Source organism: Lepidochelys olivacea (genome assembly GCF_965140295.1).
Source record: "Lepidochelys olivacea isolate rLepOli2 genome assembly, chromosome: 7".
NCBI lineage: Eukaryota > Metazoa > Chordata > Testudines > Cheloniidae > Lepidochelys > Lepidochelys olivacea.
The window spans coordinates 102,069,959-102,199,623 of NC_140417.1; the positions used below are offsets into that span (position 1 = coordinate 102,069,959).

General features: G+C 40.7%; 1 protein-coding gene and 1 long non-coding RNA gene across 4 annotated transcripts; one reads left to right on the top strand and one right to left on the bottom strand.

The window, feature by feature from the left end:
- The first annotated feature begins 72,329 nt into the window (after nucleotides 1-72,329).
- On the top strand, nucleotides 72,330-78,277 carry LOC311524104. Its single transcript, XR_014712483.1, has 3 exons — nucleotides 72,330-72,571; nucleotides 77,262-77,422; nucleotides 78,122-78,277. It is a non-coding gene; the product is annotated as an uncharacterized lncRNA (long non-coding RNA).
- A 727-nt stretch (nucleotides 78,278-79,004) lies between these two features.
- On the bottom strand, nucleotides 79,005-120,548 carry MKI67 (marker of proliferation Ki-67). Of its 3 annotated transcripts, none has more exons than XM_084633126.1 (17): nucleotides 120,446-120,548; nucleotides 116,907-117,019; nucleotides 114,253-114,334; nucleotides 114,054-114,169; nucleotides 112,512-112,581; nucleotides 110,835-110,904; nucleotides 108,606-108,854; nucleotides 106,919-107,833; nucleotides 106,328-106,572; nucleotides 105,209-105,671; nucleotides 102,131-102,246; nucleotides 98,050-98,221; nucleotides 95,722-95,856; nucleotides 92,299-93,461; nucleotides 90,364-90,427; nucleotides 83,313-87,272; nucleotides 79,005-81,704 (listed from the first exon to the last, which is right to left on the bottom strand). In XM_084633126.1, the coding sequence occupies exons 2-17, from the start codon at nucleotides 116,996-116,998 to the stop codon at nucleotides 81,565-81,567; spliced, it is 8,052 nt and encodes a 2,683-aa protein (XP_084489252.1). In that variant the 5' UTR covers nucleotides 116,999-117,019; nucleotides 120,446-120,548; the 3' UTR covers nucleotides 79,005-81,564. The 3 variants fall into 3 exon arrangements, with proteins under 3 accessions (XP_084489252.1, XP_084489253.1, XP_084489251.1); XM_084633127.1 differs by lacking the exon at nucleotides 120,446-120,548 and adding an exon at nucleotides 120,157-120,298 and having other exon boundaries at nucleotides 110,835-110,889; XM_084633125.1 differs by lacking the exon at nucleotides 120,446-120,548 and adding an exon at nucleotides 120,157-120,298.
- Nucleotides 120,549-129,665: the final 9,117 nt, after the last annotated feature.

Genomic DNA, 129,665 nt, shown 5'->3' on the forward strand with positions numbered 1-129,665 from the left:
TATTAAACAATCCTGTCAGTGAAAAATTTCTCAGGGAGTGTTCCATGACAAAAGTACATTTTCCTTTGGGGTATTTTTATTATTATTATGCCAATTAATCAATAGTTTAGCGATGTTTCACCCATTTAACTGTGATCCTTTCCAGAGCATCAAGATAATGTATTCATCCATGGCAAAGTTCAAGGTAATTGTTCCAGTCACATGTTATTGCCACCTGGTGAAGAGTCATTTTTAAATATAACTTTTTTAGACTTGCATTTTGTTGTTAGCAGATAAGGTACTAATATAATCCAGTATGTAACAACAGTCTGTATAACACAGAGGGATTTTTTTAAAAAAAAAATCACAGAAATGAAGTTTCACAATGAGCAGTAATTGTACATTCCAATTTAAGCAACGGTGCTTGAATGGGGGTGGTGGTTTGGGGGTCAGATTCACAGCATATGACACTGCATATTATTTACCAAAAAAAACCATTTTAATTTAAAATGCTTTCCCAATACACCAACTAACGGCAGAGGTCCTTGAGCCTAAAATGTGTAAGGACCAGGAAAAGTGGCACAAAAGGAGATTGTTTTCCAATCCCCCTGCTGAAGAAAGGGGAAGGAAAAGTACAAATCAGCAACAACAGATGCTTTTACATGACATGCAGTGACACATAAGGCCTAAAATTCTCACTGACTTCATCCAAGTGCACAGTAGATCTGCAGGCTCATGCTATGAAAACTGTATTGATTGTACATTTTGAGTACTTCCAATTTCTGGAGTTTTCAGATCTGGGAATCTGGTGAGGACCCAATTCTATATGTATATGAGAACAACATCTAGACTTTGCTACCTCAGCGCTATTCTTTTTGCTATCTTAAATAATACAAAAATGGGGAGGGGTGGTATTTGGGGTTTTGTTTTTGTTTGTTTGTTTTGTTTCTACACAAAATGAGTATTAAAGGTTAAATGCCACCTCTTAGCAGGACAATAGCTTAAACTGCAATTGTAAATTATCAGCAAGCTACTACTGAGGAAATAATACTTTCATAATTGTTTTCCTGATTTCCTGTCTTGGCGTTACGCTATGCAGGCCATTATTACACACAGGGCTCCACTAGCACTTTATCTGTTTTACAACTAAGTGAACATTTAGAAAAAAGTGTCTTAAAACAACCCACACAGCCAGATGACAAGAAGTTCCCTTCAACTTGTACCTCTAATGGGGTTTCCTTGTAATAGATTGCCTCAGTCGAAAGTGTCCCTCCCTACTTTCTCACAAATCAGTTTCACATAAGGAGTGAGTCAGGCCCTCTAGCTCAGTGCTTCCCAAGCTATCTGATATGGGGGACCGGCAATTTTTTTTCCCCAATGTGCACGCAGACAGGCAGCCAATGGCTCGCGGACCAGCAATAGTCCGTGGACCACCACTTTGAGTAGCACTGCTCTAGCTGATGTTGATTCCCAGACAGGCAACAGGAAACCTAGTGAATCACCCTAAGTTTCCGTGGCTCAAGCTTCACACTCCCATAGCTTTACCTACAGGGTCATTGAATCTCAACAAGTTTCAATTTGTCCGACAGCCCAAAACATGAGTTTTGCCTGGTTTACAAGATTCACAATTCACAGCTCTAGATTAGACTCACAATTCACAGCTCTCAGAGATCCTTTAAAATGATTTATCTGTCTTGACTAGAGGAGAAAATGCTTTGTTTAACAGTATAGTACATCCTGTAAAGATGAGCCCGTACATTTAGTTAGCCAGAGAGAGAGAGAGAGAGAGAGAGAGAGAAACAATGTTCTCACCTACAACAGGAGGGAGGGATCTGAAGCCAGAGAGATGATTCATGAGGAAGTCTCTCTTCTACCTACATAGCCTCATTTTTTGTATTTTCTAACCAACAACCTTCCTGCTAGCAAGCTTTAAGCCTGAGACATAGACCTAGTGCAATTCCGATACTGAAGTTTTACCTGGTTTCTTTTAGTTCCATCTTTGATCATATGTTTTGAAGTAGAGCTGTTTTTAAAAAAGAACACAACAGTTATTAATTTCACAGGAAATTTTTGAAAATTTTCTCGTTTTATGAAATTTTTTAAAATGTCAACAATTCCTTGAAATCTTTCAATCAAAGAATTTCAGCCAGCTTTACTGTAGCATGCCAAAGCTGTAAAACTTCAATTGAAAACTTTTTTTTTGAGGTGGGGGCAATGTGAGTTGAAAAAAATCTAAGTTTTGACCAAAAAATTAAAAAACAACAGGGATAGTTTTTACTTCTTCAGATTTCTATTTTGGACCTTTGTTTACCTTTAAAGCAGACAGAGAGCAAGCCAGCACTTGGCCCTTGTGAATCCTGTAGCTGAAATCTCCCCAGAAGTGTAAAAGAGAATCCTAGCTTTTGTTTTAAGTGAATTTCTTGGAAAGATAGCCTTTAAAACATAAACCAGTATCTAGAATTGAAGAGCTCAAACAACTGAGCTCTCTCTGGGAAACCTTTGAAGTTTTCACACATACTATATATAAAATGAGTCAAGGTTCAATTTGGGGTACATCGCAAAGAATCTTTCCAATAAATTTCCACAAATTCCCTGCATCAGTCTTGTGCATGTTATGATCATGATGGACAGAAGCTGGGAGTGGATGACAAGAGATGGATCACTCAATAATTGTCCTGTTCTGTTCATGCCCACTGAAGCATCTGGCACAGGCCACTGTCAGAAGACAGGCTACTGGGCTAGATGGACCATTGGTCTGACCCAGTATGGCCGTTCTTATATTCTTATGACAGGAACTATCTGTTCGTTGAGAAGGGGCAGCAAAGTTTTGCTTCCCAGGCCCGCCACAAGATATTACGGCCATCCTGTGGCTAGAGAGACATGTATAGTGACACAGTCCACTTCTGATCACTCATCTCTTACTAGTCAAAAGCTGGGCAGGCAAATTTTTTTTCCTGTACTACTCACTTCAGTGTCTCAGGAACTCTTACTAGACATAAGGGCTGATTAAGAGGGAATGGGAACAAGAGCAGAGTAAGAGGGCAAGGAATTATGTTTGTGAGCCAAATTCCTCAGCACCCAGCAACGTCTGAATGAACCAAGCAAGTCAGTCCTGAAGCTGGACAGTATGTATCCATGGTGCAGATACTGGCTGACAGAGCCTAAACAACACTTAGCACTTAAACAGAACATTTTCATTTAGCAATTTGAAGGGAGATTGCCTGATCTAACAACTGGGGATTTAGTCTTAACTGGTTGTATAAAACTCCTCTCCCCATCTAACAAAATACTTCCAAAGTTCGGCTTTATTTTTAAAAAAAGGTGTCACCACCTCCTCATAGCTAAATGGACTTTCTTATCTGGTCTGTCAAATAAACTTAAAACCTTCAGTATTTATTTAGCCCAGCTGTAATCCAAAAAAGTGCTACCTCGTTTCTTTAACATATGGGACTCATCTCTTCTTTCGAATGATTCACTGGGCTACGGAAAATGCATGCTGAGGTGCAGATGTGCAGTGTCACACAGACTTAATGGGATGCAAAGGGAACAAATAAAAAGGGATGTGTTAACAATTAAGGGGGTAAGTGCATACAGTTCAAAAGGTGGAAGATTTATATTGTGAATGGATGAAAATCAAGTAAAGTGGTGCAATCACGAGCAAACAGGCCTGACTTTCTCACTTATGCATGCTTATTAAGCGTGGCTCAGCTTGCCTGCTGCAGGATAATGGGCTGCAATAGGAATGAGAACAGCTCACGATTTGCAAAATCTATTAAACACAGATGAAATTTAAGTTATTGTCACTTATGCTGTATGTAGTGCACATCTCTAGATGAGGTAGCTGCCGATAATTAAAAAATAAATATTAGGGTATGCAAGAAAACATTCATTGAGGAATCAATTTCTCTTCATGATAAAAAGAAAGAAACCTTTTCAAAAAAGATCAGTTAATACAACTTTGACTTTCAGCAAACATGTATCTTTACACCAAACACGCCAAGAAAAGCTATTTCAACAAATACATCTTTAACAATAAACATAAGATTCAAAACCAGAATGCAAATTATATTTAAGAATAACTTTTTATTAGAATTTATATTAGTAATTCATTACATTCTTAATCTGAAAAATCCTGAAGTAGCACAACTGCTTTAGAATTATCATTGATAATTACATTGAATTACTGAATTCCTTTGTGTGAATGGTACAGTAGACTTAGAGATAGGACTCTTTGTAAACCTCCGGAGTGTTTGCATGAAGTTTAATTCATTTTGTATCTCCTTTAGTTTCCAAATGTGGTGTTTCTAAAGCTGTCAGTATTCAAGTGCCACACATATTATATGCCCAGCTCTGTTAAATTAATGGATTGCATATGTATTGTCATCCAGTATATCCAATGTCATGTAGTCACCAGTGAGGTCATCCAGTTACTATTAATTATTAAAATGTAGTGAGTGCTGACAGTGTGCTTAGCACTATATAGATGGCCTGTGTCATTTTAAGTCCTCGTTCTATAACAGGCCATCATCTCCATTGAGAAGGAAAGGCCACATGCAGAGTTACACAGTGAAGGTTGGTGGGGAGCAGGGAGTAGCTAGGAGTAGAGAGGAATAACATGAGGAACTACGATGAAGATGGGTAAAACCTCAGTTCTAACATTAGGATCTCATTTACCTTGCCCCAGGAGATGAGAGTTCCCTGGGCACATAAACATCAGGATGCTTGATTATTGAGATTAGTATCCAGGAATTTAATTACATTCTTTTTTAAAAGGTTGTTGCTTCTTTTACAAAAATGTTTTAGCAAACAAGTTTGCTAAAGAACTTTTATTGGAAAATGTGGTCTTTGGGCTCCATCCTGGTCTACCCAGGAATACTCCCATCTTTTGTATCATCAACTGATGACTCTAGTTCCCTGGGTAGTACGTGTCCGGTAAATTTTTCAAGAGCTGATCATTAGCAATGTTTTGTATATTTTATTTTCCCATTCTCACGCTATACTGAGTTGTCATTTTTAATTAATTGCCCAGTGGAATTTTAGGAAGGAAAACTTAATCACATTCCTTTAAAAATTATAGGAGCATGTTGGCACTGATTTTGTTAGATGTATGGTATGCTGCAGGTGAAGTTCTCTGATTCAGTACAAGTACATCTGAAACAAAACAACATGACCTGAACAGCACTGAGAACACACAATATTTATGAAGGTAAGGAGCATGTTCTTTCTGTCACAGCAGGAGTATTATGCAGACACCTTAGAAAAAAATTCTGATGTTTCTATTGGTACTATAGGCCCATTGTTTTTTTTTAATTTATTTGTTAATATTTTAGCCTGTGCAGTGAGAGAGTAGAGAATATGAGCTGAGTAATTTGGAAGTTTTGCTGGCTCAAACTACAAAACGCAACTTTAATCCTGATTTATAGCACACACAAAAAAAAAAAAAAAAAAAACCCGCCATCCTTAATCTTCTTACTTTAAGGCAGGAAAAGCACATAAAATTAAGTATATAATATAGCATGATCACCAAGCCATTTAGCCTAAATCATTTTTATATTAGATCTCCACAATATGATTACATAAAATTAAAAAGTTCAAACATGTTTCTTTTGTGTTGACACAACAATGATTCTTGCAAAAGAAAATCCCACATTAAGCCATAATAGTTGATTTTTTAAAAATTTGTTTTAGTTCAGTATCTCTTTGCAACATCAGAATATGGGTATTGGCAATTCTCTACCTTATTTCAAATAAAAATTATATTTAATTTTATTTTAGCCCTAAGACTCTTGCTTTGCTGTGTGTTATCAGTTTTATGATCTGCATTCAACCCCTGCACCTTCTTTCAGAGGTAATTCCTAGATAAGGGAGTCTTAGCCCTTCAGTTTATACTAGTTCAGTCCAATACAGTGAGTAAATACTGAAGTTCCTATTCTCCGCTGTACAGGCTTAGCTCATATGTGTTTCCTATTCATTTCCATTTTCCACCAGGCATGGAAGAGGGATGACTCCTCATCTCAAATTCTACCAACAGCAGAAGTAAGACATCTGTAATCCATGGTTCTCACAAGATGTGTGGATTTCAGGGATTTGCCACAGGTATCGTCACACTTGCCCCTTATCTCCATTGCTCACTGCTAGACCACACTGTCTCCTGATGACCACTGGAGAACATAGCTCCTGTGGGAGCTATCCTTTGAGGTCCTCCGACAAATCTAGCCACTCTTCAAAGTGCAGAGGTGCAAATGAACGAAGCCTAAGTGTATTGATATGGCTCTGTTAAATTCAGTTTCTATATTAACTTGTGCTATTTCCCCCTGAAGGCCTGTGTGGGAGAGAATCTGAAGAAGCTCAGCCAGTTCCTCCACCCTGCCACCTCCAGAAGTAGACTTCAAACCCTGCAAATCTCGAGAATTCCTCCTTTCAGAGAGTGCAGATTCCTCTCTGTGCATGGACCCAGAGGGGAACATGGGGCTTTGAGGAGGATTTTTGAGGAGGGTGTTTCAAAGGTACAAATTGTGAATATGAAATTGGCCTTCAATGCATTTAGCAGGATACACAGTAGAATGACAAGCACATGACACAATTTACCTTGAAGTAGGCTCCAGAAATACCCAATGCTTTAAAAGATGGGAAAAATTAGAATATGTCTCTTTAAAAATACTTTAATCAGCTCTTTAAAAGTAATCTGTGTCCCTTTAGCATTTTTGCACAGCAAGTCATAGAACACATAGCCTTGTATTGGGATCTTAAAGCATTCCAACAGTGAAATGCAAATCCAGTGATATTACAGCTAATCCAAATGCCTTTATCAATATAAAGAATCCAATTATGACATCCTTAAATGTGTTAGAAATTTAAAGGCAAACTAATGCTGCATGCAGACCACTTCTTAAATTTCCATTTGTAATCACAAATATGTTTGCTATTATATCCACTCATCATAAAGGCCAAGTATTTAAAAAATTGCTACAAACACACTGAAGACTACAGTATTTCTTAAGTAATATGTGCAACAGCACAATATAGATGTTTCACTGGAAATGGTACATAATAAATGATAGCATATTTATCTGGTTTTGTTTGTCCTTTGAAAACATGTTTTCTTTTGACTAAAGAAGATGGATAGTCAGAATAAGATATTGGATAACTAAGCTTGGATATCATAGGACAAGAAAATATTTGACATCTTAGTGGTAATTTTTAATCAGAAGACCTGTTCAAAAAAGAAACGAATACATAATAAAATGATTCCACAAGAGAAAAATGCATGTCTTCAGTTTCACCCATAACATTATAAATGGATTTTGTCAGCTTGCTGTCTTACAATGCTCGTTGATAGTAAATTAAATTTGGTCAGTTTATAAAGGTATTGCTTTCATGTTTTTCTCATAAGATCTTACATTCCTCTGAGGTTTGGAATCACCTTGCTTCTCCTAGCTTGTCTTCTGTCTTCTATTCTTCATTACACAACAGATGACCTATCCGATATTCTTCTTCTTCTCCAACAGATTTCCCGTTGCCAACCGTCAATGAGAATAAAGCCTGCAACCCTTTTTATCTTCATTCTGCTGCTGTTTCCTTCTTTTTTGCTTTTTGCTTTTTTCCCTCCTCCTAAAGATCATTTGCCAGCATTGCTTTCTCAGTTTTACCCAGTGGAACAACCAGTGTCTTCTGAACTGACAATTCTGACTTTTTGCTGCTTGTGATTTTTCTAAAGCATGACAACTACTTGCATGAAGACACAGTAAACCTTTTCAGATAAGGGGATCTGTAAAAAGAAAGGTCTTTCAAGGAACAGTAGTTGTTACTGCAGGAGCTGAACGAAACAAGTCTCTTATGTATTAATTTAATTTGGTCATATCTTTTCCACGGCAAGAGTAATTAGAATCATGATCTGTACTACAATATATGCATTTTTTTCACTTTTTAAAAAATTACCAACCATCTTACCTACAGAATTTAAATACATCATTTCCTGACAACATACAACTGCAAATTTTACCATTCTTTGTCATATTTAATTTTGTACTGGATGATAAGTGTATTGTCATGTCACTCAGACTTACAAGTAAAGGCAGCTTTCGAAGAAGCAATATTAATAAATAACATGATTTTTATTTACATCTTCCAAATTATTAAGTATTCTTCTTCACCTTGAAGTGTATTTATTAGTCTATGGGGAGTTTAAGGAAGACAGAGACTGGTAAAGACAACTGTCTATTGTTCTTTGATAACTATTCACAAAAAGGGATGAGAAAGAATCAGCAGCTTTTCCAAGCTGCTTGTCAGAAACAGGATTTTAAACTACATAACAAATACATTCAATTGCTAGTCTCATCTAGAAGGCATAAACATGTGTCATATTCATGCCAGCTAGATTAGACAACAAGCAACTGAATGTATTAGTTATGTAGCTTAAAACACCATCCAGATAAATGTGCTGGCTGGTATCCTGGAGGTTCAGAGAAAGCCACTATATTCTTGAGCTGGGATTCACCCCTTGGGGCGGGAGGGAAATCACAGGGTGTTTCCACAACTATCTTCTCACCAGAAGAAGTATCTGAATTAGCGTAACACATGCAGCAAATCTGCCCCATGCCATTCACTGGTTTGGCCTTCTGTGGGTCCCCTGACAGGATTGCATCTGCACTCTCCCCTCAGGCCCAGTTTTTGTCACCCGGGGGAGGGGTCTTACATCCTGGTTTACCCTCTCCGTCTGTGTGGCAACACCAGGCTGTGTTTGGAATACCTGAGAGAACTAAAGCATCGGTCTGTGTCCAGTGCCCTCCATAAGTAATCTCCTTTCAATTCAATACTTCCAATTCCTGTTTCTTTTCTACCATGAAGAGCACTCAAATAATAATAAATACTTAAATTTTTAATAAAAAGTTTTATGCTGTTTTGATTTGCCAAAACAGGGAGAGATGGACTAAGATAGATGTCAAGATGGGTGTGGACACACCAAAAAAAGACAACTTTCACATGTAATGGTGATATCCTTAAAAGACAGATGATGTTTGAGAGCCAATATCCACTGGCATAAGGTTCAAGGAGACGATCTAGCGTACGAACAGTTTAGGGCTTTAAAACCAAGATTGCTAACTAAAATCTATTTGAGCAATGTGTAGCAGCAAATGTTGAGAATGCAGGGTGGGTGCTATATGATCATGTTGAGCATAGGTTCCCTCACTTGGTTTTGATTAAATAAAAAGAATAGCCATAAGCTGGATAAGGCTTAGAGGGCTCAGGGGCAATTGAATGGGGGAGATAGCTCTTCTCTCTTTGCCTGTTTGACATTATGATGTTCACAATTAGCTAACAGAGAGAAAAAAGAGACCCTGACACGAAAGATGAAAATTACAATATCTGTGAACACTGAACAAAGAAACACACCCAATAATTTTCTCTTTGGCCTGTTTGTTGTACCAAAGTTCACCCTTATCACCTGAACCTGCTCAGACCAACACTGCAGCAATAGAGCAACTGCACTCTTTCGACTGTCCCGACTTAGACACTAAAATCATTGACTGGGTTCGACACTAAATGAATGGCCTTTCCCATAGCAATCCTCAATACAATTCCCAAAATTGGTTCCTGACTCTGTTCTCACAAGCATTCTAGGACAACAAAGAGTACTAGTTTAATTTTTCCAGCAAATACAGAGAATAAATGTATCCTAAAAGAGGTATAAAAATGTCTGTTCTTAAATATCAAGGTGGACTAAAACTGCAAAAAATTCCACACATTCATCTGAACTTTCAGATGAATTTACCACATTTTCTACTTTCGATATGTTCAACTTCCATAAATATTCTACAAGATGAGTTTACAGGCAGGAAGCTTCACAGAAATAACTAAATTAATATTACAAAATGTTTTCAGAAAGCCAAGTGTGAATTTGTAAATGTGACTATTCACTTTGGAATTCTGAATCTACATGTTACACTAATCTCATCAGAGAACGCAAGTATACCACATGATCTATGTGACCAATCATGTCAGCTTTAATAGCATAATGCACAAATATAATAGAATGATAAAAATAAGCAGAAATTCTGAATTGCTAACAAATTATGGGTCAGCAGAACTACTGTGTTCCACATCATAATACATAATACAATATGTGCTAATTACTTATGCTAAACAATCTGTTCTGACCGGGGAGACTTTGGCAAACCAGTAAAGTGCCTGAAACCACTATGGCTTATTGCTAAAAGCAGCCAAGTCAGCAGGCTATAAATTGGCCATTCAGCAGTCTCAGTTTAACCAAGGCAGGACGGGGGGGTGCCACAGAGAGGGCAGCTTGATCCCAAATCCTTCCTGATAAGAATTGTGTTGAAGTTGCTGATTCATGCATTTTAGAAGAGCAGGATGTGCCCCAGGAATGTCTACTGGGACCTCAAGGCTGCAAACTCTGGAAAAACCGACACCTGGTTAATCGATAATCAGAAGGAACCTCTTGCTTGACCATTGAAACTGCTTACTTAACAAGTTTGCTTTAAGGGACATGTCATTCTATTACTAATGTATAAATAAGGGGGAAAATTTTGAGGCAGTGGGACTCTTCAGGACTGGACTCTCCTTCTGGATGCATCTTGTGTTCCCCACCGGCAGAAGGGCTGCCACTCAGCTTTGGTAATTATCAAGGGTTGGGGGTGTTTTACAAACCTGTTGCAGACGTGTGTATAAGTGCTTGAGACTAAGTAAAGTTTAGCTTTAAGTGAAAGCACTCTTGTGTCGTCCTGTTTGTGCCAACCATCTGGTCGGACGGTCGTGTCTCCCCTGATTTATTTCCTGACAGAGTAAAAGTTACCAAAAGCTTTGGGTTGAAAGAACCCTGGGTAACAGTTCCACCTTGCATTTTGCTTTGATGCTGGGAGTTCCTTTCTCAGACCTGAAGAGCAGCTTAGTATAGCTCAAAAGCTTGTCTCTCTCACCAACAGAAGTTGGTCCAATAAAAAATATTACCTCACCCACCTGGTCTGTCTTTGGACAAGTCATTTAATCTCTCTGTTCCTCATCTGTAAAATTGGGATAATAAAACTTCCCTACCCCTCATCTTTCTCTGTCTTGTCTATTTAGGTTATAAACTGTTTAGGGCAGGGACTTTTCTTTTACTATGTATATGTCTAAGCTCAGTCAGGCACTATATATTACAAATAAATAACGATAATTTCCCCTTCCCTATTTCAGGATTGAGGATTTTTCCCCTGCAGAACAAAACAAGAAAACAAAGAACAATTCTAAATTGGGAAGCTTCAGAAGATATTCAATAATTCAAACAAAGATTTCTTACAATCATATGTTATATAATTTAGTATTCATAATGGGAATTATGGGCCACTTACCCCATGCAATAGATTTCTAAAACTTTATCTCCTACCCATGATAATAAATATTTTAACCAGACTAACCATTTCTCTGTATACAAACTGTGGATATAGGGCCCAATTTTCAACACTAGCCATGTGTAATACATGCACGCATTTGCACTTGCCTGAATTTTGCACTGATAACTGGCTTCGTGCCTGCACATAAAGGGTACTTATCTAGGTGAGGCACATTCAAATGTAAGTATGCAATTCTGCAAGCCTTACAAAAATATAAAAACCCTAACGAGTCTTTAAAAGGGTTTCAAAGCATAACCTTGCAAATTAAATGTTACTTTGTCTACACAGACACTTCAAGGCCTATAAAAGTCTGCTCTAATTTCGCATAGCCATAATCTTACTACATTAAAACGACTGCCACTGCTATGAGAGAAAGAGAGAGGAACGTTAAGCCTGGTAACTATTTTTAATTACTTACAATGCTCCTCTCACAGTTTTGAAACTTTAATCAATTAATGTTTATGAAGCACTTGGAGATCCTAGAATGAATAGCAAGTAGAATGGTACAAACAGAATGGAATGTAAGAGGAGAGTAATGATGTCAGTGCTCAAATACCGATTAAAGCCACATTTTTATTTTAATTCCTACTTTAAACTTCTCCATTTCTAGATAAAGAAACCTTGTGCCTTGTATAAATTCACCTTACTGCTGCACCACTTAAAACCATATGGCTGCAGCATGAGACACAATCACTTGCATATAGGACCTTTGTTCTGTTTAGTCATGTTAACCAAAGGTTGTGATCAACAATTAGCATTTTTCATTGAATCACTTCCACTGTTCATCTTATGATCAAATATTCCCTTTCCACCAGTGAGTATGGCTTTGGCAGCTTTTTTCTGTTGATATAAACTAACTCCTCTACTTCATTCTGGGTTAACAGACCCCCTATAAAAGTTTACTATTCAGATCATAGTGATTTGAAAACTTTGCTTTCAGATAACAGGATTATACAACATATTTTCATGCTGGTTGATCTAAAATACATCCCAAAAGGCCTTAAGACAGAATTTAATTCTTCAGTCAATCAGTGAGAAGAGCCCTTCTGTCAGGAAAATTAAGGCTAAGTCTCCCACAGTCCCCCAGGAAAAAAAAAATCAATGAAAATACCTATTTATATCTTTGTGTTTGATCTCCCTTCAGCGGTGACTTCACTAACCTACCACTCCTTGGCTAAATCCCAACTCTTGTACTCCACCCTCATGCTCTTTGACCTCTAAGTCTTCTCTTGACACTGTTAATCGCATCCTCCTTAAAATCTTCTTCCCTATTGGCTTTCATGATTCTGTCCTCACCTTGTTCTCCTTTAGCCCTCTTTTGCTGATCCTTCAGTATCTCTTATAGTGAATCTTCCCCCTCCATTCTCCCACCTTTTGTGGTGGTCCCAGGTGTCCATCAACAGCCCCCATCTCTCAGAGTGCTGTCATCTATACATACAAATATCTTTAATTTCCATTGTTACACAGATCTACCTCTCCATTCCCAACTTATCTATCTCTACCAAACACTGCATCTATGTCTGTCTCTCTGATATCTGTTCCTGGACATCCTGATGCCAATTTAAACTTGGCTTGGCCAGAACTGATCTCCTGATCTTTCTTTCCCAGCTTCCCTATTCCCAGCATTCACTGTCACTGTTGATACTACCACCATTCTGTAAGCTGGGTGGTCACCACTGATCCCAAATTAGTGCCCTAATTTTGCCACTAATTCCTTCATAACATTTCTAAGATCTACCCCTTTTTACTCAGAGCAGTTGATTACCCAACTAACCACACAGAGACCTCCTTGAAACAGTTTAAAACATGTTTGCTAAGATCACTTTCATTGTCCATTGATGTCACCATGCCCATCCCTTCTTTGAATGCTTCCACTGGCTCCCCTTTTCCACCACATTAACTTCAAGCTTCTAGTCCTCGCATCCCTCTGCAATGGTGCCAGCGTTGATCACCTATTTGTCCATTTCTCACACAACTACCTCAGTACCTTTTTCCATGCTACCCTATGAGATGGAATTCCCTCCCTGGTTCTATAAGAACCTTCTCTGCTTTCAGAGTCTCCTCAAGACCAATCTCTGCTGTAATACCTATAAGTAATCACCCAACTGATGGTGGCTAGGATGAGAGGAATAGGATACTCAACACCTATTTTAGCTATTTGTATTTTTTAATAAAAAATAATTGTGTCTATGTAACTAACCACAGGTAAGAACTCCCCTGATGTGAAATATTCTAGTAATTCCAGAGATACAACTGAAATGGGAAATTCCATTGGGAACATTACTATTGCAGATCACATCTGTGGTCCACCTTGTCCCATATCTTCTCTGCAATAATGGGCAGAACCAGACATTTCAAAAGCAGATGTAAGAATTCCCACAGTAGACAATTATACAGTTACCCAACCTTAGAGTACATTTTCACCTAATCCCTATCAATTTGTTGTTGTTTTATACCCTGAAATGTGAGGGTTTATAACCCTTCTAAATTATTTGTTTATCCTAATATGTGTTCTTGTTATCCATATAAATAGATAAGCCTTTTATGAATCCTACTAAGACCTGAGCTTTAATTATATCTTGTAGAAATGAGTTCCCCAGGTTACTGGTGAGTGGTATAGTTTTAAGTGCACTCATATAAAAATTATATATATTTTAATCATATCTCCACCCTCCATATGTTGTTTTTTTTCTTAGAGGGTAAACTCTTTAAGGGCCCGAATTTGTATAGCACATGACACAGCGGGGCCCATATCCTGATTGGGGCCCTCCTGTAGTACTAAAATATAAATATATAGTATCTCTCAAGCCACCTGATGATATTCATGACAATAAGCATTGATAGCTCCTACTCCACATTCACTTTGATTTCATTTTCATTTTGATTTCTTTCACAGCTTGAACTATTTGACATATAGACCTGCATTTTCTTTCTTTCTTTCTTTCTTTCTGAATAATATATTTCACCAATATTTAAGGCTATACGACCTCCACTTGTGACCAAGGTCCTCATATACTACAGTGATGATCATGGTATAGATATCCAGATTAAACAAATATATTTGATCAAATACCTGATACATCGCCAATTTTCTTATGGGATTAAAATAGTTGCTGGGGCTGTAGATCTACCAAGACTACAAGTCATAGGTTACAGAAGGGGAATTTTCACTTCTGGTAGACAAGAGCATTGCCTCAAACATTGCTCATAAAACAGAACATTTATTCCCATTACACATCACCATCTGTGTGAACAGTGTTTCTCGCAAGTTGTGTACCCCATGTGCTACTCACAGGCTAGTGAGAAGGGAAAAATACAAAATAAAAAGAGATTGAAATAATAGGCAAATAATTTTAGTGTCCTTAAATAGGAAGCAATGAGACAACAAAGGGGTTCCTTTAAAGGGAACTTCCACCAAAGAAAATTAATGGAAGGTTTTGGAAAGTTAATCTCTGCAGTCTTTTGATAATCCAGGTGTATTCAACAACGACCTATATGTCAGTCATATTAGTAAACCCCAGTTTGAAATACTTGTGAAAATTCTCACTTAATTATTTCAGAAATCATAGATACTCTAATATCTCCCCAGTTTTAGGTTTCCTACATACTTGCTACAACAATTTTTAAAACATAATTATTTACTTACACTGCCAGAGTGTGTCATGTGGGGAAGCTACAAGATACTGTTTTCCTGATGCATCTCGCTTATGCCTTCTGGCTGTAGATGCTTTCAGGATCCCCCAAAGGCTTCTCCATCCTGTTAGAAAATAAGTGAGCATCTTGTTTCTGTGCAAGATGTTGTTCTTCTAACTTTTTTGAAATTTAAGGGCTGGAACAAACTAAATCATTTCCTTGAAATGTGGGGGGGGGAACACCCTGATGTACACCAGCTCCTGCAGCTATTTGATGAGTGGTCTGCTAACATTATCATGGCTGAGCAATGCATTTACTCAGAGAACAGTTCTTGAAACATAGAAACTCCCACTCTACAACCACTGGGAATCTGAATGTGTCTCACCAGTGGTCCAGTGACTTGGGTCCACAGAAGGAAGTTCTTTCTAGGTGTTGCTGAAGCTACCCTCAGTTCAATTTGCAATGTAATACATACTGTTGTCACAATGTAACCTTCATTAGGAATAGAGGTGGTGAAAATTTTTGGCAAAAACTTTTTTATGGGGGTAAAAAATGTACACTCAGCAACACTAAAACATATTGTAAATTCATGCTGATTTACCCATTTTGTATTAAAAAAAATTCAAACAAGTTCATATGTTTCATATAAACATTTCATTTAGAAAACGTTTTGGTTTTTATTCAAAACAACTTTTAATGTCAAAGTTTCTTTTACTTTCTTTTTAAAGGCCAAAATGGTTTAAAAAACCCACACAAAATGTAAACAAAATATTTCATTTTGGGTCAAGTGAATCATTTTGTATGACCCTAAAAAATTTCTCTTTTTGATTCACCAAAAATTTTGAAAAATGTTGCTTTTGGGTTGACCTGAATTTTTTTTCCAAAATTGCCACTGAACCAAAAAATCCATTAATCATTCATTTCTTATTAGAAATACCATCTCTTCAATAAATGTCCCATTCCTCATGTACATCCTTCTATTGTGCTCCTTTCTTCCTCACACTGATTTAACTTTTTGCGAGATTCCTCCAGCCAATGCTCTGCTTTCAGCATTTTAGTACTACAGAAAACATGTCCTTTTCCTGGACTCATGTAAGATCACACAACAGTTACTGTTCAGAGTTTCCACTTGTAAGAGTGGGAGACCTGTTCACACAAAAGTAATTAAAAATACAGAAAGAAAGCAGTCAGACAAGACAGCTGGAAGGGGACACTCAGTATAATAATTAGAGGAGCAGCTGTTTTCAATATCCTAGAAAAATTATTCTGGGGCAGGGCACAAGTGGATATTGAAAACAGATGCTCCTCTAGTTAGTTTACTGAGTGCTTATCTTATTGTATTGTTCAAAATATCAAACTGTTTCATTACTGCACAAAAAGGAAACTTTGATCTAGATAGTACAAATTAAAACATTTTATCTTATTTTCTAAGTAGCAGCTGCCCTTAATGAGTCTAAAAATAAAAATAGCATAATTTAACATATCTGACATTATAATGTCTTGTATATGACATAACTTGATATGATACTACCACTACTGACATGTCATGAAATAATTAAAAATAAAATATAAAAATGAAAAACAATAAAATAAATCTTGAAATGAAAATTTTGTTTTGAAATGAAATTTTAATTTTCTTCTGAAAAGAATATTCCAAATGCAATTTTATTGGAATGTGTTTTGCAGAAAATTTCTAAATTATTTGTTCTTGTTCCAGATTGCACTGAAAACAAATTCTAAAGTATCAAAATTTCCCACAAACCAGAAATTCCAAGTTTGGATCAGCTCTACTGCGGAGGCCATGCAATTTGCCACACATTTTGTTATTCTCTAGTAGATACTCTAGCCAACTGAAGGAGCCACACTGGTCATTTGGAAACCTGTACAGTACAGAATGTCTTTAAGGGAAGCAAAGGGGTGAAATCAGGAATTTTTCCAAATTAAAAAGAAAACTCTCCTCTTCACTGAAAATATATTCATCTGCATGTTTGAAGGAGCCTGAAAAAGTGGAGGGTTATCTTATCGGTCACTGGGTTTTATAGTAATGCTTGTCTTCATTGTGTCACAAACAAATAAGACACAGAAATGCACACTGCTATTAAAACATGGAGTTAATTTTGGTTTTGTTAATGCTTTTTAAGTCAAAATCAAAATCCAATCAAAATCCAAAGTAATGGGAGCTAACAGTCTTGTGGCTATATAGATTTCAACCATTAATAAGAAAATAAAAGTCAGAACCTTGAGTTTCAAAATCTCATGGACCTACTGCTTGGGCTAAAGTTCATTACTTGTAATAGCATTAGGGTTGCTATCGCAGTCAGTCAGCAGCAAACCCTTGAGAAGGTCTGACATTCTAAACAGGAGGAGACACAGGTGCACATACACATTCTCGCACACCATTGCCCATTATTTCATAAGTAAATTGCAGCACTGTAAAGTGTAAGCTGTCAGGCCCTGAGCCAGATTTCCATTTACATCTTTTGCAATTTTGCCAACTCTCATGATTTTCTGTGAGTCTCACAATATTTGGTGTTTTTCTTAAGGCCCCAGTTTGTGGATTAATAAGTGAGACTATCAGCTTTCACATAAAAAAGTAAAAGTTTCTAACACGCATGGGGAGAAAAGCTTTAAAATGTGATGAAAGGGAACCAGAAAGCAAATACAAAGAACCCAAATAAAAACATAAGAATGGCCATACTGGGTCAGACCAAAGGCCCATCCAGCCCAATATCCTGTCTACCGACAGTGGCCAATGCCAGGTGCCCCAGAGGGAGTGAACCTAACAGGTAATGATCAAGTGATCTCTCTCCTGCCATCCATCTCCACCCTCTGACAAACAGAGGCTAGGGACACCATTCCTTATCCATTCTGGCTAATAGCCTTTATGGACTTAACCTCCATGAATTTATCCAGTTCTCTTTTAAACCCTGTTATAGTCCTAGCCTTCACAACCTCCTCAGGCAAGGAGTTCCACAGGTTGACTGCTGCTGAGTGAAGAAGAACTTCCTTTTATTTGTTTTAAACCTGCTGCTCATTAACTTCATTTGGTGGCCCCTAGTTCTTATATTATGGGAACAAGTAAATAACTTTTCCTTTTTCACTCTCTCCACACCACTCATGATTTTATATACCTCTATCATATCCCCCCTTAGTCTCCTCTTTTCCAAGCTGAAAAGTCCTAGCCTCTTTAATCTCTCCTCATATGGGACCTGTTCCAAACCCCTAATCATTTTAGTTGCCCTTCTCTGAACCTTTTCTAATGCCAGTATATCTTTTTTGAGATGAGGGGACCAAATCTGTACGCAGTATTCAAGATGTGGGCGTACCATGGATTTATATAAGGGCAATAAGATATTCTCCGTCTTATTCTCTATCCCTTTTTTAATGATTCCTAACATCCTGTCTGCTTTTTTGACTGCCGCTGCACACTGCGTGGACATCTTCAGAGAACTATCCATGATGACTCCAATATCTTTCTCCTGACTAATTGTAGCTAAATTATCCCCCATCATACTATATGTATAGTTGGGGTTATTTTTTCCAATGTGCATTACTTTACATTTATCCACATTAAATTTCATTTGCCATTTTGTTGCCCAATCACTTAGTTTTGTGAGATCTTTTTGAAGTTCTTCACAGTCTGCTTTGGTCTTAACTATCGTGAGCAGTTTAGTATCATCTGCAAACTTTGCCACCTCATTGTTTATTCTTTTCTCCAGATTAGTTATGACTAAGTTGAATAGGATTGGTCCTAGGACTGACCCTTCGGGAACACCACTAGTTACCCCTCTCCTTTCTCAAAATTTACCATTTATTGCTACCCTTTGTTCCCTGTCTTTTAACCAGTTCTCAATCCATGAAAGGATCTTCCCTCTTATCCCATGACAACTTAATTTACATAAGAGCCTTTGGTGAGGGACCTTGTCAAAGGCTTTCTGGAAATCTAAATACACTATGTCCACTGGATCCCCCTTGTCCATATGTTTGCTGACCCCTCAAAGAATTCTAATGATTAGTAAGACATGATCTCCCTTTACAGAAACCATGTTGACTTTTGCACAACAATTTATGTTCTTCTATGTGTCTGACAATTTTATTCTTCACTATCATTTCAACTAATTTGCCCGGTACTGATGTTAGGTGTACTTTCTTTTTTAAAATCTCATGATTTGTTAAGCCAATCTCATGATTTTGTCAGCTTGACTCATGATTTTTGAATCACTGGGGTTAGCAATATTGCTTATGCACTATGACTAGGGCATGCAGTGAATTCTGAGGTGTTTCTGATCTGAACATAACAAGCAGCTAAGTTGAACAGAGGGCCCAAGAGAGCTAAGACTCAGCAACACAAGGAAGAGGCTGCAAATCTGCTAGGAAATAGGGATAAACAAGAAGGAGTAAAGGAATAGAGACATGTAAGGGAAATGAAGTCCGGGAGAGAAGGAGCAATTTAAGAGAAGGAGCAATTGATTGGGTTTGGAGAAAGAATGAGGAAAAACAGAAAAAGAAGGAAAAAAGGAAATTAGGGGAGTTCAGATAGTTTGAGTAAGCAACTATGTGAACTGCCAGAGTTTAACTAGATTAAATTTCTAAACTTTTTGAGATGCCATTCCCTTCCCTAGACCCCCAGAATTCCTATATATGCTTCCAGCTCCTGGCCTCCAGCCAACTTACACACTGATGTGCTTCAAAAGGTTTTTCAATCACAGGGAGCTCAGACCTTTGAGTCCACTTCAGTTCTGTTACTAGAAACACACACAGGAACACTAGAGAGATGCAGGTAGGAGCACAGCAGAGCACAGCAGGAAATGAAGAGGTGGGCAGGAGGAAGAGGCAACAACTGAACTAAAATATGTTCTCCAATCCAACCCTCTAAAGTATTCTGGAATCATTTGTATGAAAGACTCTATATAAGAAAAAAACCATGCGCGTATAGTCTGATGTCAAAACAATGCCTCCAATCAATCCCCTTTCTTAAATGCAGCACATTATTTTCTTTGATTAACATGTTTTCTAAAGTATGCAAACAAATACAAGTGAAGGTAAATCATGGTGCTCGCTCTCTGTTTCTTCAAAAGTAGTCATGGCTTTGTGCAAATTTCTCGCTATACTGGATTTTTTTATACCCACCTAATTTCAGTTTCTCTGCTGACCATGGGCTTCATTGACTTCAAGGGTTTTTTGGACCAGGCCTCATTTGAATAAACGTCTCCACAATGGCATCATTAGTCCTTAGTGTCACAAAAGGAGAACTTCCACAGAAAACCTTCAGTCCCATAGTTCCCTCTGACATTGATTTTAAATTAATCAATTTTCCTAATAAATGTACTAGACAAATTCTCAGTTAGAATGGTTTACACTGATTAGCTTCTCCTTTTCAATAAAACAGATGCCAATAAAACCACCAGCGTCATAGTTTTCCAAATACTGATGGTAGTTGTTTGTGTGGAAGAACCTGAATGTCACAGTCCTCCCTTTTGTTTTGTTAGTCATAATATTTATCTCCACTTCCCACATCATATTTTTGGTATGTTAGATACCAGGTGTGACACTGCACCCCATATTCTTCATAGTGATATTATTATGATATGATTATAGCATAATTTTGATGCAAGATGAGTCATGTGAGGAGTCATTGGAAAGTTATGATTTGCTGAATATGATTATCCTATTTGTATGCATGTATCATTTTTGTATCTAAAGTTAGGAATATTGACTATGTATCTGTATTTCAATCATGCTTACTCTGGGTGACACAATTAGCCTTTCTGGCCCAACGATGAAGAAGCCAGACAGTGCTGATGGCCCATCAGCACAGACAATGGACCCTGAAAGAACTTAACCTTCCTGTGAACATTCCAGACAGCTTGTAAGTAATGTCTGCTATAACTCAGCAAGGTATGCAAGGTAATGTGACCAGATCACATGTCTCTGGACTCCATCTTGGGATGTCAGTATTTTTCCACAAACCAGTCTGGGAACCAAGTTTTGAAAAAAAGGGCTCCTGCCATATGCTAAAGCTATATAAGGCAGGGAGTGACATCATCTGTTGTTCTTCACTCCCCACACAAGAAGAGTCTTGGAAACAGCTGAGGAACAAAGACTGAACTGGGGGAAGTGCTTAACCCAGGCTAAAGGGATTTCTAGCCTGTGTATGAAACACCTGGGGATTTCAAGCTGCAGAGCAAGTGTAGCTTGTGCCTTAAGAATCTGCAGCCTGCTTGTACCATCTCTCAGGGTGAGAAACTGTTAATTTATATTGAATCTAGCTAATATATTAAGCTTAGTTTGCATTTTTGTTTATTTGCTAAGTAATCTGCTTTGATCTGTTTGCTAGCACTTATAATCACCTAAAATCTATCTTTTGTAGTTAATATATTTATTTTATGTTTTACTCTAAACCAGTGAGTTTGGAGTGAAGTGCATGGGAATCTTAACTCAGAGAGGCTGTGGCATATTCCTCTCCACATTGAGGGGAAGGGGCGAATTCTATGAGCTTACGCTGCACAGTTCCTTATGCAGAGCTAGACTATATAATTTTGGGTTTATGCTTCAGAGAGAGTAAGTTCCTGGGGAGCTGAGAGTTACCTTGGCTTTAGCCTTTCTACTGTTGGTTTGTGCAGCGGCTGCATGTAACTGAAGCTGGGTGTGTCCCTACCTGTGTGTATGCTGGTGGAAGTGTAAGACTGGGAGCATGTCTGTATCTTGTCACAGCAGCACAGTGTGTGAAAGGGAGCCTAGGCTAGTGGTTCAGGGGGATCAGTGGTACCCCAGTTCCAGTTGCACCCTGGGAGAAACCCATCACACCAGGCTTGAAAAATCATTTTGGAAACTTTTTCTAAGGGCATACTATTACATTTTGCTACTGTGTTAATAGCCACAATCATGTAGTAAAATATTCATGGTTCCCTGAACATATTAGTGAGGGAGTCTTGTTTGAGACAATCTTTGGGTTCTATTTTCTGATGCATTTACCAGAACCAACTGTATCGCAGAAAGTCTAACTGAGATTTGGCAGCACACTACAGATAAAGGGAATTTTGAGAGCAGGCATAGGATCTCCAGCCCCAGGCCAATGAGCACTTACTTAGCATGTCTCACAGGTGACTCACTCAGTCTTCCAGCAAAGATACTGCCAACATTGCTGCCTCAGCATCGCCACTAGCTGATCCATGGAGTTATACTGTCATCATTTCCAAAAGGAGCCACTTGTGTGCTGTTAAGTATTGCAGTAAAGTACCACATTGACAGCAGTGATTCAGAGAAAATGGAAGAACCATTCTGGAATGCTTGCACACTGTATGTCTAGTGTCTGACTCACAGCAAAAAGCAGAGAAGAACTGCCCAAATTCAAGAGAAGGGTAGTAGAGGCCCAGAAGAAAGAAAGCTTTTTTGGGGAAAATGGGTTGGGGGCAGTCGGGGAAATGTATCCTTTTTGCACAGCCTTTTATTCTATAATGCAAGCAATGACTGATGGACCAGGAGTAAGTTGGATAGCAGCAACAATACCGATAATGGGATATGAATAAAAGTCAAACACTTGCTAACCAAAGCAACTCAGCAAAGAAATAAAATCTAAGACAAATCACTGATTAAAAGTTGATTACTATGACAACAAAAGTAAAGAAACTCAGAATGTAATACTGATGAGAATGTACAGAATCCCTGGGTTATTTCTAGTGATTATATTTTCCTTAAATTTCTAGATATGCATGGCTAAATTAACCCTTGGTTTAAGAAGATGTAACTCATTTATCTATAATTTGGTCCAAAATATGTAAATTTTGTTGCCAAAAACTTTGCTCCTAGTCTATTAGCAGGAATCAAGACAAAAATTATTTTCTGATTTGCATATTGGGTTGGTTATTTATTATTTTTCAGTGATCATCTTATACCTGAAGTACTATAAACCCTTTATATTGTTGTTTATGGTAATGTTATCATTGTTTTTAAAATCAAATATAAGGCACAGATACAGGATGATGTTTTTCTCCAAACCAGTTCACCATTTTCTAATAATCATTAGAAAAATTGTAAATTATCCTTTACATGCATTACAATCCTTAATTCAAATTATACAAATTAGGGAAAGGCACACACTCCCAAATCCTGGAAAAGACTCAGGATCCCAAAATGTGCAGTTTAATCCCATTTCTATTACAAATAAATGTGTGCTTCAAATAGCTATTAAAATAAAAGCAAGCAACAATCAATTGGCTTGGAACAAAAATAGATTTGGAGTGAAATTTGAGGCTAATTCAACTCTCAGTGACTTCTCTGGGAATGTTTTCACTGCCTTCAAAGATTGCCATGTATCACATTTGCAAGCTGAATCAAGCCCTTTATGGCTAGGTGTTACCCGCAACTGTCCTTTAGCAAGTGGCATCTTTGAGTGACTCAAGAACTTAGTCATTTTTTGATGCAGATCAGGGATTCCTTCAAATTAATGCTAAATTGTAAGAATCTTCTGAATAGTCAGTGAGCATATCTTGAAAAAATCAGAGCTTTCACAAATCTTAGGCTATATTTATATTAGGTTATATTTTAATTTTCTTTTCTCTATATCTTTCTAGCATCATGAACTTGGGGGGTACATGAAAAGCCTTTCTAAATACTAACACTAGCCTGTGTTGAAACAGGTGTGTGATAAAAGTCTTACTTTTAAACACTCTGTACTTACAGAGATATCTGGTTAGAATGTGGGCTACATGACAGAACCAGGTTGAAGGGACAAAAAAAAACAAAAAAAAAAACGAAACCAAGAATTTAAAACTTTGCTCATATATATTCTTCAAGTAGTGTTTAATACTGCTTCTTTTGTTTGTTTTGACAATGAATCTTATCTTTTGGTAAGGGCTGTGTTCAGGACTATTATTACCCTATATAAAAGCCTCATAGTCTTTCTTTCCACTTGTTCAGCACACCAGAGTGGCATAGCAAATTTAATCGAAGAACGCAGCTCCAGGGAGAGCCTTTTGAGACTCTCCCCTTTTTCATAATACTGTTATCTCCCTTTCCTTGTGTTGGGGATGCATAAAAATCACAAAAAAGTCATTCTGAGTATATTCTTCCTGATAATTATTGTCAGACTCTGAGATAAGTACCCTACGTGATGTAATGTGTGTTAGAACTGGCTCTCTGAATGCAAATCCTGCAACACTTATAGGCCCAGACAATGGTAGCCCGAAACACTAGGGCCTGGTATTTTGCCACAGACAAGAGAGAGCTTTGATTTTTTGTGTTTTGATAAGGCACAATCTGGGTGCCTTTATCTCAGCTGTTATATTTAAAGATGACATTCTAGCCTTGCAGCCTTGCCTATTGTTTTGACCCTGATTATCTCCAAATGTTGTTGTTTAGTCAAACTCACCAGCTTAATGAAAGGCCTGCTCCCAATTTAAGGAGAATTATTTAAATGCAGAGTATCCTATACACTATGGTTTCGAAAAGAACTAGGTGGTTAATCAAAAGTTAATTGTATAATTCTCATGCAGATTAGGCCCTCTTGCAAATGAATCCCAGTTTGTGATTATTAAAAAAGGGGAAAGTGCTAGAGTAATGCACAAGGGTCTTCAGTCTGGTAAACAATCAGCTAAGGTTTAATTTGTGGTAAACAAAGTGATGATACACTAGGGGTCTCCAAAGGAGACAAAAAGGTGAAAATAAATTAAAAAATAACATACAGATATGATCTTTTTGTTTTTAGGCATCTTTCAAAAACAGAAGCTAAATGAATAAAAAATAATCCATTAATATTTACATGCAGCATCCCAGCAATATGCAAATAATAGCCATCCCATAATTATACTCCAACCCTAGGACATGGATCTTGATCACTGAATTTTGCTATCATCTCTGATAAACACCTATGCCGGTGCTCACTTATAATCAAAGGCTAAAATGAACGGTTTGATTAATGCACAAACTGTTTTTCTGTAGGGCAACAAACAGCTTTGGCTACATTAAGCAGCAGTAATGTGCTTTATAACTATATATCCTGTGAACACACAGAGAAGGAACATTTTGTGTCTCTTTTTTGCAACAAAATCAATCAGGTAGAAAAGGAGATGCTGAGGCTGAGTTTTATATCATCTTTACCAAAGTGATGAGATTCGAGCCAACCAAATGATTTTCCAATAGTTAAAGCTATTCATCATCAAAAGTAAAAACAAGTATAGATGTTTTGGGAGCTCAGACATGTTTTAGAAAACTCCTACTTTGGTGCTTTTATTAAACTTAATAGCAACAAACAGTAAGCGGTCAGCCTCTTGGAAACCACAAATGACAGTGTTATATATGTATTCTGTGGTAACAGTGTGTTTGGCCCTGTACAAAACAGGAAACAGAGATACTCCCTGGCCAACACAGAGATTAGTCTAAACTCTAAATCCCACACTGAAAATCAGGTAGGCTGACCCCTGCACCCACGCAGATCCCCAGTGAAGTCAGCAGAGTTCTGTGCCGGTGCAGGATTGGGGTCCTAAAAGACAGCAGTATTCCCAGCACTAAGCATCTAAAAATGAGCCAACCCCCTCCCCATACAAGATTGAATTATTAAAAAAAAAAAACCCTCATGATTTTAAAGCTATTTGGGGTTCTTTTTATTTGCTTGGGGGCACGTGGGACACTATTTCACGTTTTTCCATGAAGCCATGTGATCTAGAAAATGAAAGCTAAGAGTCTCAGATAAATCACATACCTCCAGAGGGTGGGGCTTTCAGATAAACCGCAGTTACCACAGTTGCTGCTAGCGCCCCTGGCTTGAAGTAATAACAACCCAAATACATGGTTTCTGCTTTCAGCATCCCCACTATGAAAACTGTTCCACTGTCAGTTACTGTTAGAGTTGGTCACACAGAGTCACATCCAAGATAAGCATGGGAATCCAGAAGAGGAAGTAAAAGAGGGTTTCTGTATTAAAATAAAACCGGCCGGTTTTATTCAATATCTTCATAAATGATCTGGAGGATGGTGTGGATTGCACTCTCAGCAAATTTGCGGATGATACTAAACTGGGAGGAGTGGTAGATACGCTGGAGGGGAGGGATAGGATACAGAAGGACCTAGACCAATTGGAAGATTGGGCCAAAAGGAATCTGATGAGGTTCAATAAGGATAAGTGCAGGGTCCTGCACTTAGGACGGAAGAACCCAATGCACAGCTACAGACTAGGGACCGAATGGCTAGGCAGCAGTTCTGCGGAAAAGGACCTAGGGGTGACAGTGGACGAGAAGCTGGATATGAGTCAGCAGTGTGCCCTTGTTGCCAAGAAGGCCAATGGCATTTTGGGATGTATAAGTAGGGGCATAGCGAGCAGATCGAGGGACGTGATCGTTCCCCTCTATTCGACATTGGTGAGGCCTCATCTGGAGTACTGTGTCCAGTTTTGGGCCCCACACTTCAAGAAGGATGTGGATAAATTGGAGAGAGTCCAGCGAAGGGCAACAAGAATGATTAGGGGACTGGAACACATGAGTTATGAGGAGAGGCTGAGGGAGCTGGGATTGTTTAGCCTGCAGAAGAGAAGAATGAGGGGGGATTTGATAGCTGCTTTCAACTACCTGAAAGGGGGTTCCAAAGAGGATGGCTCTAGACTGTTCTCAATGGTAGCAGATGACAGAACGAGGAGTAATGGTCTCAAGTTGCAGTGGGGGAGGTTTAGATTGGATATTAGGAAAAACTTTTTCACTAAGAGGGTGGTGAAATACTGGTATGCGTTACCTAGGGAGGTGGTAGAATCTCCTTCCTTAGAGGTTTTTAAGGTCAGGCTTGACAAAGCCCTGGCTGGGATGATTTAACTGGGAATTGGTCCTGCTTTGAGCAGGGGGTTGGACTAGATGACCTTCTGGGGTCCCTTCCAACCCTGATATTCTATGATTCTATGATTCTATGATTATTAGTAGTATGTGTATATATCTCCACTTCTTACACAAGTCCCACAAGATATGTGTGTGTGTGTGTGTGTGTGTCTGACACACACATCTTGTAGGCCTTGTGTAAGTGGATTTTTAGGAAGGATATGAATGAGGAGAGGGTGGTGACATGGTGAAACGAGACAGGAGAGTATTCAGGGCCTGATCCAGTTCCCATTTAAGGCCATGGCAGAACAGCCATTGATTTCAGTAAGTTCCTGTCAGTGCAGGAAATGTACTATGGAAAAAGGTGCAGAGATGGAGTGGGAGAAGAGAGCAAACAAGTTGTCAACACTATCATTCTATTTTCAGCAACAGAATATTACTGGAAATTAGGAATGCCCTTCCCTGAAAATGTGGAACCTTGTGTATTTTTGGAGGCTCAGAAATTAAATTTGGGTAATATTCTGCAGTGCTTCAGGATTCAGTAGGAATCACCACATTCTTTGCATTTATTTTAAAAAGACTGTACTTGTTTAAGAGAAGGCAGTCTCTGGAAATAGTCAAGCTCTTGTATCTGTCTAACTCTGTTCATTTAGATGCTTGAGGGGATGATATTAATTAGCAATTAGAGGCACACCTGTTTACTTGCTAATAAACAGCAATGTTATGGAAAAAATCACTAAGTGTTATGAAATTTTGAATTTGAAGATTTCAAGGGGCTTTTACTGTATTATTTCCACTATGAATTTTTTTTTAAAGAAAGTAGTAAATGAAAGTTGCAGCACAAGTATAAACCCAGAAACTGTGCACCACCTACTGTATCAACTGACATTAAAAACTAAATGTGTTCAGTACGGCATAAGGGAAAAAACTTTCAGAAAGCTGAAGCCTAGCTATAAACATTGTCTTTTCCAAGCCCTAGTACGCCCGTGCTCATAGATAAATTGTATGCTCACAACAAATGAACTAAAAATAAGTACATCTGTAGTAGAAATCTTCACACATGTATCTCCGTTCATGCAAACTATTCCACAGTGTGCATTAGCAACCATGTAATGCAAGTCATTTGCTATCATTTGATCCTGTTTTGCCACAAGTTACTAGGGACTGAAGCAAATGACAGGCCCAGTAAAAAGCAGAAAATATTGAATGCCTTGTGGCAAGAGAGTCTATATGACACCCACTACTCGGGTGGGCAAGCAATGAGGAGTAGCCTAAGGTAGCGCAGCTTGTCAGCAAGAGAAAGCAACAGCTGCGGGATACTTGCAGGCCAGAGAATTAATCTGAAATGACTGCTGGGTCTCAGATCAAGTAGAGTAGCAAAATAAAGACAGATGGCAACACATCTTTGTTGCATCAGTTGCAGGCTTCTCAACCAACACTGAAGCTTCAGACTTGTCAGCTAAACTCACTCAAGGAAGTTTCTCAGATTCACTTCTCAGCAACTCACCATGACATGCCATCTAGTGACCTAGCACAGAATTGCAACCTATATATTAACAATCCTTATGTTAAATCAAAGTGCCTGACCCAGAAATGAAAAGGAGTGCATAAGCTTTCGTGAGCTACAGCTAAGTGAGCTGTAGCTCACAAAAGCTTATGCTCAAATAAATTGGTTAGTCTCTAAGGTGCCACAAGTACTCCTTTTCTTTTTGCGAATTCAGACTAACACGTCTGCTACTCTGAAACCTGACCCAGAAATGTAAAGCTTCAGCTTTTGATAAAGGGATGAGTAATATACAAGCCACTTTTATAAAGTGCTTGTATTTCTTCTGTCAAGCCCCTGCTCCTGAGTGTAGAATGGACAATCAACTATACATTTTAACAACAGGGGAAAGCCAGAAGAGCTATGGCCTTGAAACGGTGTTGTACAAGGTGCAGCTAAAGATCTCCTCCATAGTTTTAACTGGTAGCACTTTCACACATATGCAATCAGACCATCTGAGCTACCTAATAAATCTTACATTACAGAAAAACCTGGGAAATTAAATTGTTCAGTAATATGCATTTTCCAATCAAAACATAGGGGAGACTTTAAAAATTTACTCCACATAAATAAAATATTTTCTTTCTGATGTTTTTTTCCCAGCCCTTACAGACACCACATTCCAGTATTGACATTAAACTTCAATATTGATGTAGGAATGGTAACACAGAACTCAGAAGTATAAATATTGTAGTAGGAAGCAGTGGGGCACAGCCACAAAAATAAACATTCTTTAAGAAGTTAGATGGATTCTCTCTCACCTTCGTGGAAAGAAAGAACAATGAGGCATTTTGCAAATAAATTCTAACTGGGTGAAGCAGGAATATAATGCCAAACAATCATCAGGTGAAAGGAATAGCAAAATAGCCACACTGCACAGGCAGCAGGCGAGCAATGCCAGGCAGTCAGCAGGGAGAGCAAGTTAGCATACCAGGTGTCAATAGTTATACAGGGCTGCAGCTGAGCAACCTCGGCAACTTGGCAAGCAGGCAGAGAAGCTGGAGAGTAATACCAAGCAATCATTAGGTATGGTGCACGTAAAAAGAGGGCAGCATCAGGCAGCCGATATCATATGTGAATAGTGCAACAGGGCAAATGAATAGCTGGGGTGAAGAAGTAAAGAGAGCAGCAAATGAACAACACCAGGCTTTTTGCCAATGAACGAGGTTGCAGAACGGTATCACCATTTGTTACAGCACAGCACTTAGTTACTTATGCATTAGATGCCTGCATAGTATTAAAAATATCAGTAGTAAAAATGCTCAGCTTTGCATATCACATATTATTTTTCATAATACTGAAATATGTATTTTAAATAAGATTAAAACTAGTTAATTATGGCTATATTTGTTCTGATTTGATTGAGTAGGACGAAAGAAGTGAGCTCTCTCTGAGCCATAATTAGAAAGTTGTAGCATATGAGGATAATGGGGTCTATTTTATGAATGAATATGAACATTGCAGAAAGAATTCAAATAGAAACAGATGAGTAAATGCCAGGGCACATGTGCATCTGTAAAGAAATAAATACCCAGAGCAAGAAAAATAACCACAAAGTGCCAAGCAGGCATTCATGAAATAAATAAGATGACAACACACATAATATCTTTCAGGGAAAAAAGCAAATAAGAGATTGGCCACAGCCTAGTTGTGTGGAATATTTTTTGGAGAAGAGAAAACTATTCAAAACTTAATTTTAAATTATGAAATTGTAAAAATAATAATTTTAAATTGCCATGTCTTACTAATTTTGACATGAAAATAATCAATTTTTGAGCAAAAAAAAAAAGAAAAGACCTATTTTGAGTAAATGTTTTCCCACAACTGTGGTTTAATGAGAGCAACTTCAGTGAACTTAGTGTAAAACCTAATTTTGAGTGGGCATTGATGATAGTGATAGCTTAAATTTTTATATAAAGAACATAAGAATGGCCACGCTGGGTCAGACCACCTTCACGACATCCTCTGGCAAGGAGTTCCACAGGTTGACTGTGCATTGTGTGAAAAAAATAGTTTCTTTTGTTTGTTTTAAACCTGCTGCCTATTAATTTCGTTTGGTAGCACCTAGGTCTTGTGTTATGAGAGGGAGTAAATAACACTTCCTTATTTACTATCTCCACACCAGTCATGATTTTATAGACCTCTATGATATCCCCCCTTAGTCATCTCTTTTCCAAGCTGAAAAGTCCCAGTCTTATTAATTTCTCCTCATAGGGCAGCCGTTCCATACCCCTAATCATTTTTTGCCCTTTTTTTAACCTTTTCCAAGTCCAATATATCTTTTTTGAGATGGGGCAACCCCATCTGTACGCAGTATTCAAGATGTGGGGAAACCATGGATTTATATAGAGGCAATATATTTTCTGTCTTATTATCTATCCCTTTCTTTTACCAATATTCTTTTCGCATTTTTGACTGCCGCTGCACATTGAGGGGATGTTTTCAGAAAACTATCCACAATGACTCCAAGATCTCTTTTTTGAGTGGTAACAGCTAATTTAGAGCCCATCATTATATATGTATAGTTGGGATTATGTTTTCCAATGTGCATTACTTTGCATTTATCAACATTGAATTTCATCTGCCATTTTGTTGTTCTGTCACGCAGTTTTGAGAGATCCTTTTGTAGCTCTTTGCAGTCTGCCTGGGACGTAACTATCTTGAGTAGTTTTGTATCATCTGCAAATTTTGCCACCTCAGTGTTTATCCCTTTTTCAAGATCATTTATGAATATATTAAATAGGACTGGGCCCAGTACAGACCCCTGGGTGACACCACTATTTACCTCTCTCCATTCTGAAGACTGACCATTTATTTCTACCCTTTGTTTTCTATCTTTTAACCAGTTACCAATCCATGAATGTCCCTTCCCTGTTATCCCATGAATGCTTACTTTGCTTAAGACCCTTTGGTGAGGGACCTTGTCAAATGCTTTCTGAAAATCTAAATACACTATATCCACTGGATCTCCTTTGTCCCCATGCTTGCTGAGCCCCTCAAAAAATTCTAGTAGATTGGTGAGGCATGATTTTCCTTTACAAAAACCATGTTGACTCTTCCCCAACAAATTATGTTAATCTATGTGTCTAAAATTTCTGTTCTTTACTATAGTTTCAACCAGTTTGCCTGGTATTGAAGTCAGGCTTACCAGACTGTAATTGCCAGGGTCTCCTCTGGCGCCCGTTTTTAAAATTGGCATCACATTAGCTATCCTCCAATAATTTGGTACAGAAGCTGATTTAAATGATAGGTAACAGTTACTAGTCCTGCAATTTCATATTTTAGTTCCTTCAGAACTGTTGGGTGAATACCATCTGGTCCTGGTGACTTATTACTGTTTAGTTTATCAATATGTTCCAAAACCTCCTCTAATGACACCTGAACCTGGGACAGTTCCTCAGATTTTTCACCTAAAAAGAATGGCTAAGGTTTGGGAATCTCCCTCACATCTTCAACCGTGAAGACCAATGCAAAGAATTAATTTAGTTTCTCCGCAATGGCCTTATCGTCCTTGAGTGCTCCTTTAACACCTCAATCATCCAGTGGCCTCACTGGTTGTTTAGCAGGCTTCCTGTTCTGATGTACTTAAACAAATGTTTGCTATTACTTTTTGTGTGTGTGAATAGATATATATAACACCTGTTGAATTCAACAGTGAGCTTTTCATCTGTGTTAGGCTAGAAACATTTCTTAGATATAGAGCTACTACCTGCAACAAGTAAACGTACTCCCTCCCCAGGCTCTGTATGGATTTTGAAGAGCTGCAGATTCTAAGGGTCAAATCTTCATTTTCTTCTATGGGGGAACTAAATCCAACTGATAAGTACACAGAGGAAACATTTCAGAGAAATACTGTAGAAGAGGTGACCCTTGCAGGGTTGCCAGGTCCATAGCCTGTTTTTTCCACGTAAAGACAGAGTCTGGGCCCAGGTGCACTGACCTCAGACTCTCTAAAGGCATAAAGAAAAGTTCATTATGAAAAGAAAAGCTCTGATTTTCCTTGTTTTGTGAATTCTTGTTTAACTTTTAGAGCTTCCTTGCGGGACAGAGACAATTTTTTAATCCCTTATTGCTTTTACTAATAAAACAAATAATTTTAATATCAATTTACTTTTAACCATTTACGCTGTTTATAATTCACTCATCTTGGACTAAGACTAGAAAGGTCAGTTTCACTTCCTACTTCCCATGCACTTGTACAATACTGCAACATTTAAACATCTGCTTTGGTAGACATTGAAAAGAGAAGAAACCATGAAAACATTTCTAGTGATATTAGGCTTGGAGAACATTTCTTTTCAAAGCCCAAATTTTGGACCTCAACTAAGTTAGAACATAACATAAGAATGGCAATACTGTGTCAGACCAAAGGTCCATCTAGCTCAGTATCCTGTCTTCTGACAGTGGCTAAATTTGACCAAAGTTGACCATTTACATTATAACATTTATGTTATAATATAATTCAGGTGAATAGTCTTTCCTAACATAACAGAGCCAATATGTCTTGAAGTTTAAGTCATATTAATGTTTCTGATAATTTTCTCAACTCATACCAGCTAATTATGATTGAAAGAGGATGCATCATCCAGACTTCAGTACAATGCATTGCAAGATCCAAAGGCTAGCCAGATTTTGGCTAGAGCCCAGATTTCAGTGGTACTGGATTCCCCCCTAGAACCATTCATTTATATATATATTTTGTATGACTTTAAAAGATGACTCTTCTCCAGATCAACAGAAATCTGGACATGCAAAGTCTTATCCTGGTGAGCTATTTGGAGCTGCAAGGGCTTGGAGCATCAGGCACAATTTTACACAATCATTTGAAATGAAATTCCAGCAGTTAGCTCTTCAATTAACCTTAGATAACAAAACTAATTGATGAAATGCAGCTTTGCTGTGTCCCAGCCTACTGGGAGCTTCCTTTTCTCTCCAGGGAGATCATCTCCCTCACTCCATGGCTTTGGATATACTGTGACTAGCAAAATAGGCTCTACTTATCAGATCCTTCTAAAGCTGGAAAACTAGGTCTCTTTCTTTTTTTGCCCATTCTTTTCCCAGTAGCAGAATCCCAGTGGAGTCACCTCTTTTAAGTATGGATTCTAATTAGACTCTCAAATAAATAAATACACCAACTACACATCAGCAACCAATCCTTCTGCCATTGCTTTTCTACATACTTCATATCAGATTGCTACTGCCATTGCATAATTTTAAGGTAGACCATTTAGGTGTACTATCAAGAGCCACACACCATAAGGTATTATGGTATGTGGCTTTCAATAGTTCACCTAAAAAAAAAAAATCTACCTTAAAAATTATAGCATAAAACTAATTATGCTCAAGACAAATTTACCCAGGCCAGCTTACATGCTTAAAGCATCCTGGGCTTTTTTTTTAAATCTGAATGGACACAATTAACATTTGTACCCAAAGAGGGAGGAAAAGCCACCCAACAGACCTCTTCTGTTGCAAAGAGGAGGCATTGCAATAAGTCAGAGAGGCAGGCAAGGTGGAATGTGTGTCACACAGGCCCAGCATGGAGAAAACCAGCACTAGCCACTCTGTTGCCATTAACATGCGCTTCAGAAGAACACACAGTCCACCACTAGTTCCCCAGAATCATGGGCTTAGCAGAGGGCTATGGTGATGGGTGCCTGTCTTTACTTGGGGAAGGGAAAGAAGGCAGATGTCTGAACTTGGAAGTGGGCAGGGGGGACATTGCCTACTAGAATAGGAGGGTAATTAAGGGTTTGTGGGGGAGAGGGCAATTTGCACTGGAGAGGTGACAACCTGGGAAGGGAGTTAGTTCTGGGTGAGATCTGCTCTAAAGAGGGAAGCTTGAGGAGCCTTTAGGCTGGAGCAGATGTCTGCTTTGGCCTGTACTTGAAACATAATATCCTGTCCTGAGCCTCGTTAAGACCAGCCTTGAGCTTAGCCAGAGGGGAGTTCCCTTTTGGTTCACCTGGAACAGCTACCGGCAAAGGGCTCCAGTTTGTCTTAGGACTACAACAGATCTTAGTCCGTCAAGTCACTTAAACACATGCTTAAACTTAAGCTTGTTGATAGATCCAGACTACACATGCACTTCAAGTTCAACTAATGCTTAAGTACTTTTCTGGATCAGCACCATTGTTTGTAGAACACACATCCAGAGCCAATCCCAGTTCTTGGGCGGGGTTTGCTGTTAGTTGGTTAAATCCTTGTTAGTCTCTTGCCCATAGCTGAAAGGCAGAAGAGACACAAAGGGATAAATTAAGGACAGACCAAAGGGCAGAGCCTCAGCTGGTATACATCATCATGGTGCCACTGAAGTCAGTGAGTTTGGATTTGGTAGTATTGTGTGCGTCAGAACTAAATCTATGCAAAATGTCTACAATGAAGCTATAAACCACCTCTGGAAACCCAGAAGTCACAACAAGTGAATTGAAATATCTGCTACTGGTCAGGAGGAACTTTATAAGCAAGCCAGGGCCCCATTTTGAATCAAGTTGAGGCAATGTATGATTTTTATGCCAAAACCATATTAAATTCATGACTCTGCATGGTTAGGGCATGGCACTAGCTGAAGCTCACCAGTTTTGAGTGAGTTTTGGAGTCTATTCAACCTGAAACTGAGAATGAAATTTGGAGAGGTGCAAATGAGATGGGTCATCACCAGGGGTTTAACCTAGGATACTCAGCACTGCATCACAGATTGCTACTACATGAACTAAGGACTAAATTAATTAGTTGGTAATAGAAGACAGGACCAGCCACTAGAGGGGAACACCATTCACACTTCGCCACTGCAAAGAGCATTTAAATAGTATTATATTTAGCTTCTGTGAAAATTACTTCAGTCTGTAGTTTTGACTTAAATACAGTAACTATGCAGAGACTTTATTAATCCTGTAACTTATACCCTCACACGTAGATTTTAATTATAGAAGCAATACCATTAAAGTCAATGACACTACTTGCAGGAAAGAAAAGATGGGTGAGGTAATATCTTTTTTGGACCAACTTTTGTCAGTCAGAGAGACAATATTTTGAGCTACACAGAGCTCTTCTGCAGGTCAGAAGAAGAGCTCTGCATAGCTCAGAGCTTGTCTCTCTCATGAACAGAAGTTGGTCCAATAAAAGATGTTACTTCACAAACACACACACCCATCATTCTAATATCCTGGGACCAACATGGCTACAGCAACACTGCATACTACTTGCAGGAATCAGGATTGCAGGATCGATGGCTAGTTATAAACCACATGTAATTTTATTAGAAATATAAAATGTGTGCTAAAGAAAAATATAATGAAGAAGGGGAGGCACCTTTATATTTGGACTCATACACTATCTCCTCCATCTTCAAGATATCAAAATGGTATTTTTGCAATAGCAACAAAACATCAAAGTCTTCAAAACCAATACAAAATAATCTCAGTTTCACATCTTTGCAGTAGATGCACAACTCATCTAACAATCATAGGGGAATCACATTATGGGTTAAAATCATTCAAAATAATGTGCCTCCATGACATTATATAATGTATGGTGATGTTTCCTAAGATAATAACAGCAAGCTGATGTTACCAATATACTAAGTAAATATGCCAAAATATATTAGGGAAACTGATATTTTTAATCTAGACAGCTATCAAATTAAAACAGCAGCAAACTAATTAAGTCAAACAAACAAAAATGTTTCCATCTTTACTTTCAGTTTCAAAATAGACAGCAGAATTTATTCGACATATTGCATTTTTTTTTTTTACACATAGACAAGACCTCTCTCATTAGTCTGTAGAAAGAAACTGATGACAACTATTACAAATAAGTGTCTTTTCAAATCTACACAGAATGAGGATTTCATGTACAAGCCAACACTCCCAAAGAGCCGTGATTCATAATGCTATCCTGAAATGGGCTCGGCACCACTTGTTGCAGAAAACTAAAACTGAGAGTTTCAGAAAAACAAACAGGTGATTCTTGTCGTTCTGGCCTCAGCTAGTGTCTGTCTCCCACCCTCCCATGTCTTTCTCACTATCTCTGATTGCAGTCCCACTGTGAATCACATATACAAATATCGGCAGCTTTCAGGCTTGTGTTTCATACAAGCCTAACAGGCAAATGGCAGTGACTGTGTGAGCCTAAAAGAGACTCATTCAGCAGAGCGTGAATCTCTGTCAAACAGCTTCGTGCAGCTTTAAATAATAAATAATGTATTTTCTACATTACTGACACATTTGTCATACAACCAAATGGTAAAGAGCAATACACTTCTCTGTTCTTCAAATTCCATAGCCCTCCTCCTTGTTAGCAAGATTAATCCAAAGCATGGACTGAATGACCGAATAAAAATTTGATGGTTTCCTAGATCTTACTGAGGTCTAAGGAACAAGCGAAGTTTGAAGGAAACTGGATCTGTAATTTTAAAGTTGTAATCTTTGAAGTTTAGTCATACATGCAAAGTAGGATTTTTCTTAGATTCATAGATTCCAAGACCAGAAGGCCAGTGTGATCATCTAGTGTGATCTTCTGTAAAATGCAGGCCGTAGCACTTCCCCCAAATAATTCCTGGAGCATACATTTTAGAAAAACATTGAATCTTTATTTAGAAATTGTAAGTGATGAAGATTCCCTCCTGACCCTTGGTAAGTTGTTGCAATGGTTAATTACCTCACTGCTAAAAATGTATGCCTTATTTCCAATCTGAATTTGTCTAGCTTCAACTTCCAGCCATTGAATAGTGTTCTGCCATAGAGTGAAGAGACCATTATTAAATATTTGTTCTCCATGTAGGTACTTACAGACTAATCAAGTCACCCCTTAACCCTCTGTTGAAGCTAAATAGATTGAGCTCCCTGAATTTATCACTATAAGGCTTATTTTCTAATCCTTTAATCATTCTTGTGACACTTGTCCAAACCCTTTGTCAACATACTTTTTGAATTGTGGGCACCAGACCAGGACCTGGTACTCCTGTAGTGGTCACATCAGTGCCAAATACAGAGGTAAAATAACCTCTCTACTCAAATTCCTGTTTATGCATTCAAGCATTGTATTAGCCTTTTGGCCACTGTGTTGCATTGGGAGCTCATGTTCAACTGATTCTCCAGCACCACCCACAAGTCTTTTTCAGAGTCACTGCTTCCCATGATAGGGTCCCCTTTCCTGTAAGTATGCCCTGTGTTCTTTGTTCCTAGATCAATTCATTTAAATTTAGTCATATTAACACACATTATCTACATGCACCTAGTTTACCAACCAATCCAGATCATTTTGTATCAGGGACTTGTCCTCTTCATTATTTACCACTCCCCCCAGTTTTAATGTCATTGGCAAACTTTATCAGTGATGATTTTATGTTTTCTTCCAAGTCATGAAATAAAAAATGTTAAATAGCATGGGGCCAAGAACCAATCTCTGCAAGACCCCCCTAAAAATACACCTGTATGATAATGATTCCCTGTTTGAAATTACATTGAGACCTATTAGTTAACCTGCTTTTAATCCATTTAATATGTGCCTTGTTATTTTATAACATTCTAGTTTTTTTAAATCAAAATAGTATGCGATACCAAGTCAAATGCCATGCAGAAGTCTAAGCATGTTATATCACTGTTACAACACTATTATCTTTATCAACCAGACTTCTAATCTCTTCAAAAATATATCAAGTTAGTTTTACAGGATCTATTTTCCATAAACCATGTTTATTTCCATTAATTATATTCTCCTCTTTTAACTATTTATTGATCAAGTCCCATATCAGCCATTCCATTATCTTGCCCAGAATCAATGTCAGACTGACAGGACTATAATGACCCAGGTCATCCCATTTACCCTTTTAAAATATTCGCAGAACTTTAGTTTTCTTCCAGTCTTCTGGAACTTCCCTGGTGCTCTAAGACTTAATGAAAATCAGCATTAATAGTCTAGCAAGCTCTTCAGCCAGCTCTTTTAAAACTCTTTGATGCAAGTTATCCAGACCTTCTGATTTAAAAATGTCTAACTTTAGTAGTTGCTGTTTAACATCTTCCTTGAGATATCAGTGGAATGGAAAGAGTCGTATCATATGATCTGACTGCATTATCTGTTTTCCCCCCAAATGCAGAATAGAAATATTTATTGAACACTCTGCCTTTTCTGCATTATTATTAATAATTTCACCATTTTCTTCTAGTAATGGACCAATACCATTGTTAGGATTCTTTTTGTTCCTTATATACTTTTAAAACTCCTTCTTACAGGACGCAAGTCTGCTGCCAATAGATTGATCAGGGAAGCAAAAACAATTTCCTACAATTCTAGCTTCTGATTTATATGTACTGCTATCAACTTCCCTTTATATATATATATATATATATGTCTTCATGTCCCCTCTAAATCAGATCAGATTTATAACCAACATGGCCTTCTTCCTCTATTGGGGCATCTAGAAGAGTGTTCTTAAGTAATTCCTAATTATAATTCACATTTTTATGATTAAATTCTTCCTTCCCATTGATCTAGCTCAAATGTTTTTAGCATTGCAAAACTGGCCCTTTTAAAGCATCATGTGTATATATCACTGGTCTGGTGACATATATACACATTAATTATAAATGTAATTAAGTCATGACCACTCATACCTAAACTACCATTAAATTTTTAGTTTTGTGATCAATTCCTCTTTATCTATTGTGGCAGAGCTCTGAGCTTGTCCCTGTGGGTCCCGCACTACCAGACTGTTTATGCTAGCTTCAGAGGCTCACTGCAACCCTCCACATAGCCCTTCTCTCTCTAGTGCCAAGGATTTAGTCTACTGAGCCATTTTCATCATAAGCCAGCAAGGAGGTTGGTGAGAGAATTCCCACAGTCTCTGCTGCTCCTACGGACTCATACCAAAATAGTTTAGCCTCCTGTCCTGACAGGGGCCTGTTTTCCCCTCCCAGGAGGTGTTTCTATAGTGGTGGGTTGGGGGGAATCTGGGCCCGCCCTCTACCCCGGGTTCCGGCCCAGGGACCCTAATGGTAGCAGCTGTTGGCAGCCAACCTTTCACTACCAGAGTTGCTACAGTTCCCCACAGCTCTCCTGCTTCTCCCTTACCTTAGGGCTCCCTTACCAATGACTTGAGGGTGTCTTTATTAACCAGCCCTTCAACTGCACTTCCTCTCCTCTGACTCCCTGGCTCTCCTCTCCCTGGCTGGAGTGAGCCTTTTTATAGTATCAGAGGGGCCTTAATTAGAGTCAGGTGTTCTCATTAGCCTGGAGCAGCCCCTGCTCTGGTCAGTCAGGGAACAGAAAACTGTTAATCCAGTGGCCAGCATATCTGCCTTCTGCTACTCTGCCGTACCCAACTGGCCTGGGTCTATCACACTGTCAAGATGAGTTCTAATATAAACTGTGTTAGATGCAACAATTTTTGAGTTAGGAAATTGTCATCTATATTATTTGGAAATTCCAAGGATGTTTTAATACTGGCAGCAAGAGCGCTCCTGCATATGTCACTCAAATTGAAGTCTCCCATGATCACACAATTTTTTTTCCAACAGTTTATAGATAGGTGTGTCAGGAACGGGTCAGCCTGTTCCTTAGTGTGATTTGGTGGGCGGACACCAACTAATAACCCATCTTGTACTTTATCTGTTTGGACAGTGATATATAAGCATTCAAGATCATTTTCTTCTGTGTTATGAATGACTTGGAAAGAGGTAATGCCATTTTTGACGTAGAGTGCCACTTCCCCTTTTCCTTTTGCCCACTCGACCCTTCCTAAATAGGTTATAGACATTGATTTTAACATTCCAATCATGGAAATCATTCCACCAAGTTTCAGTAACACCAGCTAGATCAAAATTATGCTAATAAATGAACAATTCCAATTCCTCTTGTTTGTTACCCAGGTTCCTAGCATTGGTGTATAGACAATTCAAGAATTTCTTCTCTTTGTGTCTTTTGGTGCCTTGATTAATTTTGTTCTCAACATCTCAATTTTCTGCTGTGAGCGAACTGAGTGTTCATATATTCCGTCTTTTTACCATCCCCTTTTGTTATTAGCTTAATGCCCTCCTGAGTGCTCTAGCCAACCTGCTCTGAGAAGATTGGATGATCTCTATCTCAGCAGAAGGGGGAACAAACTATGTAGTTCCCTCTCCCCATAGAAGGTGGACCAACGTTCCACAAAATGAAAACCGTACACCACTTACCTATCTAGCAATTAACTTCCAGAATCGTCTGTCTTCCTATGCTCATGGGACAGGAAGGATCTCAGAGGAGATCACTTGGACATTATTATTCTTCAGCCTGTTTCCGAGTTCCCTGAAGTCATCTACTGTCTGTGAGATATCCCGCTATACAGTGTTATTAGTGCCAATATGAACCATTACCAATGGATCCTTTCCCCTTGACTTCAAAAGCCCATCCAATATTACAGTGATACATCATATCTTGGCTCAAGGATGGCTGCACACCACCCTTTTGTCTGCCTGTACCTTATAGAATGTTATTTCAATTCTTCTGAGAATTGATTCCCCAAAGGGATTGTCTGTCTTTTTGGAGGTTCTTCATAAGCAAGCTTGATTTTCTTACCACTGGTGTGTCCCATATATCTCTCCATTCCCTTGGACCAGTTGGATCTGGAGAGGTATTTTCCATAGTTTCCACACTGAGGATCTGGTATTGATTGGAAACTTTTAGCTGTTTGGAATTCCTCTGTCTTATAAACTACATAAATACAGAGAATTACTTTCATAAGAACAGTTTCAGCAATGGATGAAAGTGAAAATAAGGGGCATTATGTGTTCAATTGCACATAGAATACAATACATGGCTTCAACAAATCTGGGGTGGGGGGAAGTCTTTGTTAGCAACTGCACACTCCATTGCTTACTAACATACTGATCCTTTTTTACTTGTGCTCTCATTTGTACTATAGCAACAAATTGAATCAAGTCTGTCCCTCCCATGTCACCCCATTAAACAATTAATTATATAGCCAAAAAGAAAACTAGTTGAGAAGGTGATTCTGAAGTCAATGGATTAATTATCTTAATATGTTATTACCTTGCTTTCCTTCTAATTCATTATTATTTACAGCTAGTTATATGTATATCTTTACAAGACTTTCTCCTTCAAAAGAAGGAAACTATTACTTTCTGTGCATCCCCAGTTAAATTCAAATACTATCTCTACTCTATCATGTTTTTATCAAGTCTATAACAAGGTTCAAAAAAGAACTAGATAAATTCATGGAAGATAGGTCCATCAATTTCTATGAGCCAGGATGGGCAGGGATGGTGTCCTCTGTTTCCCAGAAGCTGGGAATGAGCGACAGGGAATGGATCACTTGATGATTACCTCTTCTGTTCATTCCCTCTGGGGCACCTGGCATTGGTCACTGCCGGAAGACTGGATACTGGGTAGATGGACCTTTGTTCTGATCCAGTATGGCAGTTCTTATGTCTCATGTTAAATTTGATGAAAATATCAGAGTTGGGTGCGTACTTCAAAAATATTCTTCAGATAGTCACTGGAATAAATTAAAAGCACATGTTTGAAGTTGAAATATATATAAACATCTCTGTAACTTAACATTTTATGAGACATTCCAATTTGTATTATATAGTCTGGTAATCAATACTTAGATCCCCATGCACCTGTGCATGCACAACTGTGCACCTAGTTTATACTTGTCCAATCATATATGTCAATGCAAATCAGGATTTCTGGACAGACACCTGGTTAGAGAGGTCGAAGGGTTCACACACAGCCCCTGAACTCTTTTTCCAGATGCAGTCGTATGCTTGCAGAGTAGATGGCCAAACTGTTTGCAGCTCTGGTTATTAAAAATCATGTCCATATTATATTGTTTGACAAACAATTTATCATATAAAGAATGACCATGCTCTAGCTAAAAAGGTGTGGGGGGGGAGTAAAGGTGGAACCTTAGCTCTGCATTTCCTGATGCCTGAGTGCTTGATTTTTCATCCTTAGCTTTATGTTAGTTTTTGCAGAGAATTTCCTTTGTTTCTAATTAAAAAGAGCAGATGAAAATTACCATTGGACCATATAAAGATATTCGGCTTGATGTTTCTGGAACCCAGGTGCCTTCAACCAAGGCATTCTGCATACTCAGGAACCCTCCTAATATTTATTTGGCAATGTGTGTATTAAAAGATCCAACTGTATAATTTCACACACATTTAATAAGTGGTTACGTCTTTGGCACTAGCTAAACACATTCCCATTAAGTAGAATTTGTACTTAACGTTCGTCTGATTAGTAGCAGTCACTCTCATTCACTATCATAAGGCTACTTCTGTTTCCTAGGGGCTGTCCCCTCAATGTGACATTCAATTAATCAGGTTGCTATTTTATAATAATTTTATAATAATGCTATTTTAGCAGAGTTAGTGTGATAACATTTACATCTGTTTTTATCTCACGGAAACAGCACCAATTGGATGCAGCGATTTCTGGGATGGACGGCAGTAGCCAGTAAGTGCACGGGATGCTGCCCAACAACTGGCAATAAGGAAACTGTATGGAGACACTGCCATAATTTCCCTGCTCTTCATATGTCATATGCTTCCTAACATCTACACAGAGCAGAAAGCTTCAGTCATCATGGTATTATCTGAAAAACCCACATAGTAAACTGCACGCAATTCAATATATCTAGTTTGAGCTGAGACACAGACTTGGCAGAGCTGATTCAGGCAGCTGTGACTTGGGGTAGACAGAATATTTGAAACTAGATGTCTACACTACTCAGCCATCTCCTCCACCAAAACCTAAAACTTTAATTGCTATTGTGTTCTTCTGTTCTCTCCTGGTCCTGAGAGCCAGACTGGGTTCTAATCCTGATTCTGATACCGGCTTGTTGTATGTCCAAAGGAAAATCAGTGTCAGAATCAGGTCTTGAGTCTTCTGCAGATTTCCTATGAGGCCATGGGTAAGTCTCCTAACTTCTCGGTTTTTCAATTTTCTCACCTGTAAAATGGGGATAATATTTCACTCCTTCATATGGGTAATGCTTGTAAATTGCTATATTCAGCATGCAAAGTATCGTTAAAGTCAGTCCTGGACAAAAGTGGAAATGGAACCTGGGTGCTCATTCCTATTGGCCATATGGCCTTCACAGAGAGGGTCCTTCTCCACCCATTTTACCATACCCCTATCTTTCTAAATTCTGGTTTGCAAATTTAGATTTTGCTAAGGCATGTCCAAAGCTACTTTACATTGACCAGTAATGCCTCACACAAAGTCCACTGACTGCAGTATACCTCCAGTATTCAGAGCCATAGATTGAGCACAGAATCCTGACTACTCATCTATTTATGCTTTTCAATTGCTAAGCTCTTTAGATCTTTATAACCCTAAAACTAATTAATCAATTTGCTTCAAACTCAACTTGTTTTGTAGATCTAATAGAGAGTTAAAAACCAAGCCAAGTCCAAAGATTGTATGCAATGTACTGTATTTTTCTATATGTTAGGATATAGAAGAAACTCCAATTTGTTTCTTAAATGTTTTATACTGATATAAAAAGGGGCCTTTTTTAAGGCATAGACATAAGGGGGTAAAGTTAAGGTTGCAATATTGCAGATAATTATTTTTCTGCCACTCCCATCACACCAGCAACTCACCAATGAGGGAAGAACTAGTATAGTCACCTCTTACACCATGTCGTACACTCTCCTTGCCATCAATGTAGGGGCCATGTTGGGATGTGCAGCCAGTGCATGCTGTGTTCCAGCAATCCCCAGCTGGCAGATGGTCCCTTGAAGACTATTGCTAGCTAGTGCAGTTTAAAGTCTATACAGGTCTCTAACCTATGCCAGGGCCATGGCTGAGACAGAGAATCAGGGAGACATGTCCAGCTCCCTTGCAGTCCTGCTTCTCAGCTGCATCAAACTGACATTGGCTACAATAGAGAATCTGGCTCTTGAATTTTAACTATGTATTTCGTAACTTTAGTGGTTATTTTTCAAACTAAAAGTTGTATTAATACTATTTTAACCCAACATTTCTTATTCCTCTTCTCTTCTCCCCAGTCATTTTTTGGTAAAGTCAATAAGACTCAAGCATATGCTTAAGGACATTGCTGAATAGGAATGAACTTGGCACATGTGTAAAAATTAAACATGTGCTTTGACAAACCAGGGCACCATTTACTATTTGCATCTTCATTTTTTTGCAAACATATTTAAATAGAGGCCCAGGTGAAAATCTAGCTCAGAATCCTTAAGCCAGAAGTTTTTGACATGCTAACTTGCTTATTCCCCAAGTCAAGTTCATGCAATCTTACATGTGAACTACAAAGGGTCTTTGTTTTAATCATACAACTCTTTGGATGATTCTAAAGAGGGAAAGGAAAATACTATTTAAATATGTAATAGTCACTATACTGTGAAAAAATCTTTAGCTTTTTCTAAGGTGCAGCTTCCTGGTTTCCATTCTCTGTGAGATTGCAGCTACCTTTGATTTTATTCCTTCACATCACTCAAACTTCACTCTTGCCATGGACTTAATCCTCAGTAAGAACAAGTGCTGTGGACAGTTAAGAAATTTAACTCCCATACAAAACTATGCAATTGAAAAGGATGTTCTGGTCTTACAAAGAACCATACTTCATTTTCATTACTGTTTTTGAACAAGCACCAAGGGCAGCTCTCCAGAGATCTGTATCTAATATATGCTCAGAAACAATTTGTCGACGATTGAAGTGATAGTCTCGACTGGAACTACAATCTATTGTGTCAATGTGTATTTTGGACAGGCTTTAATCTGTGGAGTCACTCAAGTGCTGTATAACTATACACATTAATCTCATTATGATTTTGATAAAATATAGTAACTGTCTATGCACAGCAGCCACTTTTCAAAATTGTGCCTTGACTGTTCAAAATTATTTCTTTTTAGAAATACACAAAGGATCTAGTCTGTATCACTGACTGACAACATTCAACATTTCATTGTACAGAATAAAGTGATTTTAAATCTCTGGGAGTCTCCTGAAAAGTTTCTAAAATCAGAAAACTATTACTGTGGGGGGATCTTTTATCATTTAAAAAGAACCAAATACATTTGGGGGATGAAGATAATTTCCCCCTAAGTAATTCTCAAGCTATGACATTCTACAACAATTTTCAACTTGGAGCAAGTTTCTGTTACTGAAATTTAATGTTCTTAAAATATCACAGGAATTTTTAGTACAAATGCTAGCAGAAGCTTCAATATAGTGGTCATTGCTAGGATGTTCAAATCAGCCTTATCTTAGTCCTCATCGTATGACGTACTGAGCATCCTCAAGTCCCATTGATTTCAATGGGGGTTAAGGGCATTTAATATCTCTCAGGATCATGTGGTTTGACATTTGAAGCTTTAGGAAAATACTCTGACTCTACTATGTATTTCTGATTGTTCTTCTATACTTAAAATCCAGGGAGTCACTCAAAGTCAAGCTAGATATGATGCATCCTGTATCAAGAAAACATAGCCTTTATTTACAGACAAATTAATTCCATGCTTTAAATGTGTTCTCTATCTTGAGCTGCTTTGTCCTTTACCTATCCATTTAAATGACAAAACTTTACAGGAAAGACAAGCACTGAAATGTCATTCTATTTAATTTTTTTGTACAAACCTACTCATTCTCTCAGCACATTTTATTAGCTGCTGGATTGACAGCGGAGCACATAGACACTCATAGAGAGGGTCTTCGCTGTTGGGAGTGGGAGAGGCAGGAGCAGACGGCAAAGCTTAAGAACATAAAAACTTAAGAATTATGATACTGGGTCATAACAATGGTCCATCTAGCCCAGTGTCCTGTTTTCTGACAGGAGCCCATGTCAGAAGCTTCAGAGAGAATGAACAGAACAGGGCAATGTATCAAATGATACATCCCATCTTGTCCAGTCCCAGCTTCTGGCAATCAGAAGTTTAGGGACACCCATGGCATCCCTAACTATCTTGGCTAATAGCCATTGATGGATGTGTGCTCCATGAACTGATCTAATTCTTTTTTGAAGCCAGTTATACAAAGTTCCACAAGTTGACTGTGTGTTGTGTGAAGAAGTACTTCCTTTTGTTTCTTTTTAAACCTGCTGCCTATTAATGTTATTGGGTGAGCCCTAGTTCTTCCTTCTTCACTTTCTCCACACCAGTCATGATTTTATAGACCTCTCTCAAATCCCCCCATAGTTGTCTCTTTTCCAAGCTGAACTGTCCCAGTCTTTTTAATTCTCCTCATATGGAAGCTGCTCCATAACCCTAATTTTGTTCCCATCTCTACTTTTCCCAGTTTGCATATACCGTTTAACACGAGGTGATGAGAACTGCACACAATATTTAAGGTGTGGGTGCACCATGGGTTTATATAGTGGCATTATGATATTTTCTGTCCCACTGCTAGTGGTTCCTAAAGTTCTGTTAGGTTTTTTGACTGCGGCTGCACTCTGAGCAGATATTTTCCGAGAACTATTCACAATGATCCCAAGATCTCTTTCTTGAATGGTAACAGCTAATATAAGCCTCATCATTTGGTACATATATTTGGGATTATGTTTTCCAGTGTGCATTTATCAACATTGAATTTCATCTGCCATTTTGTTGCCCAGTCAACGAGTTTAGGAAGATCCCTTTGTAACTCTTTGTAGTCTGCTTTGGACTTAACTATCTTGAGTAATTTTGTATCATCTGCAAACTTTGCCACCTCACTGTTTACCCCTTTTTCCAGATAATTTATGAATATGTTGAACAGCAACAGATTCTTGGGGGACCTTGCTATTTGCCTCTCACCACTATGAAAACTCTTTATACCTTTGTTTCCTATATTTTAACCAATTCCTGATGCATGAAAGGACCTTCCCTTTTATCCCATGAATGCCTGCTTTGCTAACAAATATTTGATGAGGGACCTTGTCAGGGGCTTACCAAAAGTCCAAGTATACTATATCCATTGGATCACTCATGTCCACATGTTTGTTGACCCCCTCCAAGAATTCTAATAAATTGGTGAGGCACGATTTCCCTTTACAAAAGCCATATTGACTCTTCCCCAACAAAATAAGTTCATCTTCATGTCTGATAGTTCTGTTCCTTACTATAGTTTTCAAGCAATTTGGCTGGAACAGAAATTAGGCTTACTGGCCTGCAATAGCCAAGATCACCTCTGAAGCCCTTTTTAAAAAATCAGCATTATATTAGCTACCTGCTAGTCATCTGGCACAGAGACTGTTTTAAGTGATAAGTTATATACCACAGTAAGTAGTTGTGCAATTTCATATTTGAGTTCCTTCGGAACTCTTGGATGAATAGCATCTGGTCCTGGTCATTTATTATTGTTTAATTTGTCAACTTGCTCCTCCACTGATGCCTCAATCTGGGACAGTTCCTCAGACCTGTGACCTAAAAAGAAGGGCTTGGGTGTGGGGATCTCCATCCAGTGATGACGGAGGCAAAGAATTGATTTAGCTTCTCCACAATGCCCTTGTCTTCCTTTTGCTCCTTTAGCTTCACTGAATTGCCTCCCCTTCACCCCAGGTCCTCAATACAGGCACTCCTGACTTTGCTCACTGCTTGGTGAATGACTTCCTCCTATCTCCTTTGCTCAAGTGACACCCAAGAGAAGGAGTGTGAAAGATGGAAAACAGTGTAAGTTCTGAGAAGGAGATAGCTATTAGCCATCCTACCTGATTGGCTGGCTACATTAGAAAAGCCCTCACCCCAATCTTGGTTTAGTAAAGAGAAATAGTGAAATGAGGAGATCCTGTCAGTGGTTAACACAGCCTGGAGGAGGAGGAGAAGACAAAGTCATCTCCACTCTCCCCACACTACAGGAGGAGAAAAGAGGAATATCCCACTCCAGCTGCTTTGGAGTGAATAGAATCACTGAAAGATTCTCCCTAAGGATGAGAGGGCCCTAAGAGAAGTCTCCCTTACAGAAAACAGTAAGTGGGCCCTACCACGTGAGGATGGTATAGGAAAGTAGAAAGAGGAAAGAAACCTGTGGGAATGAGGGTATATGATTTGTAAGCAAAGGACTCAGTAATTTTCCCCCCCAAAAAATATTTAAGGTCCATTCAGTCTCTGACCCCAAGTATAGTAACTTGTTTCTTCATCATCTTACTTTATGAAGGAGCAGAAACATAGTAAATTAAACCTGATTTTCATGAGCAAGAGCATGTATGTATGCAGATCTCAGTGTAAATTAGAGAACATACTTTGTCTGAACATGATAGCCTTTGGTGTCTGTAACCGTGCCTGATTGGGTGCCAACTGAGGATGCCAAATTCAGGACAAACTGCTGAGAAACAAGGCAAACACAACCCAAAACTGGTGGTTATTCTTTCATAAGATATACCAAACTAGCAACAAAAGTAAACTCCTGTTTCACCTCACTGGCTAACAAGCATCATGAAAGCAGTTTCCTTGGACATTCCAGTTCATATATCACCACCAAAAACACTGGATTCAGAGATGAGTGGTTCTTTACAACCAGTCTCATCAAATGAAAGGGTCGTCTGAGCCCAAAGGATCAGCCACACATCCAGGTCAATATATAAAACTTAGATCTTACCCAAAAATCACGCTGATGCCAATCCTTTAGTATCTAAAATCTAAAGGTTTATTCTTGAAAGAAAAAAAAGAAAAGTGAGAGTTAAAATTGGTTAAAAGAATCAAATACATACAGTATTTGCAAAGTTCTTGGTTCAAGCTTACAGCTGTGATGGAATAAATGGTTGGCTTAAGTCAAGTCTCTGGAGTACATCCACAGCTTGCATGGGTCATTCAGTCCTTTGTTCAGAGCTTCAGTTTGTAACAAAGTTTCTCCAGAGGTAAGAAGCAGGATCAAAGACCAAACGGGGGTGTTTCCAGGCCCTTTTATAGCTTTTGCCATGAGGCGGGCATCCCATTGTTCTTACTGTGGAAAATTACAGCAACAAGATGGAGTTTGGAGTCACATGGGCAAGTCACATGTCCATGTATTTCATCTAGTCACAGCAGAAAATTCCTTTAAGTGTAGATGTGCATCTCCAATGGTTCACTGTCAGTTAAATGTTCTTTTGATGGGTCACTCAATTTGACTAGTCCCTCCAAGATGTGCTGGCTAGCTACCTTGTGGGCGTTACCCCAGGGGCAGACACTTGAAATCCAGGTATAGAGCCAATACTTATAACTTCAAATACACAAATGATACATGCATACAGATAGCATAATCATAACTAGCAAATTATAACCTTTTCACAGATACCTCACTTGACAACCTTTGTACAAGATTTTCTGCAAATATATAACAGTGGTTGCAACAATGATCTATGTGGTCATATTTTAGTCAGATAATGTCAGTGTCTACTCAGCTCGTTATTCATTTTTAATTGTAACTCTCAGTAACAAATTCATCCTGGTTTTATTTCACTGCACCTAATGGAATTCCACCAGGGATGAATTTGCCCTAGTGAGTTTCTATTGCATTCATAGACTCCTTCTGGTGGCCGAAATAGTAAGTGTAAATTCTCACCAGTGTTAACCAAAACCTGCTATTAAGCTCAGATAAAATTCTTGCCTTGAGGTGATAACCTATGCTAAGTTGCACATGTGCTTTTCATCAGAAAAGCAAGGTGTGTTGTGGGCTAAAGGCTTAGCTGTTGGCTTTCAGGATTCTTCCACATTCCAAAATGTTCTTATACCTAGCTGTATAGGTCATCTGTTCTTCAGACTGGACCCCCAGATAGGGTTTTATTTGGTCAGAGGGGCATTTTCAGCAGAAACTAATGAAGTTTCTAACATCCTAAAACTGTTTAGTTTCAGTCCATTTGGGAGTGCTAGTTTATGCCCTACATGAAGTGAAAAAACTTACCCTGCATGTCCTTCCCTGGAGTGGAGTTGATAAGAAGCAAACTGCCAACTGTTGTTTGCACAAAAATATTTGCTAATGCAAAGATCACAATACCAACACCTGCAGCCAAAAAAACTCATGTGGATTTTTGATGGTCCCAAGAGGTGTTCAGTCCCATTGAAAAACATAACCCCGTGACATGTATAATCCTTTGTCTGTATATTTCATTTTACTCAGTTGCCTTAGGCCAGTAGTGTGAAAACTCAGCAAGATGTCTGTACTCGTTAAGATAAGGGAGAATACCCTTGTACCATTTGCAATGGATAAAATAGCACTGGGAATGTAAGTTGAAGTTCAGAGTAGGTCATGCATGGACAGAGCATGGTGTGCAGGGGTTGGTTCCTACAAAATAACAAACCCAATCTCAAAGTGTGTGATGTAATATATTGTAAGGAAATGCACATGTAAATGTGTATAAAGAAAGAGGTTTTCTGTATCCGCCCCCTTCATTTGCATCTGAAGAACTCACCATAGCTTTGTTCTAAAGCTAAAGTGATGAAATCTGGAGTCAAACTGAATTCTTGAGAAGTCAAGTGGAAAAAGGTCTCGCCAGCAGTCAGGAGCCAACTGCAAAATTTGTAGCTGGAAACAGAGATAGGGGAGCAGCAGGTGGAGCCAGTATTTTGGATCAGGCCCATCTCCAGTATTAAGCCTTCCCCCTTCCCCCCCCCTCAAATATATGGAATAAAGATAGTCTACCAGATTATTAACCAAGGGTTATGTGCAAGCATACCTCTCACACCAATGAAACAGTTGCCATACTCCCCCCATCCCAGAGATGACTGCATTTCAAGGGTAAGAAAAGTTTATGTAGCTCTTTGAGATTCTTTAGGACATTACTACATGAGGGTGTAGTGGGTTAGCTTTATACCATCCTACCAGTGCAAAGCTATTCTAAGGGAGGATCACACCAATGAAGAGGATTCTGGGCTGACGTAGAACACACACTGTGACTCCTTTCTTTCCTGCTGTGGTGCAGAAGTCCTGGATGAGAGAAAGTGTGTGGGTGGGGCATCCCTGTGCCTTAGCAATCTCAGCTGTCATAACAATCCCTTCAGGCTGCTCTAACTTGGATCTGGGTCCTGGACCAGAGCAAAGTGGTCCCACAATAGAGGAAAATACACAAATAGTTTAAAGTGACCATTTATGAGCAGTACTGAGCCCATACAAAGATCTCAGGCTCAAATGAGACACCATGGCTTGTCAGTCAGACAATTTGGCCCAATATATATATATATAAACTCAGCCATGTTATAAAAAGATTGGGTTGGAAAAGTCTGCTTCATAGGTTTTAAATATATGACCCTTACTACTTAAAAAGTAACATGAAAACACTTTGTGCCACTGTGGAGATTACCCAGACTGGTAAGGGGTTCTGTCACCCTTTGGGTTTCTGTTCCCTTTATCCTTGGGTGCCCCTGTGATGCACAGTTTTGGTTCAGACCTCTGAACACTAGAGCATCCCTACAAGCACAAGGTGTTACCCAGGCTTCCAACAGCCTACTTACTCCTTCCAGTGTAACTTCAATAGCTCATCCAGTCCCACCTCTTCCCAAATCCGTCCTTCCATTCTTAACTACCAGACACTCAGACCATTTCCCTCTGGTTTGTCACCACTGAAGGCATGAAGCCTGCCCTCTAGACACCAGTTTATTCTGGCACACACTCCCCACACAGTTTGCACACTAGGCACCTGCTTGGGTAAAAATAAAACAAAAGGTTTATTTAATAGAAAAAACAAATTCAAAGATAGAATAGTAAGGGAGAGCAAACACCTATAAGCTACACAGAAAACAAACAAAGTTGCAACCTCTGGTTTTACACTTCTATCTTTGATAAAATCCCTTTTTCTAGCAGAAGTTACCTATTGCCTTTGAACAGTTTCCTGGCATACCCCCTAGCTTAGGGGCTTCTAGAGTTTCAGACGGCTTATTACTGAGAGGCTGCCTTTTTGTTTCTGGGTGCCAAACGTCAGCTATTAAAAGGGTTTTCTTTTCTTCTCTCTCTTAGTAAATGATGACTAACATTCATTCAAATTGTGGAGACCCCATCTTGATTCAAGAGACAGCACGTCTCAATGTCTTTCCACTAACATTAATATTCCACAATTTTCCTTTCCTGGGCTGGACAATGGCCGGATACTTCAAGTAGTTACATGTTAACAACTGGCATGGGAAGTGGCTCTCCCTGTCTGATGGCTCACGGTCCTGCTGGGAAGTGGAGCCAAAGTTTTAGGAGCACAATTCTGTATATGGACATAAAATCATAGCCATAGCTGTTTACACATTTCTTAATGATTATTAAGCTAACATCACAAACTTTCATAAAATACCTTACTCACATGTTTTTATATCACAACAACATTATATACTATCAGTTGATTCAATGGTTTACTCCTCGGGGTCAAACCCTTTGTTCTCCCCTTTGTTTGGCTGGACCTTGATTGTCACAGACATTTCATAAGAGTACTGTTATTCTATCTATGCCTAGTATTTCCAGAGCATACATCACCATAGTATCTAAATGCCATTTTACCAAAATAGAGATGGAGAAATATAAAAAAATGACCCTAACGGGAAGCATACTCTGCAACTTTGCAAGGAATGAGAAGAGACTAAACAAAACTATCGTAATAAATAGAAAGTCCTTTTCATGTATAATTGCCTTTGTTTTCTTTAACCCCAGAGTCTATTGTAAATTCTCTTGTTTCTCCCTTTTAGCTAGAGACACCCAATAGTTGATTCCGTATGCCGAAAAGAAACAAACAAACATTCTTATTTTTGCTCACTGAATTTTGACATGAGAAGATGGTTTCTAAATGGATGAAATTGTGGGCCTAATTAAGGCTAAGATTTTGTCATGGATATTTTTAATAAAAGTCAGGAACAGGTCATGGACAAAAAAGGAAAAATTCACGGAAGCCGTGACCTGTCTGTGACTTTTACTAAAAATATCTGGGACAAAATGGGGACCTACGGGTCACCACACAATCTGAAGCAGGGCAGCTGCACAGGGGCTAGGAGCCGCCTGTTGTAGCTGGGGGTTGTGGGTACCCCTGCCACCTGAAGCTTCAGGGGTCCATGGTGGCTGGGAGCTCAGGGGTTCCCCTTCGACCGCAGCAGCTGGAAGCTCAGGAGTTCCCCCGTGGCAGCCAGGAGCTTGGGGTTTCCCCTACCACTGGCAGTTCTGGGGGCTCCCACTGCCCATGGCATCAGGGAGCTTCGGGGCTCCCCCACTGCCTGCGGTGGCTGGGAACTGCCTACAGGGTACCATGCCGCCTGCAGTGGCTTGGACCTCCGGGGGCCACCAGAGCAGTGGGTGTACCCTGCAGCTCCCTGCCCCTACAGGTGATGGGGGACCCGGCAGCTCCCAACCACCGCAGGCGGAAGTCACGGAGGCCGCTGGAAGTCACAGATTCCATGACCTCCATGCATAATCGTAGCCTTAGGCATAATTAGATACAGGATGAAGCCTCAATTTTATATAATGTTCTCATACATGTATTTCAAAACAGACTACTTTTAAAGCCATGCAACAATGAAAGACTAGATAAAAATAGGTCACATCAACATCTGTAAAGCAAGATTATTAAAGGGTTCATTTTATTTCTCCCTATGCAGAGCCTCTGCTCCACTGAGAGAGTATCTGTCGGTATCAAACCCAGCTGGGCAAAAAAAGGGCGGGAGAACAGTAATGTCATAAAAAAGGGTTTACAGAATCATCACTGGATGCATGCTTCTTCTGTCCCTTTGGCTCTGCTACAGCACCTCAATCTAGATGTAAACCCTACATTTTAAATTTCTCTGTTTTCAACACTTTAATTGTCCTCGAAAGTACAACAGACATATGTGAAGACTGTATCCCTGTAAATAACTAAATTGCTAATACTCAGCTATTTTCAAAGTTGTGCTGCAGATGATATGTAACAGCAGATGCCAGAAAATTAGCTAGAAATAGAAATAGAAATGAGGTGCACTTGCTATACTATGGTTAATAGAAGAGACTAACATAACTAAAAACAGAAACTTGAGTATTCTCACACTCAACTTACTTTTGGAGACTGTAACATGAACTGTGACAGAAATGAGATCTCCTTATTCCACTTTGCTCCTTAGATCCTCACTAATATACAAATATTTACTGATCCATCTCTTCATGATTTTTTTTATTCTTTACATGAAAAAATAAGTCATATATCTATATTGAAATATAACCAGTGTAACAGTTAATTCAGGGTCCAATCTGTAAGGTGCTGAGCACTCTCAACTCCCATTAACTTCAGTGGGAGTTGAAGGTGTTCAGCTCCTGGCAAGTCTGGACTCTAATCCCTTTTCCTCTGCATAGTAAAATAACTATCAATTATGTACATGACAGGTGCTTAATTCTAGATTAGAGACAAATGAAAAATAATGTTTCTAGTGATAACATACCTTGTATTTGTTTATCCGCAGTTTCTAATCCCTACAATTCATATGCACTTTTGTAAACAACATTGATATGCAGTCATGAGTAATAATTTAGCCACCCTTTCACTGCCACAATATATTACATACTTAAATACATATTTCCAATAGGACCCAAAAATAGATCTTTTTTTTTTTTTGGTCCTTTTTGAATTTTGCTGGTCACTTTCATGCTTATAAAACTTAGGAACTAATCAGACATTGCAAGGCTGGGCTGTGAAGGCTCCTCTACACAGTTCTACTAATACACTTCATTCCTGCCCTGCTGCATTCCTCCTGTTCCAGCCTTTGCCCTCTCTGGAGCAAAAACTGCCAATCATGATAAATTGTGTAGTGAACAAATGGGGACTAGAATGCGACCCTAAGCTCATTTTCAATTTTGATCTGAGCTACTATTTGAACTCAAGTAGTGAGGAATGCACTAAATAGGACAGGGCCATAGGGGAACAGCACTTCATGTACATTTGGGTCAGGGGCTATTGCTAGGATTTCTTCAGAAAGCCAGACATTTGCATATAAACAAAAAAAGTCAAAAAAAGTCAAACAAGTTTTTAAATAAGAATGTTGGCTAGACACAGACAGCACTTAGATACTACAGGTTAATAGATAATGTACAGGCACAAGAAAACTTTATTCTAGTCATTCCTCTAGCAACTGAGCATTAACCTCCCAAATGTCCAGCTTCATTCAACTCTAAAATTTTCAAATAGGTTATGTATAATGTCTATGCATAATTCCTAACAAAGAACAGTAACTGACTGCAGCCTGGTTTACTTGCCACAGTACAAATATAGCTAGAGAAAGTCCCTGGACTTACAGTATAATAAGAGAAACAATAACAGACAATATACAAGCAAAAATGTTGTCACCTTTTCTTTCATTTAATAAATTAACTCTTTATTCCCTTTCCACCCTCTATTATCTGAATACCCCAATCATCCAGCCCTGTGTCTGTTACCACTACATCTGGACAAACCATTTGCAGCAAACAATTTGCAACCATTTGCAGCAAAGCAAGTATTGTTGTGGGTATTTTATACCCAACAATCTGAAATTATAGCAGTTTTGATTGGACACATAGCCTACTGAAAATATAATATACACTCTGGAAATTTGCTTTCCACAAATATACTGCAATATTAGCCTAATATTTGTTGTTTCAATTTGGATGAAGGAGGGTATGAATATATCTAAAACAAATTCATTTAACATTCAAAATGTGTGTATAAATAATTTGCAGCATTTGCTCAGCTCTAGTCAACAATCCATCAGACAAGGAAAATGAAATCCATAAGTTATCCTCTTCCCCCCAACCCACACATTTCACATCATTTCACTTTACTCCCTATGGAAACATGAGGAAAATGTCCTGGCCTACGATAGAAGAGGGCTCCCTAAATTCTCTACCTTCACTCTTATATGCCTTCGACTCCACCTCCCACCAACATGGCAGCTGCAAATGAAGGGATTTTTCATGCTTTCCCTTCCTAACTGCTAGTAGGAACTGAGCTGTCCACTCTTTCTTTTTGGCTGCTATTTGGGAGCTCTCTACTCTTCTTTTGGCAGGTCTTCACCAAGGAATGAGTTATCCCTGCTATCCCTGACACCCAATTCTTGATTGCCCTAATCATCCAAGCCCCCAAGTCAAAACAAGGCAAGTGGCAACCATAAAAATGGGCAATTTTTTCATCCCAATATGTCGGAATTCAATGGCATGGCTCCCATTGGAATTGACATAGCACTGAAAAAATACGCCGAAAGTCTTACTTTAACTGAAACTCCAGGAACATCTAGATAAAGGGTTAAACTCTTTCCTTCACATGTTTCATTATTGTCTATTGTTGCAGAGGTATCCAAACACCATGTGATAGAACATACCACATATACTACTGTTCTGTATTCCTAAATAAATAGTTTTCAGAGTAGCAGCCGTGTTAGTCTGTATTCGCAAAAAGAAAAGGAGGACTTGTGGCACCTTAGAGACTAACCAATTTATTAGAGCATAAGCTTTCGTGAGCTACAGCTCACTTCCTCAGATGCATTCCTCAAATTCCTCATTTATTCCTCAAATAAATAGTGTTGAGGAAGATGGAATTTCGTTGTTAATTCAGTTTCTTTGCTTTTATTATTGTATGTCACAGGCTCAGTGAGGGGATTTAAATTATTTTAGATTACTTGTTTTTCTCTTTTTTAGGAAGTTTTAATGAAAACTCTTATGAAACAGGATGGGAACTATCTATTTTAGGATTCTGTATAGTGCTCATTACTGTAGTGCTTAAGCTGACACTATAAACTCTAATGATTCTGAAAGAACAATGATAGCTAGTGTGATGGGGTGTCCACAGGAAGGTTCATCAGCCTGACAGAGCTAATCCACAGACATGGCCAGAAGGAGGTGCTTCACAGATGAGTAAAGAACCCTATGGCAATTTGGTGAGGAACATGTGCAAGTGATTACCCCTGATAAAGGGGCGTGTAAGAGGCTGTGGTGGACTGTATAAGGCAGTCACCCCGATACAAGGGGAGTGTGGAAAGCTATAGCAGAAAGAAAAAAAAAAAGGGAAAGAGACAATTGAGACACAGTATATGGAAGCCTTTTTTGCAGAGGGTACATATATCCTCCCAGGCTAGACTCTAGAGTCACTACCCCTGTGGAAGGGAGCTAACAAACAGCAGGGAAGGATCCAGGCCCAACTGAGGTAGGTGCTGGAGAACCAGCAGGGACAGTGGGAGTCATATTTGTACCGGTAAACCTATTTGACACAGCTGGCTGAACAACAGCTGTATTTATTTAAATTCATGCAGGAAGAAATTAGCACCTGCTGCTGAGATTAAGAGTGGAAAGGAAGTACCCAGGGCTGGAGGCCAGAGACCTGGCCAAGGGAGTGATATGCCTGCATACCTAAAAAGAGTACTCCTACCTGTATGGGGACAAGAAGCCATACCTAGAAGGCAGGAAAACAAGAAAACTCAAAAGAGTCTAACCTGCGGGGAGAACTAAAAAGGGAGGGGAGTGTTTTGCCTGTGGTCGGCATCAGCACATAAGAAGGAGATGCCCATTTATGATCTGTGAGGTGAAGGCTATTGTAGGAGAGATGGCTAGCCAAGAAAAGGTTGAAGAATGACCTATGGACAAGACAAGGACAAGGGTTTGTTTTGGTGCCACAAGGTCAACCATATAAAAATGCACTTCCCTCTTAATAAAGTGCAGGGTCGCAAATGGGAAGGCATGGACCCCAGTGAGACAGGAAAAAGGAGAGGGTGTCCAGGGACTGGAGTATGCTGGGGACAGGCAGGGTAGATGTGATACTGAGAACCATGGACCTGGCAGGTGGTCAACCCACACACCCAGTAGTGGATAGTAAAGAGCTAACAGATTAAAATGATTGGGACAGACAGGGCCCCGACAGACATAGGGACAAACAGAGGTAGAGCAGGCTATTGTGAGGACTTAGACCTTGAGTGAAAAGGTGCTGGGGAATCCTGTGGGTCAAATAAAGGGGCTACAAGAGAAACTAGCAGCTGATGAGCAGGCCTTGGAAAGAGCTGCAGAAGACATACCGTTCCAGAGGGAAAAGTTGAGGAATGCTATGGCAGACCATGATAATCTGTGTCTCCTGGTAGATGGTTTGGAGCAGGAGTAGGATGACTTGCAAGCCCAGCTCTGGCAACTTCAAGGGTGGAGGCATCCCTATCTCTGTGGGTTACAAGCTTGAGGGAGAGGGTATGTGATGGGGGGTCCACCCTACACAAGGCTTGAAGGGGTTAAGGTGGACAGGTGGGCCAATTAACTGCCTAGACTGCACCTGGAGGAGGAGCCAAGGAGAAAGGACTAAGGCTCAGCTGGATGAACAGGAGGGGCCTGTATAAAGCCCAGTGACTGAAAGAACTGGGGGCTGCAGAAAGTGAGGCTGCAGTCACTCTCCAACTGAGGGAAGGTAAGTTAATAAGTATCTCAAGGATATAGCAGTAAGGTTCAGGACTGTGCTATAAATAATGCTAAAACCATAATTTTCTAGTTGTCCTGTTTTCTCCTTTTAATTATCTCTTGTGGAGCTGATCAATCCAAATCAGCATTTATTTGAATTGAAATAATTTCAATTCAACAAATAAGTGCCCAGAGTACCTTCATATAAATGTTGTATAACTGGTTACCACTTTAATCTCTCTGTTACCAGACACAAATTTACCATCACCATATCTCAGAGATGCCAGAGAAAAAGATGGTTTATAGTAACTAGTATTGTGTGCTCCTGAACCAGCAGAATTTAAATATCTTTCACACCCTGAAAGTCTTTTTTGTCTCTACTCCCCAAAGTACTTTTTAAAAAAAAAACAAAAAAACAAAACAAGAGAACAAACTTTTTCAAAACAGAGAAACCAATCTGGAAAAGCATTCCATTTTCATAGTAAGATTGGAATGTTCTTAACATGTGCAGCTTAATGACTTTTCTTAATTACTAGGTCAACCGTGCTACTTTGTCATTCCATGGATATGTACAGGAAAGAGCGAGCAAAAAGGCAGAATGCAAAGTACTAAACAAACGTTGCCAGAAGTTTTTCAGTTAAGAATCTTCCCCACAAAACTTGAATTTCAAGCAAGGAACAATATAGGCAGTTAAGGTAAACAAAGCTGTTTGAACAATACTACTTCTTGTCCTCTTTTTCCCTTTTCTTTCTTTTTTTTTTTTTAAATAGCAGCAACATTTAATCTGGCATTTAAAAGATGATCCTTGCAAATATGGTTAAGCCCTGTATTCAATTCTGTTCAACTACTGGTGTGAAATTTTAATCAAAAAACTAGAGAGCTCATTCAAAGAAGAAATTAGTGAAAAAACTTTGGTCGTCTCTCATCAGTGAAAACTGATTTAGTTATGCAAATTACTGCTATGAATATTAAACCACTGATGAAAGGTTTTTAATGAAGGGATCTTTTGTTTTGGAAATGCAAGGGTATATGCTTTAATTTCTTGCTAATTTACTGTTCTTTGATAATGTTCACATTTTCCCCAAAGTGACTTCACTGATGGGTTTAATACTGTGAATAGAACTACAGGCCAACAATACTGGTTTTGACAAGCCTTCCCCTGTGTAACTATAGATCATGATTTGCAGCCCCTTATGCACAATTCTATTAGGGTGAATTTTGTCTACAGGGCTTTCCCTGAAATGAATTCTCATTTTAATGTTAGCCTCCTGCAGTTTTTAATTTTTAATCTGTAATATGAAATTGCAAATTTTACAAACATCATTTGAAACAGCCACTAGGACAGAACCGAATGCCAAAGTTTACATATTGCCTAATTAGACTGTTATGAGAAGCAGCTTATCAATGTCAAGCCAAAGATCATCAAAAACTCCAATTACTAATTTGAAAAACACATATATTTATAGGTTCATTTTGTTTAATTTGCATCCGATTAGCTTAATAATTGTTTAAAAATTGTATTAAGGTTAATAATTTTGTTTCAGCTAGCAACACACCTGGGCTCTGAAAGTGGTTTAGCAAATTAATCTCTGCCTACAATAAAACTCAACTGTAATCTTTTCCATCATAAAGCACAGAAAATTCATTACTCAAATGACAAGGCAATTTTAAATATGAAAAGGCATTAAATCCATTTACCAGCGCGATCAATATTTTCTGTCTACAGCTGTATAGTTCGTCAGATAATTATAAAGGAAAAAGTCTACATTCAGATACTTAGCATCTTCTTAAAATGTTTCTGGATAAGGCACCCGACTTTAAAAGGTTGCAAACAGAAGCCCATCTGCCTTACTGAATGCTGAGCCAAATTCTGCTTTGTTACATCAGTTTAATACAGTAGAATTTGGCCCAAACTTTTTAAAGGTTTTACAATGATCTGAGTGATTGGCCAGGCTCAATGTTAAGTATTTTTAAAGTACAAGCCACACAAATTAAAAAGTATTTATAGCTATTGTAATGAATAGTTGTATCTGAAGACCCTGTCCTAGGTTTATCAGGTAAGCAAGCTTTACAACACTAATTACATTAACTCTTATGCAAAAATGTGACACTTTAAATTGTATAAAATTCACTGTGTAACTGAGAACAAAATTTGCTCCCTTAGATACTGTTCTTGCAAGCATCTGTGTGGCGCCAAATTGAAGGCAATTGGCCACTGAGTGGTCTGTCGACATGGATCTGCTTGCAGAATTGGGCCTGATTTAGAAGGGCATGCTACTGACTTCATCAGTACAGTGTCATCCTGTATATTGACCACTGAACAGTATACAGAATGAAAAAGAAAATCACAAAAGTGAAAAATTAGTCACAGCAACTATTATGATTTTGCTTTCCTTGATTCTACAGGTTCTGTAACATCAGCCATACATGTATTAAGGTTACTCTGTCTAGAAGACACTGTAGTATGTAATAGTTTTTAAAGAGCTAGATATTGTTATGATTAGATATGAGTGATACAGATTACATTTAAACTCCCAAATAGTTTTGAATTTCAGTAGCTAAAAGTTAAAAAAGTGGTCCCTCTAGTAAGCTGCAGACTGCTAGAAGATCTAAATGTCTGTATTTAAAAACCTCTTCCCCAGATGTAAATCTCTTTGGTCCATAAAAATGATTCCAGAAAAGTTGCTGATATTTTGTTATTTAAGTTCAACAGGACCAGGATTTGACCAGTAGTTTGTTTCAGAGTAGCAACCATGTTAGTCTGTATTCGCAAAAAGAAAAGGAGTACTTGTGGCACCTTAGAGGCTAACCAGTTTATTTGAGCATAAGCTTTCGTGAGCTCACGAAAGCTTATGCTCAAATAAACTGGTTAGCCTCTAAGGTGCCACAAGTACTCCTTTTCTTTTTGCCAGTAGTTTGTGTTAATCCTGATTTTAACTAAATGTCCGTGCTGTCACTCCTTATTTTATTCATTTGTGCTTATTAAAAATGGGCTCAAACAAGGCTCTGAGAAAAAGTATAAAATATTAATTTAAAAAGCATATAACAAACATTAGGGCAGTGTCCAGAATTTCTTCCCAACTGAGCTGCCCTACCCTTGGGTCCCTCTTGTTTTAATCAGGGAGCTGTTAGGGCAAGTTTACTGTAATTGCCTTACTACTACACCAAGAGAGAGGTCATCAGGTTGTTAAGATCCAAAGCATTTAGGGTTTTATAGATTAATATCAATACCTTCATCAATTAGAAATCAATTGGTAGTTATTGAAGATCACAGATCTGAGCTCCCAAAGAGAAACACCCTTTCAAAGACAGGCAGCTGTACTCTGCACTAGCTGCAGCTTTCAAATGATTTTTAAGTATAGTCCCATTTTGGGACATTCATTTCTGGTCCCATTCTCCTCGTGTTTACCAGTCACTTTTCCACAGTCTTTGGGTGTTATGAACAGACCTTTTTGTTTAGACTAAGTTTTTCAGTCTCCTTTTTGAACTCTATCAACATACATTGTGCCATTTTATGATCCTTTACTCACTTTCTAACAATTGAACTCCCAATTGGTGTAGACCTGCTAGACCCCAATTATCCCAGCTGTTTATCCACAATCCTCTTCTCCCCCCCCCTCCCCCGCCCCCATGTGGCACTCAGTGATACAAATTCAAAAACTAAGTTTAACTTCTGAGGGCTGGAAAATTTTCAGCTTTGTCCCAGTGAACATGTTAAAGGCTGTTTGTTATATTGCAATATGAGCTACCACAGCTCACAAATTCAGAACCCATTTTTGCAATTCTGCACGCAGACACCATCTAGAAGTAATGTAACTTGCTCCAATAGACCTGAGAAGCCCAAGAAACCCAGCAGTGATACTACTGATCTGCAGTATGCACTTATTGATTGTTCCTTTGTCATCCTCCTCTGAACAAACAGTTCAAGAACTGCTGTAGAGCCAAAAAAAATTTTTTTCAAAACCCTTGTTGCAGGCGGTACCTGTTGTGCCCAGCTAACTCGGGTATAATCTCCTCCTCAGAGATACCAGTTGTAGAAAATCTGTTAGCAATTCAAAGAAAGGGCAGGAAATGAATACTGGCTCTGGACCAGCTACAGAGGAGATTTACTATAATTATTGCCAAGCCTATCAAGCAAATAATCTAATTCCAATTGTAAATTATATTTGAAGGTTGGGTAATTTCTAGGAGCCTAGACAATGTTCTGCTACTGTCTCCTTAATTGCAGTAAAACTACTTAAGTACTTACGCTCAAAGTCACCAGGCTAAATCCCATTTATATGGGAACAGATGCAACTCTGCCTAAAGACAATGAAAGTTGAGTTGAATCCCAGTGCTGAATTTGGGACATAATGGACATGCTGTAGAGTAGTATATATGCACTTCATGTGTGTGATGAAGTTAAGGGAAATTGTCCTGGCATGACAAGCGTGTACATTTTGATAGCTACAACAACTTTGATACTGTTTCGTTATTTACCATATGAAACTGTAGCTCTTTCAGATGTGCTGACCACACAGATTCCACTCTTGGTGACTAGCAAGCTGCATTCTGTTCTTGAGGAAGGGTAAAAGGCTTTCTACTGGAATCATGACTGGAGGACTCTTCTATCAAAGTAGCCATATGCTCCAAGGAGTGGTAAACATGTGATAATGGAAGAATGAAAGACAGGTTACTGGAAACACAAGACAGAAAAAGGTATGTTAGCCAACCTTCTTCTGTTAAAATTATCTAGAAAATGGAAACCCCGTTCATAATAAATAATAATAATAATAAGACAAAGGAGAATCCCTATCACATGGGTAGAATTATCTTCACAATTAGAGAGAGAATTCTTCAAACTGACATCCTTGGGTATAGCCTCTTATATCTCACTAATCCATGGCAAAAATATTTAATTTTAGAATCACATGCAAGTTATTTGTTAGCATCAATGATTTGATTTCATTAGTGCAGCTTCATTATTAAGTTCTCACACAAACATGTGGGTGCACATCATAAGCAAATACAACAAAGGGTATGTGTCTGTTTAGGCATTCCAACTTGTTTAAACTTCTCTTTCGAAGTAATGCTGACCTACTTGGTCAACGAGTCCCTTCTGAAATTTCTCCTACCACCTGGACGTAAGTGCTGAATTCATTTATAGCAGTCACATATTTAAGGATATTGTTCTGAAGTCAGAAAATGTTGTATTTTATTCTTAAATTAGGACTTTCAAGAGGAAGACTTTTTTCTCGGTTATTATTTGTTATATCCCTCACAAATAGCACATCTGGAAATGGTAAAGCATTTTACGGGTTGTTTCTCCCAAGATTATTATTCAGTTTTGATTTACTCACACAAAATACAGTAAACATCTAGAATCTTAAAATTTAAATCAGGGGGTTATTATTACAACCTCTATTTTAACCACCTGCCTGCCCTCTTCACAGCTTAAAATCTATAAACACAGGAATGTCCATCTCAGAATTGGTAGATTAGGTCTTTGGCTCAACATGAATGTTTCTACTGCATGTAAAGTGAATTGGACAAGGAGATCATGAATTATGACACCCTAAAAATAGATTTCAGAGTAGCAGCCGTGTTAGTCTGTGTTCGCAAAAAGAAAAGGAGTACTTGTGGCACCTTAGAGACTAACCAATTTATTTGAGCATAGACTTTCCTGAGCTACAGCTCACTTCATCAGATGCATTCAGTGGAAAAACTGAAAAATCTAAAAATAGAGGTAATCAGACAAGTCTATTTTTATTTTTTGCATTTTTAGCAAAAGAACAGAGAAAAGAGAGGGAAATCTAAGAAAACTGGACCCACCTTGAAGAGACCCAGTGCTCAAGACCAAAGATTGGTGAATTACAATCTAGATTTGCAAATTAAAAATGTTATATAGCAATGTCAGAATGGCACAATGGCTCCATTAAGCTTAAAATAAGATCAGGTGACTGCTAGTGGTCAAAGCTTTCATTTATATATATTTTTTCCATTACCCATGTGTATGCACATGTATTTGTGCGTGCCTGTGGGTGGGTAGAGCTACATAGATATAAAAAAGCAAGTATCTAGCCTTTTCCCATAGACAGATCTCCCAATTTTTCCAACCAAAACTAAAGTTAAGACATTAAAAGAAGTTGGCAACCACAGTTAGAAATGTCAACAGTTTTGCCTTTGGCCAGACCCTTGCTTGACAATACAATGCAGGCAATTTAAAATTAAGTTTATTTGAGTAATCCACTCTGAGGGAATAAGCCTCTGCCCAACCACTGAAGACATTGACAAGCCTCCTAAGGCGTATAGGGGTGAAGGTTAGGAGAGACCCCAGTGAGCCTCCTATGGCTTGCTGGGTGGCTGATCCTCTTACCCAGGCAGATCTTCACTCCTATTCACATCCTAAAGTCTACAGGAGTGTCTCCCTTTCTTGTGCACCTCAGGAGACTCGGGGGAAGAAAGGGGGAATTGGTCTCCTGATATGCTGCTACTCCACAATCTCTTTGCTTTCCTCATTCCCCTTCCCCACTCCCTGCACAATTCATAAGGTTCTTAGAAAGGTATATGTTTTCCTATTCACGTCCCACATTCTGTAAGAGTGAGGTTCCCCTCTTGCAGTCTTATAAACATGTGCAACTCTATGGCTTTTTTAACAATTGACCAGGTCTGCCCTTGTTTAGCATAAGATCTGAGATCACAGTCAAAGATGGTAGAATTCCAAGCTCTAGGAGTTGAGGATTGTGTTAAAGGATCTGTGTAAATAATGAGATTCACAAAGTGATCTCACAAATATGCCAATCCTTCACCGGTCTGGCAAGAATGTATAGAACCCATATGGGACTTGTAAACGGCCCAGCTTGAAAGAGAGCTATATCCTTATTTCCACAGGACAGTTTCTGTTTTGACTGGAATGTCCCACTAGTTTGTAGAATGTGTTGTGATGCAACTCTACATTGGTGAAAGGACAGGCAACACTAAGACCATTTTACCATCCAGAACATTTTTAGGACTATTTATAAAGAAGAGTCCTTTATAATAGCTTGATACTATTTTAACATACTCCCAAGCACTTTTTGTATACTATTGTAAAAAAATGGTTGGATAATGAAACTCTTTCATACCTCATCTATTTAAAACAGGTTGACTAAGGAGCACTTGTTTAAACTCAGAAAAATGCATATTTATAATGCTGAAGGAGGGAGAAAAAGTGGTTACTCACCTCATAACTGTTGTTCATGTCCATTCCAAATCAGGTGTATGCACGCCACGTGCATACCAGCTGGAAGATTTTTGCCTTAGCAGCATCCATAGGGTTGGCCTGGGCACCCCCTGGAGTCGTGCCTTCATGGTGCCCAATATAGGGACCTGCCAACCCCAACCCACTCAGTTCCTTCTTGCTGGTTGCTCCAACAGAGGGGTAGGAGGGTGGGTATTTGAATGGACATGAACACATCTTGAAGAACAGTTATGAAAAGGTGAGTAACCATTTTCTTCGAGTGCTTGTTCATATCTATTCCAATCAGGTGACTCACAAGCCAAAGTTCAGGAGGGTGGGGTCAGAGCCATCCACTGATTGGAGCACAGTTAGTCCGAAGGCTGCGTCGTCTCTGGCCTGTTGAGTGATTGCATAGTGCATCGTGAAAGTGTGTATAGAGGACCACGTTGCCGCCATGCAGATTTCCTGTGTGGGGACCTCTGCCAGGAATGTTGCTGAAGAGGCCTGAGCCCTGGTGGAGCGTGCGGTGAGAGGGAGTTAGGGAGAAAGGCCGGGTGAGGTCTGAGCTGAACTTTGTTCCTTATGGAAAACTGTGTAAGGGAGCTCTAATGTAAGGGCCCTGAGCTCCACTCTCCTAGCTGAGGTTATCGCAACCAGAAATTCCACCTTGTATGAGAGAGAAAGCAGGGAGCACGCAGTCAGTGGCTCAAATGGTGGACCCGTAAGTCTGGAAAGGACTAGATTAAGGTCCCAAGCCGGGATAGGCTGTCACACTTGCAGGTATAGTCTGTTGAGACCTTTAAGGAAATGGCTGACCATCGGGTTTGCGAAGACTGAGTAGCCGTCTGTGCCCAGGTAGAAGACAGAGATGGCGGCCAAGTGGACCCTTATTGACGACATGGACAGTGCCTGTTGCTTAAAATGGAGGAGGTAGTCCAGCATAAATGGCAACGAGGCAAGCATCGGCAACTGATGGCACTGTTCTAACCAGATGGAGAACCTCTTCCACATGGCAAGGTATGTTGCCCTTGTGGAGGGCTTTCTACTGCTGAGGAGAACTTGCCTGACTTGATCAGAGCAGGAGAGCTCCACCGCGTTCAGCCATGGAGCTTCCACGCTGTGAGGTGGAGCAACTTGAGGTTTGAGTGCCAGAGGCAGCCATGATCTTGCATGATTAAGTCCAGGACAAGTGGTAGGGTGACCAGAGTTACCACGGACATTTCCAGGAGCAATGTGAACCAGTGCTGGCGTGGCCAGACTGGAGCTAGCAATATCACTAGGGCTTGGTCCTGTGGATCTTGAGGAGCACCTTGTGAACTAAAGGAACCAACGGGAACATGTATAGGAGATGGCGTCCCCATAGAAGTAGGAACGCATCCACAATGGAACCTGGGCTGTGATTCAGGAAGGAGCAGAATAGCTGATGCTTCCTGTTGCGTCGTATGGCGAACAGGTCTATTTGGGGAAAGCCCCAGTGTTGGAAGATTGAGTTCACCACGTCTGGCCAGAGGGACCACTCGTGGCTGTGGAAAGAGTGGCTGGGACTGGCCACCGGCTTATTCTGTATCCCAGAGAGATATGATGCTTGCAGGTGTAGCAAATGCTCTACACAGAAGTCCCACAGCACAAGGGCTTCCTGGCATAGGGGACAGGAGCGTGGACCCCGCTGTTTGTTGATATAAAACATTGTCTTGGTGTTGTCTGTGAGGACTAATACACATCTCCCTGATATATGGACTCTGAAAGCCCGGCACGCCAGGTGCACCACTCTCAGAGGCCTTGTGTCTGAGATCTCCCAAATGTGCCCCCCCATCCCAGATCTGATGCATCTGTAACTAACCAGAGGGATGGCTGGGGGCTGGTGAAGGGTACTTTGCACAGACTACCTGTGGGTCAAGCCACCACAGGAGGGAGTGTAGTATTGGGCGAGGCAGGGATACGATACTGTCCAAAGCTTCTCAAGCTGGTGACTAACCATGACTGGAGCAGGCAAAGCCTGAGTCTGGCATGCTGTACTAAGTAGGTACAAGCGGCCATATGCCCCAGAAGTTTCAGGCAGTTCCTTGCTGTAGTAGTGGGTAACTGCCTGAGGCCCAGTATAATGTCGCCCAGTGACCGAAACCTGGCTTCTGAGAGGTATGCCCTGGCTTGAGTCGAGTCTAGCACTGCTGCTATTAACTCTATCCTCTGCAGCAGGGACAGTGTCGATTTGGCCTCGTTTAGGAGACCCAGTTCGACAAATGTCCTTATGAGGCTGACCTGCTCTTCCATTTGAGATCTGGAGTGGCCTTTGATCAACCAGTCGTCAAGGTATGGGAACACATGTACCTGCTGCTTGTGCAGGAATGCCGCGACAACTGCCATGCGCTTGGGGAACACCCGAGGTGCTGCTGACAGGCCAAATGGGAGGACAGTAAACTGATAGTGGCTGTTGTTCACCACAAACCTGAGTGAGGCGGAATTATCGCTATGTGAAAGTACGTGTCTTTCAAGTCGAAGGCGGCATACCAGTCTCTTGGATCCAATGAGGGGATAATGAAGGCCAAAGAGACCATGCGGAACCTGAGTTTCTTGACGAGCATCTTGAGTTCCCGCAGGTCCAGGTTGCTCCTGAGGAATCTCTTCCACTGCAACTACCAAGAGAAGTGAGTTCACTTCCTGTATGAGAAGTTGCTCATGAGAGGAGCTCCTGAAGGGGGTTGGGGAAGTGAGAGAGGGCACAGAATTGGATGGAATATCCCCTCTCTACTGTGCGGAGCACCCAGCGGTCTGAGGTGATATGGGACCATGCACGGTAGAAAGGGGACTTTGGGTATATAGTCAGGACAAAAAGGTAAGAGTTGTAGTACTGGTGCGCCGTCCTCGACCGCACCTTCAAAAGGGTGGTCTGGGGCCAGGCGGTGGCCCAAATCCTGGGCTGAGGAGAGGTGCTGCCTCCTTCTACCGCTCCTATTCCTCCTACGAGAAGCGTCCTGGCGGTTCTGTTGGTAGAACCTGGAGGGAGGCTGTGGCCGGAAATGCCTACGTTGAGTGGCTGGCGTATGTTGGGGTGTGTGTGTCTAAATGTTCATATCTCTTAGGCGGGACAAAGTACTGTCTGTCATTCCTCTTAGCCATAGGAGCCACAGATGCAGGGGTCTGCCACAGGGTTTTTGTTGTCTCTGTAATTGTCTTTATTATGGGCAAGGTGATATGAAAAGGGACCAGAGGGTGTGAGGATGTCTATGACTGGGTTGGATTCCTCCACCACCTCCTTCGCCTGTATACCCAGGTTCTGGGCAGCATGACATAAGAGCTGCTGGAGTACCCTGTTATCCTCCAGAGCTGGGGCTGTCGACGTCCCACCACAGCTTCATCTGGGGAGGATGAAGAGGAAAGGCCTGGCAGCGGACCCTGCTCACTCCCTTTTGCGCCCCGTGGGTCTCGTGGCATGCGGTATTCCATAGCTTGCGGTGCCGGGTCCACTGGGGGAGGAAACATTGGTGCCCAGGCAGACTGTGCTGAAGTTGTTGGTTCCGGCAGTGCCGATATTGTCGATGCCAGTGGTATTGATGCTGCAGCTGCCAGCAGAGCCGCTGATGGGAGAGTTGGTGCCGGACCTGTAGAGGACAACAGCGGTGTCAGCACTTCTGCCGGCGTTGCCTGCGGAGCGGCGAAGGACGCCGAGGACACCGACGCTGACCTGGACCTTGGCCCCTGGATCTGCCCCTGTCTCTGGTGATACTCCCAGGTGTCTAAAAGGGCAACTGCATTGAAGGCTGCCACTGCAGAGGCCATGGTGCTGGGTAGGGCTGGTGGTCGCGGCAGGATTTGGACCTTCTGCTCCTGGTCCTATTGGAGCGATAGGGCTCTGGGGTGCCAGAGGTCGGGGATTGGTGCTGAGAGGTTGGGGATATGGTGCGGCTCCCCTGCATGGGTGGGCCATGCCGGGGAGAGGCGCACCAGAGATGGGGATCGGTGCACCATCAGCATTGGTTTGCCCCTTGATTGAAACTGGAGCCATGTAGTCACTGGCAACTTGTCTCTCCTTTGTGGGGAAGATGGCGTCGTGAGGCATATAAGGTCTTTGGCTCCCTCAAATGCCTCCAGCATTGAGGGGAGCTGGAGTTGATCACCGTGGCGCTCTGGGGACCATTGACAGTTTGGACTCAACTGAACCCCAGATGGGGCAGGAGTCAACAAGACCCTAGAGGGCTGGAGAGACTAGGTGGCCTGGGTTGAGATGCTCATTGATGCCGCAGGTCCCTTGGTCTTTAGAGCGGGAGACCGACCCCTCTCCGGACTTTTCTTCTTTGGTGGCACTGGGGACTAAGAATGGTGTCGCGCCAAAGAGTTTTTTATGGGTGGAGCCATGGCGGTGCTGTGAGACCTTAGGGTCCTTGTTCGGTGCCGGCTCATGCACTGTCTGTGCCGGACCACTGCGAACTGACGAGGAAGTGCTCAGCATGGGTTCTGCAGACCCTGGGTTGGAATGTGGCCAGAGTGCTGCTTTCATTAGCAGGATCTTAAGTGTTTACTCCTGGTCTTTAAGGGTCCTAGGATGAAAACCCTTGCAGATCCTGCACTTGTCCTTTTGGTGGCTGTCCCCGAGGCACCGCAGACAAGAAGAGTGTGGGTCACTCTTGGGCATAAACTTGCCTCAGTCCTCGCAGAGTTTGGACCCAGGCATACCCCAGAACTGGGGTAGATGATGATTTGGGGCCGGGGGGGGGGGGAGGACTACTAGCTATGACTACTAATTAACTATTTTACAATCAAAAGTGAAGAGGACACTGCCAAAAGTGCTTGCAAGCAAGAGCGAATGTTGTTCCAGCTAGTCATCACCAGGGGTAAGAAGGAACTGAAGGGGTGGGGAGCCGGCAGGGCCCTACATTTGGTGCCATGAAGGTGCGACTCCAGAGGGCACCCAGGCTGTCCCTTGGAGGCTGCTAAGGGAAAAATCTTCCGGCTTGCATGTACATGGCACGCATACACCTGACTGGAATGGACATGAACAAGCATTCGAAGAAGAACTCATTGTTCTTGAGACTTCTAATATCACAACAGACTTCCAATTCAGTGATGTTAATACTTATTCCAGTTTTCTTTATTTTGTGGATGATTTAATAAGGAAAGGTAATGATCTATGGTACAAAACAGACTGACAGGTACTTATGACTAAGTCACGGACTTTGTGACCTCTAACTTCTGCAGCTGCTGGTGCACCTAGTCTGGGGGCAGCTCAGGCAGCCTGTGCCAGTTGCACTGGCCACTGCTGGGGCAGTTTTGGGCCACTGCGCCCACCCTCCTGCCACCAGCAGCAGTTGAGTTTGGGTGTGGGAAGAGGCAGGGGGTTGGGGCACATGAGGGGGTGAGGCGGGCTCTGGGCAGCGTTAACTGGGGGGGCTCTCCAGAAGCGGCGACATCTCCCACGCTCAGCTCCTAGGTGGAGACGTGGCTAGACAGCTCTATGTGCTGCCACTGTCTGCAGGCGCTGCCCCCGCAACTCCCATTGGCCATGGTTCCTGGCCAATGGGAGCTGCAAAGCCAGCGTTCTGGGTGGAGGCAGCAGGCAAAGCTGCCTGACCATGCCTCCACCTTGGAACTGAGCAAGGGGGATGTCACCACTTCTGGGGAGGCGCAGAGCCAGGTAGGGAGCCTGCTGGCCTTTCCAACCCTCCCCTCTCCAGCAGGGGTCCCAGGCCATGCGCCACTGCCCCGACCCCCAGCACCCATGGCACCCCCCGGGCTATCCCCCTCAAGATTTTGTCAGGGGTATATAATAGAAGTCATGGACGGGTCACGGGCCATGAATTTTTGTTTACTGCCTGTGACCCGTCTGACTTTTACTAAAAATACCTATGACTAACACACAGCCTTACTCATGACTACCATAACACATAACAAAAGGTAAATGATAATTTGACATGCTTGGTAGTTAAAATTCCATCTGGATTTTCATTACCTGTGCTTAATGCCCTAAAATTAAAGGTTATTTAGCAAAGAAGATGTTCAACTGTACTGAATCCACAGATCCACACCTTTGAGATGCATGTAACACTGACCACATGCCTGAAATCATTTACTAGTAGTGACTTTTGGAGACACATGGGATCTCAAAGGTTAAAAAGGGGGTGACTTGCAACTGCATCAATTATTTACTAATTCATCTGGTACAAATTGTATATTATACTCTGAAGAAATGGGGAAGGAGACTGAAAATTTGGAAATCTGTGGAGATAATGTACTTAAAGATGACTGCTTATTGGTAAGTAAACTTTTTTTCATCCTCTTTGAAAATGGCCTCAGTCAGATCCCTACCTTTGGGAAATGACCAAACTTGATAACCTAGGCAACATGCCAGGGAGTAAACACTAACCTAACAACAGTATTACTGTCCTCCCAAAACAAACATCAGACCTCAGTGTCAGGTCAAGGGAGGAATGCCATGAAAGGTACACATTAAAAGATAGGAAATCCAAAAGCAGTAAAAGGAGAGGTTACTTGCCTCACAGTAACTTGTTTTATTCTATGTTTTGTCCCTGGGTGCTACACTATGGGATGTATGCGCGCCTATGCACTCTCAATTGTAGGCTGTAAAGTAGCATCTGTGGGCCCATGCCTGCGCATACCAGTGCATCGGCTCTGAACAAGGGCTTATAGAGAGGCGCAAGAACACCACCATTCAGTTCCTTCTCAACCGTGAAGCCAGAACTCCACAGCAGAGGGGAAGGAAGGTGGGAGGTGGAGCACCAATAGGGACAAAACATCTTGAAGAACTCAGGTTATTGTAAGGTAAATAACCTCTCCTTCTTCTAGTATATGTTCTTTTGTGTGCTTCAAATAGGAGACACCCAAGCAATAAGCTAAGTAAGGATGTGGGTTCTGAGAAGGCAAGACTGGGCAGTTTGAAGGACTGCATCATGCAAGGCAGTGTCGTCTCCAAAAATCTGTAAAATGGCATAATGTTTGGCAAAAATATGGATAGAAGAACAAGTAGTAGGCCTGCAAATCTTTGATATGGGACAGCCTTCAATAGAGCTATAGATGTGCAATGAACTCTAGTGGCATGTGCAGTTACTCTGTGAGGAAAGTGGATGCCAGCATTTCCATAAACGGTTACTCACTGTGGCGGGGTGACGATGCACTGGTGCAGAGCCTCCTGTCGGTCGTCCTGGGAATTAGCTCTTCTGGCCAGGAGCACCCTCTGCCAGCTGATGTCTCACCTGCCCCTGACGGAACCCCCAACCCCCTATCCCTCCCTTGCCTCAGTGGCTACTGCCAGTCATCATCTAGCCCCCGCTCCCTGGGGCAGACTGCAGTCTGTAAACCACTCATCAACTGCAAGGGGGCTTGGACCAGCTGCCTCTGCCTATCTATGGGCTGCCCCTCTGCAGCCCCAGTACCTTTTCGTAGGCCTTTAACTAGGCCTACAGCCTGTGGTTTTGCGAGGCTGGACCTCCCCAGCACTGCTCTACCCTAACAAGGCCTGCAGCCTGGGGTTTTGCTAGGCTGGAGCTTCCTGGCTCCCAGGGCCCTTCCCCAGCACTGCTCCACCCTAGGTACCCTTCTTAGCTCCCTGGCAGCCAGGTCCTTCTCTCTCAAAAAGCTAGAGAAAGACTGTCAGCTTCTGGCCCACTGCCCTCTTTTAAGGGCCAGGTGGGCCCTGATTAAGCTGAACAAAGCTGTGGCTGTTTTCCTAATCAGCCTAGCTTTCCCCCTCTGCAGCCCTCTCTAGAGCTGCTTTATCCCCTTCAGGCAGGAGCAGGGTGACCACGTCGCTACACTCACCTCTTGTAACTGTTGTTCTTGGAGATATGTTACTCATATCCATTCGAATTAGGTGTGCGCTCTGCATGCACAGTCATCGGAAAGTTTGTCCCCTAGCAGTACCCATCAGCTCTGCTGTGGAGCCCCCTGGAGTCATGCCTTCATGGCGCTCAGTATACGACCCTGTCGACCCAGCGCCTCCTCAGTTCCTTCTTACCAGTTACTCTGACAGAGGGGAAGGCGGGTTTGGAATGGATATGAGCTAACACATCTCGAAGAACAGTTACAAGAGGCAAGTAACCATTTTTTCTTCTTTGAGTGGTTGCTCATATCCATTCCAATCAGGTGACTCCCAAGCCTTGCCTAGGCAGTGGGGTTGGAGTTAAGGAAACGCTGATTGTAGCACTGCTCTGCAGAAAGCCACGTCATTTCTAGTGTGCCAGATGATGGCGTGAGAGGTGAAGGTATGCACAAAAGACCAAGTTGCGGCCCTGCAGATTTCTTGGACTGGGACCTGGGCCAAGAACGCTGCTGATGTGGAATGTACTGTAAGCCGGGGCCGGTACTTTGACCAGCTCATAGCACATGTGGATGGCATGACATGATCCAGGAGATATTCTTTGAGATGAGACTGGGAGCCCTTTCATCTGGTCTGCCACCGCTATGAACAACTGGTTCAATTTTCTGAATGGCTTAGTGAACTCAGTGTAGAAAGCTAGTGCTCGCTGAACATCAAGGAAGTACAGCCTCTGCTTCCAGTTACTGGCATGAGGCTTAGGGTAAAAGACAGGCAGGAAAATGTCCTGGCTGGTGTGGAAGTGCAACGCCACCTTGGGGAGAAAGGCCAGGTGCGGGCTGAGCTGCACCTTATCCTTGTGGAAAACCGTGTATGGTGGGTCAGAGGTGAGGGCCTTTAGCTCAGACACCCTCCTCGCAGAAGTAATGGTGACCAGGAAAGCTACCTTCCATGATAGATACAGGAGGGAGCAAGTTGCCAGTGGTTCGAATGGGGGCCCCATAAGCCTGGAGAGGACCAGGTTAAGTTCCCACGCAGGGACAGGCTGCCTGATCTGGGGATGTAGACAGTCCAGACCTTTGAGGAAGTGACCAATCATAGGGTTGGCGAAGACAGATAGACCAGACGCTCCTGGGTGGAAGGCCGAGACAGCAGCAAGGTGTACCCTTATGGAGGACGCCACCAGGCATTGCTGTTTCAGGTGTAGGAGGTACTCCAAGATGAGAAGTATAGGTCCCTGGAGCGGGGAGTGTACTGTGCTGGTCACAGCAGCACAAGAATCTCTTCCACTTTGCCAGATACGTGGCTCTAGTGGAGGGCTTCCTGCTGCCGAGGACCTCCCTTACTTGTTCTGAGCACAGTTCTATGGGGTTCAGCCACAAAGCTTCCAAGCCATCCGGTGGAGGGACCACAGGTCAGAGTGTTGAAAGCAACTGTGGTCCTGATAGAGTAAGTTGAGGAGGAGAGGTAACGTGACCGGTGCGTCCACCGACAGCTCCAATAGCATAGTGTACCAGGTGTTGTCGAGGCCATGCTGGAGCTATCAGAATTCTTTGTCCCCGCTCTGCAGACCTTGAGCAGGACCTTGTGCACGAGAGGGAATGGGGGAAAAGGCGTAGAGCAGGGAACCTCTCCAGGGTAGCAGGAATACATCTGTGAGTGAACCTGGGCTGTGACCCTGGAAGGAGCAGAACAGTGGGCACTTCTTGCTGCGTCGGGTGGAAAACAGGTCAACCTGGGGAAACCCCCACCTTTGGAAAATGAGGTGAATGACACCCGGCCGGATGGATCATTCATATGCGGAAGGACCTGCTGAGGTGGTCCGCCAGCATGTTCTGAACTCCTGGTAGAAAGGATGCTTCCAGGTGAATGGAGTGTGCTATGCAGAACTCCCACAGCCGGAGGGCCTCCTGGCATAGGGGAGAGGAACAGGCTCCACCCTGTTTGTTGATGTAAAACATGGTGGTGGTGGTGTCCGTTAGAACTACTACGCATTGGACTTGTAATTGGGCCTGAAAGGCCTGGCAGGCTAGGTGCACCGCCCTCAGCTCCTTGAAGTTGATATGCAGGGAGAGCTTGTCCTGCGACCACAGGCCCTGTGTCTAGAGGTCTCCCAGATGTGCACCCCATTCCAGAGCTAACACATCCATAACCAGGGACAAGGAAGGTTGAGGGTTGTGGAAGGGGACTCCTTCGCACACTGCTTGAGGGTTAAGCCACCAGTGGAGGGACATGAGGAACTGCCCTGGAACCATGACCACTGAATTCAAGCTGTTGTGCCCCGGACAGTAGGCTGAGGCAAGCCATGCCTGTAAAGGTCTAAGCTGCAGCCTGGCGTGCCAGGTTGCGTACGTGCAAGTAGCCATATGGCCGAGGAGACTCAGGTACCCCCTTGCTGTTGGAATTGCTGGAGGCTTTGAATTATGTTCGTGATGGCTCAAAATCAGGTCCTGGCAGAAGAGCTTGCGCCTGAACTAATTCTAATACTGCCCCAGTGAATTCTATTCTTTGGGTCGGTTCCAAGAGTGACTTCCCCAAGTTGAGGAGACCCAGTTGCTCGAACGTGTACCTGACCAAACTGATTTGGGACAGCACCTGCCCCCTGGCACGGCCTCTGAGCAGCCAGTCGTCAAGGTAGGGGTATACTTGCACCTGCCGTCAACGGAGGAAAGCAGCCATGACTGACATGCTCTTGATGAACACTCGGGGGCTGTTGAGAGGCCAAAGGACAGTGAATTGGTAGTGCTTGTGGTTGACCATGAAGCGTAGGAAGCGTTGTTGTGCAGGACAAATCGCTATATGGAAGTATGCGTCCTTCATGTCGAGGGCGGCATACCAGTCTCCTGGATCCAGGGAGGGGATAATGGTGCCCAAGGAGACCATGCAAAACTTCAACTTTACCATGCATTTGTTGAGACTGCGCAGATCTAGAATGGGTCTGAGACCCCAGTTGGCCTTGGGGATTAGGAAGTATCAGGAGTAGAATCCCTTGCACCTTAGCTCCTGAGGAACCTCCTCCACCGCTCCCATGGCGAGGAGCGCCTGCACCTCCTGGATAAGGAGTTCCTCATGAGAGGGGTCCCTGAAGAGCAACAGGGAAAGGGGATGGGAGAGAAGGTAGGAACAGAACTGGAGAGAATATCTCACTTCCACTGTGTGAACAACCCAGTAATCCGAAGTTACTTGGGACCAAGCACAATAGAAGTGGGACAGATGATTCAAAAAAGACAGGGAAGGATCCGGAATCAAAACTGGTGCACCGTCCTCAGGCGCACCTTCAAAAGGCCTGCTTGGAACCTGATGATAATTTAGTCGGGCCCTGGCCCTGCCCAGAAGAATGTGGAAGAGTTGCTGACACTGGAGAGATTTGTTGGGACGTGCACCAGATCTGGAACCTGGACCATTTCTGCAGGTAAGTGTGACATGTGGAAGACTTTCTATTGTGTAGTAAAACCTCTTACACCAACTTTGAGCATGAGCTCTCTAGGTGCTAGAATCATATAGGAGCCATGCCTTGAAGTGGAGGATCCCCAAGTTGGGATGTATGGTACACCCTTTGTCCTGAGAGAGAAGATGCGGAGGGGCCAGAAGGGAGATCTGTGGGCACATCAAGAACTACATCAGGTAAGGGTACCAGGTCTGTCTCAGCTATGTTGGAGCAATCAAAATTACGCAAACTCTATTCCTCTTTATCTTTAGCAGGACCTTCAGCAGAAGAGGAAACTGAAAGAAGGTGTAAAGAAGGTCCTTTTCCTACAGGAGGAGGAAAGCATCGCCCAGAAAGAGCTGACCGATCCCCACCCCGGAACAGTACCAGAACAAGAAGTGTCTGAGATAGGTGGTGAACTGCTCTGTGGACGGTATTCCTCACAGTGTGAATAAATCATTAAGTACTGAAGGGTGCATCTCCCACTCATGGTCATGTGGGAATTTGCGAATGAGCTTGTCCGCTATCGAGTTTTGTGTGTCTGGGAAGTAAACCTTGGACACGGTGATGTTATGAGAGATGCACCAGTTCCGTAGATTCACTGCCTCCGTGCATAGGGAAGGCGATCTGGCTCCTCCCTGACAGTTGATATAATACATGAGACTATGTTGTGGAAGGGGTAGGGCGCTAAAGTGAATGGAATAACCAGATCTGATGATCTCTTAGGACTCATCTATCAGACATTATGCACTTCCAGGCACTGCAGAACGCTGCCAAATGGGTGCATGAGCATAGGTAGTATTAAGGAGAGGTCTCATGACACCTTGACCTGCACATCAAAAGTAGTGCTTAGGGGCAGGTGGTTGAGTCTAAGACTGGGAGCCCAAAGGCTTCCATTTTGGGAATTTCCCTTTATTCCTTTTGGGGCAGATAGTGCCATTGTGAGGGGAATTGGGACAAATAAGGTCTCTATTGGTATTGAGGGCTAAAATGTCCCTTTTGCCCTCATGTGTAGATTCCCAGTGATCTGGGAGTGGCCCTGCAATCCTTCAAGGAGTGGAGGGAGGCATCAGTCCTCTCAGCGAAGAGCTTGAAACCCTCAAAATCCTCCTGTGTTCTAAACCTCTTTCAGGAATCCTGAGAGGTGAAGCCACGACGCCCGTCTTATCACCACAGCAGTGGAGGTGGTCCTGGCAGCCATGTCAGCTGCATCAACGGCCGATTGCAAAGGTGGTTTTTGCTACCAGCTGCCATTCCAGGATGATGACCTTGAAGGAGTCCAAGAGCTCTCCAGCAGTTTATCAATAAAGTTGTGTAATTTATTATAATTCATGTAGTTGTACTTTGCCATGAGTGCCTAGTAGCTGGCAATTCAAAACTGTAAGGTGGCTGAGTACGCCTTCCTACCGAAGGGATCAAGGCACTTCCAGTCTCTGTCATAGGGTGTTGTCTTAGAGTGGTGCTGTCAGCCATGGGATTTCACAGCGTCCACCACGATGGAATTTATGGAGAGCTGCCTCCATAAAGATGATTTTCTGGCGAAGTTGTCTTTGTGGGATTTTGGTCAGAGCTGCTGGCAGAGGGAACACTTTTGTTGGATATGGTCCTTGCCAAGAAAGGAAAGGCACTGGGAGTGCTTCTCCACAACCGGGATCGCCTCGCTGAAAGTGCAATACTTCTTGAAGGCCGGAGAGCTAGGCATATCCTTTTCCAGGTGGGTTCCCACCATTGGGGGCAAAACCAGGACAAAGTCTTTTCTCTCTCTCTCTTTTTTTTTTTAATTAGGCACAGCCAAATAAAGAGTCAGAAGAAAGCTAAAAAGTTTCTAAAAGCTAACGATATGCTAATGGACAGCTAAAGGCCCTGTTTCTATCCAGGGTGGTTAAGAAGGAACTGAGGGTAGTTATCCCATGTGCCCTGGCTAGCCTCATGGCACAGCACGAGTAGAGACAGTGCATGTGCGGTCCCCATAGACACTGCTACCTGTGGCGGTTCAATACAAGACAGGACACGGCTTTAGGCAAGCAAGCAGGCTGGTCTGCTGATGGGATTACCCCTGTCAGCTTTTCCACCTCTTTTATTTCTCTCCCCCCTGCGCATCACATACCCCAACCGACCGCAAAAGGCATCAACAAAGGAAATAATATGACTTTGATTAATATTCCTATTTACTAGCCTCTATCTACTACAATCTTTATTCTCAGGCCTTGAGCTTCGGCCGAGGAAGCTTCCCACGGCTGATGTCCTTATTTTGACTTTCCAGATGGTCCATGTTTTCATGGTCCATGTCCTTGGATAGAACAGAGCAATGTGTGCATTGCTCCTACACAACATTCAGGGTGTGCCCTGACTGTTTCCAGGTGCACGAACGCTACATGAACCCTTCAGCTACCGAAGTTCTATGATCAGCAGCGCAGGGACACAGACACACCTACAGTGAAGCACCCACAGGGACACTACTTGATGAAGGGGATCTTTGCAACTATTGGCCTTGCGCAGTACAGCGGCAAAAAGGTATAGGAGAGGGGTCACTATATTAAAGAAGTGGATAGTTGGGCTTCATAGTACAAGTTATGCACAAAAAAAGCCCCGCAAAACACAACCTTTGAAATATTAAAATATTTACCTTCAGTATTTTTTTAAACAGGATTTTTAAATTCTCACTCCCAGCTAAACACATTGCTTTTCAATTGTCTATGTTACAGAAAACCACAACTCCATATATTCCCGTAAATTAGTTTGGAATAAATTTAGGTTGTGTGTACACTAGTATTTTTCTTAATCTCTCTCTACTCCAGCTCCACCAGCAGTAGCAGCAGTGGGAGAGCTGCCAGTGTTTTAAACTGTTTGTCATCTAAGGCCATGTCTACAGTACAGACGTGTATCAGTATAACTACATTGCTCAGGGGTGTGAAAAGTCCACACCCACGACAACATAGTTATACCAACCTAACCCACCGTGTAGACAGCGCTATGTTGATGGGAGAGTGAATTAACTAAGCCAATGGGAGGAGCTCTCCTGTTGGCACAGGAGTGTCTTCACTAAAGCACCAGAATGGCACAGCTGTATGTGAAGACAAGCCCTAATTCTGCTTCGAACAGATCTGGTGGCACAATGGTTGCAATGCCAGCAGCAGGCTGTCCACATTAATGGTCCCATCAATGTTAACACCACTGGAGCTGTGCTATGTGGTCATATAATAATGGAAGATATTAAGAAAAATGATAGTGTAGAAAAGGTTCAATGTTTTAAAAATGTCAGGACTCAGCTCTTCATAGAAAAAAACATTTAAAATACTGGGTTTGGTGGTGTTTTCTTTTTTTCTTTGAATACTGGCTTAAAAACTCACTTAACAGATGTATATATGTGGTAGAAGAAGTTGACTTATATCTTGTAGTCAACAGGACATTTCTGTCATCAACTTCAATAGAGCAGGATCAGGCTCTTAAACACAAATAAATGGCAGGGAGAATATATACTATCTTATAGTTTTTTAAAATATATCTTTAACATTTTGAATAATTCATGCAATGTGCTATTTACAAGTAACAGAAAGACTCCATAATTTAAGAATAATAGTCTTTAGTTAGCGTGTACATATCTACATGGTCCATGGATGCTGAAAACACTTGGATGATGTTATATTAAAATAACTGCATACAAAACACAGGATAACACTCCTTTGAAAAGGAGGAGTTGGGGAAAGGGCAGCCCCATTGCTTTAAGATGCCCATTCTTAATCCATTTAGTGCTGCAGGCTGTCTGGTGTTAGCAATCATGTACAATTGGACCTGCTGCAGAGCAAAGAGCAGTCTTGCCCCACAAACTAGGAGACAGCCAATATTCTAGGAGACCCATCATAAACAAGACGTGCTTCCATAAACCTGCTGGGTCATTTAGAGGACTGGGGGAATAATGCTGACACTGTGCTTGTGAGGAAAAAATAGTAATTATATATAAATCTTGAGTTTTCCTAATATACTTGTAACAAAAAGTATGCTTAAATCACAACATAAAATCACACATCTAATTAACATTTACAAAATTTATTAACTCTTATAAAAATCTATTTGCATTTTTTGCAGTAGTCAATTTAAGCTGTTAAATCAGAATTCCCACATAATAGTTTTGCCAATAAAAACCTGTAGATTTTTTAAAAAAGGATATTTACAGAATTTTCATGAAAATATAAAACTTTAGTATCCCAAAATTAAGCTAACTAGATAAGAACATACAATTACATATGGGCAGATTCAGCAAAGTAATACAACTTCCAGACTGCTGAAATGATCATCAGTGAAAGGAGGCATCAATGTTGGCACAGAAAGTTTTTTTGGTTGCTGTAATTTTGCACAAGCTCACCACGGTTTGGAAAGCAAATATATTTGGCTGAATTATGCTATTAAAAGAGGTATCACTTCTACTTATATAAACAGATAAACATATCTCCATTATACCTAAATTCACTGAATGCTTTACAACTCTATCAAATCTAAGTGCTCATCCATTTACATAAAAAAACTGCAAAATCAAATACTGAAAAGATTTCAAAACTGGTTCTACAACTATTAAGATTATTTTCTTGTTCTTGCACTTGCTCTTGTTTTCCTTTCTGTTCCTCCAGCACTCTGAATCATGCTTATATCACCTTTGCCAAGTTCTCCTTTAGTTTTGTTTCTTGTTTCTTTCTGCAGAGTTATACTTTGACCAGACTCTGTAAAAATAAATAAATAAATAAATAAAAATTAACTGTAAATTTAGATAATAAATCAAACTTTTTAGCTGAAATTCAAATCTTCAGCTATGCTGTTTTAGAGAAAAATATCCCTAATAAATATATTCCAGAGACAATACCCAGGAATACAACAAACCAGTTATGAAAGCTGCACTTCTGCACAACCAGCATCCTTTAAAATAGATCCCTGAAGACTCTCAGCTATTTCTGAAACCAGATTAACATTAATAAGTGCACTAAAGCTAATTCTTTTTCTTATATGGCATTTTGAAACCATGGTAGTCCATTCTGTACAAATGGACTTCAGATACAGTGGTTAGCTGTGATATACACCGGGAAGCCTGTTGAATAAGCAGTCATGGACAATATGATGACTGTACTAATAGGCTGTGGTGGAGCAGCAGATGACACTGTTATAAATCACCATAAATGTCCAAAGATAGTGCTGTGACATGGTGAATACAGGCCACCATTCAGTAAGCGCGCTGCCAACATTCCTGCTGCCTTGTGGGTTTAAGCCTTTTACTAAAGGCAAAGGTTTCAACCAGAATAACTGGCTGCACTTGATTCTTGGGGCCTTTGTGGAGTATTAGTCCCAAAGTTATACCATAAACCCAATTTGGTACTTTTAGTGATTTTTTTTTTAAACTCATATGTAAACTAAAGACTCCCAATAAAAATATTAAAGCAAGGAAAACCCTGCATTAGAATATACAGCAGTGGTTCTGGGTCCACGAAGAGCTGGCAGGTCAGGCTCTTCATTGTAAAGAAAAGACTAGACTGCATAGGAATCTAGAAACCAGAAGAAAGTTACTAATGGCACCAGAGATGGTAGCTACCATCAAAAGCTGCTTGGTGGAAAGATGACCTCCAGCTAAAGAGCACTGTCCAGAAGAACGGTAAGAAAAGAATCAGGTACCTAGTGCATGTATAGCAGGAGCAGGGAGCAAGAAAGGGAACCAGAAGGCAGGAGAAAAGAATGGGAAAAAGGAATAAGACAAAACGGCAAATGTAAAGGGAAAAAATGAGGAGGTTAGCATGAGCATGGGATTGGAGGATCAGACAGCAAGAAAGAGTATGATGGGGAAGAGGGGACCAGGCAGAGGAGAAGGATGAGAAGGAACACACATATGTGGGGAAGATTAAATGAAGGTGAAAAAGATAGTGATCTTTTAAAATTGACATCACATTGAAAACAGTTATCTAAATATTTTCCTAATGTTTTTTCATGTTAACAATTGTTGTAATTGCAATAGAGATGTTGTACAATTGCAAATAGATTGAGCGGACCGTGATTCATAATAAGAACAATTTTGAGGACTTGAGATTTACAGTAACAAAGGAAAGTATTATTTATGCTACGTGCTATACAAACATGTACTAAGTGTCCCTGTGGCAACAAACGTTTAAGATTGAAATATTGGGATCTACAGTAATGCAAATTTTATCACTTTTATTCACAACATTAAGTTACAGGCAAGATCAAGAATAAAGCACTTCCTTATCTAAAACATGCAAGTTTACATTCACCCACCTTCAAAAATTAAACAATTATATTAGGTAACTGAAAATAAATCATTGCCATACCTGATTTTAATTTTTTGGCTGCCTTTTCATCCTCTGGCAAGTGGCGTTTTTCCCTGAGAGAAGTGGAACTAGCTACTTGAGATGTGAGATCAACCTGTTTTCTTCTGCCCTTTTTTGATGCCTGGGAAGTAATATTTTCCAAAGGCACATTTTGGTCTTCTTTAGGAACCTTCTCTTTATCATCATTTTCTGGCAAGCTGCTTTTTCCTCGGAGAGAAGTGGAACTAGCAGCCTGTGTTGTGAGATCAACCTGTTTTCGTCTGCCCCTTCTGGGTGGATTAGCTTTTGCCTCAGTAGAATTTTCCAAAGGAACATTTTGGTCTTCTTTAGGAACCTTCTCTTTACCACCATTTTCTGGCAAGCTGCTTTTTCCTCGGAGAGAAGTGGAACTAGCTGCCTGTGTTGTGAGATCAACCTGTTTCCTTCTGCCCCTTCTGGGTGGATTAGCTTTTGCCTCAGTAGAATTTCCCAATGGCACATTTTGGTCTTCTTTAGGAACCTTCTTTTTACCACCATTTTCTGGCAAGCGGCTTTTTCCTCGGAGAGAAGTGGAACTAGCTGCCTGTGTTGTGAGATCAACCTGTTTTCTTCTGCCCTTTATTGATGCCTGGGAAGTAATAGTTTCCAACGGCACATTTTGGTCTTCTTTAGGAACCTTCTCTTTATCATTTTCTGGCAAGCTGCTTTTTCCTCGGAGAGAAGTGGAACTAGCTGCCTGTGTTGTAAGATCAACCTGTTTTCGTCTGCCCCTTCTGGGTGGATTAGCTTTTGCCTCAGTAGAATTTTCCAAAGGCACATTTTGGTCTTCTTTAGGAACCTTCTCTTTACCACCATTTTCTGGCAAGCTGCTTTTTCCTCGGAGAGAAGTGGAACTAGCTGCCTGTGTTGTGAGATCAACCTGTTTTCTTCTGCCCTTTATTGATGCCTGGGAAGTAATAGTTTCCAACGGCACAGTTTGGTCTTCTTTAGGAACCTTCTCTTTATCATCATTTTCTGGCAAGCTGCTTTTTCCTCGGAGAGAAGTGGAACTAGCTGCCTGTGTTGTGAGATCAACCTGTTTTCGTCTGCCCCTTCTGGGTGGATTAGCTTTTGCCTCAGTAGAATTTCCCAACGGCACATTTTGGTCTTCTTTAGGAACCTTCTCTTTACCATCATTTTCTGGCAAGCTGCCTTTTCCTCGGAGAGAAGTGGAACTAGCTGCTTGTGTTGTGAGATCAACCTGTTTCCGTCTGCCCTTTCTTGGTGGATTAGCTTTTGCCTCAGTAGTATTTCCCAAAGGCACATTTTGGTCTTCTTTAGGAACCTTCTCTTTACCATCATTTTCTGGCAAACTGCTTTTTCCTCGGAGAGAAGTGGAACTAGCTGCTTGTCTTGTGAGATCAACCTGTCGCCTTCTGCCCTTTCTTGATGGATTCACTTTTGCCTGGGAGGTAGTACTTCCCAAAGGCACGTTTTGGTCTTTAGGAATCGCATCTTTATCATCATTTTCTGTCAAGCTACTTTTTCCTCTGAGAGAAGTGCAATTAGCTGCCTCAGATGTGAGAGAAACTTGGTTCCTTCTGCCCCTTCTTGATAGCTTCTCTTTTGTAGGCGAAACAATAGCTTCAAAAGGCACATTTTGACTCTCTGACATCTCTTCTTTACTGCTATCTCCTGGCAAGGTGCATTTTCCTCCAAAAGAAGTGGAATTAGCTGCTTTATGATCAACCTGTTTCCTTCTGCCCCTTCTGGATGTATTCTCTTTTGTAGGGGAAGCAGTAGATTCCAAAGCTGCATCTTGGTCTTTTTTGGCATCACTTTCTGGCAAGCTGTATTTTTTTCGAAGAGAAGTGGAACTAACCTTATCTGGTGTGAGATCAACTTCTTTCCTTCTGCCCCTTCTTGAGAGATTTTCATTTGCTTGGGAAGGAAAGTTTTCTGAAGTCTCATTTTGGTCTTTATCATTACCTTCAGGTAAAACGTGTTTTCCTCTGAGAGAAGCAAAACTGGCTTCCTCAAGTTCAAAATGAACTTTTTTCCCTCTGTCTCTTCTTGGTGTATTTTCATTTGCTTCTGTAGGATTATTTTCTAAAATCTCAATTTGTTTGGTTTCGGATGCTTCCTGTTTGCCATCACCTTTCCTTATCCTCTTTCCGTGTCTAAGAACAGTTCTCTCATCATATACCATTGCAGCAGTTGGATTGTTTTGGGCTTCCTTGGTTTTGGAACTTTGCACTGTCTGTAGAGATCCTAGAGAATCCTTTGTAGAAATTGTCTCTGGTTCAGTTTCTGATATATTTTGTGGTATCATTTTTTCATTTTTGGCAAATTCACCTTCCTTAATGTCCAATATATCTTTTTGACCTCTGTTATTTCCGTGTGTTTGATTAGTTTTTTTAATTGAATTCCTGTTTGCTTGCAAGCTATAAACATCAAGTGGTGCGTCATTTGTGTTTTCAAAATGTGACTCCTTTAACTTTAAGCTTTGACCTGTTTTTGCTTCCTTATTTCCCTGAGCTGCTTTTGTCTCATTTTTTGTAGATTTGTGTATTTTAACTACAGTTTCTTTTGATGTTCTCTTGGCTTCCTGGACACTTGTTATATTTTCAGGTACCATCTCTGTACTTACTTTCTTTGTTTCCTCTAATTGCTTTCTAGATTTTACTCTCAAAGATTTTCTTCCTTTCATCTCTGTTACCATAATTTCAAGAGTTGGTTTATCGATTTCAGATTCTTCTACTGCAGCAGCCTCAATGGTACTGTTGGCAAAATCCTGTTCACCTGTTTGTACACACTTTACTGTTTCTGCTCTACAAGGATTCCTTGTTGTCTGTCTTTGGGATTTTTCTTTTGCATCATGTTCCTCTGTAAATTCCTGTTTGTTATCTTCAGTTTTCCCTGTTCTGGTTCTTTTAGCTGGAACTAATGATTCTAGCATTTCTAATTTTTTCTCCCTTCTAGACCTCTTCCTAACTGACAGAGCCACCTTTTCATTATTTTCTACACTACCTTGATCGGACTTATCTTCAGGTGCTATAAGCTCTGTTTGCAGAGGGTGCCCCCTTACATTTTTACTGCTACTAGATACATTTGCTGTCTTCATACTTTGATCATTTTCCATTATTAAAATATGGTTTGTGACAGATTGATACACAGTCTGCAAATTCTGTTTCATACTTGTAGTTTCTCTTTGTGGCATTAAAGAATCTTTATCACGAGACTCAAGACTCCTTTTACCTCTTCTGGAGCTATGAAAAGTTCCATGTATTTCTACTGAGGAAACAGCTTCCTTATTTTTGTCAAGTTGTTTGTGAACATGAATTTTTGAAATAATTTCTTCTTGCATACACTGATTGGTTCTCTCTTTTCTTCCTAGATTTTTAACTACCGTAGTGAAAGCAATAGCCTCCTCCTTCTGGTCTTCAATGCTCTCTTTCATCAGAACTGGTAATTCTAATAAATTTACATTCTCCTGTAGATTTTCTTCACATTCTCTTAGTGAAGAGGGATTCTCTTTTATTTCTATTTTCTGCTGTTTTGCCCTTGTAGATTTTTTGTCTTTACCGGACAAATCGATAGATCCCTGGATAAGATTTAATTGTGGGGCCACAGGATTTTCAAAAAGCAATTCTTTATCATCACTATCTTTCAAATTTTGGTTTAATTCTCTTTGCCGTTGCATAGCTGGTTCTTGAACTGGATCCATTTTGGTAAGTAAAAGAGAGATTACTGAATTTGAGAGATTATGACTCTCGGTCGGAGACCCATCACTTATTTTTTCTTTTTCAACATTTTCTATATTTTTCACAATTTCTGACTCCTTAGGTGAAATAAATGCATGTTCAAGATTTTCTTGCAATTCTTGTTCATTTTTAATGTTTCTATTCCTAGATCTCACAAATGGGAGTGATGTTTTTTCAAGTGAATCTTCCATTCTTTTCTCTTGCTTCAGTTCTTCTCTTTCATAATTTCCTCTAGATTCTAAAACAAGTAACATTTTTCATTAAAAACACAGAACAAAAGGAGCAAGAATAAAATTAGTAAAATAAGTGCACAACGCGCCTGATCAAAATTACCTCTAAGCTTAGGATAGGACTATTTGATTCTATTAAAATGGTAATGACAGGTTTCAGAGTAGCAGCCGTGTTAGTCTGTATCCGCAAAAAAAAAAAAAAAAAAAAAAAAGGAGTACTTGTGGCACCTTAGAGACTAACAAATTTATTTGAGCACAAGCTTTCATGAGATACAGGCATGCATCCGATGAAGTGAGTTGTAGCTCACGAAAGCTTATGCTCAAATAAATTTATTAGTCTCTAAGGTGCCACAAGTACTCCTTTTCTTTTTAAAATGGTAAGTTAACGTATATTTAATATTCTAAATAAGATATTTGAGTGACTTCTACAGATTCAACAATGAATGATTTTCAATTACACAGTTAAAGGAAAAAGAAAAGGAGTACTTGTGGCACCTTAGAGACTAACCAATTTATTTGAGCGTGAGCTACAGCTCACTTCATCGGATGCATACCGTGGAAACTGCAGAAGACATTATATACACACAGAGACCATGAAACAATACCTCCTCCCACCCCACTGTCCTGCTGGTAATAGCTTATCTAAAGTGATCATCAAGTTGGGCCATTTCCAGCACAAATCCAGGTTTTCTCACCCCCCCACCCCCATACACACACAAACTCACTCTCCTGCTGGTAATAGCTTATCTAAAGTGATCATCAAGTTGGGCCATTTCCAGCACAAATCCAGGTTTTCTCACCCTCCGCCCCCCCACAAACAAACTCACTCTCCTGCTGGTAATAGCCCATCCAAAGTGACCACTCTCTTCACAATGTGTATGATAATCAAGGTGGGCCATTTCCTGCACAAATCCAGGTTCTCTCACCCCCTCACCGCCTCCAAAAATCACACACACAAACTCACTCTCCTGCTGGTAATAGCTTATCCAAAGTGACCACTCTCCCTACAATGTGCATGATAATCAAGGTGGGCCATGTCCAGCACAAATCCAGGTTTTCTCACCCCCCAACCCCCATACACACACAAACTCACCCTCCTGCTGGTAATAGCTCATCCAAAGTGACCACTCTCCCTACAATGTGCATGGTAATCAAGGTGGGCCATGTCCAGCACAAATCCAGGCTTTCTCACCCTCCTCCCCCCCAGGGAACACACAGACACAAACTCACTCTCCTGCTGGCAATAGCTCATCCAAACTGACCACTCTCCAAGTTTAAATCCAAGTTTAACCAGAACGTCTGGGGGGGGGGGGGTAGGAAAAAACAAGGAGAAATAAGCTACCTTGCATAATGACTTAGCCACTCCCAGTCTCTATTTAAGCCTAAATTAATAGTATCCAATTTGCAAATGAATTCCAATTCAGCAGTTTCTCGCTGGAGTCTGGATTTGAAGTTTTTTTGTTGTAAGATATCGACCTTCATGTCTGTGATTGCGTGACCAGAGAGATTGAAGTGTTCTCTGACTGGTTTATGAATGTTATAATTCTTGACATCTGATTTGTGTCCATTTATTCTTTTACGTAGAGACTGTCCAGTTTGACCAATGTAAATGGCAGAGGGGCATTGCTGGCACATGATGGCATATATCACATTGGTGGATGTGCAGGTGAACGAGCCTCTGATAGTGTGGCTGATGTTATTAGGCCCTGTGATGGTGTCCCCTGAATAGATATGTGGGCACAGTTGGCAACGGGCTTTGTTGCAAGGATAGGTTCCTGGGTTAGTGGTTCTGTTGTGTGGTATGTGGTTGTTGGTGAGTATTTGCTTCAGGTTGCGGGGCTTAAAGGAAAGAAATGTTATTTTATTGGTTGGGCTACTGATATTTTAGAATGAGAGAAACTTGAATACATTTGATACTTTAGATATGATTATTTCATGACTGTTTAATAACCATTGGTAAAGGATATAATTACGGTTGCTATGATGATTTGGGGAATCTGTCTCTGTACAACTTATGAATTCTGATTGATTTTATGGATTCTATATATAAAATTCTAACTCTCATGCATTAAATCAGCCATTGGCTGAAAATTACATTGTCATACACTACACATTCAGCTGGAAGGCTTTTCCCACATAGAACAATCAAAAGAAGTCATTAACATTTAATGATTGTGCTCTGGAAGGAAAATGGGTATGCTAAAGAGGGTGCTTGGGCTGTAAGAATCCAGTTATTCCAGGTGGTCTGCAGGGATGCTGGTTGCAGCAGTGGAAGTTCTCTAGCAGGACAGGAGCGGTGTTAGAATTGGCTTTTAAGAACTGTGAGGCTGGGAGGTTCATTCTAGAACATGCTTTCTGAGCTAGAGAGAATCTTTTGACTCTCTGACCAGCCCAAATTGATGACAGCTTGCTGCAAGAGTCAGAGAGGAGAATCCATAACCTGGAAGAGAAGGCTGAACTGGAAGAAAGGTGACCTGGGATCCTGAAAAGACACTGACCCAATCCCAGAGAATGCTCAAGAGTGCTGAAGACTCTGAATCTCATGCCTTTTTTTCCTTTCTTTTCAAAATTTTCTGCCAAGTGATTTTGATTCATGGCACAAAATCCTGTTAATCTCATTTGTATATATTTAGCAAAATCTACATTAAGGCAATATTAAAGCTTCATACAAAAACCAAAAAGTCATGAAATGTGAAAGTTGATGCTGCATTAAGAAAAGGGTACCACTGTATTTAGTAGCAGTAAGAAAATCACAGCTAAATGCACAAGATAGTGTTGCGTGATTCAATAGACAGCATTCTTACCTTCAACTCAGTTTTGAACCAGCATAGTATTAAAGGAATAATATGCTTTTGGAAGTCTTTCAAAAAAGATTTAATTTTAAATGAAGTTTAAGAGCAGGATTTTTATGCTGGTGGATCTACAGATGTTACTAACAGCATACTACATTCATAAATTCCAATTCCCAGCAGCAAGTATTCAAAATTATCACTGCACAAACTAAATTCAATATTTTCTGTGTATTCTGGAATTTTCAAAAACACACACATTTAAGATACATTGTAAATTACAGCTTTAAAAATGCACATTTGCACTTACCACGTTCACGTTTAGGATCAATATGAGGAGAATTATTTTCTTGCATGAGATCCGTAACTTTGACCTAACAAAATTAAAAAATAATCAATAAATCTGTGGCTGGCAGTGCTAAGGACAAGAAGAAGATTTCAAGTATGCTATGAACAAAAGAAATGCTAATAATGGTATAGACCCCTACTAGAAGGAGATTTAAAACGGTTAATGATGCAAAAAAGGCAGGAAGTATTAACATTTCTGTTCTATATTTGGAAAGAAGCAGGACAATATACTCTTTATCACATGAGGATGATGAGCTACTTTCCAGTCCATTACTAACTAAGGAGGATGTTAAACAACATCTGCTATGACTAAATATTTTTAAATTGTCAGGCCCTGATAACTTGCACTCAAGAGTCCTAGAAGGCTTAGCTGAGAAGATCTCTGGCCTGCTCATGATCATTTTTAATATATCTTGAAATAACAGGGAAATTCCGTAACTCCAGAAGAGTGGTTATGTGCCAATATTTAAAAAGGACAGGCAGGATGACCTAGGTAACTAAAGGCTGGTTAGCCTGACATCAAACCCAGGCAAAATAATGAAAAAACTGAAAAGAGATTCAACTGATAAAGAATTAAAGGACAGAAATACAACTAATTCCAGTAAACATGATTTTATGGAAAACAGATCTTGTGAAACAAACCTGATTTCATCCACTTTTGAAATTACAAGTTTGGTTGAGAAAGGTAATTGTTTAGATGTAATATACTTAAGAATTTTGTAAGGGATTTTTGACTTAGTATCACTCAACATTTTGATTTAAAAAATGGCACTATACAATATCAATAAAGCACATTAAATAGAATAAGAACCAGCTGACAGAGCTAAAAAAAAAGTAGTTGTCAGTGGAGAATCATTATCAAATGGGGGTGTTTATAGCAGGATTCTGTAGGGATTGGTTCTAGGCCTGTTCAACATTTTCATCAACGATCTAGAATTAAATATAAAATCATTGCTGATAAAACTTGCATATGACACAAAGATTGACTAAGTGATAAATAATGAGGACAGGGTTGACATCATAGAGAGTTGTCTGGATCACCTGGTAAACTGATCCCACTCAAACACAATGTGTTTTAATGCAGCTAATGGAAAGTTATACACGTCTAAGAGACAAGCAATGCGGGCCATATCTACAGAATAGGGGATTGTATCATGGAAAGCAGTAACTCTGAAAAGGATTTAGGAGGTCAGAGAAGGAAGGCAAACCAACATGACTTCTCAGTACCACTCTGTGGCAAAAAGGGCATCCTTAAATATATGAACAGGGGAATAGTGAGCAAGAGTTGGGAAATGATCTTACCTCTGTACAAAGCATTGGTGAGACCAGTACTGGGAAACCACATACAATTTTGATGTCCATGTTTTAAAAATAATGTTAAAAAATTGGAAAGGGTGCAGTGAGAGACTCAAAGAGCTCAATCTGCTTAGTTTATCAAAATGGTTGAAAGCCAATTTGATTACAGTACATTCTCAGGAAGAAAATTTTCAAGTACTAAAGAACTCTAATCTAGCAAAGAAAGATATAAGAATCACCAATAGCTGGAAGCTGAAGCCAGACAAATCCAAATTAGAAATAATGCACAATTTTTTAATAATGAAAGCAATTCACAACCACGGGCACAAGCTACCAAGGGAAGTGATGGATTCTTAATGAGAAGATATCAAGAGATGGAGAATCCACCACTGCCCCTGTGTTGTGCTCAGTAACTTATTTAGTATTATTTCTGGAACACATGCATCAGCCAGATAAGTTATTGAGCTCAACACAGGGGTAACTGGATGAAATTTTATAGCCAGGTGAGTAGTATAGATAATCTTATGGTATCCTCTAGTCTTAAAATTTATGAATTTGACTACAATTGAAATTACCAAAATAATGTAACAAGATCTTTTACCTTAATTTCCTTTGGTGTATCAAAAATTTCTTTAACACCAACATAATCCAGTTCAGAATTTGAATATTTTTGTTTAGGCTCAGCCATAAGTTTTTGCAATCCCACATAGTCATCAACTGGTAGATATTTTTCCCTTGGTGTCCTCAGTAGTCTGCTGATACCAAACATGTCTTCTACTGGTTCGACTCTTTCCTTTGTCTTCAATAGCCTTTTGATTCCTACCATATCTTCTGATTGGATTCTCTGATTAGATGTTTTCATAATATGGCTGATCCCTATCTTGTCTTCTACTGGCTGACATTTCTGCTTTTGTGTTGTCTTCATAAAACAGACTCCCACCAGATCCTTTACTACTTGCTTTTTTTGTGCTGGAGTCTTTAGTAATCTTTTTAAGGCAATTTCATCTGTAAGAGGTTCCATCTTCTGCTTTGGAGTCCTCAAGAGCCTTTTGACGCCCGAGAGAGCCTCGACAGGTTCAGTCTTTTGCTTTGGAGTCCTCAAGAGCCTTTTGACGCCCGAGAGAGCCTCGACAGGTTCAGTCTTTTGCTTTGGAGTCCTCAAGAGCCTTTTGACGCCCGAGAGAGCCTCGACAGGTTCAGTCTTTTGCTTTGGAGTCCTCAAGAGCCTTTTGACGCCCGAGAGAGCCTCGACGGGTTCGGTCTTTTGCTTTGGAGTCCTCAAGAGCCTTTTGATGCCCGAGAGAGCCTCGACGGGTTCGGTCTTTTGCTTTGGAGTCCTGAAGAGCCTTTTGATGCCCGAGAGAGCCTCGACGGGTTCGGTCTTTTGCTTTGGAGTCCTCAAGAGCCTTTTGACGCCCGAGAGAGCCTCGACGGGTTCGGTCTTTTGCTTTGGAGTCCTCAAGAGCCTTTTGACGCCCAAGAGAGCATCGACGGGTTTGATCTTTTGCTTTGGAGTCTTCACAAGCCTTTTAGCTTTCACTGTCACCTCAGTTATATGCTTTTCTGGCATTACTAACGGATTACTCATTTCCACCGTCTCTTCTAGTACAGTTCTCTCTTTTTTAGGAGTCTGCTTTAACTTAGCAGCCACAAAAGCAGAATTTGGAGACTTCTCCAGTCTCAGGAAGCGAGATACAACATCTTGACTATCTTTTCTCTGTTGTGACATGCCGGAGGTACTTAATGGTGATATTACCATCTCTCCTGTAATAAAATTAGGTTTATGTAATTCAAAAGGAAATTTAAGCAAGGAAGGCAAGTATGGAAATTGCTGAAGAAGTATCAGGCACGCAAAGCTTCTGCCCCTTGCACCAAAATCTAGTCTTATTTAAACAAGTAACTTGGTAATTTACAATGAAAAACAACATGAAGGCACTACACAAATTTTAAAAATGAGTTTTTAATTGAATTAAATATGAAAATGAATATAACTAGTGTTCCTTCTGTTATTTTATCCAATGTTAAGTTAAATTTCTTGTGTACTGTCCCTAAACTTTAAACGTGCTGCAAACTTTGTTTTGAAGATGCATAACACGTAAGCATCAGGTGGAAGCTGATTTTTTGGCATAAGGGGACATTTGGCATTTTTGGCACTAGAAAAGGTGTGGCGGACAAAAAAACTTGTGCAAGATAAGCACATTAAAGTGACCAGTAATGCAGTAAATGTTGATACTGAAATTTGCTTCACCTCGAACTGCTATTTCGGTCTGTCTTGTAGACTCAGAAAACAAACTGTCAAGTTCATATATGGTATATTGTTTTAAAGGTTTTTGTTGTTAACCACAGTTGTATCTACACTAGATTTTCCCTACAATTTCTCAAGGTTGCTAACACAAGTACTTATAACATAGGCAAGGTACCGGATCAGTAGAGCCCCGTGTGGATACAAATGTATATCCACGGATACAGATAACCGTGGATATAAATTGGTATCTGCAGAACCTCAGGGCTCTCCTGGGAACCACAGTGGCAAAAGGAGCAGAACACGGGGCTGCTGCTCCAGAAGCCAGCGCCTTTCGCTGGCAGCTCCTCCGGTGAGGCTATACTGCCCAACCTGGCCCCCATCCCTTCCATGCAGCTGTCTGCAACTCCTGTCTGGGGACATGCACAGCACCTGAACACAAGAGCATGACCAGGGACAACTGCTGGTGGGCCCGATTCCCACCCCAATGGACAAGGTTGGGGGCGGTACAGCCACACCGGAGAAGCTGCCAGCGTGGGGCACTAGCTGCTGGGAGCAGCGGCCCCATGTTCTGCTCCTGTTTCCGCTGCGGTCCCCAGGAGCCCCTGCGGTTACTGATTTATATCCGCGGATATCTGCATCTACGGATATAAATTTGTATCCGCACAGGGCTCTATGGATCAAAGCAGGCACAGATAATGTTGTAGTAAAATTGAAGTGGTCACTGTCCCCTTGTCTACCCTACATCTCCCACCATTGCTATTACTGGTAGAGACAGCTGCACAGTGGTACTGACAGTGGAGAGTTTTAGGGAAAGAAGTCAAGTGTAGACAATTTGCAAGGGAAACCTTAAAACCAACCAACCAACCAACCTTGAATTTATTCTATAACACAGCTTTGCAGCAAATTTAGTACTTGTGGAATACACAGTGCTCTGAATATACCCATTTATTAAGCCTATTTCTGTAACTAAAATATATATATTCCAGATTCTCAAGTAAATGGAAATGCAATTCTAAAGTTTTGGTATATTATAGGATTTATTCTTGAGTTCTACCTATGAAGAACTATATTAAGGTAATTCTTGCTTAATTGAAGAAACGAGATCTCATTTGATCTCTCAGGGACAGTATTAGCTTTGATCCTTACAGCAACCCAAGTTGCTAGACTTGTACCAAGACTAGTACCAAGAGTTACAACAGAAAGGAAGGAAACCCTACCAAAGAAGTTAGGGAAGTTAGGAAGGTGCCTACTCAGTATCATCCTTCCACCTTTGATGGCCTTTGACTTCTCATTCTGGGCCCCACCTTTTCCATCAACACCACCCTCGCCCTACCTTAAAACACAAGCATTGGGCTTAGTTGTGTCTGCATTCAACAATTCACTGCATTTTGCTGAAGCATACCAACTCTTCAATGTTGAGTGCTTTAAACCCATTTTGTACAATCACACATGCTTCAGTATTCTGAAAGCACCATACTCCATGGGACACAACCATTTAATGAAGAAGTGGATCATCCTAGTTCAGAAATAGTTGGGACTACAAATACATCTTTTAAGATAGAAAGCAGCATTCAACCACCTATCTCAGAATTACCTCAAATTGCCACCTGCCCCATTCTCACTCTACACTAAGTCTGCATAGGTTAAAACAAAACCAATAATTGACTAAGCTTAGCTTCAAAGATCCAGGTTAGTAGCACTAGCCTGCTTTTCTTATATGCAATCCATAAACCCTCACTCCCTTTCCACAGAGCTATTAAAAAGAAGAAACAAACATACCAGACTCCTCTGGAGTGTGTACCTCAGAGCCTTCTGCTTTAGCACATGATGGTGTAAGATCAGTCTTGTGAGCAGCAGATAAAGATGGACTTTTTTGATTTTCATTTACTGGAGTTCTAAACATCTCAGTCATTCCTATTAATTATGTTTAAAGTAATTAGCATATGCTTTGATTTACAAAACAGTTATACAGTGGCAGAACAAAGAATAAAATAAAGCATTGTGACTTAGTCCCTTTCTTCAAATAGTACACCACACAATGTACATTTAAGGGCAGATAATCATACGTCTACGCCTTTGTTTCACAGTAGAGGCGTTATAACAGGAGGTAGGTGGTATAATATGTTAATACACCGATTGTTCGAGTCACCTCTGGAAATATGTTATGTCATAAATGAAAGTCAGGTTAGTAGTTTCATCCCAGATTGAAAAAAAGACTAAATTCCCTGATTTAAAAAACACAAATCTAGAACAATAAGGATGTAGTACAGCAGAACTGAGTAGTAGAAATTGTCTGCAAAATACCAAGTACATGTGTAAGCACTGAAAACAGGTGTGTGTGTGTGAGTCAAACTCAATTCAAGAGTTATTGATACTTCACTGTGAGAAGTTCTATATTAACCACAAAGAGAAAGTGGACACACAGCATTATATACAGCAAGACATCCAAATATAATGTAAAGTTTAACATTTTTCTGCTGTTAGCTACACATCCTGCTTTTAAACTTTTCACCACATTCATTTTAAATAAATTGAACATAATTCTTTTTATTTGTAAAACAATGAAACGCTACTATACTAAACTACATATAAGCTTTATCTAGAGACATATTTTACTGATGCATCAACGTATGATGGCCTAATTTGTATGCACAATTGTGCTCCAGATATAGAGAAAGCACACATGCTGGGATGATTTAGTTAGTGTTGGTCTTGCTTTGAGCAGGGGATTGGACTAGATGACCTCCTGAGGTCTCTTCCAACCCTAATATTCTATGATTCTATGCACGTATGGAACATCACAAATTGAAATAATTACAACTATACATTAAAATAATATTTGATTGAGACACCACTCAAATAACATTTACACTGCAGCAGCTTTCAGATGCCAAAACCTAGTTTGGGTCCAATTGTGCGAGGCACTGCACAAAGATAGTACATGAAAGTCCATCTCCAAAGAACTTACTATCTAGACACCAAGACATAACAGGTACATATTAAAAAAAAAAATAAAGATCCCAGTTGGAGAGGAAGTAAGAGGATAGATTAACAAAATAAAATGTTTTAGTACTGATTGGCTAAAAATTATACTAATCAGTAGCAGCAATCACAGCTTACTACTAACCAGTTATTATATAGCAGTTTTCAGTACTCATTACTAAGGCTGCGAGTCTGTCATGGAAGTCACGGATTCTGTGACTTTTCGAGACCTCTGGGACTTCTGCAGCAGCCGGTGTGTCTGGCCACTGCCCTCCACAGCAGGGATCTTGGGTCACCATGCGCCTCCCCCCCCACAGCAGCGGGGGGGTCCCAGACCACCCCCCCCCAGCACCATCAGCAGGGGCCCTGGGCCACGCACCACCACCTGCTACCCCAGAGCACCCAAGATTTAGTCAGAGTTATTTAGCACAAATCATGGACAGGTCACTGGCCATGAATTTTTGTTTACTGCCAGTGACCTGTTGATGACTTTTACTAAAAATACCGGTGACTAAAATGTAGCCTTACTCATTATAATATAGGTGAGATTTAAGACACTTAAGAGAAAGTGGTAGTTTTACAGATTTGACTGGCAGTATTTCCCATTTGCAAGTGCAGTATGGGAGAAAGCATAAAGGCACTAGTGTAAAGAAAGTAGAAAACCAGGCAACGGAGACTCAAGCATCATTGGTGAAGTCAAGAGAGCAGTCAACCTTGGGTTAAGAAGGAGAGATACTGCAAAGCTTAACTGTGTTCAGCTTTGAAGGTTAGAACATGAAGTTTGTATTTGATGTAGCAGAAGAGGGGGAAAACAATGGAGGGACCTAGAAGGTAGTGACATAGACAGTGATGAACTTGACAAAGTTCGCTCATTTTTAAGAAGTTGAAATTAAATACAAACCCTCCTAATACAAGGTTCAAGTTGAGATTTTAAACTCAAGGCCAAAAAAAAATTGAAGTTATGGTCCCCGCAGTACATAAAGGTATTTTCTACTATGTAACAGAGATTAACATGTTCCAAGTTACACAATAGACTGTATTAAGTAGAAACTGCTTTTATCAACCAACATGAAGTGAAATAAGGCAAGAATTATGTGGCTTAATTTAAAAAAGTGTGCAAATTACCTGTGAAGCTTTCATTTATATCCATGTTTTGTTTCAAAGCACAATTCTTCACCACTCTAGGGGCCTGTCCAACCAGCTTCACTGTGGTGGTATGAGCTTTTCCTATCACTATGGTAGCTGGAGAATCTGCATGACCTGTACTAAAATGACCCTTTACTTTTCTTGCTGGAGTCTGTAGAAAGAAAAACAGAGTTGCTCAGTAAATGAGAATTTATTGTAATGACCAGAACAGTGTAAGATCCACACACAAACCTGTACCAGTGTTACTGAAAGTTTTAAGTCTGTTTAGTTGAACTGGTGCAAACCTTAGACTGGTTTACATTTAAAAATTGATTTTAGTTAAATCAGTGTACATTTGTTCACAGATCAGACCAAAGTCAGAACCAATGTGCATTTTTTTAAAAAATGGATTTTTAGTTTAAGTTGGCTTTTTTAATTAAATGAAATTCGGGTTTATTTTTCAAAATAAACCTAGAACTGGGTTTGTTGATGTACTAAACCAGCCCTTGATATCAGTTGTCTCTTCTGCAGACAGAGAGAGAATGTTTTCTTCACTTCAGTTCAATGAATAGTTCATGCAAAGCTAAGAAACCAATTGGAAGATGAAAAAAGCAGGAAAACTTGTTTTCCTCTTCCAAGCTATGAATAAAAACTTGGTGTGAGTGGGTGATATTGAAGCACACAATGACCAGAATCAATCAGTTCAATTCACTAACTATAGATAATAATTTATCAGTTAGTTTTAAATGCAAAACATGTTTTTACAAAACTCTTTTCTTATCTATTCCAGCACGTTAAAGGTAGTTATACTGAACTTCTAAAAACAATTTTAAAATATGGGTTTTGTGCATTTTTAATTGAATTTCCGTCCAAGCAGAGCTTGACATATCACAAGTATTCTTGAAATACAGTGTAAAGCAGCAGTTCTCAACTCATGGCTCGCATGTGGCCCAATTAGCACACAACTGCGGCCCCTGTGTGCTAACGGCTACGGGTATGTCCGGGGTCCTGGGTTCCCAGCTGCCCGGGAGGGGGTCTGGGCTGCCCCGCCACCTAGCATTGGGGTGTGTGGGGTGTAGGGCTCCCATGGGGCCCCGCAGTCCCCAAGGTCAGGACAGCTGTTGGGCCCCATGGGCCTGGGCAGACACGCAGCAGGGGACTGGGATGGGCAGCTGGCTTGCTCCACATGGCGGGGGTCCTGGGATCTGGGGCAGCCAGCTGGCCCTGTGGGAACCTGGGGACACCAGCCCGCCCTGCAGGCTCTGGGCCCGTCCCGCGTGGCAGGTGTCCTGGGGTCGGGCAGCCGCATGGCAGGGGACAGGGTTCCAGGGTGGTGGCAACTGGCTGGGGCAGCAGCCTGCATGGCAGGGGTCTGGGGTTCAGGGTCTCAGCTGCCTCTGCCCTGACAGGTTACACATTCTAGGCCACATATGCATCCCACAATGTGTAATATGCTGAGAAACACTGGTGTAAAGGCTACATCTAATTGAAAATCAATGTGTTTTATTGGTTACAAAGCAATGAAAAAAAATAAACCGTCCTTTAGGAAAGTAATTAAGAAATACAAATAAAGATTAAAATAAATTATTGAAATAAATATTTCCTGCTTGCTGATTTCAATCCCCTTGATTCAAACCATTCCGCTCTAGTCAGCAGTATAAAATGCGTATTTGCTATCAAAAGCTATCACAAAACTTTTTAAGATTAAAACAAATTTTTGTAAGACTCTATTTTCATTTTTCTGCTATAATTGTTTCTTTTATTTCCCCTCATGTGTTAAGTTTGGGAAATGGGGAGTGTGACAGATTCAGACCAGAAGAATGTAAGAGAGTGCTGGAAGGCAGGTATATCAGCCTTCAGAATGAGCAGGGCCTTGTTCCCTGGATAGCCAAACAAAGGCTACTCCAGGCCAATTAAGACACCTGATGCTAATTAACCAGTTAAGGCCGTTAGGCTAATGGAGACAGCTGGAACCAATCAAGGTCCCACTTACACTGTTTAAAAGCTCTCCTTCCAGCACCCTCTAGGAGGTGGATGAGAAGAAGCATTGCTAAAACCTGAGGTAAGGGTGATGCTAGGAAAAGGGGACCATGGGGGGAATGGCCCAGGGAATCAAAGCGGTGTCAGTGTTGAAGGGAAAGCCACCAACAACTGCTACCATTAGGGTCCCTGGGCTGGAACCTGGAGTAGAGGACAGGTTCTCCCCCGTCTCCCCGCACACACACTCTACAGAGATCCCCTGGAGAAGAGAAGCAGGACTCGGTCCAGGCAGGAGGCTGAACTGTGCCTACTGAGCTCTATGGAGCAACAGAGACTGTGGGGTATTCCCCCTTCCCATCTCCCATACTGGCTGGTGATGAAAGTAACTCAATAGGCTGTGACTCTTGCTGCTATACTGAGAAAGGAAGGTCACGTTGGGGCCTTATCGAGTTTCTGAGGCCACTGAAACTGCCCAGAAGCGTGGGACCCACCAATACAGGCTCGGGACTTTGTCACAGGAGGAAGAGGGAAAAATTTACTCTTTCAATGTTTTGGCACCCAGAATGGGAGAAACATTTAATGGTGACCTCAAAAGTAAAATTTGGCTAGAAATAGGTCAAAGAGCAATGCCTATGTACTAAAGGTAATCAACTTCTAGCAAACTCTGCATACAACAATTTAAGAACTCAAAGTTCTGAATAAATCAACATTTTCTACTGCTTGTTATAATCAATTTCTTACAGAACACAAGTTAAGCTGCCTCCCTCTTTTTCCCCTCCTGGCCCTGCAGTTGTGACAACCTTCCTTTCTGATGACAGCCCAATAACCCAGATTTAGACAAAGGCTCCCCGTTTCTGTGGGCACAAAAAACCAAATTCTGGAAATCAAACTGTGTTTACAACATGCTACTGCAGAACACTAACACAGAACTACTCTAATTAACTGAAAGAAAATTTTCTAAATATTATAACAAAATTAAAATTTATTAGAAATTCACAGTTTTAATTTTACTAATAAAAGTAAAATTGATTATCCATTCAACACACTGCAATGGATTAATTAGCCCTTCCACATATACCCCCCTCAATGATAGCTGATGTCTGCTGGATGAATACAAACTAAAGTATTATATTAATACCAACTAAGGAAGAAGGACAAGAACAGAAATACCGCTGTTGTCCTGTACCACTGTAAGCAGCAAATAAAGGGAAGTTTTATCTTGAAAGGTGGGTAAACCAAACACTTTGTTTAACCTGAGGAAAGATCAGGTCCTTAAAATATGGCAGAAAACAACATATTCTAGTCTTTGTACAACTGAATAGGCAGAAAAACAGAAGCAACAGTACTTTCTTTACTAAGGCACGCAATTTTAACAGAAATTGCTTTGTAATATGAACTAATTGTGACAAGAGCTGTATATCAGTCCAGAAACACTTGCGTTTCCAATGGACTTTTAATAAACAAAGCATCTCACCCTTCACTACATGTGGTTACTTCACATCAGCAAATTTGATTAGAGATGAATTCATATCAAATAAACAGTTACACCAGAGAAGTAGCAAACACAGGACTAAATTTCAAAGAACCTTAGACAAGTTAGAGCAATGAACACCTAAGGTTTTATGGTACTAATAACTTTAAAGTCCTACATTTCCAGTTTGTTGATACAGGAAAATATAAAACTGGGTGTGTGAAGATGATCCACAAGACCTTTATCTTCAGAAATGGCTCACATTATAATTTTGAGTTTGAGATCACTGATAACCTTGTCTCTTACACTAGTTCTGCTGAACGATACTATATCTCACTGTGGATATCAAAATATTTTAAAGGTACACATTCTTTAGTTTCAATTAAATCCTGTATTTAATATATCAATACAATGAAAAATGGTGCAAATTTGGCCCTGTCCTTTCACTAATCAAGAAAGAATGTTTGGAATCTAGCACATTTAGAGTCATCCAGGAGATGTATATCAGTGCTCAAAGGCTATTTGGCGGACAAGGAAGATTTTGAAACACACCTAGCTACTAACAATGTACTAAAAGCCGATGAGGCTATGCATTCAGAAAATAGTATGGTTTATTTTAAATAAAAATACCTTGGGTGATTTTGTTAACTTCTTGGCTGATTTTCCTTTGAGAACACATTTTTTAACAGCTTTTACTTGCGGTCTTGCAACACCCAACTTCACCACTTCTGCCCAAGATTTTGCAACTGGAAAGCAAAAAAAAAAAAAAAAAGATTGAGAACAGTTCTCAAGGTGCAAACAGCAGTCCAGAGTTATTTCCTCATAATTCCCATATTTAAATTACATTTGCTATGGAACTTGGCTCAGGAGATTGGTAATTACAGGTGGAGGTGGCAATAACACTTAGACTTGAGGTTGTATAACACTTTCCATTGTAAGGCCCTATTTTCAGTTGCTTATATCTTTGCAAAACTTTAATCATTTGAATTTTTTTTTTTATGACACGTATGCTGAGATATACGTTTCAGTAAAAGTGGTTTAGTCATTTCCAAGAACAAGGACAGGGAAAAATAGACCTTTTATATTTTTATGCTTATTCCACAGAAACTCTAGTCTCTATGGTTCGGAGCAAGGACTTGAAATTTGGCAGAGATCCGAGGTGCCAGCTGCTGGTTCTTGTGAAAATCCACCCGATTTTGGCAGAATTATAGGCTTCTGATAATTGCTATTGGCACGCACATGCTCAGAGGTTTATTAGAGGTAGGCAACAAAATTAACCAAAGACTTCATCTACATTGGGTATGGCTGTCTCCATCAAGCCCTGTGCCAGCCACACTGAGCATGCTCCTGACCAGGACTGAGCAAAATATTCTACAATTGCTCCTCTAGAGATAATAGCCAGAAAGGGAACAGGAAAGGTAAGGACAGACAGGAGCAAAGTGGGAACAGAACAAGATACAAGGATAGGAGCAGAGGGAGAAGACCGGTAAGGATAAGAGCAGAAAGATCTACAGCAGGGTTTATCAACCTATGGATCTGGACCCAAAATTGGGTCACCACAATGGCAGCTCCTGTCCCACAGGGTTGTTTGGGCTAGGTGAGCTGCTCCAGGCACTGCAACCTCTGGGGTCCCAGCATCATGATGACAAGACTCTGGATAGGCCAAATCTGAGTGAGTGGCACTGCCACCTCATGAGCCTGGTTGCAACTCCATTCACACAAATTTGATCCAGTTATGGGAGTGGGGTGAACCTAAGCAGCACTGCAACACTAGAGAATGCCATGCCCAGAGTCATGAGCCAAGCCCAGCCAGCCCACAGCTCAGGAGCTGCCATTGTGAGTGCTGGGCAGGTCCCAACCGAAACCACCCCAGGTCTCCACCCTAGACTATTTATTGGGTTGCAACAGACCATACACATCTATAAATGGGTCCTGTGCTCAAAAAGATTGAGAACTACTGGTTTATACTACCACTACAGCACACACTTCTCCATAACCTGAAGGCAGTGGGAGGAGGGTGAAGAGAGGAAAGGAAGAGACAGGATATCCAAACGGCCAAGTTCCTCTGTCAGCAAATAGCTGCAAAATCCACTGGCAAGGTGTATATCCTCTGCATCTAGTGTCTGGCTCACAAAAGATAACTGCCTACTCCTACTACCAGTTACTATTAGCTCTGCTGGTTAAGGTCTGTACTGGGTATCTAAAAGTTCCGATTATGATGCTGATCCAGGGGGCTGGAAGGGGAATATGATTCCAAAAGATGGAATTTATCTTTTCAGTTTGCATTTTTTAAAAGCTGATTAAATTACATTTAAAACTATTTCTAAAGAATTATTAGATTACAAAATCAAGCAATAAAAAGTTGGGGACTACCAGACATAAGATTTTCCATGCACTCTTAATTCAGTCCATTTGGTATATGTATTATGATAGTTATTAATTACATGTTCATAACTATTTAACTCTCTTCCCCCCCACCCCACAAAGGACTCCTGTAGACAACTGATTAACTCCTTGAGCACCATTCATCCTATGCACAGAATGATGCAGGACACCTGCCTCATTTGTTGCAGAAGTTGTAAGTATGTAGTGACCCAAGCAGGAGGACTGCAGGAACAGAAAGGATGTTCTTGTGGTTACAAGATAACTGAATGTCACCTTGGTGAAATGGATTCTATTCTATTCTATTCTACTCACAATGCAGGGGAGTAATGAAGTGATTTTACCTCTGATGATACAGATACTAGAATACTGCTACAGTTCTAATGTCCACATTTTACAAAGGATCTTAAAAAATTTGAGAGTAGACACACAAAGCCACAAAAATGAAAAAAACTTACAATGAGAGACTCAAAGAGCTCAATACATTTAGTTAATTTAAAAAAAAAAGAAAAGAAAAGAAAAGTTGAGAGATTACTTGATTATACTGCATAAGTACCTTTCACTAGGAGAATACCAGATACCAAAGGGCTCTCATCCAGCAGAGAAATGCATAAGAGCCACTAGTGGCTAGAAGCTGAAGTCAGACAAATTCAAGGCACAAATTTTACTAGTGAGGGTTATGAACCATTGGAATGAACTACCAAAGAAAATGGTGGTTTCTCCAACTCCAATCTGGATGCCTTTCTGGATGTTATGCTTTAGTCAAACAAGTTATTCGGCTTAATACAGAGATAACTGGGTGAAATGTAATGGCCTGTTATATACAGGAGGGCAAACTAGATAATCTAATGATCCTTTCCAGCCTTAAACTCTTCAAAGCTATATTCAGTGCAAGGTTTGGATGTACAGAAAATAACACATAGCATCACATACTGAATGATGAGGATAAAATTCATCCTGTGCACTGAAAAAGGTAGGGGTTAGGAATGTAAATATTGGTTAAAGTTAACTGGTTAAACGATTAAAATTATTTTGGTTAACTGAAGTAGCTGGAGGGGGCTGGCATAGCCGGGGCTGGGCTCCCGCTGGCTGGTGCGGCGTAGCTGGGGTCCAACATGGGGCTGCCAGTATTAACAAACTTTGGTTAACCGGTAAGCTTAATGCTTACCGGTTAACTGTTTACATCCCTAGTAGGGGTCATGTAGAAAATATAGTATGTGTGATATGTAATTAAAGAATATCATAATGCATATGCATGAATTAATGGCTTCTGTTCAGTTTTTAAAAAAGCACTAATAGTCTCCAAAATCAACTACTTAAACAAACCTAGCAAATTGGCTTTAGAAGCACCACTTCTTCTTTTAGAATGAATTGTTTCCACAGCATCACTCCTCCTCTTCATGGGAGTTCTCTTCGCAGAAAATCTTACACTACGCCTTATTAATTGTTTAGGTGTAGTTGGCACAGACATCTGATGTTCCTGGTTAATATGAAAAGATTCAGGTGTCTTGACTCCAATAAAATCTCTCTCGCTTTCCTTAACTTCTGTTGCAGCAGTACCCTGCTTCTTTGAAGTAGGAGATGGTGTGCTAATGTGAGAAATAGAGAAACGTCCTTTTGTGTATGGTGTATTTGATGGGGAGTTTGCAGTGAGCTTAGGTGACGCTTTTTTAAGGGCGGGCGGCGAGGCATCCGGGGACCTCCTGGCGGGCGGTGAGGCAGCCGGGGACCTCCTGGCGGGCAAGTTTCTTTGTGATGATTTTTGTCTCTGCAAATGCTCTGAAAGATCCTGATAGGATTAAAAAAAATTTCTCACAAAGTAGAAATACAAATTCTCACCTAATTCTGAAAAGCACACGCTCAATGTATCAAATTAACTGAAACAAGCTTTTACTCATTTAAAATAAAACTTGGAAATTAAAAAGATGTTCAACATTTTCATTTCAAACCAGCTGTAAAAAGGGTAAGAAATGAGAACTGAAGTAAATCATTTATTTCCTAAATGTAAGTTAAAATTTCAGTTTTAAAAAGCTGTTACATTAAGTTTGATACATATCTTTTACTAAACTTAATTCACAGATTGGTGGAAGCAATGGATAAACATTTTCAGGCTACAATTAATTTGTTGTTTTGTAGCTTCAAGCATTTTATTCCTTTAGTCAATTTTCAGTCCAAATTATGATAGTTTCCCAATAAATGTCAATTCCAGTTAATATGTAATTTATAGTAAAAATACAATCTCAAATAAGATACTGATGAGCTGGCCTTCAAACATGGGAGTTCAAAAATACTGAAGAGCTAGCTACACCGGAAATAGCTGTATTTAAATACTATCTACTGAAGGTACAGTATCTACATCTCATGTATGCCTTTTTGTAATTTTCAAACTCGAAATTTCTATTTTGTTTCCTTGGTAATGTTTAAATTTTCATCTTTAAAGTTTACCTTGATTACAAGACGTTTGAATCCCTGGCCCTTCTTCAGAACTGCACGAGGTGAATTTCCAAATGGTAAGCTTAACCTTGCTGGAATTGCACCTCTTCTAAGTGGTGAATTGGGTGGCAGACTTTTATCAAAAAGTTCAGGACTGAGATGACCACCAAAGGACACTCTCTTTCTTTTCCCAAAAGGCTGATGTAATAACTCAAGTTCTCCACTTTTCCGCTTTTGAGGTAACCTCTTTGTCTCCCCTTTTAAAAATTACAATTGAAAAATTTCTTTATATATGAAGAGTCAAACATTACAGCATATAAATTAGAAATTAATTTTTACTCATTTTAAAGTCTGAAGCACATTTCAAGCCACAATGAGCACAAATCCTTATAACTTAGTTTTTGCACAATTAATTCAGCAGATGTAGTTACATTCACATTTTCTCAAACAATTTCAATGTATTAATTATGGTTAGCCATAATTACATATACAATAGTTAAGGATAGATGTGCAGCAAAAAAACCATTTCTTCACTTACATAAAACATGATAGTCTCTCCCAAATAAATTTAAAATATAGCTCCTAACCATACAAAGTATTTACCTGAATTTTTGTCTTCAGTAGGTAGGCTAGAAATATTGATTTTTGATGCAACTTCATCATCTCTCAGAAGTGCATCACTTTCAGAGCACCTTCTTTTTGATGACAACCTGTGAGGACCCAGTACAATATTAGCATCTTCCACCTCTAATTTCTGTTGGTAGTTCTCTGTGGTCAGCTTTTCTTTAACGTCACTACCTTTAATATCTACATTCTTGTCAGGTTCTTGAGATGAATCTCCCTCCAGTGTTTCTTCAGCCATCTTTCCAGAGCTCATTCGTCTTCCCCTTCGCGCTCCAGAGTGATATTTACCACTAGCAGAAGATGCGTCTTTTGATGTTAACCTTTCCGGAGTTAATAATTCTGATGATGGACTTTTATTTGAAATTTTTTTACCCTGTCTAATGCTCCCTTTGGGGCTTTTGGAATTACTATACCCAGGAGAAAATTCAACAGTTTCAGAATCTCTCTCCTTAGTTATGCTAACAGAGTAAGTCTCATCATGAATTTCTTTTAGCACTTCTTCTGCATTTAAGGATTTTCTTGGTGTAAGCTGTTTACTATTTCTCTTTTGCTTTGAATATTTATTACTTTTCCCCAAAATACATGATTCATTCCCACCAACTCTACTGCACACTACATCTTTCTTTTGAATTTCATTTGAAATTTCTGTTGCTTTAACTCCTAATGATGGATCTTGTCCAGTCCGTGGTTCATCTGAATTTGCAGAACTTATTTCATTGGTCTTCTTAGAACTATTTCCTTCAGTAGAAATCTGATTAAGTTCCACACTGTGTACTTCTTGTTCTTTAACTTCAGACTGTTCCATATCTTCACCAATGATTGCCTCTTTTTCCTTAGTTTGGGTCTCTTGACCAGATGGAAATATCAATAATGAAATTTGCTGGGCATTAGTCTCTGTAGAATAAATAACAGAAGTTATTTTACATCTGGTTAAAGAAATATATTGTAAAGAAAGGCCCTAAATAGCAAGTAAAAGAGAGGCTTTGAAAGTAATGAGTTATATAATGCCAGAAGGAATGACGTAGGGAGGATATCTGGTTAAAAGAATAAATAATGAAAAAAGGGTATGTTTCTAAAAAGAAGGCCTCTGCAGATCATTTTAAACAAAAGAGCCAATGTGGACCTTCTATCCCACATACCAGTGTTATCTCAAAAATTAGGGCCCATGATGCAAAGGAAAAACCGTTGGGCAGCAAGAAGGAGGGGAAGAGATAGGGAGGAAAGACCTGGGGGGCAGAGGGGAAGGAAGTTTTAAATCTCATCAAGATTAAGATTGGAAATAAAGGCGAACTGTCTCAAACTGGTGTTTAGCTGAAATCTGTAATTGGGAATGACATGACTTGTTTGTTAAAGAGTATTAAAAAAAGTAAAACTCTGCTAATACCTGCCTGATAATGTTGGAGCTGACAAATGAGTCTCAGCACCCCTGGATTTAGCCCGTTTGATCAAATGCTTATGAATGTTTTGTTACTCTTTGGATATAGTAAATTGCTTATTTAGGCTTTGTAGGCCCATTTAGAGCAATTGTATAAATTCCATTTGGCCTTTGGATTTAATAAAGGAATCTATGGTTAAATTAGTGTTGTTCTAATATCCTGCATAAATAACTCCTACAGTGGCCATCAACATTATATCACCATCCTCTCTTTAAAAAAAAAAAAATCACCTGCTTGTCGTGGCATAGGCATCTCGTCGTTGCCATCTTTCTGTGTTTTCACATCGATCTCATTTTTCAACAATTCATAAAGTTTGCTAAAAGGAGACATCTCATTTTCTCTTCTGTTAGATTTAGCTGTTTTGTATGTTGATTTAGGTGTTGCATGTTGTTTGGCTGGTACAACTCTGGAAATATCTTCCTCAGTGCTTTGCTTGTCATTTTCACCAAAATTCTGGCCTTCACATTCTATGATTTTATCTAGATAGTAATAAAGGGTAAAAAGAACCTTACACATATATATATTTTAAAACTGGAGGACTGTTATTAAATGGGTAGAAAAACAGGTTTTCTCCTTCAACAAGATTTGCACTTTTGAATAAAGAGGCAGCAACACCAATCAGGGTTAGCGGCTGAGATAAAATATCAGCACTAAAGTTTTGCCCACTAGTCAAGCTCTGTTCACAATCCTATTTGAATTTTTGTAATACATTCATCAGTAGTTAAATTGTTTATGTTGATATTTAAATTGTATTTAGACCTTGAATTAGCCCCACATTGAGAAATAGTAGGTCATATCTCAGAAATATTGTCTATCTGCAGAATCAATAACTGCATCACTATGGTTCACACAGGCCTCTTAGGGTTTTGTATACATTAGATAGGTGAATGGATGCTAATTTCAAATCAGTTGGATGAATCTGATTGTTAAAACTCCAAATAAGTTTGTTTAAACTGATACAGAACTACCACGGTAAATTAACCAGTTTTGCCTGGCATCTACATTGATTCTGTGATGCATGATTGTGGCAACTGCCACTGGGGTCCTTCCCCTTGTCTCAGCATTGCTTGAGGCCAGCTTGGATCGCTGCTGACAAATGCTGGACTTCCCTGCTGTGATTGGACAAGTTCCTCACCCCACAGAAAAATGATGGTCCAGGATCTCTCAAAGGACCATGCTGAAGTATATAACAGCTTCTCTATAAAATCTTTTTTTGTGGGGAGAAAAAAGCACATTTTGCAATGAAAATAGCTCAAACTGAGCTCCGTGCAGAATGTACTATAGAATTATTGTGGACAAGGTGATCCCTAGACTGTGGACTATGAAAACAGGTGGTGGTATGAAGAGACAGGACGCTTCAGGAGAGATTATTGCATTATGGGTCAGAAGTGGGAAGACCTTTTGTGGTGACAGTGTTACCATGATAGCGGGATGTGTCCACAATAGGTACTTAATCTATTGTGCTAACACCAGTTGAGACTGGATACTGGGATAACTTGCAATGATTGACCCTCACTGAAAAACCCATTGTAGCAAATCTGTGTGGATGAATGGAGACTTTCCACTGACCAAGTACATCAGTCAACTGGTCCTAGTATAGACAAAGCCTCAATTTCTCCATCTACTGCTGGTAAGAAAAGGTAGCAATGCTAGCACAGATTTTGAATCACTGTATTCTCTAGACTTGCTCAGGGTTAAATACTAGTGTAGAAAGCCCACAGTACCTCTGCATTTGCACTATACTAGTGGAGCTGCACTTGTGGCAGAGAATTTAAGAAAAAGCCTAGAGTACACATAGACTTGTAGGCTAAAATGTGCAGTTCTACTCCAAAAAGCAACTATAAATGGCATCTTTGGAATCGATGGATCCGTTTCCTGGGTGCATCCAAAAGTTGGAACTTTATAATCCATTTTCTTTTTTAAATGTTCTCTTCCTATTAGCACTCAAGAGCAGATATAACATTTGCTGTGGAGAGTAATGATTCTTTTGTACCTCAGACATCAACTGAATTAGTGAAATTTTAATTGCAGTGGTTAATTTTTGTCCTCAATTATACTTATTTAATGCCTCTAAAAAGCAGAATTTGGTCTGCAAAATCTAATTATCTATTCAGTAACATTAAAATAAAAAGGAAAGGAGTACTTGTGGCACCATAGAGACTAACAAATTTATTTGAGCATAAGCTTTCGTGAGCTACAGCTCACTTCATCGGATGCACTTATGCTCAAATAAATTTATTAGTCTCTAAGGTGCCACAAGTACTCCTTTTCTTTTTGCGAATACAGACTAACACAGCTGCTACTCTGAAACCTATTAAAATAAAGTTCAACTGAAGTAACAGGTTGACTTGTAAAATGAATCTTTTGACATTTTCCCATCTTCTTTTTGCAAGCATGCTAAGAATAAAATGTGACTATATAATATTGAAAAAAGCAAACTACATGAAACAGCTACCAACCAGAGGTCTGAGGACTTTTAGATCTTGGGCTCTGTAATTCCACTTCTGCCACCTGCTGAACATGAAGAACCTGTAAATTTGTACAGTGTTACGATAAAGCAACATATTTTATCACAAATACAGTTTTCTACTCCACATTTTCAGAAGATTACAGAATTTGGCCCCTCTTCATAACCAAGACAAATTTTAATTGAGCACCAGGCATACAAAAATTTAAATCCATGCATTATATGAAATTGCACAGTATTTGAAGTTGGTCACACAGGTTACTACTTGAGTAAGACATCTGAGGCTCCTGAAGACAGTTTTATAGTTTCTTATTTTTTTGGAATAGTCATTAATTCCAAAAGAATCTGTAGCCTGAGCATGCATTACAGCTAAATTCTGATAATTAAACCAAACTGAGATGATATGCTTATTAGACTTCAAGACAGCCTGCTCATCAATATAATAAGAGGCCAGGATTGTCACCGTAAAGCCTGGAATGTCTGTTGAGCCAGCGTGAAGCACCGGAAACAACTACAAGCATGATTGAGAGTTCTTTGTTTAGAATATCAGGTTCAATCATCACTGGCATTTGTGGTGTGTTACAATCCAGTTTAAGTTCTCAGTAATTTTGACTTCTTGAATTACATCTGTGCAACAGCACAAGCTTTCAGCTACAGTGGGCATCTACTTATCCCATGCTAAAGTCCTAGATCATTGTGATATCAGAGGTAACAATCACCACCCTTATTCCCCAGCTAATTTGCATGCAACTATTTCATTAGTTATATGCAGGACACTGCACAGACGATGGATTACTTGGCTCAAGTACCTCACCTATAAGACAATATGGGCTTTCAGCTACTAGTTTAAATATAAGAATTGCAGCCTACATAAGTGTTTCAATGTTCATGACAATCTGCTGATTAACAATACTCCTACAAGATACTCATTTCAACAAGTATATTGATAATATGGGCAAAAGACTGTAAAAGAAAAGGTTAACAAAACCTGCTAGTCATGAAGATAAAATTTAAAATTTTATGCTTTGATCAATCTTTAGAGAGACTTAAACATTACTTTAATGTAATGGGCACATGGAGTAACAATCACAGATTATTTTCTAAAAAGAGGCTGCTCACAGTCTTGAGGACAAGCTTCCCAGTTTGTGCTAACTTAACTCCTTTAGATTGTCATTGGCCAGGAAGATGGAGACACGTCATTAACAACACTGCATTACTCATTACTGCTATTCAGAATAAGATTATATTGGAAGCAGGACACTAGAAATACTTTGACGCAGGGACGTACAGCTATGATTTACTCCTGTAATTCTTTAAAATGTAAAAATTAAGGTACAAGGATCTCAAATGTCTCAATACCCCTGTACCCATCCTCTCTTAAAACAGCCAAACTGTTTTTAAAAAATAATCCTTAGTTCTGCTGATAACAGTTTAGAATATTATAATTAAATATTTACATTGCTGAAAACTGACATAAGCCAATATGAATTAGTAAATAGTAAGAAAACAATATTTCTCAAGAGTTTCTTCACAGCTTCAATCACTGGATTAGTGTGTGATGCCAAGCTAATAGGAAGGGGAAGATAAATCACTGAACCAATACTAATATGACATGACAGATGACACCATGCATATGTTCAGCAAATGTAGTCAGTGGCCTTAAAATTACCTGTAGGGTTTCATTTTTTGGAGTTCTAGAAAGTCTCTTTCTTGGCCTTGATTGAGGCAGATATTCAAACCTGAAAAAAATTTAATAGAAGGAAACAACCTCTTTGCTTATGTTACATTTATGATGGCTAACTGTAAAACTTACATAAACCCTTACTTAAACTCTGTAGTAATTGTCCCCTTCCAGCAATACCATTATTTAACTGGTTATAAATTGCACCGAGGCATAGTTGTGAATTTTTCTCCAAAAGTCTGTTGTAATAATTGAGCCTACAAATCTACCCTAATTGTGAGCTCAACTGTAAAAAGTATGTGAAAATTCATAAGATATCACAATAACCTATAGGAACAATTGTTCATGGGAAAAGGCATAAAAAGGAGACAGACTGAATTAATGCAAACAAAAAGGCCTACTGATATAACTCAAGGACCGTGTTAAGATCAAGCTTGGTAAACATGAGAACTCTGAACCAAAATTGGTACATCAGAAACTAGGCCTAATTGTTGGACAAAATAATGCAGGAAGAGCTATTCGACCCACCGCTACTTTTTTGGGGTCCTTAAAGAAAGAAATTTTGGAGAAAAAATTGGCTAGTGGAGCAAGCTTCGTATCATGGTTTTCACCCCGCCATCTCCTGCGACCCTAAGCCTTCATCATTCTGATCCTGAGAGATGTCCTGATCAGACCAGGCCAGAGAAAGGGAACCAGATGATATCACCACTTCTGCCAGCTCGTCAAATCCCAACCACCCCCTGAGATGGAACACAATTAGACTTTAACAACAGCAGCAACAGCTCTCAACTAACTTCTTTTTTCCCCTCAAAGGACAATTATTACAATTTAAGTCTGAGAGATGTCAAACAAGGAGGATTTTCCTGCTAAAATTTCTCTCCAGCTAAAGGGAAAAAAGGGATGTTTTTAAAATGAAAGCCTTACTTAGTAGTCTACATTTCAAAGTGTTTCAACTTTTTTTCCCTTCATTTCTTTATCTTAATAAAAGGTTAAAACGATTTTTAATGGTGTGTTTGCCATGGTACTAAGCAGGCTGTGGTCTCTATATACCAAACTCCAAACCTTGTTGAACACGGTTTAATGTTGGACAGTGACGGCATTACAACAACACCTTTTACCCTTTAGCCCAGATATTCCATCTGAATTAATACAACACATCTAACCTTAGGAGAAAGTCACACCAAGATATCAAGACAATACTGTCATGAATAGCTTATTGGTAAATAGTTTAAAGGTGACATAATGCTTTAACAGCTCAGCTTTCTGATCATACTATGCAGAAACTCTTTAAGGAAATATGAAGCATGAAATTAAATTAAAATTTATTTTAGGGAGTAAGAAGAAAATGTGTCAACCTCAGATTAAACCTCTGTCTCTGATCCCACAATGAGATGTGGGTAGGTGGACCCCTATGTCCTTAGGGAGCACCACTGAAATCAATGGAGCTCCTTGGAGATGTAAGAGTGTGCTTTTTCAGATTTCAATGCAGAATCAGTGTCATAGTTGCTTGCCTCCTTCATTGTTACTGACCTGAAAGAACGATCAACAATAGTGAACACATCTCCATGCTTCAGATGTGCAGGTTGCTGAAAACTGTTACCATTCAATTGCGTTGGATTTACAGTACTTAAATTAATCAAGATTGCCTACAAATGAAACAAAAATAGCTAGTTCAGTAATCTGAAGAAATGCAGTGATGGAATATAATACAATTAAAAACAAAACTTACCTCCTTGTTCTCATTGACTTCAATTTTACAATGTTCTTTTGAGACTTGAGGCAGCTGTATGCGGATATCGCACTCCGTTTTCCTTTGGTTGAAAAGCACAACTTTAGTTTTAAGCAAGTAATTAAGAGAACAGAAGAACTTTATTTTAGAGAATTTGCTTCTGAACACATGATCATTTAATATCTGCAAAAATGTTATGATGCTGTTTGAAAATGCAATATAAAAATATTTAAAGTCAGCACAAGCACTGAGAAAACCTAAAGCAAATTTTAAACTAAATATACACTATTAAAATGTACAGCTTCTTAAACTAAGAATTGGCTGGATATGTCCACCAGTTGCACGTACAAAGACAATTTTGAAAAATCTTTCACTACTGCACAAGCACTGTTGCAGTACCGCTATTGCTAGCAACAGTGGAAAGTTTCCCAAAAATCAAAGACAAAATAACTAAGTCACAGAAGATTTCTCTCTCCCACAAATGTTGCTTTTCAATCAGATATTTACTCTAGCTTAACAGCTTTAGTGAATGATATTCTGTTAGGTATTTATCCACGCATATCCCTACATTATCAGAGTATTCCTTTCAGATTACAGGATTCATATCATTAGTACTTAATTCCTGGCTGCAATACAAGAGAAAAGAAAGCACTGGCAAAACTGCTTAGGTACTTTTAGGGTATTGTGTTTGGTTTTGGTGCTAACATCTAAAGCAGTCAAAGAACCAGTCCTGAAATTTAAAAGGACAGAAAAAAATAGAGGAAGCAGAGAAAGAAACATGAAATCTAAGGATTGCAAGTAAGAAATGCATTTATCTATTCTGGCTCATATCATCAGAATTATTTACTAAATTCCAGTTGCATGGCCAAATTTGAAGTCAGAGGCAAACTTAGGCCTACAAAATCTTTCTTGCTGCTAATATGTGCAACACAAAGAACACAACTTAACTTTCAGATCCCAGATTGAGTTTGGAGTCATGACAGATTTACCTATGTATATTTGGTAGAAACTAAATATTAGGGAACTTTAAAATTGCAGGCCCTCATCTTAGAATTGGATCAGTGCAGACACATGAACAACCCCACTGAAACCAATGGGGTCTACGTGAACAGAGGAGTCCTATAGTGGATTTGACTGCAGGATTGGGGTTTTATATAAGGCTCCCAGCCATGGCATTTAGTGTATGTTTACATTGCAATAAAAGATCCCACTGCCCAGCAGCAGCTGGCCTGAGTCAGCTGACACAGGCTTTTGGGGCTATAAAATTGCAGTGTAGACGATCAGGGCCATGAAGGGGGGAGGGTTTCAGAGAACAGGATCCAGCTAGCTGTACCCTGTCTACTAAATCAATTTCCCCTTCCAGTATAAAATAAAGTGTTATATTCAAAACTCAAATTTTAGTATTTGTTTGGTGCTCTAATATTCAAATACACAAACCTATGTTTGTTTCACTTTTTCTTTGAGTAACATTCAAAAAATTCATATACTGTATAAAACAATTTATCAACTTTTAAGAAAATTTGTGTTAGTTCTAAGGTCAGCTCAACTTCTGTTCACGCTTAGTAACAAACATCACACATCAGCATGCTGACTTCTCAACCTGCCCCTTCCTGCCTGAGCAGCTTGCCAGCTATTCAGAATACCATTTCCACATAAGAGAGTAGTCCAAATAAGATGCCACTCAAAGTATATTTTACAGATGTTCAAAATATGATCATCTATGTTCTCAGAGCTCCTTGAGCTTGGCTCCTTTTTGGCAAGGCTTGCATCTGCCCATGGGTTCTGGTTAGACTCCTTGGGCTTGATTCTTTTTTTTGATTGGCAGTAAAAGAAATATCCCTAAAGTCACTTGGAGCACCAAAAATCAGGCTGTCGATCTCAGCAAATTGCATAAATCTACAATTTTTCCTCCCCTTTCTTACATGAGGAATGAAATAGTTAATGCTGACATTTAATTGTTATCACTGAGTATGTAACACACTTAACAGAAATGATGCAGTACACACCTCTCAGAGCTATTTCATGCTCTCTGCAGACTCATACAGATATCTCTTCATTAGTTTCACTCTGACACTTTTTACGTTTTCTTTTGAAACCATAACAACTATAGAGTTACTCTTCATTTCTGTTCATTTTTTTAAATGAAAGCATAGATTCAAAAGAGCAAAACAGGAGTTCAAGAGATGGGCTGGTACACTGTACCACAATGTACTGACTCAGTCTGTAACCCCAATGGCAGCAAAAGACCTCTTTTGACTTTTACCTCTAGTCCCAGCTCAGCCTTGGTTCTTTCCTTTAGTGACCTCCTCCCTCTTATTAGGCCTCTGTCCCCAGCTGGCCAAGCATGAATCCAGTTGGGACTTTTCTTCCCCACAAGCTCCCTGCATCCTCTAGATTCCCCCTTACTACAGAGTGAAGCTGAGACAAGCAGCTATGTCGTGCAGTCAGAGGGTGGAAATTCAACGGTTTATCCTGGGAACTAGCTTGAGCTTTTTTTCCTTCATTAAACATTCTCCACTACTTGCAAATATTCAAACATTTATTTGTATTAAACAGCAAAGCTTGTAAAATAAAGAAAAATATAACACTAAGAAAATGTTAATAACATGTTCTCTTGATGTATATAAATAATTTCTAACATTACCAATTCTTACCTTCCAAATAAACAAGAACTTGCAGTGAGTGGAAAATGGATTCCATCGGTCCCATTCCGTTTAATAACAACAATTTTCCCAAAGAGTGGCATCTTTGAAACTGGAAGTCTTACCTGTAACGGAATGTCAAATTTACTACCGCAAATTAAGATCTACATATTTATGAACATAGGTACCTTGGTTATATAAATTATGTTCAAAAGACAAATTCTCTACAATTTACATGAAGAAGGATCCCAACGTTTTTTCACTCACAAGCGTTCGTGGGAACTGTTAAATGATACCTATTAACAGGAGGTGAAAGTCGGCAGATGTTCATAGAAAGGCACACACGCAGAATTCATGGGCCATGCAGAACTGTTTCCCCCAACAGAAAACACATTCTGATGGAAAGGTGCTGCAGATACTCCTTTCACTCACAAGGGGCCACTGTGGTGCCAGAACAGAAAGCAGCCACTCCCAGCAGGGAGCAGCCCTAGTTGCGGATAGGGAAAAGAAAGAGGGTGCCTGCCTCACAGCGTCCTGCCCGTGGGGCCAGGCTGGGAGGCAGGTGTTATTGGGTTGCTTGGGGGGCGGGGGGGGGGGTCACAGACTGGGGTTCAGAAGAGCTAGAGAGGGGGACAGACTGGGGCAGGAGCTGAATGGGAGTGGGAGTGCAGGGCCACATAGGGACCGGGAGAGGAGGGATACATGGAGATGGGGGGATGAGGAGGTGGCTAAGTAGGGGTGCAAGGATACATGGAGATAGAGCAGTACAGGGACACATGTGCCTGACTGAATGAGACAAGCTGGGTGTCATACAGGGTCTGCATGGGGGAAGCTCCCTAACAATCCCTCCCCACACCCACAAAAAACCCTGTTCCATACTTTTCCCACTCAAACCCAACAACCCTCCAAGTTCACACCCAGGCTCTTTCCCAGCAATTACTTCCCTCCCCCTCAGCTCCTCTTTTACACCTGACTCTCCCAGGCCTTTGCACTGCTTCTGAGGGGTGTGGGAAATACATTTCTGCATGATAGTTTACATGAATTATTACTCAGAGTTGTGTATTAATATGCCTAATAAGAAATCTATTTGTCAAAACACATTTCCTGAATCTTTTTTGTTGTCTATATTGTTACAGACATAGTTGCTTACAGTTATTTTGAAATAAATTACCAAAATAATTGAGACTGGTATTGTTACACTGTTATTTTTGACAAAACGTGCAGAATTTTAAAATATTGTGCGCATATTTTTTTTGGCGCATATTTTTAAATTTTTTTGGTGCAGAATTCCCCCATGAGTAACTGTATCAGGTTGATGTAAAAAATTACTTTTCTATCTTTACATATTTTTGGTGTCTAAGTATCACAACGTTTCCATAACTGAATGCTTTAAAAGGGGGCAATATAAACTATATTGATATAAATGAATGTGACTTGAAAGTTCTTTCAGATATAAAATCTGCTCCCAACTATTCTTAATGTTTTTATGATTATTAGCTTTCCTATGTGCCGAAATGTTTCCCCCTCTCTAATGCTGTGTGTCTCTCATTCAAACAGGGGAAAATGACTATACAAAAAAGGAAATAATTTGAATGCACATGTATGACAAAATGCTGTCATATGCACTGAAAAGAAAAAAACAAATGCAAACTTTTCTTCCATTTCTCTCAGTTATATAAATGTAAGATGTTACAATAGTGAACAAATTTTCAAATAAATGCATGACTTTTTAAAGTGCCTGTGCCTGTGTAAAGTTGTGTATATTACAAAAACAGCCCTTCCAAATCTCAATCATTTGGAAAAGAATGACTGCCTAATTTGAGATTAGTTGTAATACAATTTTGAGCATTAAAATTTGCAGGACATTCAGGTTAAAAGTTGCAGGTAAACATATAATTAAGGGATAACTTGAAAACCACATTTTCTATTTACTGAGTTTACTTTAACTGTTCCCCTATATAGGGCCAGTTTCTCTGATGCTGAAAAGATGGGAGCAGAAAGCCCTTTTCAAAGCAGTTTTTTTTTTAATTTCACATTATTGTGGCATACTACTTAAAGGATAAATTAATAATTAATAAATAATAATTAAAAAAAAATCAAGCATCCATAACATCCCTATGTTACAAAAACCACCTTACATTATTTAAACTGAAAGAAATGTATAAGACCATTTACTTTTCACACTTTTTCATATATCCCTCCTCACAAGGACAACAGAACAGGTAGTTTCAGTTGGTTTTGATCCACTTCAATTTTAGATTCATGCACCAGCACAAAACTGCAGTATTAGAACTGAAAACAAGGAATGGACTCCGTTAAAAGTACTCATCTTTCCTATTTTTTTGTAAACATGAATTCCCATCTTTCTCATTTTTTTTAAGATTGCTTTTAAAATTTCCAAATATTGTGCCAAATTTGATAGTGTCTCTTTAACAGACTCTTCATTTTTGTGCTGTATGAATTTAAATGAGATTTCTTAAACACTTATCCTAATTGTCCCCCAGCTTGAGGATTCAGGCCAATGCAAGCATAAAATAAAATGCCACACCATCTGTACAGGTTTCTAAACTAATTCATCATTTGCAAAGAAATACTCTCGGAGGATTTTAGGGGACAGCCTGATGCGCCTATGTACAGTAGTTAAAAACAAAAACAAGACACAGAGAGGAGGGATTATATGTCAACCACACCGAGACATTGTTAGAACCAGTTGGAGGAGAACCTCTAGAGAAAATGACAAATCAGCATAGGCTCTGCTTGAAATGAGACTGTCAATGTCAAGGTGAGGAGACTCTGACAGTTACAATAATAATCATGACCTGAGCCACCTACCAAAAAGCTACAATACACACATGCCCCGAGCTATTTAAGCAGTTGGACCCTCTCCCCTGAAAACTCCACAACTCATCCATGCTGCTCGCCACTGGGAACCTACCCCCCCCCCAGCATCTAGTCCCCCCCTCCCCAAAACCAACACAGACCAACCCCCCCCCCCAATTCCCCTCCCCAAAATCAACACAGTTCAACCTCGGCCCCCCGCCCCCACGTTTCCCCTAGGGCTCCCTCTACCATTCCCAGCCACAACCAAGAAATAACTCTTTCGTTCCGCTTCCTCACACCCCGGTCCTCCTCCGAAACACCCCGGCTCCCGACACTACACAGAGACGGGGTGGGATACCCCCCCCCCCAACGACCTACCACGGCGAGCACCACACTCACAGCACCCCTTCAAACGCGGGGTGCGAAAGAGAACGGCCCCTACCTGTCCGATTGCCCCTCACGGTCCGTTCATCCAGATCTCGCCAGCCGGGCCACATTCAGCCCCCCGAGCCCGCTCCCTTCACCGCGCTGCCTGAGCGTCTCCGCGCGCGCGCGCTCGCGCGTAGACTCTTAGCTCCAGTCGGCGAGTCACTCGTCCGGCCGCCGCACTCCTGCCGGCCGGAGCCGGTACCGAGGCCGCCTCACTCCGCCCTTCGTAACCCTTCACCAATCACCACATAAAACAAACCCCAGTAGCCCCCCACAATACTTGCCTGGCTTCCTTCACTCACCTGCTGACAGAAATCACCCTTCTGGAGCTACAGAAATTTCGACCGTTAGGACAGACATCCTTCCAGGACTATTTTATTTCCCTCCCTCCTGCGCGAGTGAGGAGGAAGGATACAGGACCTGTCGATGAAAACTCCAATTCGAAAAGGCGCGCGAAACGGTCTGAGTGGTAGAAGCAAAATCACGTGATCGCTAAGGGGGCCCAATGGGAAGCGCTGGGGCTGTTTAAGTTTCAAACTGGCAGCAGACTAGGGGGGGCGGACCGTAGGAAACAGGCATGGAATGGCGGTAGCTTAGCGCGCGCGTCATCGCCGCACCTCCTCCAACCCTTTCAAACGCTGCCTGGGAAGTGCTTTCGTACGTCTGCATCTTTTCCGCAAAACCTGAGCGCTGCTCCCGCCAGACCTTCACCACAGGGAGCCTCCCGCTGTCCCGCACGCGCCCCGGAGCCTTCCGCCCTCCCATCGCTGTTAACTTCCCGCGCCCCAGACTCCGTCTCTGCCTCGCTGCATTGTTTTATTCCCCCCCGTCTCCTCGCCTCTTCACCGCCACTCCGCAGCAGCCCGCTCCCTCCAGCCTGTCCTGCCTTAGCCTTCGCCCAGCTCCTGCTCCTGGACCTCACGCGCCCTGCTGAAGTTCACTCCTTTTCGTCTGACTGAGAGCGAGGGACTTTGCGAGTGGCTCCTGCTGCTGGCCGCCGTGGGAGACTCTAGTATATGTGCCCCGCATCCCTTTCCTAGGGCTGAGAGACCTTCAGACCATGGCCCCCAGGGCCGGGGTTGTCTCCGACCTGGTGAAGTGGAGCATGTGACACTCAACTGGTTTATCCCTCGCTGGTGCTGGAAAGGACTGGCCTTTACTCTGCCCTAGGTAACCACCTGTTCTGCCAGGGTGACCAAGCCTGGCCTAGTCTGTTTGACTCAGCCCTGAGAAAGTGGGGTGTAACAAATATTATAAAAGCGGCAAAGAGTCTTGTAAAAAGAAAAGGAGTACTTAGAATAGTGGAATATCAGGGTTTGAAGGGACCTCAGATGGTCTTCTAGTCCAACCCCCTGCTCAAAGCAGGACCTGTGGCACCTTAGAGACTAACAAATTTATTTAAGCATAAGCTTTCGTGAGCCACAGCTCACCTTGCTGTAGCTCATGAAAGCTTATGGTCAAATAAATTTCTTAGTCTCTAAGATGCCACAAGTACTCCTTTTCTTTTTGCGAATACAGACTAATATGGCTGCTACTCTGAAAAGAGTCTTGTGGCACTTTATAGACTAACAGATGGATTGGAGCATGATCTATATTTACAGATCCAGACTAACGCAGCTACCCTTCTGCTAAATGATGATATGGCATTGACATTTTACTGCTAAGAGACCTGCTTGGGATAAACCAGGAAATAAATGGGGGTCCATGCACGTGCATATATGCACATCAGATTGGGGCCCATATTTTTTTTTCTAATGGTTTATATAGTTTAGTAAGTTCACATTCTAGTAAGCTTTTTTTATATATATAAAAATTGTTTCTGTGCGTGAATTTGCAGGACTGATTTTTGTGCATGTTCTACATGATTTTTAAGTGTAGGTTTTACCTTGTATGTTTTTGGTTTAATGTGGTGTATTATTTAAGGTATGTGTGACAAGTGACCTCTATGTCTGTATTAGTGACAAAATACCATGCAAATTGACACAGCCATGTTTTTAAACCCAGAGATTCAAAACTCAGAACAGTAAATGTTGAATAAATTTCAGAAGACTTGACCATTCTGTCAAAACATGTAGTAAAGCCAGTCAGTTGAATGAGAGGAAAATTTAGTATATTTTTAAAACCTATACCCACTTCTGTTAGTGGCACGCCCCATTTTGGAAGTATACCAAGGATAAGAGGGGTGGTCTTGAGAGCTCCACACAGCTGAAATATTATTTTCATTGTGGAAAGCTTCTTAATCCGAGAGTACTTTTTAAATGATATATAATTTGTTTTAAGAAAATGGCTTTCAAGTGGTTTGTGAAGTTAAATCCAGAAGTTCAGCTAAGACTATATTTTTAACTTTTATATTTAGTTCACCTTCTAACTTACACCTCTACCATTGTTCAGAGATATAAAATGCGGGTCTCTAGCCTTCCCCACCAGCCATATCAATTTCACTCTCCTTCAGAGGTTCATCAATGTGATACAATGTAGTATGTGTGAACCCCATCTTGAGGAAACTATCCATAGGGTGCACGTCATGTACTGAGTAGAGCTTATCTGGGGTTCCTGTGTGTTGTGTAAGGGGATGGAGATGGCAGGTCATAAATGATCTAGGGGAGGGAGGAGAACAGGAGAATCCACTACTGCCCCAAAAGGTATCTGTTATCCATTTGGCTGGAGTAGGCTCTGCAGTTCTGCTCCTCCATTCCTCTAACCCTGGAGGGATTCTGATAGGTGCTGAGAGTGGAATTTTCAAAAGGGCTTAAGGAGCTCAAACTTCATTGAGCTGCAGTGGCACTTGTGCACCTAAATGACTTACGATTTAGGAGCACAGGTCCCTTTTCTTCTGTTGGTTTGAACAAGTATAAATGTGTTATGTTGACAATTAAACTCTGCTGTTTTTGATTCAGCACTCCTAAAGATTATCTATATAATAAGATTCTATGATTATCACTCTGAAGCCTAGAATGTTTGAGTCAGTGTGAAGCAATCAAAACAGCTACCAGCATAGTTGAGAGCTTTTTGTTTAGAACATCACCAGGTTCAGTCATCACTGTTGATCAAATTTTTTGGCCATTTTGACTTAATAAATCACACCTGTGAGTTACAGTAGGTATTTATCTAGGCCATGCCAAGAGTACTAGACCATTGCAATATCAGAGTTAATCAATTATCACCTTTATTCTACAGCATCCTTTGGTTCCTTTGGACTTGCTGGTGTCCATGAGAGGCTCAATTAGCAAAGTACAAACAGGCAAAGCTAGCTATATATAATTTAAAGGGAAATGGTCATCTTTCAAAAATTTAGTTGAAAATAGTTTCATGTGCAAAGGCAGCCCTTGAATCTCCCTACCAATATTTGTGGATCATTTTCCTGTTTTTTTTTTTTTTTAAATGGACCCACATACTCAAAAAGGGAAACTGAAGGACCAATCCTGCATAGGTGCTGATGCCGTGGGTGCTCCAGGGCTCAAGCACCCATGGAAAAAAATAGGGTGTATGTGGGGGGCGAGGGAGAGGCTCAAGCTCCCACCAGCCACAGTGGTTCTGTGGCCCTGGGGCTGACCACGGATCAGCTGTTCAGCGGGGCCCTGGGGCTAGCTACTGATGGGCTGTTTGGCTGGCATTGCTGTTTGATAGTGACTGACAGCCCCCACAACCTCTTCATGCCACAGGCAGAAAAGGGGAGCAGGTTATGTGTGCTCCGTTCCAAGGAATGGTGATACTTTTCCTCAGCGCTCTGGAGCCAGCTCTGCTCTCCTGCCCATAGCAAGCCCTAGCATTTCCAAAAGGCCATGCTGCAGTAAGTGACACGGTACTAGCTTCATCCTGACGCAAGTGTCAGAGTCACACGAATGGTCCTCAGTGCACCTTTGTGCCTGGTCTGAGTTCTAGGACCAGGACTTATCTAACTATATGGTGGGAAGCAGTGAAACTGATTATGTAATAAGGTCATGATTTAGCAAAGGACTTTGGGACCAAAGTGTCATCAAATGCACAAAGTAAACAGATTATAAACTTTTTTCTATTTTTTTCTAGTTTCAGTTAAAGGAATTTCACAGGGTACTTGTAACAATAGTAGGTAAAAATGTTCAAACAGAATTGTGATTTTAATATAGCTTTATCTAGAAATGGTTACTTGCTGTAACTGTGGTTCTTCAAAATGTGATGCAGATATATATTCCACTTAGGTGTGTGTGTGCGCCCAGTGCACCGCAGTCAGACTTTTGCTAGCAGTACCCATGGAGGGGCAGCGCTTCTGCCTTGTGGCTGTGGCCCGTTCCCTGGCTATATGAGGTAGTGCTGCCCTGACCCCACCCCCCCTCAGTTCCTTTGCACCGAAAGCCTATGAGAGGAGACTCCAGTGCAGAGGGGACAGAGGGTGGGTCATGGAATACTCATCTGCATCACATCTCAAAGAATCACAGTTACAGTAAATAGCAGTTTCTTCTTTGAGGAGATGCAGATGTGTATTCCACTTAGGTTACCCCATCCGAGGGGATGGAGCTAGGAGTCTGTTGAAAAAAAGATTTCCCAAGCCTTTGTCCTCTCTGGAAGATGCGGAAGTAGCATAATGGTCCATAAATGTATGTATGGACGACCACATGACTGCCCTGCAAATGTCACTGGGGAATGCTATCGTCGTTGCTTGTGCTTTTGTCTAATGAGTTCATATTTGCTCAGGAGACATAGCCGAAGCTGTCTCATATGCAGTCTTGATAAAGAATATTATCCAACTAGAGATGGCCTGTGCAGAAACCGCTTGCCCCTTCGTGTCATTTGCATATGACACAAGTAGGCACAGCAAAAAACTAAATGCTTCAGTCCTATCCAGGTGAAAAGCTAGACATTGCCTGACTTCCAAAGTATGGAAGCGCTCTTCCTTAGGGGATGAAAGCAGTTTAGGGAAAAACACAGGTAAATATACCTGGCCTGTCATGGATTGCAGACTGAGCCAGAGATGTTGAATTGCCTGGAAGTGGTCGGTCGGCAGGAATGCTCTCAATGTCATAGAATTGAACAGGGCCCCAATGAACTCGATTTTTTGAGTGGGAGCTAAAGTTGACTTTCTGGTGTTCAGACTGAGGCCCAGATAGTCAGGCAAGTGCAGTGTGGTACAGTGCAGGAGGTGGGAGAAACCACATTAGTTGTCTTCAATGTGGGTGGCGCGTGCAACATCCCAGAGGGGGCTATCCCTGGCCCTGCCCATTCCATCCGAGGCCCCCCCTACCCCACCCGTTCCACCTCCTCCTCGCCTGCCAGAGCCCCCAACCCCTCCTCCCCCCCTCCCCACCCCTGTCATGAGAGGGGCCCCAGCTGAACCATTCCAAACACCCACACCGGCCATCCCAAGCCCTGGACCACTGGCCAGCCCATGCTGGCCACTCCGAGTCCCAGGCTGCCAGCTGGCTGGAGCCGCCGGCCAGCCTGCGCTGTCCTGGGTCACCAGCCAGCCCAAGCTGCTGGCCCGAGCTGAGCCGCTGCTGGCTTTGAGGGAGAGGGAAAGCAAGGGCAGGGCCTCGGGGCAGAGCATGGGTGGGGCTACGGCCTGGGTTAGGGGAGGCTTAGCTGCCCTGGCCTGTTATACTCGCCGCCTGTGGTTTTCAGTGTATATTGGGTGAGACAGATTGGGAGGATCACAACCTCAATTCTGATGTGGAGGCGTCTTGAGACCCTGGTGACAGGGCCAGAGAGACCAGAGGGAGCAAGTAGGGGATCCCATTAGTCCATTATCCAGAACATGGCGAGAAGTAGTGCTGCAGACTGGGGCGGTACTGCTGATGTCGAACATACCAGAGCCAAAGGCAGTATCAGTCCCAGTGTGAATAGTGGCATCAGAATGCTTGATTGTACTGATGCCAAGGGTGACGAAAGCTGCCAGGGATGCATGTGCAATGCCAACTACAGTGGTGCTGAGGACGTTCCCCATGCCACTCCAGGGGTCGCTAGGGGCGCTCCCCAATGAGTACTGCTAGGGGACAAACTTCCGGCACTGGTGCACGTGGCGAGCATGCACACCTATTGTGGAATAGACATGAGCAACACATCTCGAAGAACACCAGTTACGGAAAAGGTAACTGTCCTTTTTACGATTCTTTGCATCAAGTCGTCTAAAGAATACCATCAACTGAACAACTTTTCCTCCTTGGTGGCTTTAATGCAAGAGTCAGTGCAGACAACAACTCATGGCCAGATGATCTAGGACATTTTGAATGGAAATGGCCAACCGCTTCTTGAATTCTGCGCCCAAAACCAAATGTGCATTACCAATTCATATTTTACAGGAAAAGATCACCACAAAGTGTTATGGCGACATCCACGATCAGGCCACTGGCACCAATTAGATCTTGCTATCATCAGGAGGAAAGACCTACCCTTAGTGCAGAACACTCGTACATTCCACAGTGCTGATTGTGACCACTCCATGATTATTAGAAATCATTATTAGATGATTATTAGTTTCTTGGTTACAGCCAAGAAACTACATAGAGCAAAACCTAGGAGCAAGCCCAAAATCAATGCTATGAATACCAAAAACCAGGGGAAATGTCAGGAGTTTGTGAAGGCTTTTGAACTTAGCATGCATGGGAAGTCATTGCCAGAGAAGGCAGAGGAATTTTGGGAAGATTTAAGAACAACAATCCATGAAACAGCTTTAGCTACATTTGGGGGAAAGAGACCATCAAAAAATGACTAGTCTGAAGAAAATAAAGTGGAACTATTACCTCTCATCAACATTAAGAACACAGCCTATTTGGAACACAACAAGAAGCCAACAGAGACTTCGACATGAAAAAATGAGGTACAGCAAACAAGCAGACGCTGTACTGATCATTATTGGATCAAGGTCTGTGAACAGATAGAGAACCTCAGACACGGGAAACCCCAAAGTTATGTATGACAGTCTGAAGAAAGCTTTAGGTCCCACTGTCAACAAGGTTGCCACTCTCAAATTGCACAGAGGTGAAGTCATTACAGATAAAAGCAAGCAGTTGTCTCGGTGGTTGAACACTATTCAGAGCTATACACACAAGAAAATCACCACCAGCGAATCACTGGACCAAATACCAATTCTACAGGTCATGCCAGAGCTAGATGTGGAGCCCACTGTAGAAGAGCTAAGCAAGGCCACTGATTTGCTATCAAGCAGCAAAGCTCCTGGAAAAGATGGCATCCCAGCGGAAACCCTCAAGTGCGGGAAAGACAGCCTATTAACAAACAAAACACTGCACTTCACTCGAAGAAGAACATATCCTCCTAGGGGCTAGATTTGAGTGTTGGTGCAGAGGCACTAATGATGTTCACAGAGCCAATAGTTGTCTGAAGTTTAAGTGAGATGATACGGTCTGACTTCCCAATGGGTGTTTCTAAGGGTATGTCTACACTATGAAATCAGGTCGAATTTATAGAAGTCGGTTTTTTAGAAATCGGTTTTATATATTCGAGTGTGTGTGTCCCCACAGAAAATGCTCTAAGTGCATTAAGTGCATTAACTCGGCGGAGTGCTTCCACAGTAAAGAGGCAAGCGTCGACTTCTGGAGTGTTGCATTGTGGGTAGCTATCCCACAGTTCCCACAGTCTCCGCTGCCCATTGGAATTCTGGGTTGAGATCCCAATGCCTGATGGGGCTAAAACATTGTCACGGGTGGTTCTGGGTACATATCGTCAGGCCCCCGTTCCCTCCCTCCCTCCATGAAAGCAGCAGCAGACAATCGTTTCACGCCTTTTTTCCTGAGTTGCCGTGGTATGGTGTCTGCACAGGTAAGCATGGAGCCTGCTCAGGTAACCGTCACCCTATGTCTCCTGGGTGCTGACAGACGTGGTACTGCATTGCTACACAGTAGCAGCAACCCATTTACTTGTGGCAGCAGACGGTACAGTACGACTGGTAGCCGTCCTCGTCATGTCCGAGGTGCTCCTGGCCACGTCGGCTGGGAGCGCCTGGGCAGACATGGGCGCAGGGACTAAATTTGGAGTGACTCGACCAGGTCATTCTCTTTAGTCCTGCAGTCAGTCCTATTGAACTGCCTTATGGTGAGCAGGCAGACGATACGGATTGCTAGCAGTCCTATTGCATCATCTTCTGCCGGGCAGCCATGAGATGTGGATGGCATGCAGTCCTTCTGCACCGTCTGCTGCCAGCCAAAGATGTAAAAGATAGATGGAGTGGATCAAAACAAGAAATAGACCAGATTTGTTTTGTACTCATTTGCTTCCCCCCCCACCCCGTCTAGGGGACTCTTTCCTCTAGGTCACACTGCAGTCACTCACAGATAAGGTGCAGCAAGGTAAATCTAGCCATGTATCAATCAGAGGCCAGACTAACCTCATTGTTCCAATAAGAACAATGACTTAGGTGCACCATTTCTTATTGGAACCCTCTGTGAAGTCCTGCCTGAAATACTCCTTGATGTAAAGCCACCCCCTTTGTTGATTTTAGCTCCCTGAAGCCAACCCTATAAGCCATGTCGTCAGTCGCCCCTCCTTCCGTCAGAGCAACGGCAGACAATCGTTCCGTGCCTTTTTTCTGTGTGGACGCCATAGCAAGGCAAGCATGGAGGCCGCTCAGCTCACTTTGGCAATTAGGAGCACATTAAACACCACATGCATTATCCAGCAGTATATGCAGCACCAGAACCTGGCAAAGCGATACCGGGCGAGGAGGCGACGTCAGCGTGGTCACGTGAGTGATCAGGACATGGACACAGATTTCTCTGAAAGCATGGGCCCTGCCAATGCATGCATCATGGTGCTAATGGGGCAGGTTCATGCTGTGGAACGCCGATTCTGGGCTCGGGAAACAAGCACAGACTGGTGGGATCGCATAGTGTTGCAGGTCTGGGACGATTCCCAGTGGCTGCGAAACTTTCGCATGCGTAAGGGCACTTTCATGGAACTTTGTGACTTGCTTTCCCCTGCCCTGAAGCGCATGAATACCAAGATGAGAGCAGCTCTCACAGTTGAGAAGTGAGTGGCGATAGCCCTGTGGAAGCTTGCAACGCCAGACAGCTACCGGTCAGTTGGGAATCAATTTGGAGTGGGCAAATCTACTGTTGGAGCTGCTGTGATGCAAGTAGCCCACACAATCAAAGATCTGCTGATATCAAGGGTAGTGACCCTGGAAAATGTGCAGGTCATAGTGGATGGCTTTGCTGCAATGGGATTCCCTAACTGTGGTGGGGGCATAGACGGAACCCATATCCCTATCTTGGCACCGGAGCACCAAGCCGGCGAGTACATAAACCGCAAGGGGTACTTTTCAATAGTGTTGCAAACTCTGGTGGATCACAAGGGACGTTTCACCAACATCAACGTGGGATGGCCGGGAAAGGTACATGACGCTCGCACCTTCAGGAATTCTGGTCTGTTTCAAAAGCTGCAGGAAGGGACTTTATTCCCAGACCAGAAAATAACTGTTGGGGACGTTGAAATGCCTATATGTATCCTTGGGGACCCAGCCTACCCCTTAATGCCATGGCTCATGAAGCCGTACACAGGCAGCCTGGACAGTAGTCAGGAACTGTTCAACTACAG

What these genes read in the sequence shown, in the direction of transcription:
- MKI67 (XM_084633126.1), bottom strand. Translation starts at nt 116,998, where the DNA reads ATGCCACTCTTTGGGAAAATTGTTGTTATTAAACGGAATGGGACCGAT. An exon ending in GCCTATGCCACGACAAGCAG is followed by an intron (nt 107,834 to 108,605) that starts GTGATTTTTTTT and finishes TTTATTCTACAG; the next exon opens with AGACTAATGCCCAGCAAATT. An exon ending in AGTTAACAAAATCACCCAAG is followed by an intron (nt 98,222 to 102,130) that starts GTATTTTTATTT and finishes TTCTTTCTACAG; the next exon opens with ACTCCAGCAAGAAAAGTAAA.